This window comes from Anser cygnoides, chromosome 10, assembly GCF_040182565.1.
Source record: "Anser cygnoides isolate HZ-2024a breed goose chromosome 10, Taihu_goose_T2T_genome, whole genome shotgun sequence".
NCBI classification, from domain to species: Eukaryota; Metazoa; Chordata; class Aves; order Anseriformes; family Anatidae; genus Anser; species Anser cygnoides.
Window position 1 is genome coordinate 14,444,547 of NC_089882.1, and position 106,779 is coordinate 14,551,325.

The 106,779-nt window shown below is 53.4% G+C and overlaps 3 protein-coding genes and 3 long non-coding RNA genes across 12 annotated transcripts; 4 read left to right on the top strand and 2 right to left on the bottom strand.

The window, feature by feature from the left end:
* Nucleotides 1–8,299: 8,299 nt before the first annotated feature.
* Nucleotides 8,300–11,940, top strand: LOC106037941 (uncharacterized). The gene is made up of 3 exons (XR_001208330.3): nucleotides 8,300–9,855; nucleotides 10,663–10,803; nucleotides 11,737–11,940. It is a non-coding gene; the product is annotated as an uncharacterized lncRNA (long non-coding RNA).
* Nucleotides 11,941–13,897: 1,957 nt separating this feature from the next.
* GATA2 (GATA binding protein 2) lies at nucleotides 13,898–32,480 on the bottom strand. 5 transcript variants are annotated; one of them, XM_048073368.2, is made up of 6 exons: nucleotides 31,747–32,480; nucleotides 24,193–24,665; nucleotides 22,856–23,455; nucleotides 19,980–20,158; nucleotides 16,832–16,957; nucleotides 13,898–15,951 (listed from the first exon to the last, which is right to left on the bottom strand). In XM_048073368.2, the coding sequence occupies exons 2-6, from the start codon at nucleotides 24,419–24,421 to the stop codon at nucleotides 15,652–15,654; spliced, it is 1,434 nt and encodes a 477-aa protein (XP_047929325.1). In that variant the 5' UTR covers nucleotides 24,422–24,665; nucleotides 31,747–32,480; the 3' UTR covers nucleotides 13,898–15,651. The 5 variants fall into 5 exon arrangements, with proteins under 5 accessions (XP_047929325.1, XP_066859251.1, XP_066859250.1 ...); XM_067003150.1 differs by lacking the exon at nucleotides 31,747–32,480 and adding an exon at nucleotides 29,547–29,638; XM_067003149.1 differs by lacking the exon at nucleotides 31,747–32,480 and adding an exon at nucleotides 25,181–25,594.
* A 4,377-nt stretch (nucleotides 32,481–36,857) lies between these two features.
* LOC125179689 (uncharacterized) lies at nucleotides 36,858–62,986 on the top strand. 2 transcript variants are annotated; one of them, XR_007167387.2, is made up of 6 exons: nucleotides 36,858–36,965; nucleotides 45,426–45,519; nucleotides 48,812–48,948; nucleotides 49,073–51,231; nucleotides 52,494–52,594; nucleotides 52,708–62,986. It is a non-coding gene; the product is annotated as an uncharacterized lncRNA (long non-coding RNA). The 2 variants fall into 2 exon arrangements; XR_010833847.1 differs by having other exon boundaries at nucleotides 36,911–36,965; nucleotides 45,429–45,519.
* Nucleotides 62,987–63,328: 342 nt separating this feature from the next.
* Nucleotides 63,329–87,398, top strand: LOC125183753 (uncharacterized). Of its 2 annotated transcripts, none has more exons than XR_010833846.1 (4): nucleotides 63,329–64,577; nucleotides 73,962–74,138; nucleotides 74,889–74,984; nucleotides 75,430–75,510. It is a non-coding gene; the product is annotated as an uncharacterized lncRNA (long non-coding RNA). The 2 variants fall into 2 exon arrangements; XR_007166279.2 differs by lacking the exon at nucleotides 63,329–64,577 and adding an exon at nucleotides 85,320–87,398 and having other exon boundaries at nucleotides 73,478–74,138; nucleotides 75,430–75,578.
* On the bottom strand, nucleotides 67,850–76,134 carry RPN1 (ribophorin I). Its single transcript, XM_048072149.2, has 10 exons — nucleotides 75,875–76,134; nucleotides 75,012–75,076; nucleotides 73,172–73,478; nucleotides 72,479–72,688; nucleotides 71,328–71,520; nucleotides 70,895–70,994; nucleotides 70,497–70,635; nucleotides 70,183–70,302; nucleotides 69,449–69,694; nucleotides 67,850–68,454 (listed from the first exon to the last, which is right to left on the bottom strand). The coding sequence occupies exons 1-10, from the start codon at nucleotides 76,088–76,090 to the stop codon at nucleotides 68,272–68,274; spliced, it is 1,779 nt and encodes a 592-aa protein (XP_047928106.1). The 5' UTR covers nucleotides 76,091–76,134; the 3' UTR covers nucleotides 67,850–68,271.
* A 259-nt stretch (nucleotides 87,399–87,657) lies between the features above and the next one.
* Nucleotides 87,658–106,174, top strand: RAB7A (RAB7A, member RAS oncogene family). Its single transcript, XM_067002884.1, has 6 exons — nucleotides 87,658–87,809; nucleotides 102,188–102,248; nucleotides 103,139–103,265; nucleotides 104,041–104,259; nucleotides 104,909–105,037; nucleotides 105,226–106,174. Exons 2-6 carry the CDS (start codon nucleotides 102,196–102,198, stop codon nucleotides 105,319–105,321), a joined length of 624 nt encoding a protein of 207 aa, XP_066858985.1. The 5' UTR covers nucleotides 87,658–87,809; nucleotides 102,188–102,195; the 3' UTR covers nucleotides 105,322–106,174.
* Nucleotides 106,175–106,779: the final 605 nt, after the last annotated feature.

The following is a 106,779-nucleotide window of genomic DNA, read 5'->3' on the forward strand; positions in this document are numbered from 1 at the left end:
GACCTATAAAGGTCAGTATATTCCCTTTATTTTACTATGGTCTGCTGTTATTTTAACCTCCCCTTGTGCAGTTTTACATACTTGGGCTGAAAGTGTAAAGAGGCAGCAGGGAGATGGAGAGCGCTGTCTTCACCCTGAAATGTGCAACATAGGTAAAATGAGGGGTGGGTGGGGGTGTTTTTGTCATTTGTGGGGACTTCAAGGTAAGTAGGGTGAATGCAGAAGGCATCTCCAGGGTCAGTGTCCATCCTACAGAGCCATATGCTGAGCTGGCTGGGTTTGTCCATTTAAGTGTGCAAACATGTGCATGTGAGGGGGCACGCTGCTGTTCAGCATCATGCAGGGATACATCTTGGGAGAAAATCAGGCTGGTGCAAACTGTCAGTTGTCAGCCGTCATCCCCAAAGCAGTGTTTGTTGGCATGGCTCAGTTACTGAGCTAACTGCCAGGCCTGTCCTAGGACTTGGCGCCGAGCATCTCCTCGCTGCCTGCTCTCTGCAGGAGGCATGGTAGGGAGGCAGGAAAAGGCAGGCACTGAGTAAAGGACAAGGTATGGGTTGTGTATGTGCATCCACCTTACCACGGGGTGATCCATGGGCCAAAGCACCCTGTATCTGTGGTGGACGGAGCTGTAGGGAATCAGCTCGCAGGAATTTAGGCATTAAGGCTGTTCCCTGCATTCCCTTGCAGAAATAGAGCCTTATTTTAAAATGTAAAAATTTTTATTCTCTAGTCAACAGCCTGCTAACTAACTACCTAAAGCATTTCAAAAAAACAAGACTTGAAAATCAGAGGGAGACAGCCCAAGTGGCGGAAGGGAGGGGAAAGCGCCTGAGAGCCGGGAATGGAGGACAAATGGCCCCCGCCCCGCGATGGTCCCAGCCCCCCATTCGCACCCAGCTAACATCCCTCCCTTTGGTAAACAGAGACAGGCAGGTTGGCACCTTGTCTCCTGCCACAAAGGCGCTGGCCCTTTGTTTCCCTGTGTGACTCCCTGGCAGATGGGGGCTGGAGGGTGCCTGAGGGGTCTGGTTCCAGGAAAGCCTCCAGTATGCAAAGCGTGCCCACAGGCAGGCAGGAGACTGATGGAGTTCCCCCTGCCTGCGGAAGAGCAGGGCGAAATAGTTTCTATCTCTTCTGATGGCTTTTTTTTTTTTTTTTTCGACTTTGAGAAAACATAATTACTCTGTAGTTTTCCTAACTGAGCCTCCTGTTTGTATAGGAACTGAGAGGGAAACCTGGGATTTGGAGCCAAACTTTATTTCTGGAGTGGTAGAAAGCCAAAATCCTGATGGCAGGAATGTGTGCATATCTGAAATACTTACAACCCTTGCGCAAACTTTCTTAAAAGGTTAGAATTTGGCTCAGGAGTCAGTGAAATGCAAGTTTTACAGAGTCCTAATGCATGCCGATCCCTGCTTCCAGCCCCAAGGGATTTGTTGGGTGTTATTCTCGTGTTTTCGGGGGGAGTGGGGGAGTGTTGACCATGGCAGACAAAGAGGAAATAATCCAGCTAAGGCCACAAGAGTCGATGAAAAGGCCATAGTTAGCTGGTCAGTCTATCTATCATCCACTGGTGTGTTTTAGCAAGGCCACTGCACCATGTATGCAGCTTAACCTTGGTGCATGTGCTGCCTCCAGCCTCCTACACCACAAAAAGCCAGGCAGTTTCTCCTCCATCATCCCCCGCTGTTTTACTGTATCAGCCCAGCTTAGCTGAGGCAATTAAATCACTGAAAATATTCATATTGATTTCTGCAGGGAAGGTGTCAGGTGCTGCATGGGGAGGTTCGTGGCAGATTTCCACACCCAGCTCGGATGTGTCCTTGTGGATGGGGAGTCTCTGCCCTGAAACCTGCCTCAGCCAACAGAGACTCGTCACGCTGGTGTGGAGGTCTCTGGCCAGCTAGTAACAGGAAGATGCCCACACTGCTGTTGGCATGATTTGTCCCCTTGTTCCATTATTTTCCTTCCCTACTCTGACCTATTATTAATGGACCCACCTTCTACCTAGTGTTTCTGTTTCCCCTGATATATTTGTGAAGGCCTCTTATTTTCCTTAATCCCTTTGGCTATAATTAACTCATTCTGCATTTTTGCTGCCCTTATCTTTTCCCTGCAAGCCTTAACTGACTGAATATTCTTGTTTGGTTGCCTCCCTGTTTTCCATTTCTACTAAAGGTTTTCTTTTTAATCCTTAGATCTCTGAGTGGGCTTTACACACTCTTATTTCTTGCATTCTTCTTCTTTATTTACTCTTCTTTTTCTCTCCCACTTTAGTTTTTGTGCCATATAAGGATACCATCTTCCTTACACCGGGGTAGATTTCAGGACAGTCTCATGTGGCACGTTACTTGCTCTATTTCTAAATTCCTCTCAATGCATTTGCCTTTTTCCTTTGGCACTACACCATTCTTTTGCAATATTGAATTTGTCCTTCTCACTCTGGAGATTCCCACATTCTCAAGCAGTTACCTTCTTTCACCCAACACCTTTTGTTCTACAGGAAATGTGGAAAGTAAAAATTACGTCTCATTTTATTTTGTGTAAGGTTTATTTTAGACCCAGTAGTGCCCCAAAATTAGCAGGACTGAACGTGGGCTCAGCTCTATACGGAAGGTGATCTCAAATCTCAGTGCCAAAACCACCTTCAGAGTTTGGGCCTTTTATAACATCCCGGTTTTTCTTCCTCTATGGGAGGAGGAAATTTGCAGCACATGGTGCAGTTCCAGTGTATTTACCTCAGGGAAAGGTGCCAGAGAGGTGAGAGAGCGTGTGGGGGACGGTGGAGGCCCGTCTGCCATCACAGGGCAGACACAGCCTAACTCAGCCGCCATTTTAGGCTGGAGAAGAAGAGGACTTTGGCCACGCTTTTGCTACTTGGTCCACTGATATCCCCTGCATCAGGAATGAACACGGTGAGAGGAAAGCTTTGCTGCTAACAAAGAGCTGTAAACAGAAGTGGTGTCTGCAGCCATGCTTTCCCTTCTCCAAACCCCGCGTGGGCACCCTGAGGAGCAGCTGCCAGCCGTGCAGGTATGCTGTGTGTGATTTGGTGGCTGGGAATGGTGATGAACAGCCCTTCTTTTGTCACCCTTTTTGTGGAAATGGGGTATAAAAGAGAGCCCTTGGCAGAGAGTTGCAGGTGAACTTGTCCCAACTGGTGGGACATTGCCTCTTGGCCCACACTGCTCATGCAGAGCGGGCAACCAGCTAACTGTGGATTGATGAGGGAAGAAGGAAAACCAAACTGACCATTTTTACCCCACTACCAGCTCCCTTTGTCCTCCCTGCCATCTTCCCCAGGCCTGAGCCTCCACGGAGGCATGGGCCATGCTGCTTTGACAGCAGGATGGCAGCAGGAAGAAAGTTTTATGAGGGGTGATGGATGGCTGCCTTTCCTCCTGAGGGTCTCCCTCCCTGGTGTCAGGCAGGTCCCAAAGGAGATAGGGACCGGCTGCCTCCTGCGGACTGTGCTCAGGCCATTTTACTGGCCTTGCCCCTTGGCATCACTCTTTGGAGCAGCCACCTTTGTTGTCAGCGCCCTTTGCTCTCCTCCGTCATGTTCTGCTGCTCTGACACTGTGGTTCGGCAGGGCAGGGCAGGGGAGGAAAGGAGGAAGAACTGGGGGGGCTGCTTTACAGAGAGGAAAAAAAAAAAAGAAAAAAGAGAAAAGGCAGTCATTTGGGGCCTGGGCATGGTGGTGGTTTCACCGCTTCCGTTGCCTGATCCACCTTGTCAGACACGCATGAGGAGACTTCTGAGAAACAGCCCTGGGCCGGCCCCAAGCGCTTCAGCGTAACTGTGCACACGTGTGTGCAAGCACACACCCCTGCACACGTGCTCCCATGCTGGGAAGGAGCCCACAAGGCCAGGCTGCTCCCCAGCACACACTCACGCCTGCACACCTACCACCCTCCTTCCACAAAAGAGGTTTCTTTCATTTCCTGCGAGAGGAGGAGGTGGGAGAAAGGGAACTCGAAGGCTGCAAATTCCTCAGCCACATATCTTGCCTCCCTCTCCTTCCTTATGCTGCCTGTCAGCTCCATGTCCAAGATCCGAGGCTCCCACTTCCCATACAAATAGGCAAGGGTGGACAACTGTGGTTTTTTGTGTTGTGAGAAGTTCTGTTGCTTAGGGGGGCAGGGGAGTGTTGTTGAAGCATTTGTGTCTTTTTTTTCTTCCTCTGTCAGAGCCACCTCAGGACTGCTCTAGTTCTATAGGACTAAGCTGCTGTTTGGCTGGTTATGATGGGCATGCCTTGTGCTGTGCTTATAGTATTTTTCCCCTACACCGTCCCCTTCTTACCCCAGGCCAACACCAGGAGGCTTGTCTTCATGCATATTGACAATTACCTTTTCCAAGTTTTTTCCAAACCCTGAAATACCCAAATGTGGCATTTCAAAGGGATGTTGTTGTCAAGCACCCAGCTTGTCACAAAACTGTGAGCTAGGGCCGCTAAAGCAGCAGGGGGTACCCAGGTGTGTTAGGTTCATCCTCAACTCTCCTAAACCTGAGTTACTTTCCCTTGTGAGTAATGAAGACAAGCATGCAGGAGGCAGAGAATGTAGCCCTGATTGTTTCACAGTTATTTGGTGCTTGCAGGCTTTCCCTTATTTCTACAGGGGAGGTAGTATTGCTTCTCCTGTGTCATAGGTGATGACATTAAGGTAGTGGGTAAGGTCTTAACTCTTTCCAGAGCTGCAACAAAGCAACTTATATCAGCCATCGCAGGGCTTCCAGGGCCTGTTCAGAGCATCTTGGTGCTGTGGTTCAGGTAGAGCTGCTGATGGTGTAGGGGGGAGTCCAGCTGGCACTCCTATTTCTTTGCCTGACGCTGCCTGCATAAACAAATAGTATCAATCAGAAACTCTGCCTGAAAGGCAAGTAGGTTTTGTCTTCGTCTAAGTAGGGGAAATCCTGTGCACGGAGATTTCAGGACCTGGTGGCTGGAGTGCAGAACACATGGAGAGAAAGTCTGCTTTTGCAGAACGTTTCCCAAGGCATCCAAGGACTCTCACAAAGCCACAAAGCCTGCCCTAAAACCACAGCTGCATCAAAAGAGGAAGAGTCCACAGCAGAACTCGGAGCATATTAAACCTTGCAAAATAGGTCTCTTTCTGTGGTGGGAGGTATGTGTATAAATACATACGTATACATACATGAAGGAAAGAGCTGGGTTTGTTCAGCGCTGGGGCTAAAAGTGAAAGCAGCCTGCAGGAACGCTAGGCAGGGCGGTGATTTCAGGCAGGGCACTTGTGCAGCAGAGTGACCCACCTTGTTGGCTCCACAAGGAGAATGACCGTCTGCCCAGGCCCTCTACACACTGTCATGCAGCAGAAGTAAGGGTATATGTCTGGTTTGTGAGCCACAGAGACAAAATCAGCAAGAATGTAAATGCAGGATTGAGACGTTACAAAGAGTGCATCAAGAAGGAGGGTACAAATGAAGAGATGTCCAGCTGGTGCCGCACACGTAGGCCAAAAGAAGCATAATTGCCATGGGGCACCAAGGAAGAACACACAGGAAAAAAAGTAAAAGGAGACTTAAAATGGAAGCCTCTCTAGCACACTGGTGCCATCTCCATTCCTGTCAGTCCTTACACAACAGAGTGCAGTTGCTGTTAAGGTCGGAGTTGTGCAGGCTCCCATGAAGGCAGTGTTCAAGGCTGGCCCCGGTGAGACTCCACCTGAGGTGGCTGCATTCCTGTGCATTGAGTCAGGAGCACATGGTTAACTCTTTCGAGGTTGCAGGACCTTTGCTGAGCAGGCGTGGGTCCCTAATGGACAGCTTTGCTGGAGCTGGAATGACACTGACCGAAGGGATCTCACCAAGGCAAGGAAATTCAAGGAGCCTGTGCCTGGACAGAATGCTGTGAGAGATGTTCCTTCATTTGGACAAACCTCTGGCCCGCAGTGTTGGTACATTCTTTGTGAACGTGCCTGTGGCGTGGTTTGCAGTCACAGCTGCATATTATGGCTGCTGCACGTACCTACCTTCAAGCTTTCATTCTTTACCACGTTGCCACAGCCCTAAGTGAGGGTGGTAAATCCTGCCTTAGCAGCGTGGGCAGAGGCACTAAGCCACCTGGATAAGCAGGTGTACAGCCCACTCTAGATCTCGGGATTCTGTACCTCGCAGACCAGCAGAGTTATGTCCTGTATCACTTCAGAAAGCACAGAAGAAGGAAATGCACTGGAGATCCCCGCTAGTATTATCTCAGTTCTTGTGAGCACAAGGTCAGCAGAAGAAAAGCCACTCCGTGCTATGTGTGGACTGCAGGCAGACAGGCTCTGCTGGGCAAGTCACAAACCTCATTCCCCGGTCATCCAGGCCAAGGTTGTGGTTGGAGCTCCCTAACCTCCTTTAGCCTGCACACCTATTCTTTTTTCCCAGGGAGTCAGGACAGGGCTGCTGCAATCCTCAAGATGGAAGGACCGAGGGGCAGCTGAGACCAGGGGTTACAGTAAGTAGTGTTTCCTTCCCTGAGATTATCTGCATCTCACCCTCCACTGGAGCAAAATTCACTTTCATATCCCTCAAAGTCAGCCTGCTGTGGAAGTGATGGAGAAAGAGATTAAAGCAAGCAGATAATGCAGTGGGGAAGCATTTCTTTGCATCCTTCCTGGGTAGAAGCATTGTCTGTGTTCCCATCACTAGCAGGACCAGCTGTGGTTTCTGGCAATGCCAGACACAGACATTACCCCACAGGTTCCTTTCCCTTTCATTATCCCTCTGGAGAACAGGACTCTTGTTAAAAAGCCTGGATGTATCACTGGGAGCCAGCTCTATTATCCTCCAGCCAGTGAAGCAAGATAGGCATACTCTCCCACAACCTAGGGATGCCCTATTATGATCTCTGACCAATGGGAGTATCTTTAATGGGATCAGAGCCTGCCCTTTTCCATATCCCAGTGGGACAACACCTGCCTACAAGAGAATAAAGAGGAAACCTGTTGTGATGGGAAAAAAAGAGGTCATTTTCCCCAGAGGGGAGCGAGGCTGTTTGATTAAGAGCATCTTTCTCCCAGCCAGCTCGTTTGTTAGCAAAGCAACCTTAATGCAAGAGAGAAAATCTTTGAGAAGCAAATGCCACGAGTCCAATTTGACTCGCCCATATACATAATGAGAAATCTTAGTAAATCGTTGCAGAAAAAGACTGTAGAACCAAAGGGGAAAATATTTCTGCCTAAAACCGGTATTTAAAATAGAATTGTTTACAAGTAAATTCACAGCGATGTTTGAAATGCTGCAGCAAAGAAATCTTACTAGAAGCTTCATCTCTATCTTGTCCTTCTCAGAAGACCTACCAGTCACCCACTTCCATATGTTTCTCTCCAGCCCCTCTGGAGACCCTGTTCTACGTGTGCACGGCGCCCCAGCAATGCCTTTCACCTGCAGTGGTCCCAGCCCTGGGGCAAAGAACCGGGATGGGACAAATCAAGCCACGTTGCCACAGTGGTGCTAAGCTCCAGCTCAGCCTGCACCTTCTTTTTCTCTGCCCCTTTCTCAAATCAGAGACCACAGGGCTTGGTTGCTGGTGCTTATCCCATGATCTGCCCAGAGCAAAACTGGCTTAGATGAGCATAGATGCAGGCTCTGAGGGGGTCAGAAGAAACTTATCTATGGCCCAGGTGCCACTTTGTGTCCCATGGCTCGTTAGTCCTGTTCAGAGCTGGAGTGGAAAGACTCGGGCATGGCTGGATGTCTTTGTGCATCCTAGTTTCTTTGCAGTTTGGGGGATTCTGGCAGAGGTGTAAACGTGAGCAAAACTTTATTCCAGTGGATGCGGCACGTAACGAGAAGTTCACCTTCAGTTAGAGAGGATCTTAATATGACCTTCTGTAAAAAAAAAAAGGGGGCATTGTTTTGAGTTGTTAAACAGCTGCTGTGTTCCACCCCGCTAATGGTTGCAATTCAGTAGTGAATAGTATAAGCCTTAAACAGCCGGTAAAATAATTTGGGATCTTTCCTTAGGGGGGGAAGCAGGCAAGTTACTCTACAAAAATAAATTATTATTCTCTCTTCCTAGGAAATGAAGTGTTCTCCTTTTCATCACCAAGTGGGCTGTCGCACAAGATCTCTTCCCGCCCTTCTGTGCTGGAAACAGCCCAGCGCTGTTTGTGCCGCTCTTTTGCCACCTTCACCTTCCTAGGAAGCAAGAGGCAGTTTCCATTTGGGTTCGTGCATCTTCTCTGTTTCCTCCAATGACCCCGGGCTTTTTCTCCACCTCATCCCAGGTCTTCTTAAAAAACAACCCTTCCCAAGCTGCTCATCTAGTGTTGTGCACAGGCACAAACACCGTCCCCTCTCTCCAAACAGCCGCGACTTGCCTAAAAGAGAAGCAAAACTTTTGCTAAACCACTCCCTCCTGCTGAACGCCGGGCGTCCGCTCGGTACACGCTGTGTCTGCCTTTGCAGGGGCAGGACTGAAAAGCGCCAGGCCTTGGGTCTTGGCCTCCATCGGATGAACAATTTCCCCTTGAAGGTTACTCACTTCCTGTTTTCCGTATTTAGACAATCTGGGCCTATAGGGAGGCTTTGATTTGTTGTAAGCTTCAGCTGGTTTAAACGTTAAGTCGCAGGAGACCGAGGTGGGAGGAGGAGGGGAAAGGCCTGGAGACAAATTAGGGCCATTTAATACCGTGACTGTGTTCTCTCGCAGTTTTCTAGTGACCATTAGAGCATGTGAAAGGAAGGTCAGGGGCTGACAGCATGGGAGATGGAGTCAGGGCTGCTTCACAATGGGCTGGGGCGAGCGGCAGTGTGTGCGTGGGGCTGCGTAGCAGTTGGGAGCAGCTGGGCGATGCATGCCAATGACTAATTTCTCCAGTGTGTCACTTTTGCCACACGCAGCTGTATGGAGAGGCCAGCAGCACTCCAACAACGACAGGGAGGAGCCTCTAACCTGCAGAGGAGAGCGCTGTGCCCTTTCTGAGTGCCTATCAGCACACACCACGTGCCGATGTTTGCTCAGACTTGCCCAGAGGTCTGCTAGGCCGGAGCGAGTCAGCACTCGTAGGCAGCTGACAGGGCAGGTCACGTATTTTCGGTGCCTGTTCTGCAGAGGGGAAACTGAGGCACGGAGTTCTGCCGCTTTGCCTGTTATCAGAAAGTGAGCGTGGGAGGGATCGTGGTGAGTCCTGGCGGCAGCCGAGCAGTGGTCTGTCTCCTGAGATGTGCTTCGTCCTAAAGAGCGTGTTCCTGTGCTGGTGGGATTTGTGCTCGGGTAGAGAAAAACTGCATAGGCTCAATATCCCAGAGGGGCTGTGGGCACGAGGGTTACCTGAATGACTTTGGACTGCTCCTTTTTGTTCAGCTAGTTCCCTTCTAACAGATCAACTGCCAAATGGGGTGCTTTTACAAGGGTCTACCACAAAAAGAAAAAAAAATGTAGAGAAAGGACTGAAATGCAATGGGAAACGGTAAATGAATGTGAATTATACCGCAAAATCCTGTAGGAGTTTCCAGGGGCACCTGGAGATCACTCCAGCTGCATAACCTGCTGCTAAAAGCCGGTGTGGGCAGGTGGGATTGAATGAAAGAACCAGAGAGAAATAGTCACAACCAAAATGCCAACCAAAAGAAGAACATAATGTTCTTCTGCTCCTCTGTCCCAAGGAAAGAAATGTGCCACAAGGGAAGAAATCTGCCCATCCTCTCTGCCTGACAGAACGTGGGCAGGAGGACTTGAGCTCCAGAGGAAAATAAAATCACCGAGGAAGACTCAGGTGAAGCACTGAAGAGTTTAGGAGAAACAAGAGTCCATGTTCACGCTCTGGTGTTGATAGGCCCGACTTCAAATGATTTACGCGTGCCTTCGACCCTCCTGAGCCAGAGCCAGCTTTCCTCCAGGTAACTCCCCGCAGCCCTGAGTGCAGAACCACACAGAGAGACGCGGTATATAGGCAGGTAGCTGTTTTCTCTTCTCCTTGGCACTGCTGCATAGGCTGGGTTAACATTATACTTCCCTGATTCAGTTTTTATAGACCAAACAGTAGCAGTTCCCTCCCTCAGTGGTATGTAGAAGCCTTTCCCTGAAGGAGGGGTTAGTTCTCTATTGTGTTACTACCTGGTGGCTGCTTTTTTTTCTTACTTTTTTTTTTTTTTCTTTTCCCTATATCTCCTACCCTGCTATAACATTTTGCTCAGCCAAGCTTTTGGCGTTCAGAAATGCAGCTGAGTGCAAATGCAGTGTAGTTCTTCCTGTAGCATCTCCCAAAAGTTTCGTCTGGTGGGGCCCTCAACCTCCCAGCAGCACTTTTGTGCAATCTGAGCCCTGGGCTGAGGACAGCTCTGTATCTTACCGGGACACATCAGATTGAATCAGGATTGACTGCAAAGCTGACACCACGGAGAATTGCACTCAACGCCATTCAAGCAAATGGTGCTTCTGAATCGGCACCAGCCGGCTGCCCCGATGCTGAGGTTTTGATCTGTTAGATCCAGAGCAGCCTGGTTTGCACTCATATCACCACGCTTAAAGAACAGTCACTTAATCTCACTTAGAAATGTTTACTCGTGAGGACCAGATGGCCCAGGGAGTTGAGCTAAACAAAGCATTTTACTTCTAGGTCACGCATTCTAATCCAGTCCAGGTTGGCAATAAATGAACATATTCACCTGATAGCCGCTTTTGGCTTCATTTTTGGTGTTTTTCAGGCTGGTTTCCAAGGGGAGATGTCACACCACAAAATCTCCCTCCGTGCCCTGCCACAGTTGGTCCTGATTTGACTGTCTCTGTGGAGAAGCTGAGGATCAAATGCTCCGTGGCGCCAGACTGTTTTCTTTTGCAGCCTGCAGGTAAGGGGAAGTTGTCCTGTGTCTGGCTGTGTCGTGCCTGCTCTGTGGATGGGCAGGATTTCAGTTTGCAAAGCTGCCAATCCAATCCCCTCCACCACCATGAAATTCATTTAAAAAATAGGGAAATGTTTAATTGCAGTTGACATATAGGCACTCTCTGCTGTGAACTCTATGCACAATCACAGATAACAGTATCAAAATTAATGCCTGCTTCCCACTTGTCCTGCTATAAGCAATAAACGTTTGGCAAGTCAGTAAATAACAAAATTCTCATGTGGCCATCTACAGGTCACCAAGATACTTAAGAAGTTTGCGTTAATTATACCACGTTTGCCATCAAAGAGGGTCTATTAACCCTTTGAGCTGTTGTAGGAAAGCTGTGGAGTCATTTGGAAGCAAATAAATGAAATCTTGTCACTAAAAGTGCAACCTTCGCAAAAAAAAAAGAAAAAAAAAAAGTTTGAGGCAAAAAACCTCACTAGACATCATGGAAAATAGGCTACCTTTTCAGCTTTCCTTTTATTTATTTTGTATTTTGACATCAAACACTCCCTGTAACCTAATCTTCTTGGCTTTTGATGTGGCTGTGGAGACATGACAATTAAGCACGGCTTAAAACAATAATCCCAACAACGGGAACCAAAGGCAAGTAATGTCAGGCCCCCCCCCTCACAAAAAGCCTGTTCCCCCAGTATCTGGTGGTAGTGAAAGGACCGTAAATCCCAATTTGTTGCCTCAGTATCTGCTGTGTGCTTACACTTCGCGTTGAACTTTACACACTTGCTCCATTTCCATTCCCTGCTGTTTGTTTTTCTTCCGCTATGCAAAATGTCTGGAGACAAACACGATACACACGTTGCAGAGAGATGGTTTGATCTTTCGCAGATTAGTGCCACCTGACAAACACGGGATTATTTGTTATCTGTGTTGCAGGAACCGCTGCTGACCCTGGTCAGAAGAGGCACGCTGCTCCCTGCGCTGGGGGGGCTGCAGCACCCCTCCTGCCAAGCTGATGGATTGCGGCCCCGATTCTGTGAGCGGATCGAAATGACCCCGTGAAAAGCCTGCGGAGAGGCAACTCCAAGGTAAACCCTAATCAAAGCCTGTACGTGTAATGTGCAACCAGAGCAAATGGCTTAATTATTTTAAATTATTTTAAAATGGTGTGGTTAGTTTTCCCATTCTCTCCTCCAAAGACTGACTCAGTCCGAGTTTAGTTATAACCCCGTTTTAAACCTGTCTGAGGATGAACATGTTTCCTCTTAAATGAAGCTTGCACGGTATGCCATAAACTCCTTTTTTTTTTTCTTTCCTTTTTTTTTTTAAATGGGTGTTTGCACTAAGCCTTGCTAAACAAGTTAGAGAGATGATTAACTCGTCTGAAATGATGGAGGAAGGTCTCATCCCGGTTGTGTGTGCTTTCTTCAGCACATCTAGAGCTGCTGCAACTCCTTGTCATTTGCTAGCAGGGCTTGCAAATAGGGCTGAAGAGGAGGCTGCACAGCCCCGTTTGCAAGAAGCAAAGAGAAGCAGTTAGAGAAAGGGCTGGAATTTGTACGCATTCACTGAAAAAGGAACTATTTTTTTTCTTTAATGAGTAAGGAGTTATCCCCAGGCTGGCTTCCACAGAAGTGAGATGCAGCTCCCACTGTGTCAAAGGAGGAAACCCAAAGTTCATTAGCAGTTTTCTAGAAAATATTGTTTTAGTAGGAGTGGTACTCACCCCCACGCATGGCAGGGCGACTTGCAAGTCTCTTTCAGTTTGTAAGGCCCCAAGGAGTTCCTTGTGTGGGTCACACTCGACCATGTGTTGAAAGCAACCGCCAAGTTTTGGTCTTGGGAGCCCTGCCTGGTAAACCCTGTTCTCCGTCCTCATGTGCCAGACCGCACGCACAGCCCCCACGTCTACACCCGTCATCCCATTTCCAGAAGAGCACAGGGCGGCTCCAGGCTGGCTGTCCCTCTTGTTCCTTTCGTGCCACGGATGATGCCAAATGGTAAGAAACAGTTTTTAGGTTCATGATGTTGCCTCTTACACTAGTGCAAGAGCCTACAGAGAACTTTGCCCAGTCTAACAAAGGCTCAGTCTTGAAACCGATTAGGCAGCTGGATGCTTTTCCGTGCTTTTAAAAATTGTTTTTAATTGAAAAGTATTTCTCTAAGCAGTTTAAAATAATGATAATAAAAACCTGCAGTCCATCATTTGCAAAGTTGCTGCTGCCTTATGTTTTAAAACTGGTTTAGAAACTTCAGCGCTCTTAACTGCATGACCTCGTCACCCCAGAACAACACCAGAGAATGAGCTTTTGTACCTGAGCATTTTGTACTAAATCATTCACCAACCACTTTTTTTGTCCTACCCTGCTAGGTTTCTGAAATAGCAATAGCCCACTCTATTACATAAAGTTTAAGCTAATAATTCTACTAGCTACAATGACAACAATAATTTTTCCTCTCCTAGTTAAAAGCAGCCTTTAGGACATGAAGCTGGGCACAAGTAGTTTCACAAAAAAGGTATTTTATTATTCTTAGCAATATTCACCTTGAAGGAATATGAGGAAAGCATACACTTTTTACAGACAATATATAAACATGTTGTACATAATTAACAATAACTTAGTTCACTAATCCAAAAATAAGCAAAATAAAAAAATTAAAATAAAAACAGAAAATACTGCAGATTTTTTTTATGCTGATACAAGTACAAAATAATTTAAATCTCAACTGCCGTTGTCTATGCTGCAGTGACTGACAATATATTGCACTTTGTCAACTGTATCAGTAATCCCTGTCTTCCACCCACATCCCTTCCCCACCCCCCCTGCCCAAATCCTACAGAAATTTGAGTCGGGTACAAATAACGTACAACTGTACCATTGTAAAAGGTAAAAAGTAAAAAGGATCCAAATTTTTACCTCAGTAGATTAAAAAGCCTTATGATTTTTCCTAACAGATTTTGTTTCCTGTTTATTTCCACTTCTATACAAAGTGCACCTATATGCCTACGCAGACCAGAAAAAAGGACGAAAGCAGGGTTTTCCAGGTCTGCTTGGTTCTTAAATTCATTATCAAACATTTGAATTATGTGTTTAGAAAAAAAAAAAAACCAAAACATACATCCATTTTTATTTGTTTTGTTGTTTGTTTTCTTTAAAGCAGGACTTTTGCAGTAAAGGTACAATTGGCTTGATCCAAAAAAAAACAAAACAAAAAAAAACCCAACAACAAAAAAGTTAAAAGTTAAAAAATAAAAAAGCTTGTCACAGAGTTAAGCTTACGTGGTTTACATTATCAAACCCCTCTGCTCATTGGGGCATTTTCATCAGAAGTATAGCTAAATATGTACATTGTATGTTATACTGGAGCTTGTGTTCACGAGAGGCATCAGATCATTACAATCAATAGAATACACTTCACATTGGCAATAGCTTTGTTTTCGGTCATTTACGTACAACGTGGTTTAATAATGGGAGGTTTAATTTTTTTTTTTAATTTTTTTTTTCTTTTCTTATAAAATGCACTACGGAAAACACGACGTTCCCCTTAGAACGGTGCTTTCCCTCGTCTCATCAGCTGTCGCTGCGTCTGGGATTTGACGGATGTGTGAAGCTCAAACTGATTGTCTCTCTCTTTCCCCTCTCCAGTGATCTCAACCTCATTTCTGCCCTTCCTCCCTGTGAAGTCCACCGGGGCCTGGATGCCTGAGACAGCACACGCGCTGGCTGGCTGCGTGTGGACATGGTGGCCACACTGCCGTAAGTTTACCCAAGCAGCTAATCTGCATTTTTAAGCAACAGCTGCCGACACAACAGAACAAAATGCTTCAACCTCTGAAGTCTGGGAGTTGGATGTTTTTATGCCCGGCGATGCTTTTTGCTGTGCTGCAAGCTAGCTGCGACAGTTTCGTAAATGCCTGTATTTTACCCCTTGCTAGTGCAGGACTGCCTTCCCAAAAGTATCTCCCCAACATTTTGTCTGACATAGCTATCTGTTTTGAGGAACAATGGGGTAGCCGGGAGGGGGGCCGTTTTTTTTTTTTTTAAATTAATTTTTCACGTTAAGGAAAAGAATTAAGAAATTGTGTCAAAAATAATCACCATCTTGGGCACACTGAAATCCTGTACTACGGCTGCAACTTTGCTTACCCTTCCTTTTCCCCCTTGCTAGCAGATATTTTGATATGGAAGATAGATGAAGCTAATCCAGGGGGGCTGCTGAATATTGTCCCTCCCCCACCTTAGTTATGAAGGCAGCTTTTCTTACAGGGTAGCCATTGCAAACAACAGCACAAAAACATGCAGTCAGAGGGGTTGAGGCTTTTTGTGGAAAACAAGAACAAAATAAATATGACTTTTTGTCTGATTTCATTTTAAAAATTAAGTTTTTATAAAGATGTCTTTTTTTTTTTTCCCCTCCCCAAAGTCCACGATAGAAATCCAGCATGTGTGGCTTCCAGTGAGCCGATTCCATCCTGGGAGGCTGCTTATATCTCTTTACAATATTCACAGTAATAACAAAGAGAAAAAGGAAAGCCAGTTCCAGCCTCTTTCTTCTGCTTCTGCCATCTTTTGCTTTCTGCTGGACCACTGAATATCGAACAGGTGAGTTCTTCTTTTTCCTTATACCTGAGGGGGCAAAGTGCATTACAGGCACCACTACGCGTTTCTGCAGAAGACCCATCATTTGCAAGGTTTTAAGTCCAGCGTTAAGAGTTAAACCACATGGGAGCAAAGATCCCCTTTTGCCATCCCTACATTCTCTTCTTGGCAGAACATTTTCTTACTTGGTGTCATCTTAGGCAAAGCCCCATGTTCTTAATCTCTGGGTGGGTCTCTTGGTCATCAGATTTTATCCCATGGCTGTAACCATGCTGGATGGGTGTGGATGTCCAAATGAGATGCTGGAAGATGGGTGGATGGGGGTGGGTGTTGGTAGGATGTGTCCAGAGTGGCTGAAAGGTGGCAAATGCCCCATGGGAGCCATGTGGCTAGCAAGGGCAGCAGCGCTGAAAGGAGACGACTTCTCTTGCATGCACTTGGACAGTTCCTCAAAACACTCAGAGCCTTTCTTGCTTTTCTTTGATTTGTTGGACATTTTCCTATTCCTGGTCTGAATTCCTTCCTTTTTCATGGTCAGAGGCCTGTTCACCTGCAAGAAATGAGAAAATCAGGCTCATGCAGACAAAATGACCTTACTGTGCAAAAATGAAAATATTTGGACAGCCCCCGTGTGTTTTTCCTGGATGTAGACCTTTTTCTGGCCAAAAAAAAAAAAAAAGGTGTTTCTCTCTGCAGAACTTGTTTATGTTGATGTGTTTAATAAAACCACAAACACAAAACACAAAAAACCCTAGACATGAAAAACAAATTGAACCGAATTTGGCATCTGATGACTCTCTTTCCCGTCCTTTCAGTCCTCATTCATTTCCTAATAGGAAAGATCAAACTAGGAGGCTCATGGTGACCCAAATTCAGTCCTAAGACATGAACAATCTTGTACCAATAACCTCTGTTACTTATGGTTTAAATAACTTTCTAACATGACAAGCGATTCCTGCTTGAAATTAATTTCTTAAAAAAATATATATAATAAGACAAAGCTTTAGATATAATGGTAGGGGTTTTGGTGGTGCATCGTTGTGGGGTTTTTTGTTTTAAAAAAAAATGAACAGGCCCCGCCGAGATTAATTTCTGCACGGAGCCCATTCCGAATGGCCCCTGTGTTTCTGGAGGGAGACGGCACACAAAACACGCTTAGTTAAAACCAAGTGTTGTAACTCTATTTTGCCTGATTTGCCCAAGCGTTAGAAGCCAAGCTAATACATTGTAATGTCACTGAACTTAGCATCACTATGCCGACAAAGAATGGCTGTCACTTCCCAGGGGAACCTTAGAGACGGGGGGGGGGGGGGAAGGAATAAAACAACAACCAAAACCCTGAAACCTATAAAAGCCTAGTGTACACCATGCAGTTAAGACATCAATCCCAGCTAGGCAAGCAGCGACACATGAGATGAGCAAATACTCACATTGTGCAATTTATAGTAGAGTCCGCAGGCATTACAAACTGGGTCCCCGTTTGCATTACGTCGCCATAAGGTCGTGGTGGTGGTCTGACAGTTGGCACAACAAGTCCCTGCTCTCCTAGCCGCTGACTAACCAAAAGAAAAAGAAAATTAAAAATGTGTCAGCAGGAGGAGGGAGATCATGAGAAAGGTCAAGTTAGGCTCAATATTTAGGTCGGGCAGGATTAATAACAAAACTGTACACAGCATCAGGTCTGAAGGAAGGCTCCTGGCAGTTTTGTATTCTGTGGCGTTGGGTTTTTGTTTAAAAAATGCAAGTATTCTCCTTTGCAGACTGCAGCTTCCAGCCTTGTGGCACCGTGTGTGGAGGGGAAGTAAGGAGGGAAGCAATACATCTCTAACTCTCCAAAGACAAAAATTTTAGGAGGGGGACATGGTGTTTGATTTGTTCAAGGTTCCCTTTTACAGGATTCTAGAATGCGTCACAAAAAATGTATTTTTTTCATTTTTCACTTTTCTTTTTTTTTTTCAGTGACCAATTTAGTGAGTGCCAATGTTGGGACTGGGTTTCAAAAGAGGTAATGATCTTAAAGAATGTGATTTTTTTTACCCCTACTCTGTCCCTTTAAAGATGGCTACAAAAGAAAACCAACCGCATTACTTAACTGGGTGCAGTATTTATCAGAGCCATCACTGAAAATTCAGTTTCCATTTACAAGTGAAAGGGAGAAAACAAAACCGGCTCCAACTTTCTTTAAATATTTAGCAAACCAAATTTCATGCCTTGCAGCAATGATTCTGCTGACCCGTCTGCCGCCTCTGTCCCTACTCACAGTTCCTTGGCTGACAAGCCCTCAAACAACTGTCTTGAAAAAAAAAATAGAAAAGGATCTTTTTAAACCATATTGTTCTGCTGAAACCAAGGTGGGGGGCAGTAAAATACCCCAACCGTTCACCCACCTCCCAGAACAAGAACAGGAAAAGCAGAACAGCAGGTAACCAGTAATTTCTGGATGGGCCCTTCTCTGGCAGACCCCATAATATAATACACTCCTTGTGCAAGCACGGTATTGTTGAAAGTATTGTGGACAAGCTAACTGCACCCCGTATTTGGGGAAAGAATTTCTCATTAGAAAGCTTCAGCCCTGCCTCTGGAAATGGTCAAAATACGATCTATTTTGCACGATCAGATTAATGCAGAGGACTCATTTTTTTTCCCCCCTTAAATTAGCACAGTTTTACTTTCTAATGCTGATCAATTGTACTGAATTTCCCCGGGGCCTTACTCTCAGGGTATTTTTGCAATTAGCCATGAGAACCATCGGGTGAAGCAGCAGCAGCGAGGCTCACATTAAGCGCTGGGCACCCCAGCGAGGCGACAGCGGAGTCCCGGAGCAGCGGGGTTCCCAAAAGAGCCTGGTGCGCTTCCCTGCCAGCCGGCCCCACTGGGAGCTGGCACGGCTTTCTCAAAGCCCAGACTGACCCAGCTCACAAGCGGGGAGCACCAGGTTCTGTTTGCACTTGCCGCTGATTTACGCCGTGGCCCTGTAACTTTCCCAAAGCTGATGGACGACGGTTCAGCAGCTTAGAGCAAGAATCAGGCCCTCTGAGACTCATATATTTCAGTCCCTTACTCGCTTGCGAGAACAGGCCACAGGCAGAAAGAAGGGGTACCCCCTACTGCAAGTACACTCATGCAACCCAAACACAATTAATGCCAGACCTCCAAACACTGACATTATTAATATGATCGCTTTGCTATTGCATGTGAGATGAACAAATTCCCAAAGATGGCCATCTCCTCTCCCCTGCAAACAAGCAAACTACAGTGGAAAAAAGGGGCAATAAACAAAGCTGTAAATCAATTTAAAAAACAACAACAACCACCATTAAAACAACTAAACGAAAAGAAAACCCCTCCAGTTCCCCCCAGATCCCTCACAGGGAGCTAAGTATAACAGTCTCCCAACGCAGGGGAAGGTGGAGACCTCTGTTTGCATATTTGAGATGGCTTACTGATATTCACCCGTGCTGCTTAACTCCACGGCCTGTCCCATTCAGGCTGCAAAGCACTTGAGCCTGAGAGACGATAATGTTACACTGTTGTCTTAACATTTTTCTATATGTCAGTCACTTTAGAAGGCAAGTCATTAAGAAGCTTGCATAGTTGAAATTCTGACTCCGGACAGAAATCTTCTGTATCCCATCCCAGTGTTAGAGCAGTAATGCCAATTTTTCTGCTCTCTGCTGGTCTCCAGACCTCATTTAAATGTGCCCACGAATAGCTAAGAGTCTTAGGCACCATAAATCACAAAGCTCCAAAAAAAATATATTTATTATTCTTAGCATTTTACACATTATTTGTGGAATAGAGTGTATTAGAAATTTCAAAACAGCAAGCATGACTGGCAAGGCTTGCCTATAGAAACTCTCTAAAGCTTTTAGAGTCAGGAAACAGATACACAAAGTTTCCTTATCTTTAACGTACAGATATCCGGATAGGAAACTACTACCAGGAGCTTAGAAAGGACATTTTTTTTAAATCACTCAAATGAAAATACAAAGTATAGGTGACTCCATGGAAAAATAATCGGATTTTTTTTTAAACAGTAGGGGATTGTCTGGGGAGGGAACCAATATTAATATTGCCAGAGAATATAAGAGTGAAAATTACTTCATGGCTTTTATACAAATAATTATTAAGTAGGGAGCAGTAGCTTTGACTCATCTGATTTGTTTTGCTTTTTTAGAGCTGGAACTTTTTTTTTAGTCCACAGTGGAGGACATTCACGCTCATAACCCTTTCGCTCCCAGTACGCTCCCAAAACGTCCCAAGAGGCCAAATAAATGAGGAATTAAATTAAAAGCTGTCATCCGAGGATAAACGGGGAGATGGATACGCGATACCCCACATGCATTTGGCACGGCAGGGAGGCTCGGGACGGAGGCACGATCTCCGGGCTGCGGCGGCAGGGATGCCCCAGCCGGGGCAGCGTGCGGGGGATCTGCCCCGAGGCACGGCAGTGACCTCGGCGTGACTGAGCCCCATCCGCGCAGGGGCTGAGCAGCACTGAGACACGTTTGCCTTGTGCCTGCGTGTGGTCCCTTAGCCCGATTTATCCCCAAACCCAGGAAAGATAGAGATACCTACCAGCCTCCGTTTAGGTTTAATGAGAGGTCGGTTTTGACCGTTCATTTTGTGGTAGAGCCCGCAGGCGTTACACAGGTAATGCCCGGTGCCGTCTCTTCTCCAGAGAGGGGTAGCAGTTGCTCCACAGTTCACACACTCTCTGCCTTCTAAATGGAAACACGAAGAAACCGGATTTCTTTCTTTAAAAACAAATTCACAAAAGCTTTTTGCATTGTCCTTTAGGCATTTTCCACAAGTCAAAACAGTGTGTTAATTCAAGCACAATCAGACAGCAGTGACATCTACAGCACATGCAGCAAGGACCTCAGCGTTTCGAGAACGCCCAGACTCCGGTAAGTATTTTATGTCACGAGCAGAAATAGGCAGCTCATGCTCTGCACAAGGTGAGAAAGAATGACACTGTTATTGTGTCAGATGGAAGTTATCGTTTCAGTAATGAGAACTCCCTTAATCTGCAGCGGGCACCGCTCCCCTCCCATATCTATTGCACGGCGATGGTTAGATTGCATGTTCCCCTGCCATGAATACGCGCACACGTGTACACAAACACACACCTGCAAGCTCACAAGATGTAAAAAAAAAAAAAAGAAAAGAAAAAGGTTAAAAAAAAATCAAAGAAAGGGGTTTTCTAGAATTAAATCTAAACAAAAGGAGCTCCTTTTCTGTGCTTTCTGTTTTTGTTGCAAGCACTACTGGGTAAGAAAGTAAAGCCGAGCAGACTGGGAATAGATACACAATGCCAAAGGCTCAGTTATGATTTTTGTGCTAAAGGCAGAAAGCCGCTGTTAATGCTGATCTTTAAAAGAAAGTTCAGTTTCAGCAAGCACTCTGGAAATTACTGTAAAAAAGAAGCTGTGAGTTCTTTTCTGTTCCTGTGACTTTACAACAATGCAGTTTGGATTTGGTAGGGAACAGTTTACCATATTACTGCTTTATTAGTAGTTTTAGTAGCACAACAACATAGGAAACAGCATTGTAGAATGGCTCTATTAAACCCAGCATGCAACTCCTAGATATGTTTCTGCCTCAGAAAGCCCTCTGCTAAAAGTTCATTTGCCTCCGATGGTTCGAAGGCAGGTCTGCTTAATATAGAAATCTCTCTTAATATAGTTTATGCAAATCCTAAAGTATTTAACTGGAAAGGAAATTCTCTTTTTGCTAATAACTGAAGCAGGCCACGTTGAGTTCAACAGGGTTGTGTCTCCTTTAATCTAGGGAGTGGGTGGCTTTTAAACAACACAGTCTACAGTGAAAAATGAGGGGAGCTCTGCGGCGCTGCATTTGTAGCTTTTGTCCCTCCTAGGGCAGGAAGCTGCAGGAGTCGTTGTGTCGTGAGTCTTAGTTTTCCTACAAAAACACTGAGTGGTCACGAACTTTCCCCAGTTCCTTGCACAGGGGGCTCCCTTACAAAAAAAAAAAAAAAGGCACGCACACAAAAAGCTCCCCTAACACCCCCATTTAATAAAGTCATCGGCAACTGCCGGATGAAAATAAAAAAGCTGCTTGAGATCCCTTTATCTTCAGAGACCTAGGTCATGAATTTGCTTCCAAAATCAGGAGGCTCAGGCTGCTAATTGCCTTTACTTACTAGTCTCTACACTACTAAAAAATACATACGCATAATGGTAAATAATGGAATGCATGTAAATAATGGGAGAGTGTGTTTTTCCTCTCAGAGTAGCCATTTGAAACAGATCTGATGAGACTGTAAAATACCCGATGTTTTTGTTGCAAAACTCATAAGAGATCACATTTCTAAATGAGTCTGCTTTAAAAATAAATGCATGTGGTCTACTCATAAGCCGATATATGCAATGATATGTACGAATTCACACACCGACACATATAGCCACTTATTTTTAAAGGGCTGTCTCAATTCAGTACCAATACACATTCTTTCATTTCCTTCTGTTGCTGAGGATGTTAAACCGGGAAGGTTAGTGGACTTAAGACAAATTTCCTTAATTCATCTGTCTAGTTGTACAACTAATGTGATTTCAAAGTGGGATCAGGATTTCATCCATCACCTAATTTGCTAATTTAGAACTGCACTCTTAGGTAGAAATGCAAGAAAGGGTTGTGAGTGTGGGAAAGGTCTGCAGTCAGTTATTAGGAAGCAGAGAGATGTCTGGTTCAGGAAAAAAGGAGGATTTTCTGGACTTAGGCTGGCGTAAGTTAGCGATGACTGGACACCTTCGTCTTTTGCACTGGTATGTAAACTATATTTGAACTTTTGTTCCTGTAAATTGTGAAGGAAATAAGGCCCTCCGCGATCTGAAGCGGACCGGCCGAGTAAGTTTCGCTTTCATCCTGCGCTGGGGCCTTCTTTCGTATTAACGAAGAGACGTGAAAATTATTGCAGGAGAAATATCTATGGGCAGAAAGTCCCCACGTGGAATTTGGGGGGGGGGGGGGGGGGGGGGGTTAACTGCTTTGGGAGGGCAGGATCAGGCCTGAGTCCCTCGGGGGGCTGCAGCCTGTCAGGGGCTGCTTTTACATTTTTTCCTTGTATAAATCCCTCTTTGTACGATTCAGGCTGCCAGCTCACGCTGTGCCGGCTCCCGCGTCCCTCGGCCCCATCTGAGCGCCCTGAGGCCAGCAGCCACTACGAAGACGATGGCACCCTGGTACAACCCCTATTTCCTAGTTTAAAAACCCAGAAAAGCGGGACCGAGCAGTCACCTGCCCTCCTGTCCCAAAGAGGGCTGACGAAAACACCCGGCCCTGCAGCTGCCTGCGACTTCAACCCCAAAGAGCAAGCAAAGCCACCCCCAACATGCACTCCTGCACCCGGCAGAGTGGCCCTAACCTCGCTCCTTCCCCCCCAGGGCTAGAGCCAACGTGTGGCGGGGCAGGCCGCGGGAGGCAACACTTACCCGAGCAGGATCTGGCCTTGCTTCGCGGCTTGGGGGTGAAGCTGGATGCGGGGCCCCCCAGGAAGCTGCCCGGGTGGAAGAGGCTGCTGCTGTAGTCGTGGGCAGCCGGCACGTAGGAGGGGTAGGTGGGGATGGGGTGGTGGGTGGAGGGCTGGGCCCCCATGCTGGTGAGGCTGCTTCTGAGCGGGCTGGCGCTCTCCATTTTCATCCCTTCCGACAGCGACACTTGGTACTTGATGCTGTCTTTGTCCTCCTGCCGGGCCCCAGCGGAGGATGAAGGGGAGGCAGCGCTGGTGGAGTTGGGGTCCGGGGACACTTCCTTGGGAGGGGTTGGGGGGAAGCCGAAGAGGTGGGAGCCGGAGTGCGAGGCCGGGGTGAGCGAAGACACGGAGGCGGTGCTTGATGTGCTGCTGCCGGGGTACACCGAGATGGCCCCGGGCGCTCCGGCTGCCGAGGGGTGCAGGGGTGTCTTGGTGAAGGGGTTGACGGTCCAGGGGTTGTGGTGGTGGGCAGACAGTGCCGCCTTGCTGCTGTCCAGCCAGGGGATCCCGGGGCTGTGGATAAGATGAGGCCGGCACATTTGACTCCCGGTCAGGCGGGCTGTAGGAACACAAGAGCGTTGGGGATCAGCGTGGGGCAGCTCAGCCCGGAGCGGCTCTGGGAAATCTCCCGGCTCCCGGCCCGGGGAGCTCCCCGGTCTGCGGGCAGCCAGAGGGGAACCGGGCATGGGGAGAGATTTCACAACCCGGGGAAGAGCAGCCAGCCTGGCGCAACAGCCCCTTCTCCCAGACCCCTCCGAGGGGGACACCGGACAGCCCAGGGAAGCTCAGTGAGAAAGAGGGCAGCAGCACAAGGGGCAGGAGTAAGGCACCCCCTCTCCTCCCGCCCCACCCTGGCAATAATTAGCAAACCCCCTTCTGCTCTGTCTTCCGAACTGCTGCAGCGCTCTCTCTTCGGCTCCTAAAACCACCCCCGATTAAAATCCATCGCCGATTCAAATTGGTTTGTATTTTGCATCCGGGAAGTAGCCGTGTCTGCGAAGTTTTACCCTGTGCGCGCACTATTTCCCCTTCCTCTCTCACCCTCCCCTACTTTCCCTCCCCTCCGCCAATGCTTGGTCATCGCTGGGGTTAAAATCCACCCGTGTCTCCCTTTCTATCCTGTTTTCTTCGAGCTCTTTTCCCCCTGGCCCCGACGCACCAGAGCGGCCCCCGGGTGAAACTCCTCGCCTCCACGTAGGACATCCGCCGGCCCGCACGGAAGAGCCTGGGGGGCGCAGGCAGAGGAGGGTGGGGAAGGGGCTGGGGTGCAGAGGAGGGCGGCGAGGGCTCATTTACCGTGTGCCTGGCTGTAGGAGACCCTGGCCCGGGCATGGGCGGAATTGGCGTAGTAGGGGTTGCCCTGGGAGTCCAGGTGGTTGAAGAAGACGTCGACTTCGTCCGGAGGTAGGAGCTGCGCTGGTTCCATGTAGTTGTGAGCCAGTCCGGGGTGATGGCTCTCGGGGTGCTGCCCGTTGAGCACGGCGTGGTGGGTCATCCAGCGAGGCTGGTCCGTGGCCACCTCCATGGCCTCGGGCCTCCCCTCCCAGCCACCCCCGAGACCGGGAGCGAGCAGCGCTCGGGGCAGGGGGCTGCTGCCCGCGGGTGGCTTTTGGAGCTACCGGTGGCTCTTAGGAGGTGGGGATGGCTTTTCTGGAAAGAAGGCCGTTGGGGGGCTGGAGCGTGCCCTCGGAGGGATGGGGGGAGACCCCCGGAGGCGGCGTGTCCCTCTGGCAGCGGACAGGTCGAGGAGGCAGGTCCAGGGACAGCACCTGTAGGGAGACACGGCCGGGTGAGCGGCTCGCCGGCCCCGAGGTGCGCTGCTGGTCCCGGCGGTAAAAGGATGGGGAGGGGGAAGCGGAGCCCCTCCTCCCTCCCCAAAATATCCTCTCCCCCCCCCCCCAAGTCCTCGCCTTGCGCCCTCCCTTCCCATTGCCCCACAAAATAAACACAGATCCCATTTCAAACTTTACCAAGAAAAAAACGGGAAAAAAAAAAAGCAAAAAATCTTCCTTTTTTTTCCTCCTTTTCCCCCCGCTCTCGCTACAAACGTCAACAGGAGTTTTTCCAGCTGGCTTCAAAAGGGGAGGGGGGGGGGGGGGAGGAAGAAGGGCAGATCTAACACGGCGCAGTTCTAGCAAGAACTTCGCCTGACACAAAAGGAAAATTGGAGGGGGAGAGAAAGAGAAACGGGAGCGGGGCGGGGGGGGGGGGGAAAGGGTGTTTAGAGAAAGCAGCGAGCGCGCCCTGGCAGCGGCGCGGCGGCCCCCCCGCGCCCCACACTTACCCGGTGCGGGAGGCAGGGTGCCCCCGCGGGGTGGGCGCCGCCGGCTGCCTGCCTGGAGGGATGCGAGTGCGGCGGAGAGGGGAGGAAAAAAAAAAGGGGGGGAAGAGAAGAAGAGAGGGAGCCGGAGAGCAGAGTTGGGGGGGGGGGGGGGCTCGGGAGGAGGAGGGGGGGGAGCAGGGCGAGCGCGGGAGGAGGAGAGGAGGCTGGCTGGAGGGTGTTACTCAGATGGCAAAGCCGCTGCTCTGGCCGGCTCGGTCCCATCCCCGCGCATCCTATATGAGCGCTGGCGCCAGCTGGCCGCGGCGCCGCAGACGGGCCGGGGCGCGCAGGGCCGGCGGCCGGGCCAGCCAATCCCGCCGCCCCACACCGCCCCCAACCGCACCCCCGGCCCCAAAAGGAGCCGGCCCGGAGGGGGGGGAGAAGGGGGAGCGAGGCGCAGACCCCCCCCTCTCCCTCCTCCTCCTCCTCCTCCTCCTTCTCTTCTTCTCCCCCCCCTGCCCCCGCCCGTAGCATCCTCGCCCGGCAGCGCCGTGGGGGTTTTCCCCGCCCGGGCGCTGCACGCCCCTATAGGGCGGGGAAGGTGAAATTGGGGGGGTCCCGGAGGGGTTGCGGGGGGGGGGGGGGGGTTGGGGATGGAGTGCGGGAAGGGCTCGGGGGAGGGGGGGGTGGCTCCGTCGGGGGCTGCCCCGGAGCGGAGCCGCAGGGATGCCCGGGGCTGGGGATGGAGGGGGGGGGGGGATGAAATCGGCACCGAGGGGACAAACGCGCCCCAGCCCCCCCGCGGGACAAACCCCGGCGCGCTCGTTGCCATCCCGTCCCTTGGAAAGAACCGTCGGAATCGGCAAAAAAAAAAATAAATAAAAAAATAATAAAAAAAAATAAACGCCAGGCTCCGCGCCGACCCGGGGGAGCCTCCTCGGGCCCGGGCAGCGGGGTCACTGCGGTGCCCCCCCCCGGGCCAGATCGTGCCCCCCCTGCCCGGCCTGCGGGGCTCGGGGCCGGCAGGAGGCTGCTGCAGCAAGCACCGGGCCCGGCGAGCCGAGCCGGGCCGTGCCGGGCCGTGCCGGGCCACGAGCAGGGCGCCCGGCAGCCGCAGCATCTCCCGATGGTTTTATTTTCCTCTCCCCCTCGCTTCTTTTTTTCTGTATTTTTTTATTTTCTGGTAGTGGTTTTGTTATTCGCAGTGGCTGGCAGGCTTTTCAGCGGGCAGGGAGCGGCGCAGCCCGGCTCAGCGCGAGTTTGCTGCGGAGTTTGGGGCTGCAGCACCCGGCGGGGCTCGGGCTCTGCTTCGGCCCCATGAACCCGTCCGCTTTGGGGGGCAGAAAGGGGAAAAAAAAATAATAAAAAAAAGAAATCCACCAACAAATAAAAAAAAGGGAAAGTCACAAGCGAACCCCCGCAGCGCCATGGGCGCTGCTGCAGGTCCTGTTTCCCGGGGGCTGCCCTCCCGTTCCTCAAACCTCTGCTTTTTGGGGAAAACGGGAGCGTTCGCTGCAGCCCCCAAAACCTCCGAGCCGGGGCGGGGGGGGGCTGCAGGGCCAGGACCCCCCCGTTTTGCGGGGGGGGGCGGCTGGGAGCACAGCCCCTGCCCGACGGGGCGGCCGGGCCGGGAGCCGCTCGGTGCCGGCCGGGCGGTGCCGGGCCCCGCGGGGGGTGCCCGGGGGGGGGCTCCTAGGGCCGACCCCCCCCCGGCATGGGGGCAGCGCTGGGGTCGGGGGCTGGGAGCCGCAGCCGGCCTCCCCCCGGCCCGGCCGCCCCAGTCACTACGACGCCGGGGCTCTGACGTCACCCGCCGCTGCCAAATTCGCCAGGAAATGAACTTTTTTTGTGTGTTTTTTAAATAATAATAATAATAATGATGATGACGGTAATAATAATAATAAACTCCCTTTCCTCGCTGCGGAGCACGTCTGGCCGGAGAGACGCGGGGCTCCCTCCCGTACCGCTGCCCCCCCCTGCACTCGCCGTGTCCCCCCCCCCCGGGGACCCCCAGGGCAGCCCGGCGGGGTGGGGGGTGCGGGATGCTGGGGAAGGGGGACCCGGCACCGCTCCCCCCACCCCGCACCCTTCCCTCCGCGGGTGTCCCGCACCCCACACCGGGGTCACCTCGGGGGGGGGACACGGCGGAGCCCCTCGGCCCCTCCTGCCGCCGGGGGGGGGGGGTCGCAAGCGGCGGGCGGGCGGCGGCTCCTCCGCCGGCTGCAGGGCACCGAGGGGGCGGCGGAGCCGGCTTGTCCCGGGCCGGGCTGGTTGGCCCGGGAAGGGCCGGGATAGGCGACGGGAGCTGGGCCGGGCTCGGGGGGAGAGGGGCCGGGGAGGGCGAGTGCCCCCCGCGCTGCTCAGCTGCGGAGCGCGCTCGGGGCGCCTTAGGCCGGAGGTGCCAGGGAGGAAAGGGAAACAAAGCGAGGAAAAAAAAAAAAAAAAGTTAAAAGGCAGAGCGAGAAGCAAGCGAGCTTTCTAAAAATCCGGCTTCTCCTTCCACGTCCGAAGCGATTCGCTTTCCACACGCAAAAAGCAACCCACCAAAAAGCAGCCGAGTATTTCCCCCAAACGGATTCTTTCTTTCTGTCTCCTTTCTTTTTTTTCTTTTATTTATTTATTTTTAAAGAGGGGTGAGTATAAAATAAACCCAGGTAGGTCCCGCGGCTCCCTGCTCTGACCGCAGCCGGGCCGAGCCGTGCCCGCCGCCCCCGGCCCGGGCCACCGAGCATCTCCCGGGCAGCTGCTCCCTTATTAATTCCTGGGGATGTTTTAATTATAATTACTGCCCGGCTGCCAACAGCACGGGGCCGCGGTTCTTTTTTTTTTTTCTTTTTTTTCTTTTTTTTTGGGGGGGGGGGGGGGGGGAAGGTGGGGGGGGTTAGGGGGTGGGCTGTTTGTTTTAGGCAGGTGATAAAATCGCAGTTAACGAGCTGATAATTCGTTCGTGTTTGTTTTAAAAGACAAATTGTAAAGATTAATCAGGCGGCTTGATTTATGGCGAGGCAGACCCCGGAGCTGCCCGGCAAGGGCTCCCTGAAGCCCCCGGCTCGGGTTACCCGGGGGCCGGCAGGAGAAGCAAAAACAAAAGGGGCGAGCGGGCAGCGCCGGCTCCGGCTCCGGGCCCCCCCCCGCCTCGGTCCCCGGCCGCCCGGGGGGGTCCGGCCGCCCCCGAGCTGCTGGCACCGCGGCCGGCGCCTCTCGTCGTGCTCCCGAGCCCCTTTGCAAACCCACTGACCCCTCCGGCAGGGAGAAACGATTCCTGCCGAAGGAGCGGCTCAATTCCCGCAGCTCAGCCCGGAGTTCGCCTCCCGAGATTTGCTTTTATTTAAATTTATGTATTTTATATTTTCATTTTTTTTTTTTTATTTCCCCCCCCGCCGTATCCCATCCCCGCTGCAGGCGAGCGGCGGTGCCCGGCGCTGAGCTGGGCTGGGGCTTTTAATTGAATTAATTCCCCCGCCGGGAGCAGCAGCAAGCCCAGCAGCTTAGCTCCGCTCCGCAGCCCGCTCCACACGGCTGCTCGGGCGGCTCTCGGGCAATTTGCTGCAGCCCCCCCGGGAGGGGGGCCCCGCAGCCGGGACGAGCCCGGGGGTGCCCCCACCACTTTCAACCCCCCCCCCCCCCCCCCCGCTCCTTTTTTTTTTTTCTTTTTTCCTTTTTTTGATTCCTGTCCGAGGGGCTCAGTTTTATTAACTTTATTTTGTTATCGTCGTTGCTTTTTTTTTTTTTATAAGAGATTTCCCACATCTGGCAGCACAACTGGTTATTTTGATTTGATTGACAAGTGATGTCATATCGCGGGGGGGGACGACGACAGCATGTTTTAGCAGCACTTAGTAGCGCCTTGTGATGGAGTTGACACCTATGCCCGGGCAGACGCGAAGGCAGAAAACAAATATCCCCAGCCGTACACGCACGCTATTTATTTACACGCCTGGAGCGGGGTTTGTTTCTTTTTCCTTTTTTTCCTTTTTTTTTTTTCTTTTTTCCCTGACCCTGGGAGCTCGGATCAAGGGAAAAAAAAAAAAAAGTGTACCTGAGCCGACGGGGCTGGGGCCGGCAGGGTGGGAGGCGCTCCCCTCCATCAGCCCCTTGCCGGGGAGCCCCCGGCAGCCCCCCCGGGGCCCCCACTCCCCCCTGCCCCCCCGTTTAACGCACCCCAAGGGGACGAGACCTCCCGGGGCGACCGCGCATCCCCTCCCCAACCCCTCCGCCGCCTTTCCCCGAAGCGCAACCCCCCGGCGGCCGCAAGCGGGGAGGGAAGGAAAAAAAAAAAAAAAAAAAAAAAGATAAAAACCTAATCCAAATAACCCCCAACCTTAGCGAAAAGGAAGGAAAAGAGGCAGAGAAGCGCTCGGCCCCGGGGCCGGGCCGCGGTACTCACGGCAGCCTGGTGCCGCCGGTGCCGGCGGGCGGTGTGCGAGCCCCGGGGCGGGCCGGGGAAGGCGGCTGCCCCCGGCGGGGAGGGGGCTGGCAGGGCCGCCAGTGGGCGTAGCGCCGACCCCCCCGCCCGCCGGGGGCAGGTAGAGGAGCAGCCAGCCGGGGGCCGGCTCCCACCGCCCGCCTCCCCCAGGTACGAGCCCCCCCGGGCGGCCGGGAGCCCCGCACGGCCCGGCTGCAGCCCCCCCCCCCCCCCCCCCCACGTCGGGCCCCGGCTTTATTTCCTTGGGGTTGTTTTATTTTTTTCTGGGGAGGGCAACTTCTTGCCTTCTGCCTATTTTTAATTATTATTATTTCTCCGGGTTTTTTTCTCCCTCTGGTCTCGTCTCCGCGTTGCTTTCCCCCCCGCCCCAGACCGCCCACCCCCGTCCTGCGTTAGCAGCACATATTATGGCCGCTGATAGGGGTAGAAAACGACACTGGTACCTCCTAGCCACAGGACCCCATTTAGGCTGCATTAAAAAAAAAAAAAAAAAAAACTCTGTCTCGGGGAATAAATCACGGAATACCTTTTTTTTTCTTTTTTTTTTTTTTTTTGGTAAATCGTCTAAAAGCCTCCTCGCTGTCCCCCACCCGCAGAAAATTTGTCCCCAGAAAATTGCCCCCCAGCGTGGGAGCCCCCGGTGCCACCCTGCGTCCCGTGCCACCCCTCCTTCACCTCCTTCACCTGCGCTTTGTCCGCAAGCCGCCCGGTGCCCCCCGCACGCTGGCGCAGCCCCCCCGGCTGCCACAAAGCCGAGAAAAAGCCCCAGGTTCGCCACGACACCGTGTTTTTTTTTTTTTCCTTTTTTTCAAGTTCCCAAAGAAAAACTCGTGCGGGAGGTTTGCGCACGCACGCGTTTGTCCAGAGGAAGGTATAAATCTGATTTTCAGGCGCTGCCACGGAAGATTTCGTTCGCGGGAGCTCGCTGCACTTTGTATTTTTTTTTTTTTTTAAAGGTTATTTCGGGCGCAGCTGTTTCAGGAGCGGGGAAAGAGGCCGGGCCCGCAGGTTACGGTTGGTTCTCCGCAGGCAAAACTTGGCTGGGGCGCGGGCTCGGCTCGCACCGGGCACCGGCACCGCCCGCGGCTGCCCCCCGCCGCCCCCGGCCGCCTTTCCCCGGGGCTTGAACCAGGCCGGGGTTTTTACACTTCCGACAGTTTATTAAAAAAAAAAAAAAAAGCAAAAAAAAAAAAAAGCCTTTAATTAATAAAGATGCTCTCGGGAGAAACAATCCCCGAGACCAAAACCCGCACCCCTCTTATTGAAATCGCTTTTCTTATTGAAATTGCCTCAAATCCAGGCAGGCTCCGCTCCTGGTGGATTTTTTTTTTTTTCTCTTTGCCTTCCAGCTTCTGCACCCCAAAGCAAAAGGAGGATAAAGAGGGGAACTTTGCACATACAAAAAAAAAAAAAAAAAAAAGAGAGAGAGAGAGAGAGGGCGGTGGAGGAGCCAGCGGAGAGGAGCGGCCGGGTCCCCGATGTGGCTGGGTAGTTTTAAATCATGCAAAGCCCCGTAAAGCTGCCGCACGGGACTGGGACGGGAGGACTCCCCGGCAGGCAGGTGCAGGGGAAGAGCGGCCGGGCCCTGCCGAGCCGCGGCTTTCGAGAGCAGAACAAACCCTCCCTCTTTTTTTTTTTTTTTTTTTTTAATTTTTTTTTTTATACCCAAATCTGCCAACAATGGGAGCGAGGAGATAGGATGTGGCTGCGGGGAGGGGGCTTTGCACACCCTTTCTCCGGGATGCGTCTGCCCGGGCCGCCCTGGGTGAAATGCAACTTTCAAAGATGGAGATTTAAATAATTATCCTGATGACAATGAGGGGGGAAAAGAATTAAAAAAAAAAAAAAAAAAAAAAAAGCGACACCAAGGACGGCGGCCCGGTGGCCCCGCTCTCCGCAGGGTGCCGGTGCGCCCCGGCGAAGCCCCCGCGGCTCCGCCGTGCCTGGAACCGGCCCCGCGGGAGGGGGCTGCCGGGGGGGTGCAGTGCTTTTTTTTTACGGGGGGGGGGGGTGTCTTTTTTCGTTCTTTACAAAACCCCACCACTTTGTCCCCGGTGCCGGGGGGGGAAACCGCCCGGAGCGCTGCGCTCCGGCGGCGGGACCCCGGTGCCCCCCGCCCGCCCCCGGGGCCGCGCAGAGTCGCGCAGCCGCATCCCCTTACCTTGCCTTTCTCCCGTCCGGGGTTTTTCTTTCAGTTTTCCGCCCGGTGCCTGGAAAGCCCCTGCTCTCCCCTTCCGAGGGCTGGGGAGGGGGCGCCGGCCGCGGGGAGCCTCCCCCGTCTGCCCGCTCCGGTGGCGCGGCCGTGCCCCGGCGGTGGGAGCGCGCAGCCCTGCGGAGGGGCTGCCCGAGGTGCGCTCTGCTTAAAACTGGCAGCAGTTTTCGAGCTGAGCCCTTTTTTTTTTTTTCCCTCTCTCTCTCTTCTCCCTCCTTCCCCCCTTCCCTTCCTCCCTCCCTCCCTCTCTTTTCCTCTCTCCCTTCTTTCCCTCCCCTTCTCTCTCTCCCTCTCCTGCATTCAAGGATGGCACAGCGAGCCACTGTGTATTTATGTACATAATAAGGCAGCTCGTCCCCTCCACTTCATTTGCATCATTACAATATCGGTACAAGCACATCACATTGTCTGTTGCTTGCACCTTTTGTTACGGTTGCTGTCACAGTCTACGCGACTTGACTTTCATATTTTAAATGAATTGATATTACACCAACAGCACGCTCACATCCCAGGCGCTGGGAAGCCGGGCTCCGGCGCGCCGGGCGCCGCAGCCCCGAGCCGCTCGCTTCTGCCTCCGGATCCCAGGGAAGGTGGGGTGGGGGGAGCCGCTTTGTACTATCAATTATGGCTATAAAATATTACTATTCGTATTAATTTAGTTTCCACTCCTTGGTGACGGGGGTGATTTTTTTTTTTTTTTTGTATTGGCCAGCCTGTTTTTTATTTTTTTGTATAACCTCGTGTCTCTTCTCCCCGCTCTCCCTTCCCAAACTCAGTCTTTCGTGCTATGCACCTGCACCTAAGAGAGGCAGCGGGGGAGCTGGAAGAGGCACAAGCAGATACCACACGACGGAGTCAATTTATAGGTGGAAAAGAAACGGTAAAAACACACATTTCGCAGCCCACCAAGGCGACCCAGCCAAAACGAATGGGTTGGGAAACGTTTGCTCGCCCCAGCCCCGTCTTGGCATTCCTCACCTGCTGTGCCTTTTCCTCCCGCTGCCCGTGTGTGTGTGTGTGTGTGTGCGGGGCCGGAGCGGGGGGGTCCCCTCGCCGAGCCCCCGGAGGCTGGATGGGGTCGCGGGCGCCGGGGTCGCGCCGCGGGGGTCGCGCGGCGGGGGGCAGCGGGGGCAGCGGCGGGGCGCTGCGGGGCGCGGCGCGATTCTCCGGGAGGGGGCGGCGAGCCCCCCGCCCCGGGGCTGCGGGCAAACCGTCTTAATGCCGAGACAAAAGGCCGGACCGTCCGGCGGGGGCCCTGCGGGAGCGGGGGAACGAAATACGGTTCGGGAAGGGAAGGAGAAAAAGTTTCGCGGGAGAGGAATTATCATCATAATGGAGGTAAAAATGTGAGCAGGGGAGGGGTGGGGGGAATCCTATTCTGCTGGCATTTTCTGTCTGTCTTTGTGATATGGTTCGGGGGAAAAAGGGTCCTTGATATGCGGCAGATAATTCTTATCAGCCCCACGCAGCCCATTTCTAAAGTAAGTGTTTTAATTACTCCTCCTGTATTACCCTTCATCCTCTGAGAGGAGATACATCCCCAGATTTATGCAGGGGAAAAATACAAAAGAATGTGCTATTAAAATATACACATATATACAGATCCCCTTCTTTTTTTCCCTTGCGCCCAGGAAGAGGGAGACGGTGCCGCCAGCCGCGTCCTGGGATCGCCCCGCACGGAACGACTCCAAAACGAGGGAGCATCGCCCAGGCGGAAAAACTACGGGAAAAACGGGGTTTCGAAGCCTGCAGATTTCCCCCGGAGCGGGGACAGAGGGGGTGTCCGAGTAGGGGCTCGGGGCGGAGGTGGGGGGAGAGACCCGCGGAGGAGCCGGGCTGCGCAGCCCAGGCTCTTGGCGCTGCTGTCCCGGGTTGTCCCGGGTTGTCCCGGGGCCGGGGCCACCCCCGAGTGCCACCGGCGACACTGGGGGCAGGAGGAGGGGTGCTGTTTCCCCCTCATGCCCGCTGGAAGAGAAGGCTGTTTTCCTCTGCTGTTTAGCTTCTGTGCTAAAGATGTCATCTGAAAGTCTGGGAGGAAGGGGGGACCGCGCTCAGCTCTCTTCCACGGTAACAACCATATTCTGCAGAGTAAAAATATGACAGACAGCAAGGAAGGCGCTTTTTTTTCCTTAAAAAAAAAAAAAAGGAAAAAAAAGAAAGAAAGAAAAAAAAAAGAACCAACCTTTTCAATATTTATTCAACAAAAAAAGAGAGGGAGAAAATTTAAAAAAGAGAAGAAGCAGCACCAGCAGCAGGGAGAATATAGGCTCAGCAACTCTCCAGGTTCGCTTCCTTATTATTACTATCCAGGGGTAATTTTTCATCTCTGCTAGCTAATCTTTGTTCCTTGTGAAGATAATGAATAGCCCAATCCTTATCTCCTGGGCTCCTGGAGGCTGCTGGAGAATGGGGTTGAACAGGGTTGAAAATTGGTTCCAAAGTGCTGCTGAATAAATGGTGTTCCTTATCTCTCGCTTCCAGATTATCGGAACCCTTTCAAAACTCACACAACAAATACAGCCACCACATCTAATGCATCATTTACCAGAGCAGATCTCCGCGTTTGATCGGCAGATAGGCAAAATCTATGTGTTCCTTGCTTTGCTTAGTATGCACGGACGCCGGGCTGCGGTGCGTGCGGGGTGCCCCCGCCGGGCCTGGGACACCCCCGGGGCTCTCGGCACACGCAGCCCTGCGCTGGGGCGAGGAGAGTGTCCCCAGCCCGTCCCCGAGCCGGGGGAGCGGCGTGGGATGGCCAAAACCTCCTTGCAAGGTGCCGCTCTGCGATATTTGGCTTTGCTGGGCGCGGAGGGAGCGGAGCGGGGCAGGACCCCAAAGTGGGGAGCCCCCCCCCAGCCGCGGGCATCCTGAGCCTGGGGAGCGAGCGGTGAGCATGGGGGAGAAAAGAAAACCCCCAAAAAGGGAGTCCTTCTCCCTCCTGGAGTCACCACGAAGTCTGCTCAGGGCAGCATCAGCCTTGTTTCTTTCTGGCTTTGTTTTTCTTTTTTTTTTCTTCCCTTTCTGTTTCCCTTTTCTCCTTCTTTTTCTTCCATTTTTTTCCCAGATTTTCTTGTTTCTTCCCTCTCTTTTTTATTTTTATTTTTTTATTTTTATTTTTATTTTTGCAAATACCAACATAAAAACCACCGCCTCGCAGCCTGCCCATGCAGCTCCTGGCTCTGGGGCAGGTGATTCTGAGCCGGGGATAGATGTCCCCGCAGCTCCTTCTTTCCCTGGCAGCCTCTAACCGGTGCCCAGTCACCGAACAAGGCAGCATTTTATTTTGCACACCCCTGTGCCCCCAACACTGCCCCGTTAGGAACTGGATGTCCCCGGTGTCCCAGTCCCTTTGCCTGTCTGGCAAGGGCAGAGGGGTGCCTGGCTTCTGCAGTGGGCGAGGAGGGCTCGTCTGACCCCTTCCTTCTCCTGGAAAAGGAGAGAAACTTTCATGGGAAGTTGCAGGCGAGCAGCAGCCCCATCCAGCCCCTGCCCGTGCTCAAGAGTTTTGCAAATGTTCAACTTGTACTAATTTTTTTATGGCTGTATTCACAGTTGTTCCCCATAAAAAATGGACCTGTGTTAGTTTATTAATAACCTAAACATTACGTATTAAAGACCTATGAGTGACACAAGATGACAAAAAGCTGTATTTTTCCAATATACACAAGCACACATTTAATAACCTTCTATTGCATCTCAGCTAGGCCTTCTCTCTGATGGTTCCCATGGCAACTGAGATAAAAAAGCAGCCATTTTCCATATCTCTATGAAAGTCTATTATATTGCAGGATTAGTTCATCTTCTGCTAAGGTCAAACACAAAGTCATACAACCTGAAATATTTAGAATCCATGTACATTCATTTTTTTATATGCCCTTTCATTTTCCACAAAAGACTGGGCTCCTCTGAGGTTTTATTCCCCAGAAAACGCTAAGCAAAGCAATAAAAAAATCATGATTAGCAGCTGATGAAAAGTTCAATTGTTTTTTTTTTTTTAAAAAAAAAAAAAAGTTTTTTTTTCCCCCCCTTTAAGGAAAAAAAAAAAAAAACCCACACCACTATTGTCGCGCAGATAGCGCCTTCCCCATTTATCTCTATCAGCAGCCGTGATTGCAGCCGATAGCGGCCGCCTAATTGGGCTGGCAGCAATTTGCGGGCGGACGGCGTCACCTTCTGGCGGAGCGGGGCGAGGCAGCGGCCGGGCAGGGGCAGGCCGGGGGGGGCCGGCCCCCCCCCCCCCCCCCCCAAACATCCCCCGGGGACGCGCAGCGCGGCCCCGCTCCGCCGGCGGCCGGAGCTCGGGGCTGGAGCCCGGGGGGGGGGCGCAGGGGGGCACCGGGGGGGGGGACCGGGGGGGCACCGGGCGCCCTGAGCCCTTGGTGGGCTGCTGAATATTTTGGGGGGGGCCGCAGGTGCGGTGATGAAATATGCCCGATTTAGGGTCGGGGATGGTGTCCCGCTGAGGGGCTCGGAGCCTTTCACCCGCTGGTTTCATGCAAAAAAAAATATATATACATAAAAATGATAAAGGTAAGTGGAGAGGTCTAAGCACTGGTCTCCAGCGTGCCGCGGAGATGTAAAGCAAAGTCACTTTTTTCCCCCTTTTTTTTTTACTTTTTTATTTATTTATTTTATGATGGAGTTGGCAGAGTAATTCAGCTGGGTTTTGGTGACACCCAGGAACGCAATAAAGTAAAACCTGGGCAGCCCTCAGACAGCCTGCACGGTGACAAACGGGTTATCACCCTCGACATGAAGAACTACGGCTCTTCCTTTTTTTTCTTCTTTTTCCCAAGGTCACTCCTGAAAACCAAGAGAGGTAATTTGTGCGTGTGCCCGTCCACACCTGTGGTTCTGTTCACAGCCCTTGCTTCCCCACCTGCCTGGCCCACCCGGGACACCTGCGCACCTATAAAAGCCCCCTGCCTGGGCTCTCCTCTCCTTTTGGTCTCTGTTTCCCTCTGCCCCTCTCAGAGGAGGGCAGAGAGCTGCGTTTTTAGGGCTAAAGCTTTGTGGTTTTAGCTCTGGATCCTGGGACTGGATGCCTTACCTGCCTTTAGAAAGAAGGTAGCTGTGTTCCTGCTTTCGGGTTTTTTTATTAAAAGGAAGAAGCCTGGAAACGTGCCCTGAGCTGAAAGTTTGAAGAGGAGCACAGAGTGTCCCCGCATGTAGGTGGTTTTCTTTTTTTAAGCCTTGTGGTTTCTTTTCTTCCCTACTGCATCCTCCTCACCCCGGGCAGCGGCTGACGTGGTGTTTGTGTGCCTGGGGTCTGCAACCCTGAAAGCCCCCCCCCCTAGAAATCTGGCCATAACCGTGTCCCCTAGCCAAAAAGGGGTGGTCCAGCTGCTCCTCCGCTCCTTGGGGTGGTGACGTTGGACTCCCCCCGTGGCTCTGGCCTTCCTGTGAGGTCTGCCGCTGGTGGCCAGCAGCACAGGGGGCTGAGCACAAGGATCTGTGTCCCAGCGGGGTCGGGGAGCTGCTCGCTGCACGGCCACCCCCTTGTCCCCGAGGAGCAGGGAGCTGGGCGCTGGCTGGGGCTGATCCTGACGGGAGAGCTGGTACGGAGGAGATCCTCCACCCTGTTCCCGAGCACAGCAAGAGGCAAAGCATGGGGAGGGTGAGGGGAACATGTCTCCTTTGGGCTGCGGTTATTTAGATGCTTTCCAGTTGCTGGGTACTGCTGGGGCTGCTGTAAGGTGGCTTTTTGTGGGAGCAGCGCAGCTGCTTGTGCCCAGGAGGAAAGGGCTCCTGCTGGCCCTGGGTACCCAGGGATGGCCCGTGAGGGGTATTGCTCACCCCCTACACACACGCCTCAGGCAGCTCAGTGCAGTTTGGGATTGGGGGCAGCGGTGAAATGCCCCAGTTTGGCCCCCGGTTGTTTTTCTGTCTCTCGGCGACATCTGGCGCGTTGCTGCAAGTTCCCAGAAAGAGGCCCTGATGGAGGATGTCGGGGTAGGAAGAAAGGAGCTGACCTTGCTATTAAAAGGCAACATATATGGAATTGTTTCAGACTGCTTCCAGCAGACGTCTCCGGGAAGAAAATCTCCTTGTTCTGCTCTGCTCCGTCAGGCCCTCATGGGCAGCTTTGTCTGCTCATTGCTCGCTTCGTACCACACTGGAGGTGTTGATTTATCCTTGCTCCCCTTGCTGTCTGAAAAGATCTTGTGGAGTTTGAGGAGGATGTCAGCCCTGCTGGTCCCTCATGGCTCCCTACATTCCTGATCTCGTGGTGATGCCAACAGCCCTGATGCGCTTAGATCAAAGACGCTCATCTCGAGCAGAAAGCTCAAGAGTCCGGGGCCCAATCCTGCTCCAGAGCAATCCTGCTGAATCCAGCCCCACTTTCCCAGCCCCGTCTCTTAAAAGGGGGGAACTCTCCTGCAAACCTCTGAGCCCAGCTCTGAGCAGGGTCCCGGGGAGGAAGGAAACTTTCCCACTGCACGGCTGCTCTTCGTGCTGGGGGAGAGGCAGAGTAATTACCTGATTAGTGAGAATCGGCCTTGCTTGCAGCTCGAGATGAATGAACGTTTGAAGCCCTCTTGGCTTTTTGGCTGTGATCAAACGTGGCATCAGTTTAACATCTGTACCCTTTATCTGGGGAGGGGGAAGGCTAACCTGTCTTGACACAGGGCACGAACTTGATTTAGAAGGGCTCTCCTTCGATATTTTTGTCTGCGCTGTGCGATCTGGGTAGATGATACTGCGGGGAGCTGATTTGCCTGCCCGGAGGAGGGCAGGGATGAGGACAACATGTGAGGCTGTGCTGGAAATTTGGAGAATGATGAGAGGAGCATGTGTGAAGTGCAGCGCAGGGTGGACCCATGGACTTGAGGACAGTGTGGGCACGGTGACAGCAGGCAGCCGTCGGGATTGAGACGTAGGGATGGTCCCTGCTGGCCGCAGGGCGGTCAGCTCCCCAGGCTCGGTCTCCTCTGAGCCAGGGCTGACAGCATGTCTTGAAAAACCCAAACAATGCATCTGCTGTGGAGGCATAAATCATCCCAGGTCCCGCTACCTGTGTCCTGGGCTTTGTGCTGGCAGTGTGGGGCTGACAGCCGGCGGTCGCCCCGCACGGCGGTGCAGAGGCGCACAGGGCTTGTCAGCAGCCCCGGAGCTAACGATTTAGATGATGAGCACGAGGAGCTACCGACTCCAGCCCAGGTGCTCCCTTTGTTGGGGCAGGTTGTTCTCCACCTGCGGAGATGCCACTGCTCCAGGTGAGGGCTGCAGCAGCGGGATGTGTCGGTGGAGTGTTTCTCCAGGAGCTGTGGGCAGGGACAGCCGCAGGCTTTCTGAGCTTTGTCTTAAAATCCAGTGCCCCCCAGCCACCCCAGGCTGGCTTTTTGGTGGCAGAGACTTTCACCCCCTCAGGGGCGAGGCCTTGGGACCTGTTTGAAAAAAGCAGCCTGGGCTGGCTCTGCCTGCCCTTGCCAAGGGAGCCTCCTGCATGCTGGACGGAGGCTTTGGATGCTGGGCCAGGGAAAGCGAAACACAATCTGAGAACGGGGCTGGAGCCCAGCTCACCCATTATGCTCTGGCAAGCAGGGTATGAGGCAGCAGAGCTGAGTCCTGCACCCAGCTCCTTGCAGCAGCCCCATAAATCTCCAGCCCCGCAGTGTGTGCCGGGTGGACACGGTGCCCATGCCTGCGTGTCTCCAGGAGGGTCCTCTGCCCTTCAGAGGCCAGGACAGTCGGTGCTGGGCGGCAGAGCAGGCTGTGTTTGGCTGCTGCAGGCTCTTTACGCCTCCCACGGCATCTGGCTGAGCCGCTGTCGGGGACAGGATATTGCAGCCGGGATATCGGAGCCGCTCCGCCGGCCGGTTCCTGCGCTGTGGATGTGTAATGCACACCGCCACGGCGTGCAGTGTGTGGCTGTGGGCGCAGTGTTTATTTAGGTGTTGAAGGAGAAATGAATCTCTGCTGTTTCCCTCTAGGCTGAATCTTTACCTGCTCCCGCAGCTGAGAGCCACTGACGCTGTTCCAGAGCCCAGCACCCTGCTCCCAGTATGGCGGGCAGATTTTTCCCAGCATTTTGGGGAAAAGCCCTTTCCCCTCCACCCCTAATGAAGCACCCCCTCCCCTTACCCATGAAGGATTTTGCCTTCACCTCCAGAAGCTGGTCAGGCTGTGCTGCACTGCCCTTCCCCTTGTTTTTCCCAGCTCTGTTTTGGAAACAAGTGAGTGACTTTGGGCAGAAATCTGCCCAGCCCACAGAACCATAGCAGTGCTTCCTATGGGACTGATAAAAGCATTTTTTTCCTCTGCAACCCAAAATAGCAATTTCCAGTGCACCAGGCACACCAGCACAGGAGCTGAGCATCCTGCCCTAGCACATCCATGGCTCCATGGATGCAGGTGAATTGGGAGCAGTGCTGGGAGCATCCCTCGGGGCTGTACTTTCCTTAACCCGGGGGTCTTGACCCTTTTCTGCTGGGCTGTTCTCAAGGCTCCTAAACAAAGACCATCCTTCATTTGGTAATGTGGCTGCATTTCTTGGACGAAAGGATGGATTTCTCCATAAACCCCTTTTTTTTCATCAAATTAAGAGGGAAGAGAAGGGGAGGAAGGGAAAACCCCCAGCCCTTGTCCTGGTGGCATGTCATGCTTGCCTTTAATTGACAGACCTTGTTATTAACGTTTTCCAGCCGCCTCTCATCCAGGGCTCAAACCTCCCTTTTAAAGCCCTGTCATGTTAAAAATTGACATGTGTTGACTTTGGCCTGGGAGAAGCTGGGCCCTGGCTGTAGGTAGGAACTGCATGTGTTTAGTCTGGCTTACGTTTTATTTTCCCCTTTCATCAAATTAGTTCAGCTGTATTTTTTTTTTCCTAAAGGAAAGAAAATAAAAGAAAAACTGTTTGACAATCCGAGGCTCTGGGTTAGAATCGCAGCATCGCGTTAAACCAACAAAAAACAGCTCACAGACGTGGGCCAAGGCAGCTGGGTGGGGATGGGGCTGCAGGGGCAGGAAAAGCCCCTGTGAGTAAACACGGTCCCCAGGGAGGTGCACGGAGATGCCTCCTGCAACCCCACAACCCCGGCTGTTTGTTAGTTTTATGTCTTCCAGTTGGGGTAATTGTGTTCAGGCTCACTAAAATTAGTGCTGTCCTGCACTGGGCTTTGCCCTCCTTGCCTGCCCTGCAGCAGCCTTGCTGGGGGCACCTGTGTTTGGAGGTGGGACCTGGTCCCTGCAGGGCTTGCAAAGGCTCTGCCTTGTGCAGGGGGAGATGCTGGGGGAGAAGAGCCTTGTTTTGAGCTTCCCATCTAAGTACGTTCACCACTAAAGTCTCATCCCATCCGTTTGCCACCTCCTTCTCTGCATTCACACCGCGTTATCTGCCCATGCACACAGTTGGGCTGCACCAGGACATGCCCTGTGGCATCCACTAACTCCTGTTACTGGGCTGAGACTTTTTGGGAGCGAGCTGTGAGCCCAGCAGGGTGCCCACCAGGCTGAACTGGGACTGGGAAGCACCAGGAATGCCAATGGGGTGCATTTAATGCAGACTGGACTCCCCCTGCCCCAAGTCACTGAAGGCCAGGGAAATGCCAGCTGCTGTTTTGGTGCCAGGTGGAAATAAATTGATGAAACCTTTTGTTTTTTTTTGGCCTTATGAGGGGCTTGAACAGGTCCCATCCATGATGCTAGCTGCCCCGCAGGTGTCACTGCAAACCTGTGGGGCTCCTGGCTCCACAACAGACCCCAAATGAAGCCCTTGCACCCAGGGAAGCGTGGAGGAGACCGGGCACCACAGCCTCTCAGCCATCGTCCCTCTCACAAGGGTCCGGCCCTGCACAGGGGGGCTGAAATATTTCCTAACAGCTACTTTTGTAACATTAGTGAAATCAAAGCAAAACGTGTCAAAATTCCCATTAAGACACATTTAACTTCCCTTGTTCCAGGACAAAGTGCCTCTGCCTGGAGGCAGGTTTCGGGTTCGCTGCGGCAGCCGTGGGAGACTATTGGATTACAGGGCAGCCCGGAGCCAGGTTTTGCTCTCTTCAGGGTAAAGGCTTTTTCTAATCAGGATCAGTTTAATTCTGTCATCTGAATTATTAGCTTGGCTCCGCTTCTGGCCCGTGCAGGAAGGAGACGAGGGGAAGGAGCCCGCTGCTGCAGGATGGGAGGGGAGAAGGGAGACAGCCCCAGCCCCGAAGGGCAGATGCCTGGGACCTGCTCTTTGCACCGCAAAAACCCCGTGGTCACCTTTTAGATGATGATGGATGATGGAAGGTGTGAAGGCCTCCCAGGGCTTTGTGGATACACACTAAGCTCTGCCATAGATGAGAGTTATCCTGATTTACAGCTGAGGAAACTGAGGCAGGGCCAGTGGCTGCCTGCCAGCGAGGGGGGTGAGGGGATGTGGCACTGCCAGCACCTGCCCAGAGCTAGGATGAATTAAATCCTCATTGACTGGAGGAGATGGTAAAATCCCTCCTTTCCTCCTGGAAAAGCCAGCATCTCCACATCCTGGCTCGCGTGTCAGGGGAGGCTGTCGGGCCCTCACCACATCCTTGCTCTGAAAGGGATATTTTTTTTCCTCTTCCTTTTTATTTTTTTTCCAGGAGTGGGGGGTGGAAATTGGAAAGTTGTTTTCCCTGTTATTCCTCCACATCCTTGCTCCCCATGCCGTGGGCAACATCTGTGGCAGCATTTGGTTTATTTAACCTTCCCAGCAGGCACTAGGCAGCAGCAGTAATAAATAATAATGAACTATTAGCAGGTATTGCTGATGGCGTCGTTAGGTGAGCATGGTGGGTAGTTAGCACAGTTGGCTGTGGGTGAAGGGGCTGGCAGAGCACACCCAGCAGCCAGTGACCAAGGCTTGGTCTATCAGCATCTCAATGGGGCAAAATCTGGCTGGATTTGAGGCGTCAGAGGGAGTTTGTTGCTTCCTGGGGGCAGCAGCCAGCCTGGGTGCCTGGGCGTTCCCAGGTGGATTCTCAAAATGAGGGTTGGTAACACTGAGATAGCCACGCTTTTGTTCTGTCCATGCAGCTCGGAGCAGAGGGGAGTTGGATGCCTGCCTGCCAAGGCTGGCACCAAGACACCCAAAATGAGAGGACATGGGCATAGGTGACGTGGGTTTAGGGTTAACCTGCAACAGCCAAGGGCTCTGGTGCCTCTGGATTAAGCAGGTGAACAAATCCCCAGGCAAGGGCACCCAGGTGAGCGTGAGCAGTGCCATGTCCCGGACAGTCCCTGCAAATTAGCGGGAGGCAGAAATAAGGCAGCAGGTGGACCCTGCTTGGTGCGAGCATTGTGGGGTCCAGTCCCCATCTGGAAAAGGGAATTGCTTCCAGCTGCCTCCAAGGAGAGGAGCGGCTGCCAGGAGAAGGTCAGGCAATTGCTGGGTTAGCCACGGAAAAATACAGCCTGGTGCTTCCTCCCCTCATGCCAACGTGGGAAACAGCTCTTACACGTGCTTAACCTGTGGGGGGAGGCATTTCTGTGAGCTCTTCCCCATCCCGTGGCACTGGGACACCTCTGCTCCTCGGCTAGGGTCTGAGCCTGGCTAGGGCTCGGATGTGCTGGCAGAGCTCAAGAAAACGGCTGAGTTGCAGAAGGGCTGGGCAGTCCTTAGCTGGCCTGCTACTGGGTCATGTTCTAATGGGTTTTCGTAAGGTTTCCTTAACATTTGTGCAGTGCTGGAGAGATCTAGCTGGTACATGAAGTGTCGTCGGCCCACTGGGTTCAGGGACAAAAGAGCTGCTCGCTCCCTGGCTGGGAGCAGGGAAACCCAGCACGGGGCAGCAGGATGACACAGCACCATGTCTGGCTCACTGGTGTTGGGTAACCCATGGCTGGCCCCGTATCAGCCATCTTTTTGGGGTCCCCCACACGGCAGCGCTCAGCTCCGAGCAGACGGAGGCTGACGTGATGTTTTTGGCTCGGTTCGTTGTTGGCATCATCAATCTTCCACAAGAGATGCTCTCCGCTCAGCATCTCCGATGTTATCACATCCCCACTGTCAAGTGCAGGCTGAAAAAGTGTCCCAGCGCTTTCATTTTCAGCCACTTAAGCCCTGAGCATCTCCGAAGCCTTGGCTCCGTGCTTCCTTCTGCATCCTCACCTCCTTGCATCTTGGGTGCCCTGCCTGCGACATCTCGGGGGGTTCTGAAGTCTGTAGTGGGTGCCCACCGTGGGAGGGCAGGGCTTTGTCTTCCTCTGTGCACTGATGAGGTGGGATATCCAGCACAACTACTCGTGCAGAATGCCCCTTCCTGGCTCTCCGGATGTGAATCGAATACAAGGACCGTGGTTCACACGCCGCGGGCACTGACTCGTCTTGTTCCTTTCTCCATGGTCTGCTTTAGTTTGTAGAGCCCTTCAGGTCCTCTGTGATGGAGATTGTCCTTCCTCTTAAATTAGGGGCTGATAGCTGCTCGTGAGTCTGGGAAGGCAGCAGTCCTGGAGTCCCCTTTTCTTGGCCTCCTTCATCTGATGGAGTCAACATGATAGCTCTTTGACCGAGCCCAAAAGCTTTCCAAGGAAGGCAATTTTATGGGGATGCTACTTTGGGATGTGCTAGTTCGTCTGCACTTGGCGCTGCGCCATGTGTTTAAGGCTGTTGAGGGTTGTAAGATGCAGTGCTAATATATGGCATCAGCCGGGCTGGTGCCTTCACCGACACCTGCTGGCCTGGGCCGTGTGTCTTGGGCTCCTTTTTCTATTTTGTAGAGAAAGGCTGAGGGGATGGGAGACGGCATGAGCCACCAGGCTTGGGGGACAGGGACAGCGCTTCCCAGGGCCACCAGCTGGCACAGCCCGGAGCTGGCCAACACCTCCACCGTGCTTCAGCAGCACTTCTTCCGCAGGGACATCGGACCTGTGGCTGCTCTCGGCGAGCACTGGCCATCCCACAGCCCTGGCTGAGCATTTCAGGGCATGCTGCCACCCACACACGGGAGAGGTCTTCTCCTGGCCGCTGCGGTGGGGCAGAGCTGCTGGGCTTCCACGCCTCCGCGCTGGCTGGTGCCCGCTCCCCTCACCCCAGGGTGCCTCACCAAAATAGCTGCTATGGAAAGGGGTTTGTTGACTTTTTTTTTTTCTTTTCCTTTCCTTTTTCTTTCTTTTTTTTTTTTTTTCTTCCTGTGCTCAGACTTCCCCAGGCCTCCTCAGAAGGCTCTGGCATATCATCCTACAGATGTGGCACAAAAGCCCTGGTTGCAAAATATATCCGGCATGGCAGTTGGTAGTGTTGTGCAATCTCCATCAACTTACGGAAACCACCGTGAGATACTATTAAAGAGAGGCTCCGGCCCCATCCATCACTCCAGCCGCAGTCACGTGCCGCTGTCAGGCAGGAGGGCACCGGCAGGCAGCGCGGGGGCCGGAGGTACCGGGAGCTTTCCCTCCCCGTGGGTGCTCCACCGCAGGGACGGGCAGGATGGGACCTCTCTGCTGGCAGCTCAGAGCAGATCTGTTGTGCTGCCACTGGTGTCCTGCCATTGCACACTGCTCTCCGTCATCTGGTGGTGCTGTTGTTTTAATGCTGTAGGTCAAAATCGGGGTGGTTTTGAGTGGTCGTGAAAAAGGCGATGGCTACGGCAGCCAAGGACCAGGCGTGGGTGGGACCGTGCAAGCCACTGGTCAGATCTCAGCATGTTTCCTTTTTCCTAACCCAGCAGAGACCTTCCCTGGGGAGCGAGGGACAGCCCATGGCACCGCGTCCGAGGGCAGCACGTTTGTGTGAGCAGGAGCTGCAGCAGCGGACCCCAGGTCAGGAGAAGGGAGGCTGCAGGTCAGGGGATGCTGCAGGGACTCCGGGCTGGAGGAGGGAAGGGGATTGCAGGTGGTTGTGGGGACAAGGGCGTCCAGGCTGTTCCTACACACCTGCCTGGTTTTCTTCACCTCCAGGGAACCCTTTGGATGGGGGCAGGATGCCACAAGCTCAGCTCCCACGTGCAGGGAGGCGACGTCTGGGCTGGTGATGGGGCCGTCCCCTTCTGGGCTCTGTGGCTCTTGCTAGTCCCAAACACGTGGGGCCTTGGCTGCAAGGGGACCCATGTATGACAACCCGGGTCTCCTGGGTCAGCAATCACATCAAGGGCTGTGGGGAGGGACTGGCAGCCTCTGGCCATGGGCTGACCTGGGCTAGAGGATGTGGGTCTCCCCAAAACCCCCCATCCGTCCCTGTCCTCGGGCACCTTCCTCACCAGCCCCAGTGTCCAACTGTGAAGGGACATAAGCCAACGAACCTGCTCAGCCCAGCAGGCTCGTTATCACCCCGGCTTTATTGCACCTCCAGGCCCGCTCACCCTCTCCCCTCAGTCACGTCTCGCTCTCCGCAGCATATTAAATCCCCGAGGGCTGCCCGGGCAAAATTGCCGCTGCTCCATTACTCTGCTGTCAGCATCCGCCACCCTCATGAGAATCAGGCTCCGCATCAGAAAATAATAAAGGCGATGTTATGAGCAGAGGGGAGAGGAGATTAAAAACCTGTTTAAAGAGCCTGCCGGTCCCTGGGCTGTTTATTGCACGTTGTGGCTTTGCGTTATTTTTGTTGTCACCAAAGTTGGACTTTTAATTTTCCCCTGATCGTGAAGTGACTGCCTTGTAATTTCCCTATGGCTCTGGGGATTAAAAAATGTTGTTTAAAGTACCTGTTGCTCCCCAGGATCAGCTGGGGATGCTTTCACTGCATGTTGAAGGGCTAATTAAATCCTTTATTCCCCCTGAGGTGACAAGCACTGGGGCTGAGCAGCTCGGGGGGGGCTTTGTGCACCAGCACCGGGCCGGCTCTGCACTCCCTGGGACCTGGCCATGATACATGCGTTTATCCAAGACCTTTTTTTCTTACATGTGATTTACTTTCCAGGGCGTTTTGGTCAATTTTCACCCTTAATGCCTTTGGCTAATGAGCCTGCTGCATTTCACAAAATGGTTTTCATGCACTGACACGCTCGTGCTACGGGTTGGCAGCACTATAAAGGGAAGGTATTTGGGTCCTGAAGCCAAAAATGCCGTGTCCTCCATCCCCATGCCAAATGTTTTCTGTGAGTTGTTGTTTTCCTCTGTGGTTATGTTAATTAATGGGTCGCTTGTGTCAACGCAGAGCTGCCCAGGTAAATCCTGCAGGGATTTACCCTGCTGGGGTGATGCCAAACCAAGGGTCAGCTCCTGGAGGTGTCCAGGCCAGGCCAGGGGGATGGTCACTGGTGTTGGGTTGTCCCAGCTTTGGCTTTGCCCAGTAGTGTCCTGCAAACCTCCATGGATGGGGTTCTGCAGCAGAAGAGCGGGGCTCTGCCTTGCCTCTGGTCCATCCCTCTCCCTTTAGGTCTCAGGGAACCAGGTTTGGGACTGTCCCACCAAGAGTTTGCATCGGCAAGAAAAAATAAAAATTAAAAAAAAAATAAAAAAAAAATCCACTTGTTTCTAAAAGAAAACTCCAGGCTGAGCTTTCCCAGCTGGAGGGTAGGGGACGGTTGCTTTGTAATCGCTCCCGGCTTACTGTTGAAAACATCTTGGTCAGATTTTTATCAGCGCCTGAACAGGAACAGCCCCGAAGGACTGGCTCTGGGGAGATTAGGGGGCTGCTGGTGCAGCACGAGGCACTCCTGCCCGGCTGGGATGCGCTGTACGGGACACTGATTTGGTGTCTGCCCGGGGCGCTGGGGATGCTCATAAGGAAGGTGGGATGAGTTTTCTTGTGCTCCGAGTGGTGTGGAAGGAATAAGGAGGCTCAGGGCTGCCTCACGGGGACAGCACCGGTGTTAGGGTTGAGGCTTGAGATGCAAAGAGGGAATCCAGTGGGAAGACATCGCTGCTGAGGTGGGATTGAGATGTGGCCAGGTGGTGTGTGGGGGGGGCTGGAAGTGGTGAGATGTGATCAGTGGTGTTTCTGAGCAGTTTGAGGTTAAGGTGGGTCCTTACAGCATCCCCTCAGGAAGGTGACTGGGAGAGGAACCTGTGCACAAAGAGGTGATGCTGAAGAGCAAGAAACTGTGGGTCCGGGCTGGGCTGGCTGTGCAACGGGCAGGGAGGAGCTGGAGCTGGGGCCTGGCAGCAAGCCTGGATTTGGGTCTGGGAGGGAGCACGGAGGGGAAGGGGAAAGAGGAGCCCCCCAGGCAGTCAGTGCTGCTTGGGGAGCCCAAACCCTGCTGGGACAAGCCCTCTGCTCAGCCGACATTGCCCACTGGCTTCTACATCCTTCCAGAAAGAAGACAAGCCCTGCTCCCGCAGGAGCACAGGCCAGAGGGGAAGGAGGACGGCGTGGCAGGGGCTTGCACCAGCCCTGTGCCACCTGGAAAATGCTGGCGGCCGTGCTGGGGGTTTCCAGTAAGCCCCGGGCTGGGGCAGGAAGCGTGCCGTGGGTGGCAGGAAGCTGGCCGCCGCGCCGCCCGGCATTCCTGCGCGCTGGAAAGCCGAGTCACGCTTCCTGCGGCGTGCCTGGAGCACCTCCGCCCCGAGCAGCGCCTGCTGCCCCGCTGGATGCGGCCCTGCAGCACTCATTGTCCTGCTCTTTGGGTCAGGAGCAAAGCGATGCTCGGAGGCTTTGGTCCTCAGCACGGGTGTGATGCAGCCCGGTGTCTGTCCCGAGGATGCCCCGGGCACAGGCTCCAGCCATGGTCCCTCTGCTGATGGTCACACTGCAGGTGGTCACGGTGAGGTGAGGTGACAGCTAACTGCACGGGTGCATGGCATGTGTGTGTCCTAGGTGACCTCAGCGTGAGATGGGCAGTGCCGCACCGTGATGGGTCAAGGCAGAGCCCCGCAGCCCAGGGCAGTGCCTTGTCCCTCCTCTCCCACCGCAGGCTCATCCCGGAGCATCTCCCCCATGCCGCGCAGCCATGGCCAAGGGGAGAGCCCCTCACCGTGCTCCCTTGGTGGGACTGCTCCATTTCCAGGCAGGTAGATGAGGCCTTGGGGTCTTCTCCTAAAACCTCCTCCATACTCATGTTTTGGGTTATTTTCTTTAAGGTGCTTCTGCTTTAGCTGGTAAGATCTCAGCCAGCTCCTGGTAAGATCTCAGCCAGCTCCTCGTTGTGGTTTCTATTTGCTTTCCTCTTAGATCTCTGCAATTCCCCTTTGCGTATGCCCAAGCCCAATTAACCAGTGTGCCATTTAACCAAGCCTGGACGATGTGCTGCCTCCACGATGCTTCTCCAGGAGAGTTTTCAGCTTTGTTCTCCTCCGATAGTCCACCAGGTGAGCCCAGTCCTCTGCAGTTCCAAATGTCTAAGTTTGCTCATGTTGTTGTTCTAGTTTGTCACTTTGTTTTTGTTTCCTTTTATTGTTTTTATATTGTGTGTTATTGGCTTGCATGGGAAAGTCTGTCTGGGGTCACATACTGGCTGTATTTCATCTGGCATCTCGCAGTCACACACAACCACTGCTCCACCACTGCTGGTCGCAGTGGGTGCTGCTCTGCTGCCCCGTCCCGGCTCCTGCAGGTCAGTGAGATTTTTTTGGGGTATGTGGTGTTGGCAGCCCCAGGGATGGTGTCTGTGTTGTCAGTGGAGGCGTCAGCAGTGGGACACGGCTTGAGCAGCCCCGCTGGCGATTTGTTTGGTAGGAAGAGGGCCCGGGAACTCCTGTCTGAAGCTGACACGTGCCTTTAGCTGGGCAAAATCTCACTCCCAACCAGCATTGCCGGGCCGTTGCAGAGCTTCTCGTAGTCCCAGAAAACCTATTTTTCTGCTCTTTCTCGTTCTGGTATGAGTCTAACTGCTGGCGTAACCCTGGCCCACCAGCAGCCCCTTTGCAGCCATTCACAGCACACATGGAAGCAGCCTGGTCCTTTCCGAGACCCCATCCCTACCTGCCAGCTTCCCCAAGCCCATCGAGTGCCATCGCAGGCTTCAACATCTCCAAAGCAGCTCACGGCGAGCCTGTTAGTGACACCCACATCCCTGCCCTGTCCAGCAGTGACCCCAGTGTGCCCCCCCCCCCAAAAAAAAAGCCCTACGGAGGGGTCAGCCCCCGCTGTGGGAAGCAGCTGGTGGCTGTGGCTCCCGACGGGGCTGGTGAGGTGGCAGTGATGGGCTCCCCATCCCTCTGAGCCCGCAGCAGCAGAGCAGAGCCAGCAGGGCTTCCAGGGAAGGAAATCCCAGCGCTTGGTGAGCTGCAAATAATCGCGGGCGGCGAGGGGCAGGAAGCGCTTGTTAGGAAGGAGCGAGGAAACGGAGCCACTGCCTCAACCCGAGCAGGCTTTTCAGGACCGGAAAGTGGGAGTAGGAAGGCGTAAAAGCGCTTTGAGCTTTGGCAGAGGATCGCAGAGGGCAAGGGGTGAGGGGACAGGGACAAACAGCGGTGCGGAGCTCAGGGAGGGGGCAGCCCGCGTGTGCGTGCCGTGGAGGGGACTTCACGGTGGAGCTGCTAATTAACTAAGAAAGGCTCGTCTCCACGCTTGTTAGGTTAACTCAGCGGGGATATTGCAAAAGCAAATTCCTCCCAGCAAGTGTAATTACGGGGCCGGAATTCCTCCGGTTCCTTGTCCTTGCCGCGAATCCTGCTAAAGCCATCAGGTGAGGACACGGGGTGAGGGGGCGAGGGGGAACACGCAAGCCCTTTGCAATAACAACCCTCTCCTGGCGTGGCAAGGATTTCACATCAAGGCTTGACGTTTTCCTCGCTGATTATTTCGGGGTGGAAAATACACGTCGGACTAAACCGGCAGGGTCGCAGGGCTGCTTCCCCCAGGGCAGCGCGCTCACGTTAGCGGTGGAAAGAAGACAGTGAGGGGTCTGGGCAGGGCACCGGCAGGATTTGGGAGGTACCCATGCACGGCACAGCGGCCCTGGATGGTGCAGGGGAAGGCTGCTGGCCCGCCAGCATCCGGCCCCATCTGCCTGGTAGAGAGGTGCCAGGCTCAGAGCGCCCCAGCCCAGCGCATCACCGCAGCGGGGTGCTTCGGGGCTCCCCAGGCACATCGGGCACCCTGTGCTTGTGCCACTGCTGCCTCTGCAGGAGGGGAAGGTGCTCGTGGGGTGTGTGAAGATGTATGTGCCTTGTCTGGGACGCCAGGTACCTGGGGACATGGGGACAAGGCAGACGGCGTGGGTCAAGGGGAGAGTCTGGGGATGGAGGGCACGGAGGGGGATGGGAGAGGAAATGTGGGGGGAGGAGAAAGGGCGAGCCTGGGACCTTAAAGAGCAATTAGTCAAAGCTGAATTGTTTTTCTAAACTCTTAATGAAAACAAAGAGTGGGGCATGGCCCAGATGGTGCCAGGGGATCAAATAAATGTCGCACTCAGGAAGCAGCTGCTACTGGGAATGTTTCCTGCCAGCCCTGCTGCTGCTCACAGCCACTTTTATTATTTGTTATTTTTCAGGACTGCAGCTGGGGTTTCCCTCCAGCTGTGTGGAAATATGCTTAAGGCTGGTCCACGAAGGGCCCGCGAGGGCTCGTCCCTGCCTGCAGCATCCCTGGGGCGCGGAGCATCCCTGCCCGGTGCCCCCGGCCCCCTGCGGTCCTGTCCTCCAGCTCAGGTGCTGTGTGCCTGTGTGTCTGTGTAGGGTTTTATCCAAGGGTAGTGCCCTGTTTCCCTGCCAGACCCTAGTTATCTTCCCATGGAGGGTTCAACCTGTCCCTGCTCCAAAGCAGTGGCTGATGTGATATGACCAAAGGGAAGAAATTTGTTCAAAAATGAATGTTTTGGGTTGTGTTTTCATCTGTCTGCTGCTTTTTGGGAGCTATTTTTTTTTCTGTAATCCCATGGGCTAAAAAGTCCTTGCTTTTAGGAAAAAAATATATAAAAAAATCATAAACCACAACTAAACCAAAAACTCCTTGACTCCAGCAGATGAGGATTTAAGGGATCCTGTCCCTTATTAGAAATTTAGGAAAATTTCTGCCCCTTAGTAGCCAGCAGACTCCACATGGGAGCCACATATTTGCGGCACAAAGCAGTGAGAAATGTGGACATGCAGGGTGGCTGCTCCCAGACCGATGTGCACACAAGACAGAAGGACTTTTTACCAGGGTGTACTTTTTTTCCAAGGGCAGCCCAGCTGCGGGGACCACTTGGATGCCCCCTGAGGAGCTGTATACCCGTTTCCTGCCCTTGGCTTTTTATACACGGAACCCCCCAATACACCCAGCAGGGCAGGACCCTCGCCACCCAGCCATGCCCCAGGAGTTTTGCTGGAGCCGAACCCCCAGCTTTGGCCGTCGTGGGATTTGGAGGTGCCAGCCTGGGTTTTTTTGTGGGTCGGGTGGGATCGGCTTCCTGGCTGTGCTGGCCAGGGCTTCGCCAGCTCCTGCTGGAGACGCCGCTTCCCCGCCCGTCATTGCGTGCCCCGGGGTTTGCGGTTACGTCCTCGGAGCCGTTTGATCCCTGAAAGTTGCAGCTGATCAAAGGGGCAGCTTACGGGAACGCGCTGCTGGGAGACTTCCTCCGGTGGTGCCAGGGGCAGCGCTGGGGAGGCGAGGGAAGAGATCTGTTAACTGCTGCGGCTCTGCTGCTCAGACAGCCCAGGCAAGAGCCGGGTGATGGAGAGTTTTGAAGAAAAATAATAATAATCTGATGGGTGGCCTTGAGTTTTCCCTTCTCCACATAAGCATGTTTAAAAAAAATGTGAATTCCAGCAAAAGCCCAATGCGCTCCTCAGGTTTGGGTTTTGCACATTGGTTGGGGAAGGGAAATGACGACAAAAGCTGGGGGCACTGCCAGCCAGCCGCAATAGCCCCATTCCAGTCCCATGTTTCTTTTGTTTTTTAGCATTCAATTGAACTATTTTTGATTGTGCAGGGGAAGAAGGAGCTAGCGGTGGTGGCCCTGCTGCAGTGACCGTGTGAAGCCCTCCCGTTGGTGCATGGGGGCGACACCAGCGTGGGGACAACTCAGCCCAGGTGGGTGCTGCCAGGCTGTGCCTTGGCTGCAGGCTCCCCCAAGGTCCCCGTAGGGCCGTACCCCAGGCTGGTGACCCTACAAATCTTCCTGAGGGGCTTTTTGGCTCTTCTAGTCAATCAGGAGGCTTGTTGGCAAACATGACCTATGTTGGGCATTGTTTGTGGAAGAAGGAACATCCGCAGGTATGGCTGCACCCCACCGTGTCACCTTGGGAGGGATGGGACGAGCTGTTTGGAGGGACCACGTAGGGGTGGCCACCGCCCCAAGTGGGACCTTTCTTAGCAGATCCAGAGCATCCAAATGCTGAGCCCCAAATGGGTCCCATGACCCTGGGGTGGGAGCAGGCTGGCAGGGAGCAGAAAGCCACCAGGTGGTTGCAAGCATCAGAGAGGGCTGGGAGGGTGGGTGGGTTGGTGGGTGTTTGATCCCACACAGGGTGCTGGAAAGAAACCGCGCCCAGGAACAGGAGGAGGCTGTCAGGGATGAAGCTCTCTGTGTGTCACTGTGAAATCAGGGAGGCTATTTATAGGTGGCTAATTGATCAGAGCGGCCACACTGGGAGGAAAGGACTTTCAGGAGTGAGCACCCAGCCAGCTTTGGAGAGGCATCAGGGAGAGCAGAAAGTCCCCAAGTGATCAACATGCTTTGGAAAGAGGTGTTTCTCTGTGTGCCTGGCTTTTGGGGTATGTCCTGAAGAGAAGTCTTCAGTCTGTGCTGTTCTTGGGGGCCCCTTGGTAGGACAGAGCTGCTGTAGGTCCAGGAAGCCCCATGCAGATGCTGGTGGCTGTGCTCTGCACCGAGGCAGGAGACAGCTCTTGGCTCATAGACTCCCCCCCCCCCCCCCCCCCAAGGGTACTTTTATCATTTCTGAGCTCCAGTTAGGCTTTGTCCACAGGAGAAGCTCTCAGCTTTAATATGTTGAAGGCTTCAGAGAATCCCTTAAAAGCTGCACAACCTCCTCCTAGGTGGGATGATTTTATTCCTTGGCTTCTTGAGCCAAACCCATTCCCCCCAGCCAAGGGCTGTCCTTGCTGTTGGCCATCGGGCTCCTGAAATCAGTGTCTCAGAGTGACAGCAGCTCTTCCTTGCAGCCTGGAGGACACCAAGCTGATCTCCAGGCTCAGCCTGGGCAATGCCACGTGCCCGTGGCAGGGAACAGCCCGTTCCCCAGAGGTCAGAAGGTGAGATCCCAGCAGGCGTGGATGCAGCTCACAGTGAGCCAGATTCGGCTGTGCCCGGGGACCGTGCTGAGCCGGTGTGAGAGGCAGGCTTGCAGTGTCTCAGAGTCTGCTCGTTTGGAAATGGAGCTCTTTTCAACGGTTCTGTTATCAGATGGAGCATTTCCTTCATCAGTGTTAATATCCATGTAGTGAAACAATGAAAGGGCTTCCTATCAGTTCCAAATAGGACGTGAAAAGCTCTCAGCGTTAAGAGTAGAGGATGCTGGAATAGGGCAATGGGAAACGCCTGAGTCACTGAAATGCCTCTTTGATTCCATTAGGCTGATATGTTCAAAAGGGAAGAAGAAAAAAAAAAAGAGTGAGAGTGGAGCTAGTTAATGATCTGAGAGACAGAGGGCAGGAAGGGCCAGCGCTTGCAGCGTGGTCTCTGCAGGGAGGGAGGGCACGGAGGGATGTGCTGGCACGGGCTCTGGAAAGTGGAGAGCACAGCGGGGAGCTGTGTGCAGGGAACAGTGCGGTTTGTTTTCGGAGAGAGGGGAGGCTTGGCGGGGGAATACAGAAAGCTTTCACCCCCTGCACCTTGTCCTACTGCCGTGTGCTCCAGCTTTGTCCTCTCTTGCCCAGGCACTGCTGTGCCGATGGTCATGTGCAGCGCAGCCCGACTTTGCACAGCACGGGGCAAGGAAACGGGTTGGGGCGATGTTCTCCAGCAAAAAATGGAAGGGCTGAATGTGTCCCCAGTGCTCTGTGCAAAAGCTGTGTGATGTGGTGCTGTATTTTTTTCCACAGTTCCCTTTTGCACTGGCTGGGGCAAAGCTGCTGGATGGGAGCAGGGTGCTGCTGTTGAGCTTTTGTGAACAGCGTTGGTAGCACCGCGAGGCTCTCTTGGCTGCAGAAATTGAAAACGTCCGCCCCATGTGCAGGAGGCTCTGCCCCTAGGCTGTCCAGTCCTGTGATTTAATGATCCCTCCAAGTGCTGCTGTGGACTCAGGAGGGGAGGGAAAAGCTGCTTGGCAAAGCACCCATGGTCACCAGCCGCAGCAGGGAGCAGCGACCCTGCCCATCGTCCCGGCCAGGAGGATGCGTGGCAGCCTGTGCTGGAGCCGTGTTTGCGGGCAGGAGCGAGGGGTTTGCTGAGGCTGGGCAGCACCTGCTGTGCTGGGGCAGAGCGAGCAGGATATCCCGAGCCTGCAGAGATCCCTGGCCCGGAGTGGGGCAGGCGGCCAGGGCGGTGCGGTCGCTGGCTGCTCCGCTGCGGGGAGCGAAGGGCTCGCTGCCCAGCCCCGCCAGCCAGGTGTAAACCCCAAGGCCGCTGTACAAACACGTGGGCTCTGACATGTGCCAGGTCAGGGGCTGCGAGCACATTTGTTGTTGTTACAGGAAGAGCTGCGAATACTTTGGCCGTAACCTGTTTTCCCTCAGCGTTGTGAGCTAGCCCCAGCCTCCTGCAGGCAAACACCCCATGAGGCATACCAGCAAATGCCCCGCTGTCCTCCCTGCTGCATCCCAGAGGAATTTCCCAGTGAAAGGAGGTCAAAACTGCAAAGAGAAGGAGCAAGGCTCACCCAATAACCCTTTTCCTGGCTGTACATCCCTGTGCCTGCTCCCCGGGGAGGTGAGCAGCTCTCTGTGCCCGCGTGCCTGGGAGCCCCATCCCCGGGACAGGGCTGCCCTTTGTGGCGGGCGTGATGGGAGGTGTTGAAAAGCTGGGGAGCCGTGCCAGCGCTGCCGAGAGCCCAGCGCCGGGAAGGGCTCACACACAAAGGGCTGTCCTGTCTTCACACCTGCGGGGAGGCCGGGGCGCTGACAGCCTGGGGACGATGGCAGTGACAGAGGCACGTCGCGGGCAGGTAGCGGCAAGGCGCTCGGCATGAAGGCAAGCGGCGCGGTGACAGCAGTGGGCCTGGGCTCGGCCACCGCACCTGGGGATGGACCAAAGGGGATGGGGGAGGCCAGGAGGCTGCTTCTCCTCCTGTCCATGCGATATTCAAGGCGAGGCAGACACCTGGGATTTGCTGGGACGCAGCTTGGCCAGGCTGCTTTAAACCACTGTAGGAGAAATTGGTGCAGGCAGTGTGAGCAGGGGCTGGAGGGGCTTGGGTGAAATGCTTGGAGCATTTTTTGGAAAAATTCCACTCCACCTCCCCATTCATGGGAAACACGCAGCATCCCTTCGGTGGGGTCTCTCCGAGACCTGTCTCCAATCCCAGCTAGGAACTGCTGTGGGTTTACGGCTGCTTTTCCCCCTTTTCAGGCAGAAAGCCCCTTCCCCACCGCCACGCTGCCTTCCCTTGGCCGGTCCCTCGGTGGGGCTGGGGTCCTGTGGGACGGGGTGTGAGGGCTTCAGGTGTGCTCTCAGCAGTGCTTCCCCCCCCTCTCCGTGCCTCGGTGGGCTTCAGCAAGGGGAAAGCTTGGCCGATGGTGCCCTCCTGCGGCGCAGCGCTGTGCGGCAGCTCGGGGGCTGCTGGGGAGCCCCCTGGGCTGGGCAGGCGGCGGCTGCCCGCTGGGTCCCCCCCAGCCTGGCAGGCTCTGGGGTGTCCACAGCCCCTGTCCTGGGGTGGGCAGCGAGGGCACGAAGGGATGGGGTGGTCCCGGGGGAGCCGGTCAGGGGTGGGCACCCTGGGGTGGGCTCCGCTCGGAGCTCAAGCATCGTCCCCCCCCCCCCTTGCAGCTCGGGCCCCGAGCAGGGGACAGCGTGTCTCTTTCCTGTCCCAGCTGGGAAGGGCTGGGTCCCCGCCAGCTTTCCTGTTTGTGTTCCACCCCGCCGCTCCCCGGCAGCCTGGCCCTCGCCCATCCAAGCCCCGCGAGCCCCATCCTGCCCTGGCCGCTCTGCGGGATGGTGCTGGGCTGGGTGGGCAGCTCGGCACCCGCTCTTCGTGTCCCTTGGGGGCCATGTGGGCAGGAGAGGATGGATGAGTGGCTGGGCTGTGCAGATCGGCACTTTGTAGGGTCAGAGGAACCCTCGTGAGCCCCCAAGTCACAGCCTCTGGAGCCCCAAGTGATGTGAGGGGTAGGTCCTGCCCCTTTGGCAGTGTTTTGTTGGGCCAGGGGGAGGCGAAGGGCTCCGCAGCCCCTCCGGCAGGCTGTGCCAGCCCCTCCGTGGGCTTGCAGCGGTGAGAGATGCCTCCTGGAGCTGTCAGGACATGAGGACAGAAGCTTCCAGCCCTGCCCCGCAGATGGGCTGAGGCAGGGCTGCTATCAAAGCAAAGCCCGGGAGCTCCCAGGATTAGGAAGTTAAGGGCTCACATTGTTTTCCCAGGTCCAGAGGGGGTGGGTACTGGGCAGGATTAGTCTGGCAGAGCTTCCCAACGCGCTCCAAGGGGCACAATAAGACCTTGAGGAGAAGAAGCTGCGCCGATGACAGATGAGAGGCACATCTCTCAGCAGCCTCTGCCTCCTGCCGCACGTGGGATGTGTTTGGGGCAGGTGCTGCTGCTTCACAGCTCTGTGTCTGCCAGCAAACCCCTCCCCGTGCATCCCCACTGGTGCGCGGGTGGGCTCAGGGGTGCAGACCCTTCTGGGGCACGGGGAGAGGGGATGGTGGAAGAGATACAGGTGTCCCTCTGCTGCAGGCAGCCACCCCAAGTCCCTGTGTGTCCCCAGCTTTAAATGGGACCGAGCCCTTGCCCGCAGCCGGTGCCTGTTCACAGAGCACTAAGGTGCGTCTGTTGCAGGCCAGCAGCAGCCCAGGGCAGGCTTTTGCTTCTCACATTATGGATTTTACAAATGCTATTTGGCCGAAGAGGACCTAAATGTCCTGTTGAATCTGGGGGGCTGTGACAGTAGCCTGGAGGGCAGAGGGAGCTCGCTGTGCCACGGGACATGTCCTGCAGCAGCCAGCTCTTCCCTGGGGCAGCTCTGTGCCACCCCGGGCCATCCCTACCTTTGCAGAGCTCTGGACATGATGGGATGGGGTGGAACTTATGCCCAGGCATCAGCAGTGCCTGTGAAAAAGTGTGTGCAGGTAAAAAGGTGATATATACATTGAGTTATTTTAATAGATTTTTTTTTCAGATGGAAGCAATTAGAAGCTAACACCCAAAGCCCATGCCTTGACATGTCGCTGCTCCCCAGTGTTCCCCCTGTCCCTGAAGACCTGCACCAGCTCTGTGGGGCTGTCGGACACTCTGATGCAGCCGTACACGGTGTGGTCACACAGGGAATCAGGCAGCCAGCCGCTGGGTGGCACCTCCTTCCCAAAAACGTGTCCTTTGTGGGTGCTGGGTCAGGGGACAGCAAGCTGGATGCAGCCCTGGCTGCAGGCGCTGCTCCCCCAGGGCGCGAGGCGATGCTCCGAGCACAGGATTTATCCCAAAGTGCTGTGCCTGGTCTCGGCGTCCTGGCACAGAAGGGTGGTGGCACTGCCCGTGGCTGTCCTGCTGGTCCCAAGCAGCAGCGGGGTAAGGACGTGCCCCCTGCCCTGCCACCTGTCCCTGCACAGAAACAGTGCTGGGGGGTGCCTGGAGCTGGTTTGGAGCCAGTTCTTTCTGTAAAGAGTTAAAGGGGAAGGAGGGAGGAGAGGCCTTCTTGTCTCCCTTCTGTCACTGCAGCAGCCACGCTCCTGCTTATGATTTTTGCTGAAGCCTGGATCACTGAGAGCCAAATCGAAGTGAATAGGTGTACCCAAGCAGAGCTGTGAGGTCGGCCAGGCAGAGCCAGGGGGGTTTGGTGAGGCGCAGGGAGGCCCTGCAGCAAGTTGCAGGGATTGCCCAGCTCCCTGCTGAAACCACAGCTTCGTCCGGCAGCACGCAGCGCTGGCCTCGTTCCTCTGTGATAACTCATGGCTTGTGATAACGCGTGAAGTGGAGGGGAACATGAGCACGTGCCAGCACCCAGCTCCTCCACCGTGGGTCACCCATGGGCTTAGCGCCGTCCTGCATGTGGCTGGGCCCAGCGGGGCAGGCCTGTGCTGTGCTTGGGTGCACCCAAGCTGCTGGCAGAAGGCAGAATGACACCGCAGAGCCGGCCTGAGGCCTCTGCCCTGCCCATGACTGGTAGTGCACGACCCGCAGTGCTGCAAGCCAGGCTGAGAACCAGAGACAGTCAGCACCCCTCGAAGCAGGCCAGGCTGGGTTGGGGGAGTCTGGGGGGGCATCTCGCAGCCGGCATGGTCCCAGGGAGCATCCGTTAGGCTGCGGGGCCAGGCCCCAGCCCGTGCCGGGTGGCGTGCCGTGTTTGTGAGCCCCCCCCTCATGCTTGCGGTTGACCAGAGCGCTGAAATAAGCCCGGCCGGAATTGGGGCACGGCTCTGTATCCTGATGTGGTGAGCAGCTCCCACCGGTGAGGGCGGGGGGGGGGCAGCCCCTCGGGGCGGCTGGCGGCAGCGGGGACGGCGGGGCTTGGCACGAGGAGCGCGGCAGGGCCCCGCCAGCGCCCGGAAAGCTCAGCCTGGCACTAACGGAACTGTGATAAAAATGAACGTGAGCAGGACAGCAGCGCGGGGGAGATTAATGCCTGATTGTCAGAGGGGAGGAAACCCGGGCGGACAGCGCTCACCCAGATACTGGGGCGGGCTGGGGGGGCGAGGGGGGCAGGTGCTGCTTCCCGGTGTTGCTCCATGTGCAGTTGTGCATCCTGCCCTGCGGCCTCCATGGAGGGACAAGGGGATGAAGGGTGCTTGCATGGCCTTTGCCAACCCCTATCCACAACTCCCCCACCTTTGCCCCTCCATATGGGCCTAAGCAACATCAGCAGTGCTTGCACATCTCTTTTGAGTCCCTGCTCGGGCCATATTTTCTGGGTGCTCCCTTGCAGCAGCCCAACAGTTTCCCATCCCCAAAGCCTTATGGAAGGCTGTTGGCTGAAGGTAAAGTGTCTTGCCATGGCTGCCTGCAGTAGCAAAGCCCCCTCGCTATTGCCATCAGATGCCCTGACCTTGCCAGCAGCGCCTGCCTGCTCAGCGCCTCCTGCAGCTCCCGGTCCCCTGGTGTTACCACAGCTCCCCCCAGACGCCACAGCTCCCCACAGACCCCACAGCTCCCAGATGCACAGGTACAGGAGCCCCTTGAAGGTCCCATTTGCTCCGTCTCCCCCAGTGATGCTTTTTGTCCCCAGCCCTCCTTTCCTACCCGCCCCTCTGGGTGACGGTCACCTCCGACGGGTCCCGCTCTCCATCCCCCCCAACAAGACCACCCGATCCTCCCCCGGCTTCAGCTCTGTGCTGACCCGGCCAAGCAAGGAGCGGGCGAGGCCACTTCAGGAGGTGTCCCCGCTTGTCCCCTCGTCCCTCCGGCGAGCCCCAGCCCTGCCAGCGGCGGGGACAAGCGCGGGCTTGCAGGGACACCTGGTGGCTGCCAGCCTCACTGCGTCCCCGAGGCTGGGCCAGGGGACCCCCGCGGGGCACGAGGTCCTCCGGGGGGCAGTAGCACCCTCGGGGCTGTGGGGGGCCCGATCCTGCCTCGGGGGGACTCGGTGGGGAGCAGGGGAGCCCCCCGGGGTGCGCGCTGCGGAGCCTTGCTGGATGGACGGCACCCCTGAAGAGCCACTGCTCCTCCTTTTCTGTCGTAATGAGGGGAAATAAAGGCTTATTAAATAACGGGAAACAAAGAGAAACTGAAGTCTGCTTGCAAATGATTAGGAAAAAGCAAGGAAGAGAATTTTGGTGTTGCCCTCCGGTAGTTTTGTTGCCTGTTTGTAAAGCTGTTCGGTGGGATGGGGGCCCGGTATCCTGAAGGCACCACGAGCTCCTGTCCTCTCCGCTCCTCCGGCACAGGGACATCGCAGGGCCGAGGCCACAGCAGCTTTGTGGCAGGGCTGGCCTGGGGCACAGCCTGGCCTGTGCCAGCGAAGGCAGGGGGCACTGCGGGTGCAGGAACCGGCAGGGAGAGGGCGAGGAGGGACGGCAGGGAGTGGGCAAGTCAGTGTGGCTGCACATGGGACATCCTCCTCCTCCTCCCCTCCCTGCGCTCCTGCCTCCCAGGGACGGAGCTGGTGGCTGCTTGTGCTCTGCCCTCCTGAGGCAATGCTTGCCCCTTGTCCCTGCTGCTAACCCAAACCATGTGGATTTGGTCTTTCAGCACCTCTTCTCTAAATCCTTCTCCTCAGGCCCCTCTGATGCCCCCAGCTTGTAAGATCTCCCAAATGTTCCAAAGTTTATGAAAAAAAAACCAAACACGCTGACTTTACCGAAGAGATGCTGAGCATCACCTTTCCTCTCCCTGCTCCAACTGCTGCCACCATGAGGCTGCTCTGTGAGCAGTGACCGGGAGACTTTCACCCTGGCAGCGTATTTGGGGTGCCAAGGTCTCTGGTTGTGGCTCCAAGCCCCGCAGGACCTGGACCCCTCCAGTCTGGATCAGTTCAGAGCCAGAGGGCAAGAAGTGCCAGGGCCCCATGCCCAGACCGACAGCTTCCTCTCTCAGTGAGGAGGTGTGGTGTGGCTCCTGCTCTCCCTGTGTGCTCACTGCTCCTCTGCTGCCTTCCCCAGTACTCTGGGATGTGTTAGCAGGGGCTCTCCTCTTTTAAATGTCCCACACGACACTGAACATCCCTCTGAGGCTGCTCCTAGCTCGGGGCAGCGTTCTGCAGCCCGTGGCTGCACGTGCATAGCACAGCCGCATCCCTGCTGGCCAGGCGATGCTCTGCACCCGCGGCTCTGCCGCACAGGCCACCAACACACACAGCCCCCGTGTCCCCACGAGGACACGTCCCACATGCTGCAGAGCCCCTGGAGCAGCGGTGGCTTTTGGGGAACGTTGGGAGATGGGACGGACACCGTGTGGGGCCACACAAACAGCGTTTGCTGGGGATGTTTCTCAGCTGGAGCCATCGAAGATGGGTTTGTCCCACGATGGCAGGCAAGGCCCGTGCCATGCCGGCTGAGCTCCACAGCCTCCACGTGCACGTTCACGGCCCTCAGGAGGAGGCAGCGCCTCCAAGGCACGACTCAGGGCCTGGCACAAGATGGCAGCGGGGCCAGCCCTGGGGGCCAGGGCCCGCAGGGGGTCTGCGGTGTCCCTGGCGGGGTGGGCAGCCTCCAGCAGGCCTGGAGAGCCGAGCAGCCCCGAAGGAGCTCCCCGGGGCCGGGGAAGTTTCCTGTTTGCTGCCCGCGCTGAAGCATCGGCCCCGCAACCGCTGCCGGGCCCGCGCTTCCGGCCGGGGCTCCCGCCCGGAGCCCCCCTGCACTATCAGCTCGCCAGATGCCTTTTTCAGGATACTGTGGTAAAACTGTGCCGGGCAGGCGCTGTCATTTGGGGTTTTCTCTCGTGTCAGCCTCGAAGACAAATTGGGCAAGGAGGAGCAAGAGGGGAAAGAAAAAATAAAATTAAAAAAAAAATAATAAATAGAAGAAAGGAAGATGCCGGCTGCCATCCGTCGGCGGGGCCGGCCCGCGTGGCGGCGTGGCGATGGGTCCCCCAAGCGGCGTGGCGGCGGTGGGCAGCGTGGTGGCAGGACCGGGCGGCCGCCATGGCGGCATGGCCTCCCCGGGCGCTGTCGGCCTCTAGTGGCGGCGGTGGCCGCGTGGTGTCATGGCGGTGCTGCAGGCCCCGTGGGTCCCAGCAGCGCCACGGGGCCTTCTGCCTTCCCTCCTGGTGGGGCTGTCTGTTCTGGATGTGGCCTCTGGGTGCTGCCACCTCCAGAACGTCATCCTCCACCAGGACATCATCCTCCACCAGGACTCTGTCATCCACCAGGACGTCGTCCTCCACCGTGATACCATCATTCATCATCCATCACCCTCCAGAGGGACGTGGCCCACCCTGCGATGACAAGGGAGCAGGAGCACTATGCACCTGCCTGTCCCCATGTAGCACCCAGCAGCACCCAGATAGGACAGGGTGCCCCAAAGCATCTGCAGTGCCCTCATGGCTGCTGCTCTGGGGCCGCCTGGTGGTGTTGGGCATCCACTGTACTGGGCAGACTGGGAGCTGGTGGTGGGAAGGCAGCGGTGACAGTGCAGGGAAATCTGTCTGTCTGCGGAGCTGCGCAGGGGCCTGTCAGAGCCACCGTGGGGCTGGGGGGCCCACAGGGCTGGCACAAGCATGGTTTCCACTGTGGGAGAGCAGAGAGAGCCCAGGAAAAGATGTCCTTGGGGACCCAGAGGTCCAGAAGTGCCAGCCGTCCTACAGCAGAGCAGTAGACGGTGTGAATTGGTGGCACTGGGGACAGTGGGGACAGCAGTGACCAGCGGGCAGCACAGGCAGCCGTGTGCCACCCCTGCCAGGCAGGCAGCCGTGCTGAGCCAGAGACCCGAAATCATGGCTGCTCGCTTTTGCTGGCAAATCTTGCATTTGTGTGGTTTCCTTTTCCTTCTCCTACGTACTCCTTTTTCCTTCTCTCTTCATGTTGTTCCCTTTCCTGTGGAGGCGAATTTCAGCCCTTCCAACCTTTGGGTTCCAAACTCTGCACAAGAGCAAAACTAATCAGGGAGTCCCAGCAGGGCTCAGCGTTAATTACCCATGAGATGCTAATCTGCTGGAGGGTCTCGAGTGCTCCTTCAGCCGAGCCGTCCTTTTCCTTCTGCTCTGCAATTCCCCTGGCAGATGCCTGCCGACTCCCCACAGCCTACCCAGGCAATTTGTGCTGAACAAGATCACGACTTAAATTCCTAGCCCAGAAAAGCTCCTGTGCAGAGCAGCAGAGACAGAAAAAAGCCCAGCCCTGCTGCAGCCTCTGTCTGTTTTCAGAGGCAGCAGGAGAACGGGAGTTGTCTTCTCCATCAGCCAGAGCTTCTGCCTGGGATTCCCCATGCCCCCAGGTCCCAGGTTAGATGGCCTGAGTGTAGCTGAAAGAAATAAGACAGGGAATGCTCCTGCCTGGATTCCCTCGTGGCAGTGCCTTCTTGCCTGCCTGGTGCTGGCTGTGATGTTCTGGGAACCTTCCTGGCTCCAGCTCCCCACACTTGATGTGCAGACAAGCCTGGAAAAAAATAAGGGATATCCTTGGAAAGCAGCAGCTGGAGTTCAGGTGGATCCCAAAACCAGCCAGAAATGGTGCCAGCCAGGTCAGCCTGTCCCTGGCTGGAGGCCTGCTGGATGGGCTCTGGTGGCAGAGGTGACACTGGCTGTGGCAGACGTGGCAGTGCTGAAGGACGCAGTGGTTGCAGGAGGAAAGTAAGCACAGCCTTAGCTACCTGGAGTAGAGACTGAGCTCCCCGACGGCTCTGCTGGTGGGGACGCTGTGGGGCTGCCCTGCAGCAGCTCCTTCCTGGGCTGTCCATCCTCTGTGGGCACCCTGCGACACGCGTCTGGAAGGGGACTGCTTCTCTGCTTGTGGCTGGGGTCTGAGCAGGGAAATCATTTTGAAACCTCTTTGGATGCATTTAGGGTTTGTCCAGCCCAGCCACAAGAGAGATTTTGAAGTCTCTGAGATGAGGGAGAAGACAGCAGGAGCTGGACAAGCTGCCAGGACAAGTATCCTGCCAGGATCAGTCACACAGGCAGAGTGCAGGGACATCCCCTCCAGCCCCCTGGTGCCAAGGGATTTGTGTGATGACAAGCAGCACATGAGGGGCACATGATGTGCTGGAGGGGTTTGCAGGGTCACAGGGGCTGAAAGGTCCCCTGCTCATTCACAGACATGGAAGCAAAAACCAGGCTGGCTTTTCCAACCTTAATGTTTCTGATTTCTCAGCAGGACTTGGCAAGGGCTAGCCACTGGGGGGCGAGGACCCTGCGAGCCACAGCCCTACGTGCAATGGGGCCATTGCAAACCAAATCAGCCCTTTTTCTCCTCCCCCACCCCTTCGGTTGGGGGCTGCAACCTTTAAATATGGAGGAGGTAAACAGCTGCAGCCCTAATTATCCTGTTTGCAGCCATCAGTTGCTGTTTCTCTGACTCTCCTCCAGGCCCCGAGCTCCTGGTAGGTGGTGTGTTTTTCTTCCTCCTCCTTTTATAGTGTATTCTCGAGAGTAAATTTGCAGGGATCCAGAAATTACTCTAGTTTCTAGGTCACTCTGCTGCTGAGTGCTTGTTAAAGGGGTTCCCTGATGTACGTGCTGCTGTAGGCTGTTGTCACAGGTTGTGAAAACTCAGCTGCCCCTCTAGTGGGGCTGCATGCTCTGGGGTACGGGGTGCCTCCTTATTGGGGGTCCCCCAGCAGCCATGGAGGCTGCAGGTACAGAGGAGCAGGTACAAAGCTTGGGGACCTCCTGGGAGGACGCAGCTCACCCTGGGTTGTCACAGCGTGTGTCCCATCCTATTTCATAACCCAGCTGAAAAGTGTGTTGTATTAATGGATGCATCAGTCTGGTTCACCTGGGCTGGGGTGCAGGAGCATAGGGGCAGAGTCTGCCTCCCTGGGGTCTTCTGAACACCTCACAAACCCTCACCGAGCCCCGGAGTGGGGACATCCCGGGCCACCTGCCCTCTGTCACCCTCCCCTACATGTGAGCAGCGCTGGGGCAGTGAATGGGCTCGGTTTGCACAGCTCTGGGGCAGCAGCTGCCCGAGGAGGGCAGCAGAACGGAGCTGCAGGGAGAGGAGAAAAGCATCTCCCCTTGCAGAGGCTGCTTTATTTTCAGCCCCTGGAACTGGGGCAGCTCTCCTTGGGGACCTGAGGCCTTTTATTCTGGGGCTGTCTGCGCTCGTCCCTATTTATAGCTGGCATCTCTACAGCCGCAGCCTCCGTTAACAAGCGGGATCTGAAGCTGCCCAGCAGGCACGAGGGCTGAGCTGTGGCGTTGATCAAGAAATCGGGAGAGGGACGGACGGATGCGGAGGCATAACATCCCACCGTGCCCCTTTGATGCGATGGGCACAGTGAGCTCCCTGTACCCAAGGGAGATCGGGCTGCTCGGAAGCCAGGCACAGGGTGATTGGGGCAGGAAAGGCAGCACTGCCTTCCTCCTGTAAGGGGGAAGTGGGAAATTAAGGATGCCTCTGGGATCAGTGGCGTGCTCACTCTCTTCTCCTTCCCCCGGACCTGACTGCCTCACCTCAGATGCAGCAGGCAGTCTCATCTGGCTTCAGGTGTCCCCGGCACCTCCCCAGGTCCAGCGTGTGTTTTGGCATGATGGGTGAATGGGGATTTACTTGGTTTTTAGCTGCTTGTCAGCCCCACCTCCAGCAGGCAGGATGCAAGTTTTGAGGTTCCCAACAGCAGCTGCAGGGGGATTGGAGAGGCAGGGGATCTAGGTGAGGTGCCTGCTTGCCCATCCTGTTGTGGGGTGAGGTTTGTGGGCATGGGAGGGAGCTGGCACCGGGACAGCACGGTGGGTGCCTGCGCTCAGGCCTGCAGTAAGGCACTCCACTTCTTTGGAAGCTCTGTGGCCTGGAGCAAAGGGCTTTCCTACTGACTGTAAAAAGAGCAAAGCAGCCCAGAAGAGCATGAGTAGTGTAAGGACAATTCTTACCCAAGATGGCAAGTGACAGGTGCTCTGGCCCCAGCCTGGGAAGATTTACTTTTTCCTTGAGAGGACCTTGAGAGCAGGCCAGGTGCCGGCTCTGGTCTGAAACACCATGCTCCTTGCTCCGGGAGCCCTGCTGGAGGTGCCACAGGGGCTCTTTGACCCCATCACTGTGACCACCACCATGGGATTGCCACCTTGGGGTGGGAACAGAGGGGTCAGGGTGCCTCAGGGGTTCTGTGGGATCTGGACTTACTTGCTCGCCCAGGGAGGATTTTCCTACTGCACCTGAACACCCTGAGGCCACAGAACTTGGGCTGTGGGTGGTGGTGGTGGTCCTAAACCCTCAAAAAAAAAAAAAAAAAAAAAGGATCTGCAAGGATCTGGCTGCCCAAGGTTTGATCAGCATCCGTGGATGCTTTCCAGGCTCCCAGCAATGCCAAAGCCACCTCAGGCTGAGAAGCCCTGAGCCAAACACCCTCCCTGTGCCCCTGTCCCGTGTGCCTGGGGCTCTGGGGCTGGCCCCAGCCTGGGAAAGCCCCGGGGCAGGCAGTGAGGCTCCAGGTAATTAGGGACGAGGAAGCAGGACTTCAAAGTGGGCTGGGTGCAGTCACTGTAGGAGTGGTGAGGCCGCAGGGTTCTCCTTCTCCATGCCTTGGCCCCTTCCTGCCCAACATCTTTTAATGAGGGCAGCAGGTAGGTGCTGTTTAATTGGCACCTTGAAAGCCACCTCCACCCCACAGCTCAGGGCAGGAAAGATGGAGGGACACACACCCCGTTCTGCTCTTTTCTGGCCCTTTCTGTATTGGGATTTCAAACCACTTTGGCACACAATTAAGCCATGCAATTGCAGCAGGGAAGGCCTATATTGCAGTTCACGCAGCCAGCTCAGATTGGATCAGAGGGTGTTTAACTGTGCACTGTAGCAGAGAGGCACAGGAAAAAGTTTCTTACATGACTGAAATTATCAGGGAATTGCATGTGGTTGTAAACCCTTCCTCCCACTCGGAGGTCTGAGCAGAGAAGGGCTTCAGCGATGTCTGATTTGAGAGGCAGAACCTGTTTGAAATGGCTGCAGGACCAGCTGCACCTCCAAGGCTTCTCCTGAGAAGCTTCCCTAAGCAGTGCCCTGCCTTCTAGTTAGCGTGAGCGTGTTCTGCTGCAGCAGCTAGAGGCAAGAGCCTTGTTTCTGGGAGGGTGTGATGAAATCCTGGGGCTCTGAAGCAAAGCACAGGATTGATCCTCCTGCTCCTCACTGCGGAGGGAAAGCATTCTGACCGGGAAGCAGGAATGGGCTATAGCCTAATTACTTCTGGTTGCTTCAGGTCTCCTGCATTTCCCTCCTTGTTTAGTAAGTCAGGACAAGAGGATCCACTGATTGAACCCGTATTACCTAGAAGGAAAGACAGGGCTATTTGGGCAGCAGCTGCCAGGGACAATGTCAAGCAGGACAAGTTTGTACTTCGCGTGCTGTCTTCTGCTTCCTCCATCCCCTGTGCTGATAGCAGGGACTGGGGATAAGGGCGGACTGAGAGAACTGCACCGCCTACCCCTCACATAGGACTGAGGTGGTGCAGGACCTGGAAAAGCGATGTGCTTAGTGCATGATGCAAGGGGAATTCGTATGTTGGTCTAGATGAGACAGGCGCAAGGGCTGGTCCTGCTATTTGTGAATCCTACAGAATTCCTTCTAAATAAGCAAAAGACTGCAGAGGGGCAGGGACAGCCAGCTCCTCAGCCTCCCCCCCCACCCCGAGCCCAGCATAAAAAGGCGAGGCAGTGGCAGTTTTATTTCAAAGTAGAACAAAGGTGTCTTTAATTCTTTCTGGAGATGCAACATTTGGATTTGCCATGAGCGTGTCTGTGCTCAGACTAGCTGTTTGTGTGCGTTTAGTCAGGGCACATCTGTACAGGGAAAACTGAAAGCAAGAGACTATTTTATAACCAGGCTGAGTCTGACCTCTGGTCAAGAAACCCTGTTACCCAGCCAAACAGCATGACAGTGTGGTCCCTTGCACAGCAGATGTTGCTGAGCAGATAGCCTCTAGAGAACAAAATGTAAAAATAAAACATACTCGCAGGTATTTTTCACGTCAACTTTTTTCCCTAATTTTGCTGGGATGGAATTTTGGCTCAAAGTGTATCCAGTCCCAGGCTTCTCATCTCCCTTCACACTTCTCCCCTACACCCGACTGCTAAACCGGAGCGTTACAGTGCGTCAAGGATGTTGTCAATTTTGGTGACCAGATCCTGGCGCTTGTTGGAATGCATCTTCTCGTTCTCAATGTAGGTGTCCTTCTTGAGCTTGCCAGCTACCAGCCGCTCGGCTTCAACTGAGGACTTGAGAACAAGCTCCTTGACTTGGCCATCCAGCTTCTGAATCTCACTTACCTTACAGGAGTGAGAAAGGAAAGGAATATGAGAGGAGGAAAAAAAACAACAACAACAAAAAAAACCATGCATCCTTAAGTGAAGCTGAAATAGAAGAGATGATTGAGCTGGAGCAAAAGATGAAGTCAGTGCTAAATGGAAATGCCTCCAGTCCCTGAATATTGCCTCCTGAGCTGCTGCCTCTTTCTGCCATCATGTTATGAGGAACAGCTCATGAATGGATAATTAAGCAGTGCAGATAAAAGCAGCTCTGAGGACCCAGGAGCCATACTGGCAGGAAACAGATGCGATGACTGTTAAAGAGTGCTTAATGATGGATTTTAAAGGCTGTAAGCTAAATCACAACTATGACAGCTGGAAGATGTGCCCCTGCAGTTAATGTTAATGGTGTGTGAGAAGCAGCGCTATTAAAGACAGAGCTACTCCTTGAGATAACAGATTAAGATAGGTGTCTGTTGGTTGAATGGACCTTAGAGATTAAAATGTCCCATGCTTGGGGTTAGGTGGATGTTCCAAGTAAGTGTTGAAATAGAGTGGATGGAGGGAAGGACAGTGGGTGTGCTCACTCTGTCACAGCTTTCAGCATGGTGCAACAAAATACCCCGAGGAGCATCGTGTTACTAAAAATCTGTCAGCACCAAATTCACACATACAAGAAAATAAGAGATTAGGGAGAAGATTTTGGTTTGGCTGCTGTGAGTACTAGAGTCAGAACTGATAATGTGTTGATAGTTTCTATTTTTGCCCAAGTGTCACTGGCATGAGCTCAGTAACAAGCATCAGGGCTTCGTTACAAAAGCATTAACCTGTACCCATGCAGCAGGTTTTAGGGGCTGTTTAAGGAACAGCTGATCTTCACACCCTCTGGCAGGGATCAAGGTACTGAGGGGTAAGGGCCAAGATACAAGCTGCAGAAATTAAACCTTAAATTAAGTTGCCTAGAATATTTAACAGCCAAAAGCAGGAGAACTTAAAAAGAATAATAAAATCTTACTTTATCACATAAGTCAGAGCCTTCTGTCTTCAGTTTAGATTGCAGAGCAGCTATTTCATTAGTCAAGGCCTTGTGCTCAGTCTCCAAAGACTTCTTACCACTGTTCAGGGTGGAGATGTCTCGTGACTGCTTGTATTTATTCACTGCTTCATCAAAATGACGGTACAGCCCAAGTCTCTTGTTCACCAGAGTAAGCACTTGCTCTGTGATGCAGGCAACCTTCATCCTAGCTTCAGCAGCTGGATCCTGGAAGAGGACAGAAGAGGAGATCAAAGCAGCCGTATCTCTGATCTGCATCAAGCCATGCCTGCAATCTGCCACACAACTATTACAGAAAGTGCACCCTTTGCAATTAAGTCGACTGACAGCGATTAGGCGAATGGTACAAGGACTGACTAAGGCAAGCACCTTTCAGAATTCATCCTGGCCCAGCAAATAGCTTGACAAAAGGTAAGTAAAAAAACATTGCAGAAAGAGAATTGCAGATGTCCCTGTTTATCAGAGATAAATTTGTTTTTAGCTGAAGGGCAAAACTCGGATTAGCCAGAGTATACCAAGTCAAGCCCTGCATGAGTATCAGCGCACAGGTGGCATAAAAACTGGGCTCCATTTAAACGCCTAGCAGAGTACCCAATCTGCAGAAATATTCAGGGAGAGTTATTGGCATGAAAAATCTCCAACCAGCAGCTGAGTAACCTATTAACATTCCTAAAGGGTTCTTCCTCATACAGTACCTTAGTGATGGAGAAATCCAGCCTCACATAGACAATCACAGTGAAGAACAAAATGTAAAAGGCTCCAACCACCAACAGAGGTTCCTGCAGCATCAGTATTTTATTGAAGGTGTAATGAACCTAGGAGAGAAGTTCAGAACATTGAGTAGTGATCCACATTACTACAGGGGAGAAATCCTCAGGCAGCAGCAGAACTGGCTGCACGGTTCAGGAGGTTTTTATTTCTGACACCCAACACGGATGTTTTGACCATCATGATGAATACAGAAGAGGCCCAACTGGTCACGCTAACCATGCGGAGAGGCCACACTCACCACTATGTCTTGGATGTGCTGCTCTACCAGGTTGCTCTTGTGTGCCACTATAACAGGGCGTCCAAAAGTGTCCAGGTATGTGTAGTGAAGCTCGTCTGAAGCACGATTGATCTCGTAGGGGCTGTCCACATGGATATTCCTGTGGATAAAGCCAGACAGTCCTGTATGATTCTACACTTTCTGAGATGATGTAACCTAGCACTTGGCTGGCCAACTGTGGCCTCTAGCACAAGGCCAATTATGCGGTTTAAACAACACTCTAAAAGGAAGGAAAGCTGTGTTCCAAGGTCTCCTCTACATGCATAGTCATGATGTTGTTTCGCTGTCCGCAGGTGGCAGGAGAATTGCCACCAACACAGCATCTTCTGTGGTAACAAGGCAGGAGTAATGACACTTACTTGGCACCTTCTGGCAGGACGATCTTGACAGTCAGAGAGTCCGTAACTTGCTCATCGAATACATGGTCGACAAACCTCATTTTCAGAGCATACTGATCACCTAGGAGAATGAAGACCAGAAGGTGGTTACAATTCCTCGAAGAACAAGGGCAATCTTGAAGCTCAGCTCCTAACACAAGCAAAAGCAGAATTTGGATGGATACATCGTGCAGCAGGGGGCACTAGTTCATTCAAACTGTATTTTAACCAGATGTCTACAAGAATCTGAAAGAAGCACAGAAAAGGGGGATGGATTTCCATATTCTAGAACTAACTCCTAGCAACTCTTGTTGCTAAAGTGCAGTGTACCATGGCTCTGAATACTTTACTGTACAGCAACCACCTTTAAACACAGAGAAAAAGGTTTCTTACTCCCTTCCCCTGCAACACCCACCGAGATTGTAGAGGTATTCGTAGCTTGGCAGGTTATAGCCGATGATGTAGTGGGTTTTCCATCCCCCAAAAAGCGGGAAGCGGGGACGGATCTCCATCTCTACAGAGTCATCCAGGACAAGGAGGTGGCTGGTGGAGATGTTTCCGATCTCATCTCTGTAATAGACGTCCTGAGCAGCAGCCGGGAGAATGGTCTGTGTGGAGAGAAGCAACAGTCAGTGCACTGACTAGGAGTTACTTCCAATGGAACTGGCAAAAACCAGTAACAGCTGTTAAGTGTCAAGAAAACAGTGCTGCCACATGAGACAACAAAATGGCCATTCAGTTTCACTGAGTGGTGTAAAATTGTGCTATTAAAAGAGATTGGCCACAGAATTGACTGCCAGTACTAAAATCACCTGGCTTCTAAGTGAATGTGGAAAATCAGCACTTTCTCCAGCCCAGTTTCAAATATACCAGACAGCAGGGGATTTCATCTTGCCCACCAGGACAGCAATTCTCCTTTCACTCCAGCCCACTGCTCCTAGATCACTGAGCTTGCTGGCTTTACACTCAGCAAAATGAGATTTCTGTCTGGCTGCACCACCTTAGAGAATTACAACAATCAATCCTGAAGGCCTCAAGCAGCGAGGAAGGTTTTTGGTTCAGATGAAGACACAAATGCTTTTCATATCTGGCTAGTACAGCCACAGCTTTAAGTCGTGTGGAGTGCTTTGTGGGCAAGGAATGAATGGGTGAGTTTCCAACTATTACTGTTCAACATGATATGATGGAAAAGGCAACCCTGAAAATGTGAGGGTAAGGAAAAGGATGAAGGGCCCTTGTACGGTGGAAACAGGAAAGCAGAACTGTCAATGCAGATCGAGGGGTTTAAAGAGTCCCTGAGACTAGAGAGGTGACAGCATGGAAAAACAATACATGCCCCGGTATATGCAGTTTCTTTGGTCATCAGATGCAGTAAGGCATACAACTTCCTATTTCTACCTCCAAAAGCCACTTTTGGCTTTTTGGTATGATCCTTCTCTGAAAACAACCAGAACTTTAATATTCCTTTACTACTTGGGTATGGTAGAAGAGGACAACTGTGTTTTTTTTTTTTAATCTTTAAGAAAGGGGAAGCCATGGTAAAAACAAGTAATGTAAAATGCCAACCTTAAAAGACTTAACAGAAGAGATCCCACTGTCTGGCTGTCTCTGGTAGTCGTATCTGGAGAAGGGCCCTTTCAGCACTGCTCCTGTGTGCTTTAAATCAACTGTCTCTTCAACCGCAATGTTCCCCCAGTGAGACACCTCGATGACTCGGGTCATGCTGGTGATGGTCAGGAATGGACTGTTGTTTTCATAGTGCACCTTCAGAGTGTCCTAACAAGGAGAAAAGGTAACTTATTAGCCCCAAAGTAAGGAGCAACCTCCCCTCCCAACTATGGGTCTCCATGTCCCCAAGAGAAACTTCTTTGACAAACTCTGCAGAGAAGGCTGCGTGGGAAGCCTGGAGCGACCCCAGCCCAATTCACACAGGACGCTAGAGACCAAGGTCCCAGGTCACATCCTGCACATCTGGCAGAGCTGTAACAGTGAGGGGGGATAGAAATGCCCTCCTTCCCCCACTGCAAATACACCTCTGGGAGAACCATGCACAAACCACCTTGGTTTGTTCTGTGGACACCAGGGAGTGGTCAGTACTTGAAGCACCTTGTCAGGGAGCATATTCCCAGTCTCAAAATGGGCTGACCCAGACTTATCTGCAGTTCTTACAGCAAAGCCTTCCCATTCTCCAGCCTCTGAGATTCAGATGTTTGCATGATGCTCACTGCAGAGCCACGACCTGTCTGTTCGGACGTTTACCTGGCTGTATGGAGGGATGTCCTTGAAGGGGCCATACTCAATCATGTCTTCTGTGCGGGAAGGGTTGCCCAGCTTGGTGTAACTCTCCACATTCCTGGAGGCCAGTTTGACCCGGGTTGTTTGGGTCTTGGTGAAGTATGGCGAGTAGAAATAGTGATTTCCTTCAAAGACCACAAACTGCTTCTCGCTTTGGGTAATGTGGGTTGGGTAGGGCTGCAGGACATGTGTGAAAACCATTTCGACAGATACACGGACCTTGGCTCCTGGTGCCAAAGGAGATGGCAGCTTCACAGAGAAGAATTTTCCACTAGAAGAGAGAACAGGTAAGTCATGTGAGATCTCCCTGAGAGCACAATCAGATCCAACCCCTGCAAAATCCCCTGTGGATGGGAACTCTTCCGGGATTCTGTATCGCGTATACGGTGTGCGATAGCAGCCACTGTTGTATTTGCTCCTCAGAGGCCTACAGATGTCTTATCAAAGAGGGTGTGTTTATTCTGGATTGAGGAAACAGGACAAGAGGCAACACAGGGTGAACTGTGTTCAGGCACAATTACAGCCTTTGCTTCACAAAGACACCTGGGTCCCATTTTGGAAATGGAATGGTGACATGCTTCCCTCCCTACTTCTGCATTTATAAAGCATGTTTCAGCAGGGTTTTTCCATTCTTCTTCAGACGACAAGAACAATCAGAATCAGAGGAAGCACGTGCAAATGTTCAGAAGACAAACCATAAACATCTTAAGCACAAGTTCCCACAAAATCTGTTTATTCTGTTTTTTGCCCACAGGAGCTGAAATTAAGGTACAGCCTGAAAATAAGCATGGTTTTGGACTGAGATGCTACAGAAAACCAGTAAGAATGCACGAGATGGACCAAGGTGATGCAAGCAGAGGATGGACTTCCAAGTCATGCCTGGTGGCCCACAAGCACGATCACATGAAGAAGCCTGGCATGTCTGAGCAAGGTAACTCTGCCGTTACATTAACTCCTTAAAATTCAGCAGCATCATGCTTCCAAGCCACTTTAAAAGGACCTTTTATTTCTCAGCAATCATGGCTCATAAATACATGCCTGCCCAGTCTTACAACATGTGCACAATATCCGAAGCTTGGCAGAGCAGAGCCCCAGGCATAAAGCCAGCATCCTCTGCTCCTGCAGCAGGGACCAGGCCCATGCTGGGCACAGCATTCAGCACACTGGAACTCCCTGATATCACAGACTAAAAGCAGTGCTTTGGGGACACAGCCAAAGAGCACTTCCTCTGTCATTGTCACTGCTGATCATTTGAGGCCCCAGATGGTAGCAATAAGGAAGAGCATGACTGTAGCTATAATGCTTCTCTCACCTGATGTCCCTTAATGAAGGAACAGGACATTATTTAAGGCAGAGAGGACAAGAGATTGAGCACAGCTGAACCCCCCTGAAGGCAGCTGAGCTGCATTACGAGAGACATTCTGGCCCTTGTAGGGCTTTCTTCTCACTTAGCAGCCTTGGGTGGCTGTGGGAAGCAGGTACATACTGCTTGTGTTTGGCTCAGTGCATAGAGCTAAAGCCATGTACATTACTTCCCAAAGAAAGAGCCTCAGAGGGAGGGGAATGACGACTACTAGGGCCTTTTGAGCTGCAGGAACTGGGCATGGCTGCTCGTGTGAAGTGTGCTCCCTGGCTTTGAAGCACCCTTGGGTGCAGCCTGAGTACAGGTTGATCTTTTCAGAAACAAGAGACTCTAAGGATCTCCAGGTATGCAGGACTACAGAATACTTCTACCCCACCCTGAGGAAGGTGGTGCAACACAGATGCATAACTCCAGGTGCTGACCTCAGGGGGTGACACTCACCTTTTGCCCTTAACTTTAGTCTCTCTCACTTCCAAGGTGTTCTCCTCTTCTTCCTCACCCTTTACCTGTTCCAAAACAGATCGATCAGTGTATTGCTGTTTAAAAGAGTCAACATGACCAGGATAACCCCCACATAGCTCCTTTATACTTTTTAAGGGGATACCCCACAGAAAGTACAAGCTGCTACAAGTGCAAGTGAGTACAAGAGAGCTTGCACGATAAATACTTTTTAATTTTTTATATAGTGCCTTCATAACTATTTTCATTAGTACGATGTGGTGAGACTGCCAGAACTGATGCTGGCGTCTTATAAACTTGTCACATCCCTTGGTCCCCAAGCCAGCGCGGTCACTGTAATTTGTGCAAACGAGCATCTTGGTTAACTGCTTTCTCTACTTCTCTTGTGTGCTTTTTATAGGGACTGAGGACTGAGAAGGCCGTGGGAACCTGATGTGGCCAGCAAGCCAAGAGGCGATCGGTGCAGCCACTTGTGGGATTGTAAGAACGCTTGTATTGAAGTCCCTCGGGGAAGAGGCTGCACAGGGCGCTCCGTGGGCACCCGCTGTGGTGAGCACCGCCCGGTACGACAGAAATGAGCCTCTCACGGCTCCCTCACCCCTCGGTACCTCCCGGCCTAACCCCCCAGCCCTACTTGTCCCCCCTAACCCCACAAACCCTACAGTTTCAGGGCGCAGGGACGCCGGGGGAGCGGCAGGGGCGGCAGTGCCGACGTGTCCTGTGCGGGCGGCGCCGTGCCGAGCCGTGCCGCGCCGACGTGGCCCTGCGGCCCCGGGGGAGCCCCCAGAGTCCCCCTGAGACCCCCGTTATCCCCGGCCGCCCCCCGCCCCGCGCCCGCCGCCCACCTGCACGCCCAGGTAGGCCAGGCGGGGCTCCAGGCCGGGCTCCAGCGCCAGCAGGAAGGTGGAGGCGGCGGTGCCGGCCGCGTTGGCCAGGCTGAGCTCGGCCGAGACCTTGGCCAGGTGGGTGCTGAGGTCCAGGGTGCGCCGCGCCTCGTCCAGCTGCAGGTCGGCGGCGGCGGCCGCCAGGCAGAGCAGCAGGCGGCACAGCAGCCCCGCCATGGCCGCCACACGGCGCGGGGAGGGCACAAGATGGCGGCGCCCGCGCTGTACGGGGAGGGCACAAGATGGCGGCGCCCAGTGCGGGTGGGAGGAGGCGCGTGATGGCGGCGCCCAGCGGCGCTTGAGGACCCCCGCCGAGGTAAGGCGGCTGAAGGAGTGCCTGAGTAGAAAGGCGGGGAGGTGAGGGTGGGCTCTGGTTTTTAGCAAAAGATGTGTTTTGTCTGAGATCCAGCAGGGGAGGCTGGAAAATGGCTAAAGGCTCCAAAACCCTTTGTTCTCACCCCATGGGCACGGCCCCTAGCCCCACTGTGCCTCCTGGCAGAACTAACCACCCACTCATTTGGATGGTTTGTCTTGCTGGCCTAGGGAGCAGATTGATGTTGCTCTGCTAGGTGAGGTTTAACACCAGTGGGTTTTAAGCTGAGTTCAAATCTTCCCCTAAAAATTATCAGAAAGAATTAAATGAAGACAGAGCAGGGTGCCACAGGCAGCCAAGGCACAGTGGCTCACCCTGAACTGACCTGGGCAGAGAGAGATGGAGAGTGGAAAATGTTAGTGGTTTAACACACGACTGAGGAAGGGGGAGCTGACACTTCACTCCCAAACATCTGAAGCAGATAAAAGCGAGGATCGGATGTTGTCTGCCACGGAGCAGGGCTGTAGTCTGCGAGCCCTGTGGGACAACAGACTTTTCATGTTTCCCTAATGTGATCCAGGGCTTGGCCTTTCTTTAATATCTTAATATGAGTCACAAAAATAATCCTCTGAGTTGGTGTGAGATTGCCAAGTATCAGAAGGGGATTTCCTACACGTTGTGAGTTTGCATCTGGAGTCAAAAAGCCCCTTGGCAAAGGCTAAATAAAATGGGGTGTTTCTTTGCGTTATGTTCAAAACAACACCATCTTCTAACTGGCCTTCCCTTTCTGCTCTCTCTGTCCTCCCGAAGTGTGGAAGTCTTCTTGACTTCAGTCTCTCCTAATTTAGGCACTAGACCTGTGAATTTGGCGGCTGGCCCTGTTAGTGTCCTAGTGCAAGTGGGTGGTTTTGTCAACATGTTTTGAATGACATCTTTCCTCAGCACAGCAGGAGTCGGTTGCAGGGATGGGTGTCCAGCTCCTCTGGCTTGTGCTTCCAGCTAGGGAAACGTTCCAGGTCCTTCTGCTCTCCAGGAAAAGCATGCTTATCTTTGTCATCTTCTCCAAAGAGCCAGGCTTAGGGGCTGCAGGAGCTGGGTAGGCAAGTTAGGGGAGAAACAACTGTAAAACATGGACGGCTGAAGGAAGCTGCTGGTTTTAATTTAAGTTTGGCCAGCAGTGCTGCATCTGGGGGCTCCCTCCGGTTGTCTGGGTTGGTTTTGCTGTGGAAAGCTCCTCTCCTAGGAACGGCTGTCACTGTCCTTCCTCCAACCCCAGCCTCCATGTCACAGGGAGTAAATGAACTCCAGACTGCGGCTTTAATAACACACACAGCTCCAGCCTTAATTTCCCCTCTCTCCCTCAGGGAAATTTCTTCTGGCAAAGGGAGGGAAAGAAATAAATGCACATTCCCCTTGTGTCTGGAGATAATTGGGCTTCAGTTGTTACATCCAGGGCCAAAGGTTGTTCTCTGATAGATTCAGCCCAGATCCTGGATCTGAGCTCGCCAGCAAATGCGGCGTTTCAACATCTGACCCGTCTCAGACCCTGGCGAGCTCTGAATCAGGCTGTTATATGCTAAACCCGTGTTCAGATCCATTTCTAATTGTGATAATTGAGTCATACTGAGTCTGTATAGTGTCTGTTCCAAGACTTCAGCCCTGCCGTGTAGTCTAAATTTATCTTTAGGTTGAAAAGCTGTCGCCTTTAGAATTCTTGCTTGTAGGACAAATTTTGCACTGCAGGCCCCTCTCGTTGCTGTCCTGCATGTGCAGTGGATGTTTAAGTTTGCAGAGAGAAGGTGTGAAATGGCATCAGGCTATGGTTACTTGTGCACGGGCTCAGTTAATGTGCTAGCAGAAGGCATCAGAGAAGCAGGCCCCTGGCCGGGTTTGCCGGTTACGGCTGTGAACAGCTCATGGGCTGCGCCGAGCAGGAAGGGAGAGGCTGGTTTTAAACATGAGAAGTCCTGCAGGGCCCTCGCCAGATGCTGCACTCTAATTGTTCCAGGCTGCAGTGCCGGCGTGGCTCCGGCATCCTTTGCCTCTCACACCCTGCCCTGACCCTGTCCTCTTGCCTTGGCTGTGGAGGCAGCATGAGGGAGGTGACCAGACCCCTCTGCCATCCACCCGTGATACCCCAGCCCCAGATGATGTGCTGCAGGGAGAGCGTGTGACCCTCAGGGACAATGAGTATTTGGGAGGGGAATACCCCCAACAGAGCTGGTGCCAGCCAAGCTGTCTGTCAGGGATGAAGGATGAGAGTGGTCTAATAAATGCCTCTGGCAGGATGAGAAATGTACCCAAGGAAAAACCCTACGCTTTTCAGTTTGTAGAGGGCTGATGCCAAACTCAGAGCTGTGTCATCTTGAAGAGCAATTTGTTCTCAAGGAGGAAAGGAGTGGAAGTTATTTTCCTGAAGGAGCATGTTTTCTGTGACCACGGGAGCACGCTGCAGCCTGTAGCAGCAGGGAACAGGACTTATCCCAGCGTGAGCCTCATAGCAGCAGGGAGTTTACACCAGGCATGTAGGGACCATGGTATAATGGGTTGCTTTCTGAGGAACCCGGGTCAGGAGCAGATGTGAAACAGGGCTGTGCATGGGCCCAGACAGCAGAAGTCATCCTGGCACCACCTGAGCTTGAGGATGTAGTTGTAATACAGATCTGACCATGATCCTAGAAAATAAATAAATAAAACCACAGACATGTGGCTGTTGTGATGACTGGTATAAAACTTGGTGCTTTGGATTTTATTGGTGTTTCACTGTCTAATCCTGTATGTGTAAAATCAAGCCTTCTGTCTGACAGAGGGATGCAGATGGCATTTCGGTCTTGCTGCTATCGGTCCCGGGCCAGTGAGGTTTTGCATTCCCCAGCCACAAGGGTGCATGTAAGATCTGTTTGACTGATGGCAGAGTTTACTTAGCCTTGCTAAGGCCCTTGAAAAACAGCTGGAGAAAAAGAAAAAAAAAAAGTCTTCCAGTTTCATTATTTTTACAACCTCATTTTACAGCTAGTCAGCACGCGCTGAGCCTCTGCCAAGCAAAACACGCTGTGATTCTTGGTTTGGGCTCGCCTGTGATTTCCATGGGAGCGGAGGGCCTGGAAGGGGGGCTCTGGTGCTCAACTGCTGCACTGTTCATCTGCCTTGGAAGTGTGTCCTGCCTTCTCACAGAGACGGTGCTGAAGGGTCACTGTCTGCTCGAGGGCTGTTCTCTGGGGTTTCTTGAAGTTAGATCATGGATCTGCAGTGGAGTCTCCCGTAAATGTTTGCCTTTCTTTAAAAGTACATCTTCCTGGATTTAAAAAGAAAACCTGCATTCTTAGCCGGGTTAGAACATGAGACTCAGAGGAAAAAAAAAATGGGAAAAACTGTCTGCACACAGCAAGTGGAGAAACCAATTGTATGAAGTGTTGGGAAGCACACAGTAAAGCCTGCCAGAGGAAAATGGGAAAGCATCTGTGAGTTTTGTACAGGGGTGAGACTAGTATGCTACAGGTGTTGTGGCAATAGTGCGGAAAAGGTTGCTGCAAGGACTCTTCATGGGCAGGAAAAGAACATTTAACTGTTTTTAAAGCTTACTGGAACTGTAACTGAAATGGCTACAAGCACTGGTGGGTTGCTAGTAGAAGAAATCTGCTACATGTGTACAGATTTTGTTACAGGATCAGAGCATGTTTTGGATAGAGGGAACTGAACTGGCTTAACTGTATCAGAAAATTAGGGTGTGATCGCAGCTGCCACTGAAGTACCTACAGGTACTGTCAGGGCCTGGGTACAGCACCACCTTCAAACCACCCGTAAAATGTAATCTGGCCCTTCCACATCACAACCCAGCTCAAAAATACCTCTGGCAGGTTGGTTTCTGCGAAGCCAGAGAAGGCATAAGGAGGACAAGGGTGCGAATCTTGGCTTGAAAAGACAAATGCAGCCTTTCACAGGGACCAAGCAGGGCAGGGAATGGGCATGCTCTGAGGCCAGGGGTCGTGGCTGTGGGGTCCTGGCTGCCGTCTGCAGGCAGCAGTGCCCAAACAGAGGGGCCCTGCGGCTGCGCTGGCCACTTCTTCCCCTCATGGGCCGGGAGATAGCGCTAGTTCCCAGCCCAGAGAGGTGTCATGGAGCTGTGTGTCCCCCCCAGACCCGCAGCGTCCCCCTCCCGGCCCCACACCCCGGGGTGTCCCCTCACCCCCCCAGTGTTCCCCTTCCACCACCAGGGGGCGCCCGCGAGCACGGCGCGCGGTGCTGGCGCGGTAGCGTAGCAGCGCCCCTTGGTGAATAGCGGGCGCTACGGCGGTGGCGCAGCGTGAGGGGGCACGGAGAGAGGAAGGGGCGAGTGGGGGGGGGAGCTTTGGGGCTGCCGCCTCCTGCCTCCCCCTGCTGGCACCGCCGGCCCGGGCAGCTCCAGCAGGAGCGATCATGGTTATTAAAAGCGAGGGCCTGGTTCCCTTCCTGCTGAAGTGGCGTCCTGTGGTTATTGTGAGGGGTAAAAGTCACCCCGGTCTGTAGGGTGCGCGTCACGGGGACCCGCTGCAGGGATCGATGGGTCTCAGTGCACTGTCACGGTGTCATCCCCATCCCGTCCAACGGCGCCTCTTTCTCAGCTTGTTCTTGGAAAGGAGAGCACTTGCAGGTGTATTTACCTTGGAAGCCCATCATTCACACGGAGCGTGCTGAGCGTGGCTTTTGAAGCCTCGGCTTGGCAGGGTCTGCCACAGACGGTGGGAAGCCGAGGATCCTGCTAACAGCACGAGGGGGTCATCTGCAGCTTGGCAGCTCTTGCTGCATCCTGTGTTTCCTGCAGGAGCCTTGTGTTTGCGCAGCGCTTGCTGTGAGGCAGTGCAGATTTCTCACCAGCTTCCTGAATTTTTGGCATCCGCAGTCGGGGACTTCACTGGATCGTGCCCTGCAAACGGGGGTTTGCATTTCTGCAGCAGAGGCAGCCCCGGTCCCACTGCCAGGGTGAATCCAAACCTCTGCCCCACACCTGGTTTTCGGGAGCCTCAGGGCAGGTCTGTACGTGGCTGTCTGCGGTGGCCCCTTCACCGGAGACGGTCCCAGTGCCCCCTGCCAGGTGGCTGGCGGTGAGCACAGGCTGCTCCATGTGCGACCAAATGGGGAGCACTAACCCTCTGTGAGCAGCGTTGGTCTGCAGCAATGAATGCAATCGCTCTTTTCTGACTAGAAAAACATTGATGATAAGAGGAAAAAGAAACTTGAGATTAAAGACCATTCCTTGTTATTCCTTTTTTTTTTTTTTTTTTTTTTTTCCTGGTGGGTCTCAGGCTCCTCACAGACAGCTCACCTTCTTATCTGCCTGCCCAGAAATGCCTGATATGGTTTTTGTGGTGTTTTTCGCTGAGTGGTAGGTACTGCTCAGGGAACTGATCTACTCAAATGAAAAGGATGCCAAGCAGGGGAGCACGCAGCCCCACACAGGTCACCCAGAAAGCGGACTGAAAGACGGCCTTCGCCTCTGCCCTGCACTCCAGCAGGCCAAGCCCAGTTCTGATGTTGGGGTGGCCCCGATGTCTGAAGCAATTTGGCAGAGGGCAGGAGTGCAGATCAGGCAGAGCGGATGTTCCTCAGGCTGGTGTTGAGCTGGTCACTGAAGGAGACAACCCAGAAAGATCCCGTTCATTTAAACAAAGTAAGAGGTGTTGTTTTCAATTTGCCAGAAATTCAGGCAGGGTTCCGGAGCCAGTCCTGAGCACTAGGACGGAATAATTGAAGCTTTACCTCCCACTTATAACCGTTTCAGTTTTAGGTGGTTGTGCTTTGCGGGACATACCTTCAATTTGGTGGCTCAAGGATTTGCAAACAGTGAGTCATAACTCCCTGGGATCAAAATTGCAGCTGCCGGGGCACCAGGCATTGAAAAGTGTTGTCCAAGATAAAGCAAAGCAAACCTCACTGCCCACACACACCCCTTATCCTTCAAGGCTGAGTGTCTTTGCAACACTCTTCAAAAACATGCACACAAAATTATACAGGCTTCTTGTGGTTGTCATTGATACAGAATTTACTTCTTTTAGAGCAGATAAGAGAGGATTGTGAAAATCTGTGATTTGGAAGAGCTGAGGCAGATGGATCTGAAGCTCATATGCAGCACCCTGTGCTTGCAGAGAGGGGGGGGCTGGATTTTGAGGAGTTGCACTAAGGGATGTGTCCGTGTCCTTCCCAGACAGAGCCCTCTGGGCCTCTGCAGACCAACCCTGTCCCTTCACATCCAGGATGGACCTGCAGGCCCTGGAGAGAGTGCATGCATCCAGTTTGGCTCCTACTCATGGAGAGCTTCCCTCTCCGAGCTGCCTTTGGGATGCTTTTCAGCACTGACTCACTGCTACAGAAGAAGCGACCTGCGAGTCACCTGTACCATAAAGTATCCCAGTCACAGCGTTCACGTGGCACTGGGCTCCTGTCCTGTGACACATTCTGGGTACAACAACAGCATGACACGGCCACCTTTGCCACAAAACTGCCTGGCTGCAGAGCTCACGTGGCTGGTCCACCCCGTCGCACAACGCCCTGTGCAGAGAGGAGCAACGGGACACAACCCACGGGTCCTGCAGTGTTCCTGGCACCACCAGCCATCAGCCTGTCCTGCCCCGTGGCTTCAAACCCACTCGTGTCATGAGCTGGGAGGTGTCAGGCTCACCAGACCTTCACTGTCATGGCTTCAGAGCCTAGGAATTAACAGCTCGGGGAACCTGCTGCTCTGGTAGCACGCCACTCTGACAAAAACTTGATTCCTGAAAAAAGGTCAGCCTGAAAAGGCCTGCGCAGTTCTGTGCTGGCTGTGTGCATAGCTCTCTATTTTTATAGAAGTCTTATGGTTTAAAAAATTATTCAGAAACGTCTCTATTTAGAGGGACCCAGATCTAACAAGGTAACTGACTCACTGGCCTCAGGAAAGTTACTTCACCCCCTGGATCATCTTCTTCACTTGAGTACTGAGACCAATCATATGAAATTACCCGGCGTGCTGCCAACGCAGCTGTAAAAATTAATTAGCTGCTATTACAGCACCGGCTCTAAAAGTGGGAAGCTGCTGGTGTTGTCAGAGAACCTCTGTAGCCAGGTTGGCCAGCTGGGAGTCCCACAGGGGCCTCAAGTGATGGTCACTATTTGTGGGACAGTCTCTTGGCATAAATAGGGTATTGGCTCCTTTCTGCCTCTAGACCGAAATCCGTACGACAAAAACACCCCTTTGTTCTGTGAAACTTGAGCTTCTTGTGGGCTTTGGCTTCCACCAGTCCAGGCTCAAGGTAACTATGGTGGTGCCAAAGGGGTAAGCGCAAGGCTGCGTGGTGGCCATTTCATGTGGTGGCCATTTCACACGTGGCCCAGCAGCACGTGGTTGCTTCTCCCTGCCTGCCTTGCCGTGGCCAGTGTAGGCGCTTGTTCAAGAGCATGTCCCCTGCACTCAACGTGCTGTCCGTGACCAGAACACCTCTGCAGGAGGCTGTGACTCAAAGGGAGAACAAGGAAGAGGTTTGGACCCTCAGCTCAGGGAGTGAGCTGGCATTGAAAGTAAGGTCCCAGCATTGCCTCACGCTGGTTTTGTGACTTGTGATGGAACAAGGGGAAGCCATGAAACGAGTCCAAAGCTGTTTCTTTTAGGTACTTGTCTCCTGTGTTGGGTATGAGAAGACATAACAGAATCTGCCTTTGTGGCACCATAGGCAGGCCCCCACCCGCTGCGTGGGTCTTGGGCTTCAACAGTTACATTTAGACTCTTTATCAGTGCTCTGTGTTTTAAGATGTTCAACCTCCAGCAGCTGCATTTCATCAGCGAGCACAGATGCTTGTAATCCTTCGTGCTATAATCAGTGTCCTGTGCACCTCAGCAGAAGTGTGGATCAGAGATCTGGCATGAGATAACGTGATTGTAGTTGCTTCCTGTGGTTGGTGTCTGGTGATCAAGTCTTGTCCAGAGCTGGTGCTTTACTTTCGTGTGTTGCTGCTGTAAGACTTAGAAATCAGCTGAGTGCAAAGGAGAAAGCGTTAGCAGATTACCAGTGGTATTTGTACTGCAGGCAGGGATTAGAGATGAGGGCAGGCAAAAGACTGCAGCTGTACTCTTACCAGTGGAAATGCATGTGTGGTCATGTAATAGCAGAAGATTTGTAGTGAACAAAATGCCCAAAGAAGCAGGGAGAATCTGGTTTAGACTGGAGTAAAGCAAAGCGTGACAAAGCTCAGAGTACAAAACCAAGATAGAGTGTTTGCTGCATCTTAGTTCCCTTTTTGCTTTTTAATTTTAGTAAGTTGTATCATTATAATGATAATTTGAGGAAGATGGTCTGGAAAGCCAAAGATGGCAAGGGACAAGCACTGCAAAGCTCTTGAGAGGACGGCTTCACACAAGGATCATGGCACAGTCAGTTTTCACTGAGCAGTTACGGCCATCGCTAAGCCAATGTGCACGTTGGGTCCCTGGACCTTTCTGCACGCCCCCCTGAAATCAGCACGCAGCAGGTGTTTTTGTACCCCTGCTATTTCTGCTCACTCTGCCATTTTACAGACTGGGAAGAGTAAGGGAGGATCCCTTTTGGTCCAGTGATGTGTAAAGAGATGGTGTAAGACACACCGTGTTTTATTGTCTCTAATTGGATCAGGCAGATTAGTAAATAGAGATTAGATGTCACAAAAGGAACAAACTCAAAGCTGGACACATTCCTACTTCCTGGTTTAGCGGGATGAGTGCATGAAATATGTTAAGGTTTACACAGTGGTAAATGTCTAAAGACTGGTCACTCTAATATGATGGATCTGCTCAGCTCTGTGAAGGTCCCTCAAAGGCAGAGAACTTATTTCTTCTGAGCAACATTAGTGATTGGGAACAATTGGCATTGGAATTCAAACTGATCCATTTTTACGAGGTTTCATTGGGTTCTGATATTATCAAGTGGTCACCATTTGCTTCAGAGGCTACTGCAACTAGCTGTGCTGCTCACTCAGGTTTCACACAAGCCACGTGTTTTTCTGGTGGGGAGGTGTACATAGGTTTGTCTGTATAGCCAGGCAAAACGCAAGAGCCACTGCTCAGTACTTCTATTTGCCACTTTCTTACCACTGTCTTTTCACTTTCAGCCACAGCAAATATAATTGTCATTTGTGCCAAAATACAAGCATCCAGGCTGGATAGCAAGGACCTCTCTGCTGACATCTGTTCTCCCAAGTGCCGGGATTCATATGCTCAGGGCAGCAGGATTTTGCCTTGTCAGTCTGAGAAAATGCAGGATTCCCACAAAGGATCAGAAACTCATCATGAACAGCTATTGCATGACACAGCTGTTGGTCATGCCAAGAAAGCTAGCAAGTGACACAGGAACTCGGTGCGAGGTTATCCTCTGTGTAACAGAAGTATGTATTAGATGGTGCCAGGATTGCTCTGCGCTAGAGAAGGAAGGAGGAAATCTCACCCACAATTTGTGATTGTTTTTTTGTATTGTGCAAAAAGAAAGGAAAAATGAAACTTTTAGGAATGAGAGCAGATGAACACTTTGTAACTCAACATTAATGTCTGCTGGTAACAGCTCAGCACGTGGGTCTTTGTTACAGGAAATAAGGATGGGAAAGTGAGTGGTGGAGCTCTGTCCCACCGGCTGCTGGTGTGCCCATGAGCCCAGGGCCTGCAGTCCTGGGGCTGAGCTGAGTGAGAATCATAAAATCATTTAAGTCGAAAAAGATCTTCAAGATCATCATTCCAACCATCAACCTGACCTACTGAGTGCCGCCACTAAACCATGTCCCTAAGTGCCATATCCACACATCTGTTGACTATCTCCAGGGATGGGGACTCTGCCACTTTCCTGGGCAGCTGGTTCCAATGCTTAACCAGCCTCTCCATGAAGAAATTCTTCTTAATATCTAACCCAAACTTCCCTGGTGCAACTTGAGACTGTTTTCTCAAGTCTTAACACTTGTCACTTGAGAAAAAAGAGACCGACATCCTCCTCGCTGTAACCTCCTTTCAGATAGTTGTAGAGAACAACGAGATCTCCCGTCAGCCTCCTTTTTTCCAGATTAAACAACCCCAATTCCCTCAGTCACTTCTCATAATTCTAGCTCCTTCACCAGCTTGCTCTTCTCTACGCATACTCAAGCAACTCCGTATCCTCCTTGTAGTGAGGAGCCTAAAACCAAACACAGTATTTGGGGTGATCTCACCAGTGCTGTCAGAGAAGTTACCATCACAGAATCACTGTCCTTCTCATCCAGAGAAATTATGCACCTCTGGGAGTTTTTTTCTCCATCATTTTACTAAGCAATGCTTTTCCTCTTTGGTCTAGTCCTTGCTTTAACCAGTATTGTGTTCTGCTGCTGCTCTGTGTCTAATGGAGCACCTTAAAATCAGTCATAAACTGGATATCATAAGCTCCTGACTTGTAGGATGGATTGGTAATGGTGACACAGTCCTGCAGATGGGAAAATGAGGGTACAAAACTGGTAACGAACTTACCAGCATTATGTGAGAGCCCACCTTCTCTTAGTCCACATTTCCACAGCTATAACAAGCGTCTGTGTCCTGCCTCCCACTTCCCCTGCACGAAGCCAGGTCAGTGCATTCAGCTGGCAGGTACGTTTCCTACACTGCTTTAACTTTTGGCAGGTGTAGTGCCCGAGTGAGGCGGGCAGGGTCGGACAGGAGCCAGCAGCAGCACGAGGACAGGAGAGGCCGGGCTGCCCTTGGAGCTGCGCGTGGCTGCTGCGGGCTCACAGCCTCTGAGCAGTGGGACACCATAACTACTGCACCTGCGTGCTCTGCGACGGACAGACCTCAGAAAGGACTCATTAATACTATTCAGGCTCGTTAACGATATTATGAGGCGGCGTGCCATCATTTTATTGATCTCAAAGTGTTTTGCAAGTGTCACTGGGTCGGAGCTCACAGCCTGCCCAAGGCGTGCTCCCATTTTCAGGTGACAGGGAGGTCGTGGTGCTGCTCAGGCGGGCCCACATTTGGCTCACTTTTTCATTAATGCTTGGTTTTGTACACCCCTTTTTTGTAAATGCTTGGTTTTATACGTCCCTTTTTCATAAATGCTTGGTTTTACATGCCCCTTTTTTGTAAATGCTTGGGTTTACACATCCCATGGCCAACCAAAGCCATGATAATGGGGTGACAGGGTGGGCACAATGCAGCACCCGGTTCCTGACGGTAAAACAGAGAGGCTGCGACCCCGTAAAACAGCAGGCTGTGCACGGCCCCGTGTGCCCGCGGCTCCCGGTGCCGGTCCCCTCCCGGTGCCAGCCCCGAGCCCCCGCCCCCGCCCCGGGCGCCCCCCTCCCGCCCTCGCCACCACAAGATGGCGGCGGCCCGCGGTCACGTGACGCGCAGCCACCACCCTCCTCCTCTCCCTTCTTCCCCCCCCCCCCCCCCCCCCCCGCCGCCTCACCGGGCGGCGTGCTGACGTCAGGGGCGGCGGGCGTGCCCCGTGACCGGAAGTTACCGGAGGGGGAGGCGGAAGTGAAAGCGGGGAGGCGGAGGGGCCCATTAAAGCCGAGCGAGGCGAGCGGCGGGCGGGCAGCGAGGCTGAGGGCGGGCGCCGCGGCGGCTCGGGCACCACACGCACCGCGGTGAGGGGCGCCCGGGGGCACCGGGGAGGGCGGGGGGGGGAGCCTCGCGGGCCTCTCCCGGTGGCTGTGGGGGGGGGGGGCACCGGGGTTGTTTCGGGGGGGGGCGCGGCCTTTGTGCTGCCTCCGCCTGGGCCCGGCCTGTGGGGGGGAAGGGAGGATGGGGGGCAGGCGGGTGGTGTCGCTGGGAGCCGGGCCCGGCGCTTCCCCGGGAACAAAGGAACCGGGGGAGCCCCGGGGGCGGGCTCCCGGGGGCGGCGGTGCCGGGGCCTGGCGCGTTTGGGGAGGCTTCGGGGGGAGCCTCTGCTCCGGGGGGGGGTGGGAGGAACCTTGTGGGGAGGGGGGGTGCGTTGTTAGGGGGATGTCGGAGGCGTCCCGGGTGTGGGGAGAGGCCCGGGGGTGCTGGGGGCCGGCGGGTGCTGGGCTCCGGGAGGGGGGTGCTGGGGGCCGGGGGGTGCGGAGCTGCCGGGGGGGTTGGGCGCTGGGGGCCGCTTGTAGGGTGAGCGGGCAGCCCTGGGAGCGGTTAGTGGGGCAAAGCCGGCGGCTGGAAGGCTGGCAGTTATTGCGAAAGGGGCTCTCGGCATGTGTGAAGCCTGAGTCAGGTCTGAGAGGGGATGGCAGGAGCACTTCTGGCTGCCGGTGGGTAACAAGGTGAATTCAGTGATAGGTATGTTATTAATCTCCAGGCACATGGAGGGTAATAAATATGGAAGTGCCTGATCGTAGCGTTTAAGGTAACTGTGCTTTCTTTCCTGTAAATAGTGGAATTCTTCTAGTAGTAAAACTGCTAAAAAATACTCCCTTAATCTGCAGTAAGAGAGGCAACCTCAGCATCTACATGAGTATGCGTTGCCCAGCGACTCCAAAGTCTTTGAGACAGAGCTGGAATTCTCAGTGCTGTTTCCCAGAAAACTAAAAACACCCGCTGATAAGCGGAGCTGTTGGGATGTGTATCAGCTCTGTATATGTAAACTGAAAACACATGACAGAACAAAGTCCTCCCCACTGTAAGCAATCTATCCGTTGTTTGATAACTGCTAATTTGAAGCTTTAAAGCTCCCAGCACCTGCCACCTCTGGCCTGGGCCTGGGACTCAGCTTTCTGGCGTGGGCCTTGGGCCGGGGTGAAGTTCCCTGTTTGGGGCAGTAGTACCTAGCCAGCTGGGAACAGCGCCTGGCTGGCCATGGTTTAAAGGCTCTCTTGTGGCTGTTCTGCGTTGAGCTGTGGTGCTACCAGGAGCATATGAGAGAGGCTGCAGCCTTGCCGTGCTTCCAGCAGGGCTGGGCTGCCCGAGTGAACGTACTCTGTTCTTAGCAGCTGTATTTGAGGTTGCAGTGGGTGGAGTCATTTGAATATTTCTTGTTTAATAATCAGGGCTTCATCGCCGTACTTATTCAGGAAGAACAAGTATACTTGTCTCTCCCCCCTCCTTGTGACTTCCAACAGCTGACTGAACACATGACCTGCTCTCCGTGAGCTGTGAGCAGACCCACCATGCCTGGCCTGAGTCAAAGTAGCCCTGAACTGCTGCTCTAAGGGCTGCCCTTCCTTCTGTGTGCCGTTGGGTTAACACTCCTGGGGTAGAAGAGCTGTAAGATGGGGCTAATTTTCCCCGTTAATAGGGGAAACTTTTAACATCCAGTAGCAGTTTCTTGCTCTTAACTGATACAGCCTGAAACAGTGGTTGTATTTCATGCTGCTGCTATGTTAGACTTCACTCTTGCCTGTGGTGTCATGCAGTGGTCCGTGTCCTGAAATACCCTACAGATAGGGTGAGACTTGTACCTTAGAATGCAAAGGGGCCAAGTTAAATGCCTAAATAACTGTTGCAGTGCCTACACTGCAGGCATCCTTGCCCTTCTGCCAAATCTGGTGGGTCAGAGGCTACTCCGAGCAGCCCAGATAGTCAAGGAAACATCCACACTGTAACCTGGAAGTGAAAACCATACCAGCTCTGCTGTAAGCTCTCTCCTGAGTTCACCTACAGAAGATAATGTTTTCCTTGCTTTGCTACCCAAAATGAGTGCCCGGGAACAGGAGGGTTATCAGGTCGAATTTCTGAGGCATCTTCTTAGAGCTCCTGCTCTGAGACTCCTGACTCGGAAGGTCACGCGAGTTACCTGGCAGAACAAATCTCAGGCAGAGCTTGTCCTTGAGGAAACATGACAATTAGTATCAAACCATCTGTGCAAAACTATTTATAGCTTTGTCTCTAACATGTATGGGATTTTGTCTGACTTCTCTGTGAAAATGAGACTAGTTTATGCAGAACTTAACATTTGGCTGTAAACAAAACTGCCTGTGCTTGATTAGGATGCGCTTCTAAATGCTTCATCCTGAGATCGGTGCCTGGCAAGCCCAGGCTTAGGAACGAAGGCTGTAGGACAGGGCACCGGGATGTTTGCATCCTCTAAACAGGCTGCTGGGTGTCTGGGATCACACACTTGCTGCTGTCCAGCCTGTTACAATAACCGGTGTTTTCAGTAGCTGAACTGATCACTTGACAGGCACAGGACTCTCACCTTGCGTACTGATGTTCCCTAACGTCTTGTGGGCTTCTCGGCTGTGACCTGAACTGCTCTGCAGCCCTTGCTGCTAGGGCCTGCTGGTGCTGAGATCCCCTGCAGAGCTGCAGGGGGCTTGGGGCTTCTTGCCTCGGTGTAAAGGGGTCCGGGCGAGAAGGAATTTCTGTGCTGAATCTGGCTGGGCGCTAGCGTGCCTGTGCCTTGTGCGCTGCGTGTCTGACAGCAATCCAGCATCCCTGATACTGAAATATTTCCTCACGCGGCATTGTTCTGATAATTGCGGTTTAATTGCTTGAGTTGGAGTTCAGTTGGCTTCCCCCTGCAGCCTTCTGAAGCGGTCTCCTGGAGCTGCTGTGTAACAGCCTGCCTTCAGACGGCTGAGTTGTGACACGGGGCTGAGGGTAACAGGCTCATGTTCCTCGGTAGCGACCCAAACGTGGGCAGTGCATCGCAAACACGGGCTGCGCACTGCGAACTGGATCGGGCCCGGGGAACAGGCTGGGTGACAGCAGCCAGCGTTCCGGCTGTGCTTTACTGAAGGGCTTACTTCCTTTCGAATACGATTCAACTAAAACTTCCAGTCGGGCTCCCAAGGTCAGCGACTCCACTTGCGCTGCTCAGAAATAGCAGGCGGTGCAGGGATACCCCCGTATCACATGGCTGCTCGCTGGCTCGCGGCGTGCTTGTTGCTCTGGCCCTCAGCGTGCCGCTGCGTCCTGCGCTGCGCTGATGTCATTGCTGCTGCCAGCGCCGCTCTGCGAGACCGCTCCTCCTCCTGGGTGCCAGCAGCCAGCGCTCTGTGCGTGAGGGAAGCTGTGTCAACACCGCTGCTGCTAACTCATGGTTGGTGACGGGGAAAGGAGCCGGTCAGGGCCGCAGGAGTGTGTTGGCTTGCAGCTGAGCTCGCGGAGCCCTGGCTTCCTGCACTAGGAAACCTGTTCTTGAGGCCGTGGCCGTTCTCGGAGGCGGTGTGACTTCGGGAGGGGCGTGCTGTTTGAGATGGATTGAAGTGTAAACTTGCGGCGGAGTCCTGTTTGTGCAGCTTAAAGGCACTCGATGCAGTGAGTGCTTTGCTCTCCTGCCCATCTGTAACTACTTAAAATGTCAGCTTCAGGTGGCTTATTATATCTAACTGCACCTGCTTGAGTTTCAAGCAGAAATTCCTGAAGAAATGGAGTAGATCTCTTCTGCGGAAAATCTTTTCTGCAGTGCCTGGGGCTTGACGGCTGGCTCTGCCCAGCAGTGAGTCTGCACAGAACCCTTGGTCTGTGCTGGGCAGCAGCATCTTGAGCGGTAACCTGCTTCGTGCTCGCCTCCTTCAAGTGGACTGAGTCACTTGGCTCTGCAAGTATCTCCTCCTCTTGGCTCCAGACACTGATAATGGTGTCTGAACTACGATCTGGCACGGTGATAACATTGTCTCAAGCATCAGCAGCGAGACAGCTGCAACGAAGCGAGGTATCTCCAGCTCTCATCTTCCCCCTTGCGAGGGGATGCAGTTTACCAGCGCTGCACTCCGAATCACACCCTGCAGGTCCCTTCAGTGAGGCTTTTCCAGTCCTCTGTGGAGGATAAAGAAGTGATCTGGCAAACTGTTGTTGCAGGAGCTGTGCAAGAGGTGCTAGTGTGTGTGAAGCACGAGCCTGAAACTGAGGCTCCGCAGCAGAAATTCCTTGTTAGGCCCTGACTCAGCTGTCGCGGTGAGCTGCCTGCTGCCCTCGCCGACTGGGACTGAAATACTCGTCCTTCCTGCTCTGCCAACCCTGTTAGCACAGCAAGAGGTGCGGGGCATGTGCAGGATCGGGGCTGTGCGCGCCGCTCCAGGTGCAGTTCTTAGATTGCGGTGTCTGGAGGAAGGCACCTCCAGGAGCAGGCTCGGTCCTGAGAACGCAGACCTGCAGCAGCTGCTCAGGAGTAAGGCTCTGTGTTTCTCCGCATCTGCCTGGCTGGGTTTGGGTCTCCTGTCAGCTTTTTCCCTCTCTCCTACTGGGCTCCTGGTGCTGAAGGAGGGTCAATATTTGTGTGGGGTCCAGCAGCCCTTCTGAGGCCCTTGTTTGGCACTCGAAGGCCTGAACCTATGAAGCCTCCCCTCAGTCACTTGTTTCCTGCCCAGTTTCTAGGAACTGGGGAAAACTACCAGGAGGAGTAGATAAATGAGGCTTGTTTACCACCGGCAAGGTCTCAGAGCTGTGCCTTTGTTGCAAAGGTTATCTAACACCTCCTATTTGTGTTCCTAAAACTGAAAGCACGACAGGAATGCGTAAAATCTCAGCGAGCTGGAGACAAAACTACAAGTTAATCCGAGCGCTTGAAAAATATTGTTGGCTGGAGAAGACCTAACAACTTCACTGCTCCTCGTGGGCCTGGCCAGCCCGCAGTTTTGACTTGCTCAGGCTTCCCTTCTGATGGGAAGCTTCAAACCCAGCAGCGTGCGTCTCCCTGGTGTGGGAACGGTGCTGGGCTGTCCCTGTGTGTGTAGGGGCTGCTGGAACCCGTTTGGCTCTCCTGGCTAGGTGGCCGCGTGCCAGCAGCCTGGCAGCCGTGGCCGTACGGACCGGGCTGCATGGGTGCCGTGGCTCGGTTGTATAAGATGTGCCTCGCTCGCTTTGGCAGGGCTCCGCCGAGGAGCCTGCTCTGGTAGAGGCATGGCAACGTGGACCTGTGCTGGTAGAGCTGAACTGCTCTGCGTGGGCAAGGCCCTTAGTCAAGACACATGGCTTGCTGCCTGGTGTCTCCCGGCAGCCAGCAAATGTGCTCAACTCTCCTCCCACATCCTGAGATTGTCTCCCCCAGGGCAGAATAGGGGAAGTTGAGCTTGCTCTGATAAAGGGGGAGGGGAGTTAAAGCAAGCATGCCTGCTCTTGTACCAGCCCGGGCCCTGCGGAGGAGCAGTGTTGACTGGGAACTACCTGAAATCCTGGAGGGCTCACGGGGGGGCTGCCTCCCCCTGGAAGGAAGGGGCACAGCAAGATCCCTGGGTGGCAGCATACCTCGAGCCTGCAGAAGGAGGGCAGCTGAAGATCTCCGGGTGCCTGCTTTCAGCCTGTTAGGGCTCTACGTGTCTCTCCCTGCTCCTGGGAGAAAGATGCCTGCAGCACGAGGCACCTTCACCTTCTGGAGGAGCTCCAGGTGAGGTGGGCTACGTCTTCATGCCTGGAGACATCAGTTCTCGGTGAAGCTGTTGGCTGCAGCTTTTTCCCAGGGCTGTCTTCACTCAGCCCGGGGACTGCTCCTCCTGCAGCCCCTGTTCTCTGCCCGGGTGTCCTGGACCTGGTGCTGTGCTGTTGGCTCCCAAGAGGCCTGCGTGCAGTCCTGCCCTGCGCACAGCCATAGTCTCAAAGTACCTGCTGCTTGCTGTGGAGGTGATGGAGATCATCCTCAGGCTGCTGAGGAGCAGCATGATCCACCTGGGAAGGCTGCCTTCATCGCCGGGAATGCTGCGTGCTCCCTTCCTCGGGCTCAGGGCATCCCTCACCTGCAGGAGCCTGCGTGTGCTGCTGATGGCTCAGGCTGAGCAGCAGCCTCGGCAAAGTCTTCCTGTAGCTGTCAGACCTTTGCTGCCACTCCTAACCACACGGGAGGTCTGACTGAACGTGGGGAGACATCTGCCTTGGTTCTGTAAGCAAATTGTGCTTGTTTAGCTCCCACTTTCTAACCATGTAATCAGATCAACGTGGTACCTTCGTGAGAGGAGATGCCTAAACCATCAGAGCTCAGTTTCTGTGCTTCACTCCTGGGTTGTGGAGGTGGGGGCTTGTCCTGCCTTGTCTGGCCTTTTCTAGGGCAGTGACAGCTCTGGAGCAACAAACTTCTTCGGTTCCATATCTCGCACCCAGACGCTGCGCAGGCACGGAACAGCTCCCATCTGGGAAGTGCCGGGAGGTGTAGCAGGGCCGTGAATCAGTGAGGCTTGGACCGGAGAACTTGGCTTTGAGAGCTCGGGCTTTGAGCGTGACTAATCATGTGCATCGGTGCCTCCCAGGAATGCTGCGCTCTGCCCTAGCGGAGCTGTGCCTGAGCTGGGACCCCGGCAGGGAGGGCTGACCCCTTCTCGTGCAAGCCCCGTGCTTCCTCTGCAGGCATCACTACTACCAGTGCAAGCAGCTTGGCGTCTGCCCTCCCTGTGTCATCCTGACCCTCCGGCCGAGCCGGCAGCTGATGTGTGCTCTTCTGAGGAGCTCTTGGAGCCCGTGCGCATGGCTGGGGGGAGGCCTGCAGCCTCTAGAGCTGGGCGGTGAGGGTATGTCTGCGTGTAAGTGAGCTTAAACCTTATAGCCAGTGAAAGGAGCAAAAAGCTGCTCTTGTGTTCTAGCTAGGTTTCCTATGGTTTTCCCCAAGCTGTGTCACCACCATTCTGTCTTCAGCACGGAGCTGTCGTAGCCTGTTATTTAGGATCAGGCTGCAGAGTGTGCACAGGCATCGTACCCACCGAGCAGCTAGCTCACAGGCCAGGCCAGTTGCCTTCTTGCCCCAGTGTGGTGCTCCCCCTGACACAGCCAGTGAAGGGAGCTGGGGCTGGCTGGTTCTTCAGCTTGGTCCTAGAGCAGCTGTGCTGGAGACTGCAGCTCCACCCTCAAAATGAGGGGAATTTACTGCATCTGTAGTCTAAAAAGCTAGTTCCTGTGGGTTCCCGAAACGTGTTTTAATATTGTTTTGATCCCAGCCATGTCAGTGTGCTAGGCAGCTTGTGGAGCTGTGGGCTTCCTTCACAAAGGTGAAGCTTCTGATTCTCAGGGGTAGGAAACACTGCAGTGTGCTCACACCTGACAGCTTGCCATGTGATGTTTTAAACAAGGTATCAACAAATAAATTGGAGCTGAGGCTCCCAGCTCCTTAAAGAGGTGACTCCTGTCTCCCAGGACTGGCTGGGAGAGGCACCAAGTGGACAGGAGCCTGCTCCTGATGAAAGTGCAGCAGGCAGCCTAGCTGCTTCTCCTGAGCAGGGAATGAGGAGCTGTGCTTGAGCTCTTGGCCAGGCACCAGCAGGAGCGAATATGTTGGTTAGAACAGCAACACAAACGTGTGGGGAGGAAGGAGGTGGGAAGCAGCTCTGAGATGCTACTGATACAGCAGCAAGTGGAGCGTACCCTTCTGGGAAGCTGTCACAGCAATATCTCGCCAGCTGCTTTTGCTGTGGGCTTCGCTTTGGCTGCTTTGTGGTGGGTTGGTGGGGCCTGCAAGCACTGCCGGCTGCACAGGCTGTGGTAGCCCACTGGTCTTGTTCCATAGGAGCTTGTCTTCTAAAGGGCAGCCTGTTTAAAGAAGTTCTTGTGAGCCGTCCGCCTGAACGGCGAGGTGTTCCTGACTGCTGCTTGGGCACAAAGCCAGCATGTGTCCCCACTAAATGTGGGGCTTTCCTCGATGGGTTCTCTCAGCCAGCTGCGGAAGCCGAGCTCTTGGTAGACCCGTCATGGGGGCAGAGCAGGGTAGTGGCCTGCCTGCGCAGCCTCAGCTTGCTGGTAAAACCTCCTGTGCTTCTGCATCGGTCCTCAGTGTGAGGCTGCCGGTGCTGCTTATACTTACAGAGCTCCCCTTTGTGAGGAAAACACCAGCTTGGCAGCTGCCACGGGACTGAGGGACTTGTTTCTAGCTCCTTCCTTGAAGACAGCTTGGCATCTCTTAAGCCATGGCCATATACAAGTGCCAGCCCCTGCTTATGGCTCTCCTGTTGCTCTGGTGAGATGCTGGAGGCTGCCTGCCTGACGCCGGGGGAGGTCAGCGTGTGGAACCGCTCCTGCTGTCACCCGCAGCTCCGCGTTAGCGGACACTGCGCAATACCTGCGTGACCAAGTGGGTAGAACCAAGCTGCTGTTAAACCGTATTGACACAACTTGTTCAGCTCCTGCCTGAGGCCCCAGCGTGAGCGGAGACCCTCAAGGCCAAGGGTGTCTGGGCCACTTAAGCTCTCTACAAGCCAACTGACCCTGGCCTCTGCTGGCAGCCCCGGGCTGCCTGCCTCACCTTGCCATGAGGCCTTGGGCTTTCGGTGGGGCTGAACGGGAACAAACTTAACGCCTGCTCATGGTAAGTCCCAGCAGGGCTCAGTGTGAGCATGGGGCAGCCCATCTGTGCCAGGCTGGTGTGGTCAGTCCTGTACGAGCAGGATAAACACCCAGGGAGCATCTCACGTGAGGGGATGGAGGTCTGAGCAGGCATGGCCTCCTGAGGTGCCGAACATCCCGGGAACTTCCCGCTTCTGGGAAGAAACTGGTTCAAGCTGAGCTGGTCCTGAATCATTTTTCTAGCTTCAGCCTCCTTGAAGAAATGCAGAACCATTGGGAGGGGGAATAAAAATAACTCCTTAGTGTAGTACAGAGACTTAATGCTTCGCAGCCTCCCCCATGCGAGAAGAGAGTGAGCAGAGGTAGTGCTGCTGTGTCGGAAATGTGTGGAGCTGTTTTTCAGGATGCTTATCCTGCACCCCAGGACTAAGCTTTTTTTAAGAAGGCTTTTTCGGTACTCAGGGATGGCTCTTCCTCTGCACGGTCTGGTCAGTGTGGTGAGCCCGTGGTGGTGTCCATACCTTCATGGGGTACCGCCTTGTCCAGATTGACTTTTTTATGGTGTGGCCTTTTGCGGAAGGCCCTGTGGTGCCCTGGAGAAGGGAAAGAGTGGAACTCTGTATTTCTCAGTGCTATGAGTTTAGGCCTGCTCAACGTTCACCTACTGCTTTGCCCCTTGTCTGTGTAGTGTTAAGTGCCCCTGGCAGAGGGCACAAGGAGAGCAGTGCGGTCCAACAGCCTTGCTTTGGCTCTGCTGGTTTCTAGTGGAAGGAGCAGCGAACTTCTGATCAAATGTCCCCGTTCTTCTAGCTTCTGCTTGGGGTTGCTTTGCTTTAGCTAAGGTTGTGATTCGAACTGTTTAACAGCAAAGCTGCAATGGTACGGCCTGCTCCAGCAGCTTAGCAGCAGCTTTAAAGCCAGCGTGCAGGGAGCTGTTGTCTTCCTTCCATGGAGGTGAGTGTCCTCCCCTGCCCAAGGCTGGCTACTTCTGTGCCCCCACTGCTCCTGAGCACCTTCAGCAGAAGCAGGCCTGGGATAGGAACATCCTGTCAGGTAAAACCTGAGATCTGGTGGGCCACCAGTGCAAGTTCCTGCAGTTCTTTGCCTGTACCAAGCTAATTGATACTGAGGTGCCTGCACTGTCACTTGACACATGTGAATGCCTCTAAGGAGTCCTTAACCATCCATCTCTGCTTTGAGTTAAACCAGCTGCCTTGATAGAGCAGAAGAAAGGACAACTGTTGTGGCCTTTGAAGCAATGAGGGAAGTCTAATTAGGTTTGGCACGGACTTCCTTTGCTCTTGCATCTGAACAGTTGGTGCTGCAGAGCTTCATCGGACAGTTCTGGATTCTCCCCCCAGCTCAGCTAAGCCAGTAACGTGCAGGTCGGATGTGAGGGATTCTCCGTGCTGCTCCAGCAGGCCAGGTAATAACATTACTGGGAGTGTGTGCTATACCAGGCTTCGTCTCCTGAGGGTCACCACGCTGCCAATGGCTTGCTTTTTTAGAGGGGCAGGCATTGAACACTGAGCAGGAGGACTTGTCTGCTGTGCTAGAGGCAGCTGTGTCATTCCTTTGGCACCAGTAAGGCCAGGAGGAAGAACGATGCTGACTGGTCTCTGCCAGGAGGCTTCTGACAGCTCCTGCGCAGGGCTGGATGGGTGTGCTGGAGGCTGCTGGGGGCAGTCATGCAGGTGACTTCCCTCCAGGAGACTGCTTGGTGTAAAACAAAACTGGTGTCTCGGATCAAATCTTAGCAAGCAGGTTTTTCTTCAAGATTTCTCTGAAGAGGAAGTGTTTGTTCAGAAATGCTCCTGGGACTGGATGGGAGCCCCGTGTGAGCTCGCACACTGCCATCTTAAGGGCTTACGTGACTCTTGCAGGATGCTGCTCTAGAATAATCATACCATAAAGCAAGGCAAGCTGCACATATAGTGCAAAATAGCCTGGGACTTGGACACCACTGAGTTGGCTGAGATCAAAACTGGTGATGCTTATGCTGAGCTTGCTCTGTGCAGGAGCAGGGGGAGCCCTGCACAGCCCACATCTCAGGCTGACTCAGTAACTCAGTGTTTCTGGCAGGTGTGTCTGGAGAAACTCCTCATGTGAGCTCACAGCTTCAGGTATTCAAACCTGCCTCGTCTGTTTTCCGAAGCTGTTATGCTGAGTCTCCCTTCGTCTTGCACTAGCAGTGCTCATCAGAAATGAGATCTACGTAGCTTAGAGCAGGAATGTGGGCTCTGTTTCTGGGACACAAGGCAGTAATGAGCCTGACTACTCAATGCTGTGCCATGTGAAAAGCAGCCTGTGTTCCTGCGTGAGCAATCCCAAATTGCCTCTGACTCCAGGCAAGCAAATCCTTGAATGCTGAGCCTGGCCCGGGGTCGGTTGTGTGCCCTGCTGTACTGACACAGCGATGGCACTGTAACCGCGATCAGCTGAGGTAGCTCTGGGCTTCCCTGAGCTGCAGTGTGTGGAGGCGTCCTCTGGCTGGAGGATGTTGTGTTTGCTGCTGGCTTAGTGTGGGCTGAAGACCCCAAATCCTTTGCGTGGTGTTACAGGAGGCTGTGGTAAGGCTTTTCTTACTAGGGGGGTGGGCTGAAGGTCCTGTGTCTTCTGATTCCAGCTCCCCAGCCTCTTTTAGAAGCACTGTGCCTGGAAACAACACTGGAGGATGTATGGTGTCCTGTCCTTGCAGTAGTTTGACCTTTTGGCTTGCTTCATCAGAAACCCCAGGTAAAATAATGGGGTTTCTTCAATCCATCTGGATCTCAGATCTTGCTGGGATGAGTCAAAGCTCTGTTTAGCACAAATAGCTGCTCTAAGGCTGGGGCTGGTGTTGGAGACCTGCTCAGCCATGCAGGCTGTGATAAGGATCAGGGAAACAGCAAAAGCAGTGCCGTAGAGAGCAACTTGACACTACTTAAAGTAGAAGGGTTTTCTTCTGTAGGAAGGCTCCAGGAGATGCGGTTTCCTCTTGTAGCGGCAAGAAGCAACTCGGTGGTGGGTCTGCTTCTACCTGTGATGAGAAGATTAATAAAGGGGTTTGGTCCTTTAGCTGACTAGGCTTGAAAAGCGTTGGGCAGGCTTAGTAGGATGGGGTGGGGAGATTGGGTACTGCGGGTCTGCAGCAGAGCCGAGCTCCTCGTGCTGTCTCATGGCCCAAAGCAGGCACTGAGCTGAGCAGCCCGGCGGTGCTGTGGCTCACATCCGTTGCATCACCTGGGGTGGAAGCTGCGAGCCTCACCTGAGGTGTTTGTCAGGCAGTAATGGCCCTTCACACCGATGGGGTGGCCGGCAAACTATGACAAGCAGGCGGTGTCAGGTCTGATTCAGCTTCCTTCCTCAGCTGAGCTGCTTCCCAGGCAATGAGACTCAACGGAGCAGCTTCCCCTCGCCTCGTAGTGGAACTTCGTGCCACGTTGGATCTGGGCACTGAGGCTCCCCTGTGACCGAGTGTTGCAATTCGGGGCCCTGCAAATCCTTCCCCGAGCATGGGAACGGATGCCAGCTTGTCTAAAGCTGCTTTGAATGCCAGCAGGCAGGGAGCTGCAGCAGCTGATGGCAAGCAATGCTGAAAACACTCGGAGGAAAAATAGAAGCAGTACGTGCTGGGTTCTGGCGCAGTCACCTCGGGGTGAGTTGTTTACCCTCTGTCTCGAGGGAAACAGGTGACTCTCACCCTGGGCTTGGACCTGTGCAGATGTTTTCCATGACGGCTCACTGTGCGTAGTATCTTGAAGTGGTTTCAGAGCTCTGCTTGCTTTTCTTACTCCATCTGGGCCAACTGTGCTGCAGGAGTCTCTGGCTTGGCTAGCACAAGTGTTGCTTGTGCTACAGGCTCTGAAAACACAGGAGGTGCTGTCTGCTTGGAGGAGTTTACATGGGCTGCTCTCCCCACTGCTATCAGTGGGATGAGCTGGAGGGGGGCTCTGGGCAAGAGCAGGAGCTGGACTAGACGCTGGGCATGTCTGGCAACCTTCAGCTGGCTATTTTGTGGCTGAGGTAGCTGGGCCCTTGAGCAATGCAGTCCTGCACAGCGTAGACAGCCTTGGAGAGGTGTTAGTGCTTGGAGTAGTTGGCCCATGCAGGCGCTCTGGCATCTATTAACCACCACCTAGAGACAGTCTGGATGGCCTGCCATTGCTGTCACTCGACAGCCTTTGGCTGTTACCTCCCGAACAGTTTCACACCCAGGCATGTCAGTGGTGCTTGAGGTGGGCGCAGTCCAACAGGGCGGAGCTGCCCGTAACAGCAGCAGGAGGCCTCCTGCAGCCTTCCCTGATGGGGAGGTCTGAGGTAAGGTGTGCGCCTCTACCACTCAAAGCTTGATGGTTGAGGCTTTGTGCAGCCAGATCCTTTCCTAATAGGAAGCTTCTACAGCTTGGAGCATGTTGTTTCCCCCATCAGTGGGATGGAGCAGGCTGCAGTTCTCTCACAGCCTAGGCTCTTGCCTGTCCCAGGAAGTGCATAGGACCAAGCTGCTCAGAAGACGCTTCTATCCGTGCTGTTGTCAAAGCAGAGGCCTCCTTAGCTGTGAAAGTCAGGAATAGCTCCCGAAGAGTAGGAGTTGTGTAGTAGAATGAATGTGAGTTGGTGTGGCAGGATGAGAGTTTTAGGGTAGCCAAGTCCCTATTTAAGGGATTGGAACACGAAGCCTGTGTCAAAGGTCTTTGAATTCAAAGTAGCACAGCTATAATCATCTTCTGGCTCCTCTCTTTGTAGAGAGCCTGCAGAGCTCCCTAGGGAAAGCCAAGGAGAACCAGACTGGGATCTGGGATCTGATCAAGCCTGAGCAACTAAGAGAGAATGCCTTGTCCTATCCCTTCCTGTAGGTGGGGAGAAGGGCCTCATGGTAGAAGGGCATGCTGGACTGCAGTCACGCTCAGCTCCTGATAGCGAGGCTTCATTCTTGTTCTTGCTATACTAAAGCATCCAGAAGTGTTTTGGGGCCTGCTGTAGCTTCACAGATCCGAGGGAGGCCTGGGGACAAGTAACAGTGAGTCTCTGGAGCTCAACTCCCCATCCTGCTAATTGGATGGACCATTAGTGGCAAGTTCAGAGCCACTTGCCATGAAGTGGACTGGAGTAATGGCAGGATGCGGCTCATGCTGTAACAGAGCAGCAGGGTGCATGTTAGAGGTTTGTTGCTGGTTTTACTCATCCTTCTGCTGGAGGTGGGCTGGCAGCAGTTAGCTTCGTATGCTCTGTGAAAAGCCCCGTGGTCTGGTAGCTGTGTGCCTCGTGCTTCAGCCTTTTGGCTGGCCTGTAGGTTGTGCTGTGACCGCCTCACCTGCAGCGTGTTCTGGGGACTCTGCCCTCACCGAGCACAGCTGCTGCTTTTCCAAGCTGAACCCAAAAGTCGGAGGAACCCTATTTTTTTCCTACTAGGAGACTACTGAGCAGCGCAAATAAAGCTTGAATGCGGTACACATCTGACATCTCTGATGTCTCATAATAGCACGTGTAAGAATTAGCTTGTTTTGTGAGCTTACTGCCCTGCCTCCAGCAGGCCTAAGGCAGGTGGCCTCAGCCAGTGTACCCAGAGAACAGCCTGGGAATGGGGTCTGAAATGAACTTGGTACTGTGAAGGACAAGTATGTGGCTCATTTACTGGTTGTTGTTAAGTTGCTATTGCTGGCCTGATGTGGCCTTGCCAATGAAGTGGGCAAACACTTGGTTACTGCTCAAGTGAAGCCTTGGATCAAAAAGTCTAGCTTCACGAGTGCAGGGCTCTGCCAGCTGCTGGTTCCTTGCTGGGAGTCTGGCTGCCCAGCCTCCGAGCTTACTGCTTGCTGCCTTGAGGGATGACGTGCCAATGGAGTCTGATGGGATTGTTCCTCTTCCTTTCTAGTTTAAAAGATGACTTCTAGGAAGAAAGTGTTACTGAAAGTCATCATCCTTGGAGACTCCGGGTAAGTGGGGGAGCCTTTAAGCCACCAATCTGCATCCTGCTGGAGCAGCGCTCTGAGCAGTGGGAGTCTGGATGTACGGTAGGAAGGTACAAGGAGAATCAGGATGGTGTTAAAATAAGCATTTAATTTTATTAGGAGGGAAAAAAAAACCAAAACTAATAAGCAATTTTGGGTTACTTCTTAAAATTTTACCTCTGTCAGAGATGAAGCTTATACTGAGCCACCTGCCTAGCTTCTGTCTGATCTGGGTAGAGCCAGCCCCTTGGAGTAAGGCTTTGTTGTCCTGTTCCCTTGAGCAAGGAGGCTGTTCCTCTGGTACAGGTGATGGGTTTGCTGTGCAGGCTGTAACCAACCTGCTCCCCTGACATCAGGCTTATTTATGCCTCTGTGCCCAGCAAGCTGTTGATCAGGGAGTGCTGCTCAGCCACAGAGTGCAAGTGAACCCTCTAAGCTGGTTCTCAGGAGGATCTCCAGCTCTTGGCCCCTGCAGATGTGTGTGTCAGCTGTTACCATGCTGAGACTGCCCTGTTCCTTCAGCTCCTTCTTCTGCAGAGGCCAATGCTTATTTTTGGTGGGTTTCATCATTTGGTAGGGCACCTCATCTTCCAAGGTTGCCCTCATGATATGATGCATGCTGTTTACCAGTGATCAGATTGCTGATGGGGAAGCAGGGTTTCTCAAGACCTTAATTCTTCATATCCTTATGTGGCTCCAGCATCTGTTGCTGTGAAAGCCCCTCCTTGCGGAGGTGGGTGTGTTTCCCCTGACTCCCCCTTCTGGCCAGGAGTCTGTGATGGAAGGTAAAGGGCAGAGGGATGTTTTGTTCGGAGTGATTAATGCGAGCTCTGTTGTAGAAGCAGCCTACCTAGTCTTTTTGTCTTTCTGTACAGGGTGGGAAAGACATCGCTCATGAACCAGTATGTGAACAAGAAATTCAGTAACCAGTACAAGGCTACGATAGGTGCAGACTTCCTGACAAAAGAAGTCATGGTGGATGACAGGCTAGTGACAATGCAGGTAAGGAGCGACTCCTGCTGTGAGGGGTGTCTAGACCACGCTTGTGTGGAAGCATTTGCTCCGATGTAGCCCGGGGCAGCGCAGGGGGCAGTGTACTGGGTGTGAATCCTGCTTGCACTGAACTGCTCCCGGCCATAGCTGCTGCTGGGCTTCTCTACACATCTGTACAGGGGCTCAACAAGGGAAGTCAAAGATCAGCTACTCTGTGCTCAGCTAAGGGTTTGCCAATGCCCAGTTTAAAAACTAGCATTTGTTCCTCTCAGTGTACTTTCCCTTGGTAGAAAGGTGCGCTTCCCTGGTGTTCAGCAACTGGGAAGGGCTGGGAAAGGACTCTCTAGGCCATACTCATGCCACCCTGATTCCTGTGGGTATGGTGTTAACCTGCCAGCCTGTGTATGTCTAGTGTCTGACGCTTTCATCTCTCCATGGTGAGGCTGACAGCAGGGCAGCAAAAGCCCTGTTGTAGCCAGCAGAGGAGACTTTTGGGCTGTGCGGGTACCCCAGTGCTGCAGGCAGATCCCTGTCTGCCCCAGTCCCTAGGTCCTGTTTGTCCAAACAATGATCCACTGATCAGGCTGGGCATGCAATTCCGTTAGTTATCTCTACTCTTAGAAGGGTATAATTCCTACACAAGATCCCAAACCTTTAGGTGCTCCTTTTCTTTGGAGAGGTAGGGGCTCTAGATGCCTAGTAGGGAGTCCTGAAATGAATGCCCTCGTTGTGGTCTGAGTGTCTTGGAGCAGAGCTGGCTTACCTACCCTGTCTTTTGCTGCAGATATGGGATACAGCAGGACAAGAACGGTTTCAGTCTCTGGGAGTTGCCTTCTACAGGGGAGCAGACTGCTGTGTGCTGGTGTTCGATGTCACGGCCCCTAACACGTTCAAAACCCTAGACAGCTGGAGGGATGAATTCCTCATTCAGGCCAGTCCAAGGGATCCTGAGAACTTTCCTTTTGTTGTGCTGGGAAACAAGATTGACCTAGAAAACAGACAAGTGAGTACTGTGACTTGGTAGCTTCCTCTTAAGAAATTGCTGGAGTGGGAGACCTTGTAGGAACATGTGAGAGTTACCTGAGCGGAGGGTGCATGTGTGGCTCTGCTGCTGCATGGCACTGGGGAAGAGTTTCTCCAGGTTGTTCCTGTCTACCTGGAGGGATTCGACCCCCTGTGCATAACATGCTCCTGCCCAGCAGTAGAGAGCCTGCAGCAGTTCCCTGGGCAGATACAAGGAGAAGATCTGATTCTCCTCTGGTATTGCTGAGTAACCACCGTGGGAGCAAGTCCCTGTGCTGTGGATGCCTGAGCAGTCTGTGCCCTGTGGTCTCATCTTTCTCCTTGCCATGGGGCTCGGCATACCTGGTGGCAGGCAGCTGTCTCCTGTGCTCCAGTGGGAGCTGAGCCTGCCTATGACAGGCTCAAGCCTGTGAAAAAGCTGCAAAGCTGCTCAGCCCTTGTTCTGCTTTTAGAACTGGGGCTGTTGGGTGTGTGGAACAGCTCTGCATCAAGGCTATAGCTCTAGTGAGACCAGAACCCTTGTCCTAGCTCAGGTTGGGTGCCTGGGGGGGGATCCCTGGCCTTGACCTGGAAACAAAGCCCCCTCTCTGTCAGGCTGAAGGTGGTGATACTGCTCTTTGTCCACCCAGGTCACCACAAAACGGGCGCAAGCCTGGTGCTACAGTAAAAACAACATCCCCTACTTTGAAACCAGTGCCAAGGAGGCCATTAATGTGGAACAAGCTTTCCAGACGATTGCACGAAATGCACTTAAACAGGTAGGAAGGGGGCTGGTGGGTGCCCTCTGCTGGTGCTGGCTCTGCCTCGAGTTCAGCCAGTGCGGGCAGCTGGGGAGGGTTGGGCTCTCCCAAAGCTTTCCCCAGCTGAGAATGGCCCCGTGCATGCCAGGGGCTGTCTGTAGAGCTGTGGCACTAACTCTTCCCTTTCTTCCCTTCCTTCCTGCTAGGAAACCGAAGTGGAGCTTTACAATGAATTCCCCGAACCCATCAAACTAGACAAGAATGACCGAGTGAAGGCTTCTGCGGAGAGCTGCAGCTGCTGAGGGAAGAGGGAGGGGTTGAGCACAGTCCTTCACAAACAAATATCACACTTAGGCCTTCAAACACACAGCCCCTCTTCTGTGTTTAAAAACAAAATTAAAAAAAAATTCCATCTCCAGCTGCCAAAATCCACCCATCTCCCACGAGCATCTGAGAGTCCAGCACTTCAGAGCTCACATCCCTGCACCATCCACATCACACTTCATGGTAACAGACCTTTCTCTTAGTTTAAAATGGAAACTCTTATGTATGTTTGGAACTGAATCTGATTCCAGGTGTCCAACGGAGAGAAACTGTTTACAGGTAATCTGTGTAACAAGTTACATACATTTTTAACTGTCTTGTGTTTTCCCCTGTGAAGGCTGCAACTGGAAAGGCTGATTACCTATAGTTCATTGCAAGCTCAGCACTCAGTCCAACTAGGTTGAGTTTTGTATGTATCTCTGTTAATGCTTGTTACTTTTAACTAATCAGATCTTTTTACAGTATCCATGTATTATGTAATGCTTCTTTAGGAAAAATCTTATAGTACATGTTAATATATGCAACCAATTAAAAATGTATAAATTAGTGTAAAATTCCTGAATTACATGTTCAAGTACTGAAACACAGATTGTGTAGAAAGTGAGGAGGACACTTGTGAACTGTGGTGTGCTAGCAACACAGAGTCCAGATAGAGGCAGTATTCTGTACAGTAGAGATGAACTACATAAGCCTTCTTGTTTTGAGGCCAAGGGGCTTCATCTTCTGGAAAATCTGTCTGGCTTCCTTGTATCTAAATTCTCAGATTTGCATAACAGCATTGATATGCACACTGGATTATTGGATTTGAAATTAAATACAGCTATGAAATGACCTCATTTGTTCACCTCCCCTACTGCTTAACTCCTAACATCCTGGAGCGAATATGAGAAGGAGCCAGAGCTGAGGTGTTCCAGTGGCTCTGTACTGTGGAAGGAGCTCCTCTCCCACCTGGGTTGTGGTAGCTGTTTCTCAATGAATTACCTGGACTACGAACCTTCCCTTTCTTCTTACTGACTGCTAATCTGGATTTTTTGGTATGGAAAAACTTGGCAATCTAGTCCCTTTCCTCTCTTCCTTTCTTCCTGGTATTTGTTCTTGCGTTTGTAGCTTGCTTAAATGGAGCCCTTCTACCTGTTTTCCAGAGGTCTACATTCTAGTACGTAGGCTGAGCTCTTCTGTAAAGAGACAAACATGATGCCAATAAACTTAACAAGAACAAACCTCCTTGTTTACTCCTGTTTCTGACTCTCTTTTTTTTCCCTGCACTAACATACTTCCTTTCCACTGTTTGGTGACCCTTTTAGCAAGCTGATGCCTGCACATCAAATGCTGTTTGTGCTTCTTCCTTACTGTGATGTCTGTGCCTTCTAGGTAGCTTCTTAATCTAGGTAGCTTCTTAAGAGTGGGATTGGCAGATGCTGTTTCCTTGGGTGACC

Bases quoted from the DNA above. Each gene is read 5' to 3' on its own strand.
- RAB7A (XM_067002884.1), top strand. From the start codon at position 102,196: ATGACTTCTAGGAAGAAAGTGTTACTGAAAGTCATCATCCTTGGAGAC. The intron at 102,249-103,138 runs GTAAGTGGGGGA...CTTTCTGTACAG, and splicing joins ATCATCCTTGGAGACTCCGG to GGTGGGAAAGACATCGCTCA. The intron at 104,260-104,908 runs GTGAGTACTGTG...TTGTCCACCCAG, and splicing joins TTGACCTAGAAAACAGACAA to GTCACCACAAAACGGGCGCA.
- GATA2 (XM_048073368.2), bottom strand. From the start codon at position 24,421: ATGGAGGTGGCCACGGACCAGCCTCGCTGGATGACCCACCACGCCGTG. The intron at 16,958-19,979 runs GTAGGTATCTCT...TCTTTTGGTTAG, and splicing joins TTAAACCTAAACGGAGGCTG to TCAGCGGCTAGGAGAGCAGG. The intron at 15,952-16,831 runs GTGAGTATTTGC...CATTTCTTGCAG, and splicing joins TCTACTATAAATTGCACAAT to GTGAACAGGCCTCTGACCAT.
- RPN1 (XM_048072149.2), bottom strand. From the start codon at position 76,090: ATGGCGGGGCTGCTGTGCCGCCTGCTGCTCTGCCTGGCGGCCGCCGCC. The intron at 70,636-70,894 runs GTAAGTGTCATT...CTTTATCCACAG, and splicing joins GTCCTGCCAGAAGGTGCCAA to GAATATCCATGTGGACAGCC. The intron at 68,455-69,448 runs GTAAGATTTTAT...CACTCCTGTAAG, and splicing joins GCTCTGACTTATGTGATAAA to GTAAGTGAGATTCAGAAGCT.